This window comes from Suricata suricatta, chromosome 1, assembly GCF_006229205.1.
Source record: "Suricata suricatta isolate VVHF042 chromosome 1, meerkat_22Aug2017_6uvM2_HiC, whole genome shotgun sequence".
Classification (NCBI taxonomy): Eukaryota; Metazoa; Chordata; class Mammalia; order Carnivora; family Herpestidae; genus Suricata; species Suricata suricatta.
In genome coordinates, this window is record NC_043700.1 from 150,770,733 (window position 1) to 150,899,080 (window position 128,348).

The window sequence follows — 128,348 nt, forward strand, 5'->3', positions numbered from 1 at the left end:
TCTATTCTATTCCATTGGTCTATGTGTCTGTTTTTGTGCCAATACCATACTGTCTTGATGATGACAGCTTTGTAGTAGAGGCTAAAGTCTGGGATTGTGATGCCTCCCGTTTTGGTTTTCTTCTTCAATATAACTTTGGCTAAACGGGGTCTTTTGTGGTTCCATATGAATTTGAGGATAGTTTGTTCTAGTTTGGAGACGAATATTGGTGCAATTTTGATGGGGATGGCATTGAATGTGTAGATTGCTTTGGGTAGTAATGACATTTTCACAATGTTTATTCTTCCGATCCATGAACAGGGAATATTTTTCCATTTCTTGGTGTCTTCTTCGATCTCTTTCATAAGTTTTCTATAGTTTTCATCCACCTCAAGGATTAAAAAAACCATTTAATCCTAACATAGTCTAATGGCATTAGTAACTTTAAAAAGACCTTTATTTAAAATTTGAAGAAAGTGTTTAGGAGATAGGAGAGGATGGCAAGGGTTTTGAGAAGGAGAAACTCGATATAATGTTTGAAAATAGTACCTGCAATTGAGTTCTACTCTCCCACTGATACTCTTAGAAATCATATCAAAAGAAAGTCCTTCCTTCAAAAAATAAAAGACATGTTGTGAGATGAATTGCTCCCCCAAATTCACATGTTGAAGTCCTAACTCCAGTACCTCAGCAGGTAACCTTATTTGGAAATAAGGTCATCGCAGATGTAATTAGTTAAGATGAAGTCACACTAGAGTAGGGTGAGCCCATAATCCAATAGGCCTGGTGTTCTTATAAAAAGAGGAAATTTGAGGGTGCCTGGGTGGCTCAGTGGATTAAACATCTGACTCTTAATTTCAGCTCAGGTCATGATATCACAGTTGTGGGATTGGGCCCCATTCCAGGCTCCATGTTGAGTGTGGAGCCTTCTTGGGATTCTGGGTCTCCCTCTCTCCCTGCTCCTCCCCAACTTGCTCGCTCGCTCTCTCTCTCTCTCTCTCTCTCTCTCTCAAAATAAATAAATAAACATTTTCTTAAAGGGAAATTTGGACAGAGACACACGCATCAGAGAGAAGACCATGTGAAGATGAAGGTAGAGATGGGAGGGATTCTTCTTTGAGCTGCCGGAAGCTAAGGAAGAGGCATGGAACAGTTATTCTCTTACAGTCCTCAGGAGGAATCAACCCTACTGACACTGTTATCTGAGACTTCTAGCCTCCAGAACTTGGAGACAATAAATTTGTTATATAAGTCCCCTAGTTTATTGTATTTTGTTATGGCAGCCCCCCAGCAAACTAACATCATTACACCCAGTTGTTTGACCCTAAAGAATCAGAGGTAATGTGGAGAAGAAGAGGTTGAAGGTAGTTAACACTACGTTCTTAAGTATGTATTTTACTAATTTCAAGATTTATTGGGTTAGCATTATTTTCTCAAAATACAAACTTTTTTTTTAAAAGATTATGATTATCAGTTATTCATATCTTATAGCATATTGTGTGTTTCAAAGATGACCACAATATCCCCAATCCCACATTGCTTTTCTGGAACCTTGTCATTTCTCCATTAAGAATTCTGCACTAATTCCTCTTGAGTCTAGGTGGGCTTGTGACTCACTTGGAACCAATAGAATGTGGTAGGAGTTATGATACATGATTTCTAAGGTCATGTCATAAAAGTCAATGCTGCTGCCTTAGGAACTGAACTACTTGCACTGGAGTATGTAGCTGCCCTGAGGCTGCCATGTTGTGAGGAAGCTCAACCAATGCTTGTGGAGAAATGCATGGAGAAACCCTGAGACTACCTGAGAGAGATACCCAGCAAGATTGTAGCTTCTCCCAACTCCTCTGCTATTCAAGCTCTAGCCACTGTCTGACTGCAACCATATGAGGGATCCTAGACCAGAATCTCCCCGCTGAGCCCTCCCTGAATTCCTGACCACAGAAACTGGAAGAAATGATAAAATGATTATGGTTAATTTAAGTCACTAAGCTTTGGAGTGATTTATTATGCATCAATGGTTAACAGTCATGCCTACTGCATTACTCAGATAATCAATTGACTTTTGAATTAACTGTTTCAGAACTTAATTTTCTTTTAAATTTTTTAAATATTTATTTTTGAGAGAGAGAGGCAGAGCACAAGTGGGAGAGGGGCAGAGAGAGAAGGAGATACAGAATTTGAGGCAGGCTCCAGGCTCTGAGCTGGCAGCACAGAGCCTGATGTGGGGCTCAGACCCATGAACCATGAGACCATGATTTGAACCAAAGTCAGACACTTAACTGACAGCCACCCAGGTGCCCCCAGAATTTAATTTTCTTTAAGAAGGATTGGAAAACACAGGAGAAAAGATATCTTGGTAACCTAGAACCATCTACTTGGCAGGTTTCCCCAGAGTCTGGTGGGCACTTTTGTGAAAGCTGGCAGTATTGCTGTCCTTGGCATTCTGCCCTTCATTAATTTAGAATGTGAATATGAAGGTGGTGCCATAAGATGTGAAACCAGTGATCACACTAATTTTATGTAAATCAATAAATTCCTGATTGGAGAGTCCTTTTTTTTCCCTCTCCTCCCAAGCATGTCCTAATTATGTAAAATTGTGCCATCAACTGACTTGGACATGAACTAGTTAGTTATCACTGGTGTCATAGTCTGGCATGCTGAATTTTCCAACTTCTGCAAACTTCTATTTTCAATCAGAATCTGGCACTAATTCTAAATGAATCTGACTTCATTTGTTGTGGGGTAGGAGGGCTGGGATGGTAAAGATGTTTGTGCTTTGAATAATCTCCAGCCTTTGGCATCTTCCTAATAAGAGGCCCTTCCTGTCCTTAGTGCTGACATAGCTTTGCTCAACTATGAAGGACTATTTTCTCCAGTCATTTCCTTCTGTTCAGAAAAAGACTGGATCCCTTTGACACCTTCATGTTCCAAATACTCCCTATCAGCCTGCAGCTTGTTTTCTATGGTGTCTTTGATTAAAGCCTTCTTCTATCAGGGCATTTGAATAAATAATTCCCTTGCCTCTCTTTTGTTATCAGAGTTCTTGCTTGCTGCTTCTGGTCTCCAAGACAGCCTTCAGCCTTTACTGCCAGGGATTAAGATGCCTGTGAAATTCACTCTTGGGCTGCAAAATGCCTTGCAAGAGAGTCTTTTGAAAATATTATTGGAGAAGAACACTGCGTGTTATATGGAAACCAACTTGTTAATAAACTATTAATAAAAAAAAGAAAATATTAACTTCTTTTCCTTTTCCAGCCCTGAAACAGTGGTTATTGACAAATAGTCACTCAGAACATGGCTATTAGTTAAGAATCTTTGCACACAATAGCTGAGGGGCAACAAGGAAGCTGAAAAGAAAAGTTTTCATAATCCCTTATTTGTGACTTGTAAGTGGTAGCTGCTAAAAGTGACTTCTGCAAGTAGGCAGCTGCCTCTGCCATTTACACTTAACCAGATAATCATACAGCTAGGAGAGGTTTTAATCCAGCCTTCTGCATTAGTCAGGGCCTGCAAGGCTTTCTGGATTTTTCCAGAATCCTCAAGAGTTGTGCTTACACCTTTACTTGGGAAAGTCAAAACACTTTGACACTTGGGGAGAAGAGACATCTACTCCTTGGAACAGAGGTAGAAAGACATTACTTTTGTCACCTAATCCTCTCTTTTCCTCCCGAACAATCTTTGAATAGATATCAACCCTACTCCTCAACTATCGCATGAGGTTGTGATCATTACTTTCATTTCATGTATGAGGAAACTACAGTTCAAAGAGGTTAGATTACTGGCTACGATGTGAGAAATCTAGGATAGGTTGACCAACCATCCTGGGTTGCCCAGGACTGGGGGATTTTCTGGGACATGGGACATCCAGTGCTAAACCAGGACAGTTCTGGGCAAACCAGGAAAGTTGGTTACCATAAGTCTGAGCTAGGGCCACACTGTGTCCAGAGCTTTCCCTCTGAACCCTAGAACCACCCCAAATTCTCCTCAGCCTGAGATTTGGTCTTGGGACAAATGGGGCATCTACTGGCAGCACCATGAAAAATGCAGAGTCTATTTCCCTTTGAGTCAGTGAATACAGTCAGTGGTGTTGATGTGAAATGTTGGGGTTCAGGAGCTAACAAAGAATTTTTTGGTACAAAAAAGTGATTTTATTATAGCATAGGGATAGGACCCATGGGCAGAAAGAGCTGCAACTGGGGTTGTGAGGAGTGACTGATTTATGTAAGGTTTTCTATCCTATGAAGGGGAGGATGATGTTAGGGTCCCAGGAAATTGAGTCTATAGGTTTCTGGAGGTCTGTCTCTTGATAAGATTGCTTTTTCCCCCTTCTAAATCATTAAGAGAGTTGCAAACTGGTGAAGATTCATGTCCCACATGACTGTGACTTCTATTGGTTGACCATTTGTTTTTCCCTTTCCTTTGTTCTTGGGTGGCCAAGAGTGACTGAGGACTGTCACACAGACCCCCATGGGAGGCTAGAGGCGGCCGAGGGCAGGGGGTTGCAGGATGTTAGCTTGTGCTTTACCTTCAGCTTGCCTTTTGCTCCCTCGTCAGTATCATCTTTGGGAAATCAACTCAGGAAGCCAGGCCCTCTAGCTGGTCACTCAGAACCCACTGGACAGACTGGTCCAGGAGCTGACCCTCCAGAGAGATAAAAGTCAGATTCAAGAGTGCACATCACCATTTATGTAATTCACCACATCAGAAGCCATTTTACAAGCAGCCTTAAATCGTTGCCCACTGCTCTCCCAGGGCCTCATTACAGAAACCTCAGAGAAGGCCATGGAGGAGGGAAGAACATCACTGAAAAAAGCAGAAATCAAGACCTTTAGATATCTCCCAAATCCCGCCCCACCTGGGGCTTTCTCTTTCAAGATGACTCCCTGTATGGCACTGGAAAGCCAAACACATGCTTAAAGCATTGTAGCTGGAGTTGAGTTCTGGTTTTTCCTATGATACACACACATACACACACACACACACACACACACAGTGCCAGGTGATACCCCTCTAATTGCTGGCTCCCAGGAGGTTTGGGAGGCCCAGGTTGTTAAGGAGGAGAACGAGGGAGCCTCTGAATGGTAGTGAGTGGAGTATTTCTGGGTCCTAACAGTTGCTCAGGTTTTACCTACCCACTGATGCTTTCTCTCATTTCTCTCAGCACTAAGTAGGGGAGCCATCCTTCCCTGTGGCTGCTGGGGGTCTCTCCTCTTCAACCACTGGCCCCTGACTCTCTCCCCTGGGAGGGAAGATGACTAAAACAGAAAGGACCTCGGAGGGATCATCTAGTTTGACTCTCTCCTTACGCAGACAAGGGCTGAGGCATGGAAAGGGGATGAGAGCTTCTGGAGTCACATGCTGAGTCCACCCTGGAACCTCTGAGGTAGAGAGGAGGGTGCAGGAAGGAAAAGGTCTGTAGCTGCTAATCAAGCCTCTTCTCTTCCTTCAGCTGATCCATAATTTTAGTCTAAAGTATTTTTCAAACCCTTTCTCCACTGTGTCAAATATGAATTTTGGGTTGTTTTCTGGTTTTTCCTTAAGCTCTATATTTTTGTTAGCTCCCCTTTCTCCTTTCTTCTTCCTCTCATTTCCAGGTAAAATCAGTCACATAAGTCAAGTATCTCACATAGATTGAACTCGGCGTGGGGGTACTTGTAGGGAGGTGGGACCTGCTCTTCCCCTCCTGCTTCGGGCTCTGCCCTGAGAAGTAGCCACAAAGGTCATGCTGTATAGTGCTTGGGAGCATGGACTGTGCCTAGGTTTGACGCCCAGTCAGGCAAGTATTTACCAACTGATTTGGTTTTTCTTTACCGCAGCTTCCCACCCGCTGCTTTCTAAAAGCACAGGGCCCATCCCTGAAACTTCATGGGTGTGGGGCCTCTCTTTCCTCACTCTGTGTGTTAGGGGATGACAATAAGGCTGAGGTGGCCCCAATCTGCAACACCTTCCTGTCACTCATGAAGAGCTGCCTCTTAGGTGAGGCTCCACCCCCACCCTTCTTGAGAATGTCACCCCACAGCTCCTGCTGGCTGCAGTGAATCCTAATGCTGAGGGAAAGGAGCTGAGGTAGAGGCGGTCAGAGCTCTGGTGGGTGAGGACAGAGCCCTCTCACTCTCTTTCCACAAACAGGTGATGCTCCCCATTACCAAGGGCCTTACTCTCCTCTGACCAATAACATAAATGGAGTTTCTAGGGAAAACAGTGCTTGTGACCTCCCCATTCATTACACTCCAGATGAAACAAAATGGAATGCGAAGAAACTGATTTTCAAATCAAAGAGTAAAGGCGACATGGACCACACCAGTTGTAACAGCCTTTCCCAGGCACCTTCTGCAGTGGGTGCTAAGAGTGGGCCACAGCATCCTGGTCCGAGCCATCCACTGACTTGGGACTCCACAACAGGTGGATTAGGTAAGATGATGGAACCCACAATTGGAATGAAATACCTAAGTTCACTGAGAGAGTGACCTAATCACTACCGGTCTACAGCAAACTACACGGACTACAGAGTGTGGCTGTGCTGGAACTCCCAGTCCCTCCTGACCTGGGAATGGGTAAAATCCCCTGTCAGGAGCAGCCAAGGGAGACATTGCCTACCTAGGGTAGCTGACATCCTTTTCTGCAGCCAAGTTCTCTGTCATTGCTGATCCTCTGCGACTTCCCACATTTGCTTCCCAGCCAGGCTGGGCCCAGTGAGGGGCTGGGAGTCAGCACTTCCACATCATCTGCACATCGGATGAGATTCTCAGTCTCTGTCTCTGCAAGTTCACACCTTGGGGGCAAAATTTTCTGCAAGTATGCTCCGGTTACCCTTCTTCCTGTTTCTGTACAAGTCAGATTTTTGCCCTTGAGAGGTTTATATCCCTTATGACAAATTTTCTTAAAAGTCTTTGGTAGTTCTCTGTTCCCCAGGGAATGGCTTTTCTCTCCTTCCACCATGGTATGTTCCTCAGTCATCAAACAGCCCACTGCACTTCGGTGATCTCTGGCTTTGAGCAGGAAAAGAGTAGTTGCCTCACCGTCTAGGGATCACTGCCTTTTATGTAGCCCTTCCAAACACTCCTGTTTGCTGTAGCACCTGGAGGTTTAGGTTCACTATTTTGTGCCTACTGTGTGTGGGCCTTACAAAGATGACTAAGCAAAATTGGGCTTCTTATTGCAACCATTACCATTTGTTAAGCATATACTATGTTCTAGGCATTATGCTAAGTGCTCTACATATAATATCTCTAGTCCTTATGGCAAACCTATGAGATAAGTATCATCATTCCTATTTTATAGATGAGGAAACTGAGTCCAAGAGAAGTTTTATGACTTGCTCTGGCTCATAGAGATGGTGAGTGGCTGAGGTGGGACTTGAATCAAGCCTGCATGATTCAGAAGACCATCCTCTTTCCTTTCCACCATTCTTTCAGTCACTCGACAAACAGTTATGGATCACCTACCATCTCCCACACACTGTTCTTTTTTTGTGGAACTTAACATCTAGCTCACAGCATCCTTCTTCCTAATTCTCTTGATCTGTGATAACGGACAGAACCGTTCCTGAAACCTACCACAGAAAAACATCTAGAACAGTAAAGAGCAGGAAAGCAAAATTACCCATATACAGGTGTCAGTTTGAAGTTTGCTAATCACCAGGAAAAAAAAAAAAAACTATGTGAGAATTGCTATATCAGCCCTATGTTTCTAGTTTACAAATCTGAAAATGTAGCTGGAGCTCCCAGGCAGAGAAAGATGCAAACATGTGGGAATACGTAATTCTACTGAAATATAGTAGACAAGAAGAGGAGCAGGAAATGAGTCTTAAACCCTCATAGACAGTTTGGCAACCTTTTTATGATGAGTTGCAATATTAGACTCAATGTTTCTAAGAAATTGACAGCATCGTCAATCCCCTCTGACATAGGAGAAGAGGCTAATAGATTATATGCAATTCCTTGAATATGGAGAAAATCAGCAGTGATACAGACAGGTAATCTAACCCTGTAGACAAAAAAAAACCCCACCATGACCAGCTACTTCCTTTATTGGGGGTTGTTGAAATAGCTTCAGTTTGGCTGAGAGTCAAAGTAAGCTTTTCTCATTAGAGAAAAAAAAGCACACAGAGATAGAGAACTGATAGAATGAAGTGCAATTGGCACACCCAGGACTGGCATCCACACACTGAAGCTGTTCAGCTTATCAGACCTCTAAGGATTTCTTAGATTGGCAGTATTGTTGGTAGCACTGTTCTACTTCCATGTTAACTGAATCCTGACTTTGTTCAGATATTGGGAATTTTTCTGGAAAAGGTAGATTCTTTCCTGGGGCTCATAAAATGAACCACGGTCAGCCTGATTCATTTCCTCTTTGCAGACGATGGATTTAGCCAATGTGGTGTTTGACCCAGTTCTCCACAAGGAGACATAACTGGAGTCTGCTAATGGCTTCTGGAAAGATTTTTCTCTCTAACAAAGAGGGCTACTAAGGAGAAAGCTCATTTTCCCTTCCCTTTTTGTAATTTAAGGATGTGATACACCAAGCTGCTGTATCAACCTTGCCACCACGGTAGGAGGCAATGCTCTCGCACTGAAGACTACAAAATGAAACACAGAGAAAGCCTGGGTTCTTGGTGACCTCATTGCACCACTGAGCAACCTGAAACCACATACCTGCAGAGTTCTTAGTGATGTAAAACTGCCCTATGGTTTCTGCCACTTTTAGTTTCATCTCCATGATACACTGGATAAAGAAGAATAGCTTAAAGCCAACACATTATTCAAGAGCAAAAGAAACATGTGTGGATCAAGATGAGATGGCTGATTCCAGAACTTCAGTCTTTTGGGTTGCACAGCCTTCACAAGAATCTAGAAACTAAGCAAACAGCAGAGATCTGTTGAGCACCTACTATGTGCCAGACACTGTGCTGGGTGTTGGGGTTACCAGAGGAGGCAAGACAGGCAAGGTCATTGAGGTCATGCAAATCACATTCTGGAAGACAAATGATAAACAAATAAATAAAGGTAGTTGAAAACATTCTGAAGCAACTTTTTAAATATTGACTCAAATCAGCCCCATGTGTAAACTCAGACACCATCATCATCATCATCGTCATAATTTCTGCTAGGTTCTGTGGGTGTCAAAAGATGAACAAGACATAGACACTGCATTCAAGAAATCTGGGAGGCAAGAATTCAGATTTGGCCATACAACAGTCAAAAGTTAGGCAATGAATTAGTCAGGAAACAAAAGAATTCTTCCGGTAACCAGGGTTGGGATAGGCTAGGCCCCCTGTCTCTACCATTCTCCCACACATGTTTTATCACCATTACCCCCTTTTTCAAGAGAAAAAGAAATTTTCTTAATGATTGCTGTTCTTCTTTCACATTTGGCTGCTATTTCCAAGAGAATCAAGTGGGCTTTTTCTTTCTCCAGTGAAGTGAAGAATATAGGCTGTGTAAATCTGGAAGGCACTGAGATACAGTCTGTGCTACATACCAGAAATACACACAGACACTCCCATAAATGATCTCACCAACCCTGTCTCCCTTCCTTTATCCTCTCAAAATCATACCCACCTAATGTGTTTAGCACGCTGCAATTGACTATGAACTGCCATATCTAGCTATAGAAAACAGGTAAGCACAGACTGAGCAGGTCCCCACACCCACACACATACCCTCACCTTCAGAAACATTTCCACTGATGGTCACATGAACCACCGCACACCCTCTCCCATTTGAAGTGCATCTTCCCACAGGCTTGTTCACACACTGGCTTTTTATTTGAGCTCTCATGGGGAATCTTTCAACTCTTAGATAGGAATTTCATTAACAAAGGAAGGGGAGGGGAAGTCAGGAGGAAAGTACAGATGCAAAAGAAAAAAATCAAAATAGTTCTTGAAAGGGATCTAAAATTGTATCATCCTAGTCTGAACCTCCCCTATAACTGTTCTTTATTTGTACATTCTGTGCCTGGAAACAAAACAAAACAAAACAACTTTTCATCGATTGGGCAATTGTCCAAGCTCTTAGCCTGGCATTCAGCCCACAGAGCTGTGAAATCAACCTCACCAAGCCTATGGTTTAAAATGAGACAACATCTAACTGGAAGCCCATTCAAAATAAGGAACTTGGCGCAAGGGTTCAGGGTCTTTTGTTGCTTCCTTCCTCTCTCAGCAGCATCTCCCATCTAATCTCGGTGAAGAGTCTTACTTGGCTAAGAAAGAGATCAGGGGCAAGAAGGTGGTGCCGAGAAAGTTCCACGAAAACTCAGAAGTCACTGCCTGCATATCAAACTTGAATAACCAGGAGAGATGTAACCTCGGCATACTTGCAGCTGCCTTCCTCCCGCCCACACCGCAGGTTTTTCAGGTCCTTGCTTGAGCGTGCACTCACAGGCGTAAATAAACGTGCTATCAACAGCCTGCGTCAGCCAACCCAGCTATTTAAGTGGGCTGGCATCAGCAAACTCGGCTTCCAAATCCAGGGCTTGCCTTTGCCACTGCCACGTAAGTAACTTTCAGAGGGTTGCCTTTATTGCAGAGGAATGAGATTGTGTAGAAACTGGACTGAAATGCTATAGTTACCACAGTCGCTATTCTGCTGGGGAAGCATAGAGGTGAAAGGGTGAATAAAAGTTAAGAGTTGGTCAAGCAGGGAGCCAGAGAACATTGCTGGGTGTAGTGTATCAGACCCTCGCAAACATGCAAGGGGTTGAGGTGGACGTGGGGCGAGGGAGAGTTCATTTTGGCCTTTTGGCCAGAAGGTAAGATGTTTTTCTTGCTCTTTCCTGTTCTCTGGAAGACACTTGGAAACCACCGTTTGTGCGACTATCCCAGATGCATTCGGACTTCTCATTCAGAAGCTGATGTTGCTATTATTCATCTCAGTCTAAAATCAGACACAGTATTAATAAAAGGTTTTTTGTGTTTTATATAGGTGGATAAGAGGGGCCACCTGGATTAGGTAGAGGTGGCTCAATTGTGAATTTGCAGTGGCATTTCTTGTTAGGTCTGGTTCTTGTAATACTTATTTTCAACAATGCAAATGCTGATCTTGCTTAAGATAAAAAGGAATCCCATGCTCTGGGTTCTGAGGAGATGTAGGTTTGTGATATTTGGGCAAGGTGGTTTCCAGGTATTCAGGGAAAGTGCTAAATAAAGGGAATAAGAATCGTTGACTAATGAGGTACAATACTCCACATGACTTAGGTGAGAAGGTTTGAAGAGAAGGGCCAGGCCAAAAGTTCCTGTGGAGCAGCACTGCCTCGAGAGGCGGGTGGTATCTTTAGTGAAGGAGGGAATGTATGTACAACCAGGGCAGGCAGAGAACAAAACAAAGGTACTGAGGAGAGGGGAAGGGCGGAGAAAGGGCAGACAGTAGAGGAGTTACAAATAGACATCATATTTGTAAAATACATATAGCATCATAATAGAACTAAAGCATGACATAAATGCCATAGTTCCTCCTTTGGGTCAAGAATCTGGTGGGGCGCCTGGGTGGCACAGTCGGTTGGGTGTCTGACTCTTGATTTCAGCTCAGGTCCTGGGAGTCATGATCTCAAGGTGGTGAAATCGAGCCCTGAGTTAAGCTCCACTCTCTTTCTGCCCCTCCCCTACTCTCTCACTCTCTCTCTCTCTCTCTCTCTCTCTCTCTCGCTCTCGCTCTAAAAAAAAAAGAATCTGGTGATTGAGAATCAGTGAAAGCCAAGGACCTTTCCCAGGTGGTTGCCCTTGCCCCAACACATACCTGGACACTCAACACTCATTTTCTGAGCCCCAGAACTCCACGGACCCCAAAGGAATGCATTTAAGCTAATGCATTATTTTTAAACTGAGCTGAAGCTGCAGACTAGGAGCCTACAGAATAGCAGTGGGGGGTTGGACACCAAACTGAGGCTCACTTCTAAGGTCATAAAGGTCTGATTCCCATCAAGCAAATAATGGCTAAAGGGTTTCTTGGGGGTAAATATAAGTTGGGGGCCTGGAGGAAGAGAAAAGAAATAAAAGGTGGATTCTGTTCTCAAAGAGCTTGAAATCTGAAGTGTAAGGACATAATATGAAGCCAGATGATAAATGGTACATACTGTATGATTCCATTGGTATGAAATGATAGAAAATGCAAATTATAGTAACAGAAAGCAGATCAGTGGTTACTTGGGGAAGAGAAGGGGGGAGAAAGGGGGTGGGAGCATTACCAAGGGGCACAGGAAACCTCTGGGAGTGATGGGAATGTTCACTATTGTGATTGTGGTAACCATTTCTTATAGGTGTAAATGTATTAGATCACACATTTTAGACACATGCGGTATTATATGCCATTATACCCCAACAAACAATACTTTAACCATATATTGTTTCTATATAATTAAAGGCATTTCTAAAAAATCAGCCTATGCAACATACTGAAAATTTAAAAAAATATGCTTGGGGAAAAAAATAATTCAATAAATAAAATGGAAGACCAGACTGTCAGCACTGTGGAATTTTATAGAACCTGGAAGGTTCCAGAGATCATCTAACTCAGCAATTGGAGGCCTGGAAAACTGTGTTTTAATACTCAGGACTGGCCACACCCCAACCAATTAAGTAAGGACCCTTGGGTGCGAAGTCTGGCATGGTTTTTTAAAGTTCCCGGGTGATTCTAACTCACAGCCAGGAATGGGAAGCAGTGAAACGCAAACCCCTCTCTTGGCACACAGGGACAGGGAAGCCAGAGGCTGGGGGACGGGGGGAGGGCGGGGGGAGGTCTGCCCCTGACCACACAGCCAGAACTCAAGGGTCCCAGGACTCAGGACTCAGGTCAGCAATAGGATCTCAGAGGAAGAGGAACCCCCAGATCACACTACTGGGTCCTCAAAACCACACTTCCAGCTCCAGCTAGGATAGGGCTCCCCGTGCATTTCAAGTGAATTCTTGGCATCCAGACACGCTCAGGGCAGACAGCGGGAAGTATTACTCAGAACCTCAAAGGTGCATTATTTAAGGACTGTGCTAACACGTGAGAAGGGATGTTTCAAAACTAAAGCTTCCTTTTGTTCCCTCAAAAATACCCGGCGTAAGCCAGATAATACTTACTGAGAGAATCTCGGCAGAGGCACCGGGCACTCGGCACGGTGTGTCTTCAGGAAATGGCACAGTTCTCAGCATCGGGCCAAGTCTATCTGGCACTCCGGGGCTCTTCATTGTGATTTCCAGGTTGGCCCGGGAAAAGTGTGAGTGGATGAAGTTTGTCCTCGAGGCTATTGCTGTTCTGTCTGACCCTCACCTTGGCTCCCGTGTGGGTGCAGGGGTGCCCATGGGACCCACAGCCCTCGCCTGCTCTGCCTGGGCCAGCTAGCCAGGTTTTAGGTGGTTTCTCAGCTCTCTCCTCCTCCAAACATGTCTGATTTCCAGGGTCTTATCCCCTCGGGGCTTTGCTTATCCGTCTCTGGAAAACTAATTAAAGTTGTGATGTTAATAGACAATAATTGTTTTAATGAGTTATGTCCTCCCCCTCTCCCCCCAGGGTATTAACTAGATTCTAGTGAGATAACGTATCTGGGAATTCTTTGAAATGTTACATAAATATAATTACCATTTGGGGCAACCAGGAGAATCAAGGTTTTAGGCAAAATATATAACCTCTGCTGGTAAAAATTCCAAGCAACTTGATGGGGGGAAATGTATCAAGATTGGGGGTTTGCTGTAGAATTCTTCAAATCACATCCCTTAGGGAATTCCCTACAGACTGTAGGGCCTCACAGAATGCTTTTTCTGAATTGGTCTATTCTTTGTTAAATTCATTTATGTTCATTGGAGATGGTGGCATTTATCTTTCTGGGAAACAGAGACACTACAGTGGAGATAAAATGTCAAGAAATTCTCCTCACAGGGCTTTATAAATATTACCTAGTTCCTCTCCTGCATGGAAGGCTGGCACTGGGGAGCAGCTTGCCAAGCCTTGGGGACAAGGGCCCTCCTTCCTTGGAGACTCAGTACTGCAGCCTGAGGCAAGGGGCCCCCTCAGTTCCTGTGACTCTGGGTCCTCCACAGCCCTTTCTTCCATTCGGAAAGCTGAGATTGCTGCAGCTCTTGCTGGCAAGTGGCAGCTGCCTATGGCTCGTCCTGTCTCTAAAGAGGGGTGTGGCCAGGTGTGTGATTCGCAGGGTCTGCAGGCAGCTGGGAGCCCAGAGCAGCTGGGCAGCGTGCCTTCCGGCTTCACTGTGAGCGAAGCAGTGAGGAGAGGAGGGAGAAGGTAAGCACCATCTTGGCTCCTGGGAGACAGGGAGATGGAGCACTCAAGCTCAGAGGAAAGCATTAGGCTACTGGCATCCGGGTGGCTGCCAACACTAGTCCAATGCTGCTCTGTGGAAGCTTGATGTTTCCTCCTCTTGCCATTCAGAGTTTCACCAAAAATAATCTTTTTTTTTTTTTTAATGAGTGGCATAATTGCAAAACTGGTAAAATAGCTTTGTATAACAGTGACAGAATTTCTGGCTTCTTTGGATGGGTATTCTTCAAACATTTCACCTTTGTTTTCAACTTCTTAGTGTGGAATGGTTTAGTTCACTTGGACATTTTTTAAGGCTGTGTCATGACCTAACCCAGATTGAGTTTTAGATGCTGTCAATGGCTTCCTCAAACTTTTAAAAAGCCAAGTGAATGGGGATGTCCAGCAAAAGTAGGCAAACATGAAATTGTTGGCAGAAGGGTAGCATATGGCTCATAGTGATTTATACTCTCCTGTCTACTTAAAAATCAGCACCTGAGGATCCAGAGGCAGCCCCTGGACCACACCCATCCTGTCTGCCTCCTTGGGCAGGCTGGGGGAGACCTGGCTTGAGGCTGCAAATAGAGGGCTCCTCCTGACTCAGGGGGTGGTGCATCTGCTCTCTTCCTTGCCCTGGCTCCCTCACCCCACCTTTCAATGACTCTAATATGAATTTGGCATCCCAGGGCGGTTGTTTCTGAACATACAGAGGGTTTGGGTGTGTGGATATGTGACTAAACAGATACAGGTAAGGCCGTCTTTTCTATTTGCAGGGAAAACCCCTTCATCAATCTTCAAGTGATACGTTAAACACTCTTTCACAGAATCCCAGCGTAAACAAGTCCTGCAGAGGACAGCCTAGCTTGGGGAGCAGAGGATGGGTCTAATGTCCAGGAACCTGGGTCCTATTTTCAGCTCTAATTCAGCTGTAATGGAATTTTAAAGCCAGAGGGAGTCAGATATATCAGTTGTCCCAGTGGATTATTAATAGCACCTCCTTTTCCCTTCAAAAAACACTTGGCCTGAGCAACAAATGATATGGTCACCTATGAATGCAATACATAAAAGATCAAGAGTAAAGTGAGTTGTCCTGCATATTGGGCTTAGTTGGTGGCTGAGCTGCATCTGGAACCTAGGCCTCCCCTCACCTCATTCTGGCCTCTCTGCCAAGTCACTCACTGCCTCTGTGAGTCAGGTTCCCTGTGGGAAGCACCGTATCCATCCAGCCCAGACAGAGAGCTGGTAGATTTATATTGTCTTGCCAAGGAGAAGTTCAACATGAATGCTAGGGGTTCAAGGAATTGTTCATCACAAGGTCAGGTTACTCTATTTGTTTCAGGGTTCTAATGTTAGCTTATGGCCATGTTTGGATAATGATAGAAACTCTTTTAAAAGTAGAGAAGTTAATTTTTACCCATCCTCATATAATTTCTTACAATTTACTTCTGGTAGTCTTGATAAAATGTGACCAAACATGACAACCCGGCCAGATATTTCAGAACTGCTCCATCCTTTGATGTTAAAAACAAAACCAGAAACAATCTAAAGCAGACATTGAACTCTTCTAATCTCTTAGTATCTACTGGGTGGGAAACTAAAAGCCATCATTCAAGGCAGTAGATATAGAGGATCATGATGGAAGTTTCCTGGAATTCTTAAGGAAATGACAGATCTGCTTAGTCTAGTCTTCACTGATGTACTTCATTTCCTTCCTGTGTGGTTTCTCCCTAAGAAAATGTATATAAACAGTGTCTCTAGCTCTCATATCCCCTCACCCCCTTCCAAATTTCTATTCTATTGGCTCCCAGGAGTGAAATCTATTTTTGAAAAGAACTTGAATTCAATAACTTATGCCTGAAAGTGTTAACCCTTTATTATGTATTCTTCATGCTTTTTCTGGGAAATAGAACAACATCCTTTGGAGATGGCTGGCATTGGGGTGTATGAAGCAGGAATGAAGAAAACGGGAGATCCTCTCCTCTTTCATTAACATTATATCCGGTTCAGGTCCCACAATTTAAAAAGGTGGAGAGTCCCTGGAACTAACTCAGAAAAGCTCCTAGATGACTAAATAATAATAAAACCAAATCTATAAGGAGCAGCAAAAGGGCATGACTTGGACAAGACTAGAAAACCATTTGATGATGGTGTTGAAAAGCATGGAGGGTGGTCTAGTAGGTCAATCATCAGCTATTCTCCTGGACAGCTGAGAGTAGACAACCCAAGCCCAGAGATTGGTGTGGGCTGCAGCATGAAGGGTGTTGAGGGAGTCAGGAAGTAGTCCCTCATTATGCAAAAAAAAATTACCTTAGAAAGAATTTTATTGGTAGAGTCTGAAAGATGGGGCAGTCCACCAACTGTTTAATTTTTAGTCTTAGTTTTGTTTTGAGGCTCATGTTAACATATTCCTTAATTCATAGTACACACAAGGCCCTTCTTAGGTTCTTAGGTTTTATATCTCATTCTATTTTTTCTCTCCCATTCACCCTCTTTCTTGCTCTCAACACCATATTTTAAAATCTATCTATGTTGCTGATTATATTTCTAATATTTCTAATGCATTGTTTCTAACTGCTTTTTATTGGTTTCCTATTTATATTCACTCTTTGCTTATTGAATCCTCTGGACATTTCTGTTGCCTCCAGTTCTCACAAAAGATGCCATAATGAATATACTCATATATTCATTGAACACCCTTTAGATCTGGTTGATGGGGAACAGGGAAAGGGAAAAGGGTGGGCTAGATGACCTACGTTTTCTTTAAGCAATGTGGAATACTAAATTGTCCATGAGATATGGAGACACATGATATCACAAGTTCTAGTCTAGTATTTAAAATCTTTAGAAGCTTTTCTGAGTTCCTTACTAATTTGCTAAGACTTTAATATGAGACTGAAATAATATTCTGGAACTTAAAGAGTATGATCTTCAATGATCTCCACTTCTCAAAGTCATTTTCTTCAACTTGGGCTAGTCGATTCTACCATTTCATTTTTCCATACTGGTCATTAATTACCTGGACAAAGCAAATGAAATGTTCTAAGAAATCATATTAGTCATAATGTTGAATAAAGTTTCTAAACTGTTTTGCTATTTTTTTAAGTTTATTTATTTATTTATTTTGAGAGAAAGAAGGAGAGAGAGAGGCAGCACACGTGTATGAGCAGGGGAGGGGCAGAGAGAGACACACACACACACACACACACACACACACACACACACACACAATCCCAAGCAGGCTCCGTGCTGACAGCACAGATGTGGGGCTCAAACCCACAAACTTTGAGATCATGACCTGAGCTGAGATCAAGAGTTGAACACTCAACAAACTAAGCCATCCAGGCACCCCTAAAATGGTTTGCTATTTTAAATGTTTATTTATTTTGAGAGAGAGAGAGAGAGCTTGAGCAGGGGAAGAACAAAGAAAGAGGGAGAGAGAAAATCCCGAGTAGACTCCATGGTGTCAGTGAGGAGCCCCATGCAGGGCTCAATCTTGCTATTGTAATGATTGCAAAACCTGATAGCATTTAGTTGCCCAACAGTAGATCCTGAGTCACCAGGAAAAGGATTAGAACCTTAATAATGATAGCTTGTATTTATATAGTGTTTATAATTTATAGTGCTATTCATAAACATAATCCATCTCATTGAATCCTACAAAAACCCTGGGAGATAGGTAGGGATAGGATTATTGTAGCCAGGTAGAGGGAGCTTCAATTGTAGAGGAAGAAATGGAGGTTCAAAGCAGTCGAGTTATCCAAAGTCATTGGTGATTTAAGCGACGTTGCTGGAAGCAGAGTGAGGGTCTTCTGAGATTCCATCCAGCCTTTCTGCAGCATCATGCCTAATGCTCAGAGAAACGATCTACTTTAGGTTCAGAGTTATCCCCTGAGCTGGACTTTCTGGAGTATCTGTCCTTTTCAATTATTTTGTGATGTTAATGAGAAGGCTGTAGCTGCACACCCTCTGTTTGTCCCATTAGTTGAACACCTGTTCGTAAAAACAACTCTACTGGGTAAAAAAATATACAGCCTATATAATTGAGTTGCATGGCAACAAGCAGCATGCTTGACTGGACTTTGGAGCTCCAGAAAGTACCAAGTGCATGTCATTTTATTCATTACCTAATTACAGTCATAAAATAAGAATGGCAGTTGAACCATAAAAAAAAATAATTGATTCCAGTATATTTGCACAAGGAGATAATACCATTCTTCAGAGTCTTTTCTAGACATTTCAAAATGTACAAATAACCTGAAGAAGTTATGCCTGCTTGCATTAGACAGGTTACAATGGCCTACATGTGCAATACCATGAAATTCCCTAATTACTGTTCCTTACTGTAACTAGGGCTCAGGCAAAAATATCACAGGACCTGGTATACATTTTCAAAAACTTAATCATGGTGAAATTTCCCCAGAATTACAAATGGACAGCCCTTTTTCAGAGTCAGGCACTAGAAATAAGAACCTCTTGAGAAAAAAAGAACTCTAAAGTGACCAAATGGCTGCAGAGCAATGTGACAGTTCTACTTAGTTATCTATATATGAGTTCACTGTATGAGTTGTGTGTGTGTGTGTGTGTGTGTGTGTGTGTGTGTGTGTATAAGTAGGCTTAATGCCCAGCACAGAGCCCAACACAGAGTTTGAACTCACGACCCAAGATCATCAAGACCTGAGCTGAGCTTAAGAGTCCAGTGCTTAACCAACTAAGTCACCCAAGTGCCCCTTGCTGTGTTAGATTCTTAAAATCCAGACTGATTTTGGGATGCCTGGGTGGCTCAGTTGGTTAAGTGTCAGACTGATTTCAGCTGAGGTCATGATCTCCTGGTTTGTGAAATTCTACTTGGGATTCTCTCTCCCTGTCCCTCCCCCACCATGCGCATGCGTGCTCACTTGCTCGCTCTCTCGCTCGCTCGCGCGCTCTCTCTCTCTCTCCTCTCTCCCAAAATAAATAAACTTAAAAAAATACCAGACTGTGGCTCCTGGGTGGCTCAGTCGGTTAAGCGTCCGACTTCAGCTCAGGTCATGATCTCATGGTTCCCGGGTTTTGAGCCCTGCGTGGGGCTCTGTGCTGACAGCTAGCTCAGAGCCTGGAGCCTGCTTCGGTTCTGTGTCTCCTTCTCTTTCTGCCCCTCCCCCTCTCATGCTCTGTCTCTCTCTGTATCAAAAATAAATTTAAAAAACATTTAAAAAATTAAAAAAAATAAATAAAAAACATTAATTTTTTTTTTAATACCAGACTGATTTTTATCATCAGTGTTTAAGTTTTTGAGCATCCCTCTTCTACTTAACAAACATACATCTTCCTACCATGAAGCCTATTTATCTAATTAAATTAATTAATGCTCTAAATCAAACAGAATTAGGCAGCCAAATGGGTTACCAAAAATGAATAAAATAACTTAAAACATAAAAAGGATATTTATTATCTTCCATTTTGACTTGCTTGTGCCATTTTTCCTCTCCACAAACTGTTTAGAAAGTTAATCTCTTTATTTGCTTCTAACCTTAGTAGTGTAACTTTCTCTTTATGTTTAATAGTTTTCTTTAGAAAATATTGAGATTCCCCCAGCCCACAGCTGTAGCAGAAATCTATTTGTCTAATTTCTAGGTGCATTAGGGCATTAGACATTTTCAAAGAGATCTGATAACTCAATTTACTTCACAAGTCTCACCCCTGCGGATTATCTGGTTTGAAAAGCCCTGAGCACATGGCTGTGCCTGGTGGAAATCTCTAGCACAAGCTGTTTTTGTTCCTTTGTTATATTTGATCATAGGACCAAACTTTGTTTGAGATGTAATGACCACTTACTAAGCATTAGCACAACTGTACTAACAATACCCAAAGCAGACAGAAGCCCAGGCACAGTCACCCCATCAGACAAATTTGTGTCCTGCCCATTCAAAGTGGAATAAAAATGAAATGTCAGGAAATTTGAAACAGTAGTGTATCCTCTTATTTTTGACCACAAAGCTGCAACAATAGGTTTTCTTAAAAGCAAAAAGCAGCCTCCTATTCATTACCATGGTTAGGGATGTGTGTGTCTGTCCTCTAAGATTCTAACAGAGCTGCACCTTGCTTATCTGTAACAGCAGTAGATACCTAAATTCAACAGGAATATTTCTAATGTCCCACACCTCAGCAAAATATTGAACATTTTTCATATAAGAGGACCAGATATCCAGGTTTCCCTGCTATTTGAGGTATGCTGTTGTCCTGATGTAATTATTCACAGCACTCCTTTTACACATATGTGTTCCTGGTTAGATGGCAAATTATATGGTCACATTAATTTAACAGACAGGCTGAATATGAAAAAGCACCTCGGTTCAAAATGTTTCACGGGCTCTTTAGTTGTCCTCTGAAGGAGAAACCAGGCACAAAACATTCAGCAAACCAGGGGCATAGCCTGGAATGGACCATTGCATTCCTCTTTCTCAGGTCAGTGACATTAGTAAACTGCTGATGAGGAATAACATGAAAATTTAAACCCAGGCTATGCTGATCATTAGAATTTCAGAGAAGAAATGATCTCAGAGGTCATCTGGCCCAACGTTTTCACTTTCCTGGATGAATAAGTTATTACACTTTTGGAAATGTGAACATCATTTTACAGTCTTCTAAGTTGTTTCTTGAGAAGAATCTCACTGGTATCACAATTATAATAAACAGGCAAGGAAAAAAGTTTTTCACCACATTTTGCAGAGAAGAGAAGTTAAAAAAAGAAGAAGAAGAAGAAACTCAGCCCAAGTCATGTGACTATTAAATAGAGGAGCTTAAACTGAAATGCAGGTGTGATTCTGCCTGGTGGTGTCTTTTCCAATATCCTATACCAGTTTAATATTTTCATTCATTAATAAGAATTTAAAATATAGCCCCTACATATATCCATCAAAGAGATACAACACTCCTTCTGTAACTAAGGCTATACACTCCAAGGAGTTTTATTTCTGCTTCTCTCTTTCTCGTCCCACCTGCAAAGAGCTCTGGCCAGCAATTCAGCTGTTCTTGTCTCACAGTACCTCTTGGCCCAGGAAATGCAAGGCGCAAAACCTTTCCTATCCTCTTCCTCCTTCTCCCTTGGGTAAATGGACCATGCAAGTAATCCCTGGCTTTTTCTTCACTGATCATTAATTATGTCTTAAACAACCTACTTGTCACATCAGTGCTTCTCAACATTCCCCATTTTTCTTTCCCCCTCTTTACTTCATCTATGACATGACTATAGCTCTAATGATTATGCCTTTATAAGAGGTGGGAAAGTCATACTTCCTGAAATGAAAATTAAGTTCAATCAACATGCACCCAATTTGTATTCACTGCACATCCAACAATGGGTCTGGGACTGTTCTGGATACTTGAGATACATCCGGGTTGTGCTATGAACCTCACGCTTCCTCAAAGTTCCCTGAAAACCCCTTCAGTATCTGCACAGAGCCTCACTTCTCTCAGCCCAACTCTCAATTAAAACGGCTTTTTCTTAAGCATTTGCTTTCAAAGTGAAATAATACGAAACTCTCCCAGGATATTTCAACAGGAATATCTTCTACTTTTTTCTGGAACAAATATGTAGCATTTTAGTTACACTCCCTCTTGTAGGTTAGCCTGGAGTTCTATCTACAATTTATAATGTTCTCTCTAGAGAAAACTTCTGAATTTGTAACAATCACTGTAGAGGCTGACTTTTGGGAAAAGCATTCTTTTTACAATATGGAGACCTCCTATAAGGAGATTACAAAAATGGGGTTGCCTTCTTTCATTTGCCCATTTCTTTTTTTCTTTTTAAAGCTTATTTATTTATTTATTGAGGGGTGGGGGTGAAGAGAGCGAGAGCGAGAGAGAGAGAGATCGCAAGCAGGCTCCATCCTGTCAGCGTAGAGCCTGTCTGCGGGCTTGATCCCGTGAACCATGAGATCATGACCCAAAATCAAGAGTCAGATGCTCAGCCAACTGAGCCACCCAGGCACCCTACCCATTCATTTCAAAGGAGGTACACCAATATTCTGCTTATTTCATTATCTTTAACTATTTCCCCATGTTTCTACATACAAAGCTTTGACTTAAAGTTTGGGCTATCAATGAAAAGAACTCAGTATATCCACACAGAATTTTATGTGCAGGGTTAGTGATTAATTCACTGCTAGAAGTCATTCACAGACACTCCTTGCACCTGCCCCCACTACCGTCTCCAATATTTCTTCATAATATCTTGCTATTTTCTGTAAGTAGCTGTAGGAAGTCTAGACAACTGGGGACTTGTTTCAACAAGAGCTTCAGGAGATTCCTTAATCAATTCAACATGACTCTGTAAATCTGGCAATTAAGTATCAGCTGCCCTGGTTGCAGCCAACCTTTATATTCCATTCTGTCAGATGTGGAGACCTTTATTCATTTGTACACTATATTACCCACATAATGTCATCTTTTAACTTATGTCTGTACCAGATAAGGAAGAGCATGTGGGGAAAAGAAAGCCAGCCTGGTTGGTGGTGCTGGTGGTATTAACTGAAATCATTAATCCATTTAGCTGGATCAGAGCCACTTCAGTCACCAAGGGTTTGAAACATGCCACAGGAGGGAGACATTGTTGCCAGACTGGCTCCACCCAACAGGGGAGCAAGGGGAGACACAGGACACTGCCTTGGTTTTATCCCAGGAGGTACCACCTGGCTTCACTGTTCCTCTTTCCACAACCATCCATCAAGGCTCTTCTGTCTACATGGCTACTGAATGCAGAGAGAAAATACAGTGTAGGGCTAAGCACATGGATGCAGAAGCTAGACTCTCTGGGTTTGAATCCCTGCTCTACCACTCACTGGGTTTGTATTTGGGGAAAATTATATACATCTGCTTGGGAAAGGTATAGAAGTTTCCATTTACATCAGTTGCTACATGTATAAAATGGAGACAGTAAGAGTGCCTATCCCATAATGCTGCTTCCTCTGATGATTACATGAGTTAATGTATCTCAGATGTAAGACTATGCCAGGCACATAGTAATTGCTCAATAAATATGTTGTTATTAAGCAGGGATGAGGTTTCTGTATGCAATTCAAAAAATAGGAATCACTCCATGCTGTTTCCGGCAGTAAGGACCAAAAGATTAGGAGGCTGGAAAGTTATTTTTTCCAATGTAATGTTTTGGTTTTGAACATGGTCAGTCCTGGTTGTTGAAAACACAGAACAGTGTTTTTCCAACTTACGTCCTAAATCAAGTCATGCCAGATGCCATTGGTAAAGTTCAGTTTAGCAAATAATGGGCACCTATTAAGTGCCAAATACTCCTAATGAATGCTGGGGAGATAGAAATGTTTAAGAGATAACATATCCCCCACAGAAGAGCATATAATTTAGTGGGGAAGACAGGCCCAAGAACAAATATTTTTTTTTTTTTAGTTTATTTATTTATTTTGAGAGAACACATGTGCATGGGGAAAGGGCAGAAGAAAGAGAAAAAATCCCAAGCAGGCTCCATGATGTTAGCACAGACCCCAATGCAGGGCTCGAACTCATGAACTGTGAGATCATAGCTGAGTGGAAATCAAGAGTCAGATGCTTAACTGACTGAGCCACCCAGGCATCCTCAAGTTATTTTAAAATAATTTCAGTTGGGTCATTATTCTCATAGGCCCAGACAGCCCAGAAAAATCTATTCACCAACTCATGGAGTATTTGTTCCTGCTTATACTTAACTCCTCGCTACTCATCTTTTGATCTATTAATGCTTTCTCATTAACAGATGAAAAGATAAATTGATAAGTGATGGTGAGAAACTTGCAAAAAATACCAACAACTAAATTCAAATCAATGCACAATGTAGAAGTGCTAATGAGAAAACATGCTTAAAATATGACATCTTCCCCTCTCCTATCCCCTCCGTGTTAGTTTTGAGAAATTCCATCCAGAAATACATCTTATGATGAAGCAATATAGACAACATTTGCTTTTTCTTTTTTTAAGGTTCTATTTTCAGCCCTGTACTTTACTGTTTCAGAAAAATTTTTAAAAGACATTGGCTCAGTAGGTTAAGCATCCAACTTTGGCTCAGTTGTGAGTTCTCACAGTTCATGAGTTCAAGCCCAGCATTGGGCTGTCAGTGCAGAGCCTGCCTGTGATTCCCTCTCCCCCTCGCTCAGCCTCTCCCCCATTTGTTCATGAACATGCTCTCTCTCTCAAAATAAACTTTAAAAAAGAAAAAGAAATTGCAACTCAGATAGAGTGAAACTTATAAACTGTTCTTACCAGCCTGCCACCCAAGAGATACCCCACTGAATGCCTAGTTCACAATTATTTAAAGAACAATATCTTCCAAAGGAATTTTTATATGTTAAAGTAGACTTACAGGATCCTGGAGGTCAAGATAATGTTAAGCTAACATTGCCTTTTGCTCTGAGCAACATATTAACGTCTAGGCAGCTGAGTTCTTATAGGAAGGTCACTATGCCTGCTTCAAGGGCTTGTCAATGGGTTGTAAGTAGCAAGGAAATTTAATTTTTTCTTTTGCCTTTGTTTTCCACATCAATCAGTACTTGGGACTTCTAATTGCTTGTCCTCGGGACTATATTAACTCAAGTTTCATTCTGCTCTTAATTCTGCTGGGTTTCCTGGAACAGAGGGGCTTCTAAGGCAAGAGGAAAGTGAATTTTTAAAAATGTTTTTACTTATTCTTGAGAGAGAGAGAAAGAGCATGAGTGGGTGAGGGCAGAGCAAGTGAGGGACACAGAATCTGAAGCAGGCTTCAGGCTCCAAGCTGTCAGCACAGAGCCTGACATGGGGCTCAAACTCACAAGCCAGGAGATCATGACCTGAGCTGAAGTTGGATGCCTAACCAACTGAGCCATCCAGTCACCCCAAAAGTGAATTTAAAGAGGAATGCCTGGAAAGTTGTAAGCTGAACTAGCTACTACACAAAGCACACATAAAAGCATAATCAGATATACAGAACTTAAAAGAAAGCAGCACTTCATATTTTTAAGCCTTGGATTTTCAACTACTGAGAGAGATGTAATCCCAGAGCAGGGCTGAAACATCAAAAACCAAACCTGAGGTGACCCCTTTGCCTGACAAAATTGGGGGTGGGGGAGGCATCAGAGGTACTTGGGATGGTGTGGTCCCAGGCGACCAGCTGGAATGGCAGGAAGTCAAGTACAAGTTGGCATCTCAGTCTTCCTGCCTCATTGAGTCAAGTGCAGCATGTTCTGGGAGAACAGCGTGCTTGTCGCTGTGAGCCGCCAGGTGGTTCTGTGCGCGAAGCTGTTACCCTGAGTCAAAATTTAAGAGCTCGTATCTAACTTGAATGAATCTCCCCAATCTATCTGTACCTCAAACAATGGAGTCAGAACAAAAGTTGAGGGAGTTACGTTGGTGTTAGGTAGACATGAAGGCTTTCCCAGGAGACATGTGGAGGTCTGCACGAAGGCTGCAGGAGCAGCAAAGGGAATGAGGCTGGAGAGACCACAACAGGTCAGCAATGTCTGCCCTGCACTGGGAAAGCCTGGCTGCCGCCAGCTCCAGGTCTTCACGAAAATAACAGACACTGACTCACAAGAGAGCTCAAGGATGCAAATAGGTGATTCCGTGATATCTTAGAATCTTTGACATCAGTAGAGCATAAGGAGATTATATTTTAAAGGTATAAATCAATCTTGCTGCTCATGACCCCACAGACTGCCTTTACTGCTAGAGCCAGAATAAAAGGTAGAATTCAGAGTCTTCCTCTAAGGCTACAGACAAATTAGTTACCCTTTCTCAGCAGCAAAAAGGGACTAATTCCATTTCTGACTACTAGGAGAAGATTGTGTGAGAAACCAAAAGAACAAATTGCTTTTGAACCGGAGCTCAGCATCCCATACTCATGGTATGGCAGTCCAAACACTTGAGCCCATGATTTGGTTTCACAGGTTTATACCCTGCTTTAAACACACAACCTAATAGTCTTTTTTTTTTTTTTAACACTTCCTATCTGTCCCTTCATCCTTTCTTCTTCTTTTACTCAGTTATTTAAAATCCATATCTGTTGTTTGTTTCTTTTTTTCTTTCTTTCTTTCTCTTTCTTTCTTCTTTATAAGTGCAGAATCAAGTTCTGACTTCCAAGGAGCTGTGTAGAGGGAAAATAGGAACATTTTTAGCATAAGACAGACAAAAGATCTACCGTAATTGGTTTTCCATGCATCTTTTCTATTGTTTTTTGTGACCCATGGAAATAACAAACTAGCCTGGAGATGAAATCTAAACTCTCAAAAAATATCTCAAATCTCCTGCTGGGTTGGAACAGGAATTGCTTGTAAACAGTAAACATATGGAACCTTTTAGCCCCAAGAACTTAACGTAGATGAAAACATAAATAGCTGCGAGAGATTTAGCTATTACTCATGGATAAAAAGAATATGTAGCAATTTTGGCAAAAATTAAGTTTGACAGCACAAGTATCGATGAGGATGTGGACCAAAGGAAATGTTGGACACTGTTTGTAGGAGTACAGTTTTGTTCAACAACTTTGGAAAAAGAAGTTGATATTCTGTTGTAAAGTTAAAAGCCACATATCTTATGACCTGTTTCGCTCGTGTATACCCTAGAGAAGTATCCTGGATGCGCTTTAGAAAGCATACGAAAAAATGCTCCGAGAGGCAATGTTCATAATATGAAAAAACTGAAAACAATCCAAATACCCACCAGCAGGAAAAGACCTAAATATAGTATATTCACAATGTGGAAACACTACTGAACTACTGAATATGAATGAACTTCTCTACATGCAGAAATATGGATGAATCTTGAAAACATGTTGATAAAAAAAAGCAATTTCACAGAATAATTATGTATTATTGCCTAGGTGCCTAGGTGGCCCTAAGTTGAGCGTCTGTCTGACTCTTGATTTCGGTTCAGGTCATGGGATCGAGCCCCACATCAGCCTCTGTACTGAGCATGGAGTCTGCTTAAAATCCTCTCTCTCTCTCTCTCTCTCTCCCTCCTTCCCTCCCTCCCTCCCTCTTCTCCTCTCCCTCATTTACTCTCTCTCTAAAAACATTTTTTTAAATATATATAGTATAATACTACTTTTATATAACTCAAAAATATACAAAACTAAAACAAATATATTCTTTCAGGGATTCATACATAAGTGCTAGAAATAATTTAAAAATCAAAGGAATGATTAATACAAAAATCACAATCTTGATTTCCTCTAGGGGCAAATAAGCCAGAGGGTGGGTTGGGAAGGCAATGCAAGTAGCTTTCATAGTCTTGGCAATGATTTAATTCTTAAATTGAGTGGGGTTCACTTATGCTTCATAAGTCATATGTATATTACAAATATCCTTTTGATACCTAATGACCTTTGAGTGGAAAATCAAAGTGTTTATTTCCCTAATCTTCTGGGTAGACTTGATGGAAAACAACTTCCATGCTTTCCCTGAAAATGTAATTTGGTACCAATACAGATAAAACTCTGGGGAAGATAGATCATTATCTGATCAGGGATGTCCTTTGAAGAAAAAATAATTTTCTAATTTCAAGATACTAAATGCATATTATGGGAAATGGGGAAAACCAGAAAAATATAAAGGAAAAAAATGTATACCATCTGTAGACTCACGATTTAGATAAAATCACTTTTAACATTTTGTTATCTTTTCTTCTAGTTTTTTTAATATGTAAAACTAGAATTGCTATAGCATTTAAAATATATTTCCCTATTTCTATCTAGAATCTTATATCCCTGAAGACAGTAATGATATGTATATAGTGTATTTATAGTCTAATGTTTGGTTTTAAGTTCTAGTACACAAGTCATCCATATAAATGATAACTTAATTTTAGCATTTTTCTGACTGGAAACTTTAAGAAAATAGAGAAGGATAATCATTTGCCAAATTTGCCAAATCCACTATAATTTTTGACTTCTAAATCTATTACAGATATTTGTATGAAAAGGTGGAAGGAATTTTTCTTTTGATGATCTGCTTCCTTAAACTCTGATTTCAATGTAAAAATATAATTCCTGAAAGATTTTTAAAGGGCTTTATATTATTTCTAAAGTTTTGAAAGTAGGGGAAATTTCTTTTGATAATTCATAGTTTGAAAGGAATTTTCTCCTTCCTGACCATATGTACAAAAGATTAATAGCATGGTGTCTAAATGTTTTCTTCCCGAGGTGTATTTGTTTATTTTTAAAACTTTATTCCTTTAAAACTACCTCAACCTACATTCAAGTATCGAGATGACCCCCGGCGTCAGAGGTAGAAGATATTTTAGTGTATTTTTACAGGTATAAAGTATAAGAAGTTCTAAACATTTATCATTGATTTTAATGATGAAATTGCAAACTCTTGTAAGAGCTGAAATACACTTTATATCTCTCCCATCCTGGATTCCTAAAATGGTTCTGATTTCAGGAGGACTATGGTGACCCTGCATATTTCTATAGTTGACTCTGAGACCCGGCCAGGCATGAGCACTACTACTCTAAGCTTAAGGACATTGATCAAACAAAAAACAAAAACAAAAACTCTCTTTTGAAAGCAGCCCTCACATTAGCCTGGGGAGGCAGGTCAATATTCCACTCCTATTTGTCAACTTCTGGGAGACACTGCCAGCTTGGGTGTGGCCCTTGCACCCTGTCCAGAGCAGTTCTGTAAGCGACGAATGCAGGAAACTCTAATCCCACCCAAAGACCCTCCACTTCTCTTGTGAATAGAGCAGCACATTATTTTTCTCACTTAAGAAAATACCAAATTCTTCAAGAGCCCATTGTTTCCTGAAAGTCTTCAGTGAATATAAAGGAGATTCGGGCTAAAGAAAATTGGTACATGGACCTAAAAAATGATTCAACTGCTTTTTTCTCTTTTGGCCAGCTTACCATGGGACTCTGTTTCTGAGGAGTATCTACCACTGATAACTGTTTGGTTTGATATTAATGGCTTTACAGGGAGACCAGATGGCTGGGAGAGGGAGAAAATAGTAAATGTGACCCTTAGCAATGACAGAAGGTTACCAGTTTGCAGCACTCTCGTGCGCGAGTTCATTAGGTAAAAATAAAGTAAATAACGACACGGTTAGGGGATAAGGGCGAAACTGTCTAACCGAATGTTGGAATTCATTTAGGAAAAACCCAGCAGTTTTCATTTAACCTCTTGAAAAGATTTGTGCCTGGCCTTCCCCAACCACAAAAGAAAACGCAACCACAGGACAAATTACTCTTGAATGGTTCATAAGATAGGACTATAACCACAGCAACAATAGAACTTACGCAGGGACTAAAGTTTAAGAAGATTTAATATATTTTTAGTTCTTTTCATCTGCAAGTGTTTAGACTACCTTTAGAGAAGCTTTTCAACAGTTTCCTTACTGAAAAGAGTTTACAAGTTTTATAAGGCCAAGGTTACTAGGGTGATTTGGTTTTTATATTTCCTTTAAAAGAGAGGGAAAGAAACCAAGAACCAGCTGCAAACAATGGTCAAAGAGGCCTGAGAGAACAGAAACTGATAACAGAAACTGAGTTTTGTGGAGAAACAGCAGTAGATCTGACTATAGAGGTCAGATCTTTCACTCTCATTTCTAGAACTCAAGCTTGTTTGTTTGCTGTACCTTGGAGAAGTGCATACTTTCAAATGGACTACCCACAGGTCTCCTTAGCAGACAAGCAAGTCCAGTGGCCCTCGGCCAAGTAACCCAAGGAGTACTTCAAAGTCAACCGGAAGCTACCCTTGAAGCCTTACACAAAGTCCTATAACAGGAAGCCACAAAAATATAATAAGAGAAAATGCACCTGTTTAAATGTAAGGGCAGTTATACAATAGCAAACATGTAACCGAGAGAAAGAAATACATGGAGAACAGTCCTTGAATGTGAGTCCAATTTAGAAATCTATACACTTGCTTAATATTTCTAAAGGACTGAGGATCCTACAAAGAGGCAAAAATTTTCATGGAGAAGAGGTGGCATCAGTGTGTCAATGGAATTAGCTGGAACCTTTCTGGGGCAAGAAATAAAATCAGAGGCAGTCGTTTCCCCTCTCCTGTGTTCTTTTAGGCAAAATGAACAGTGGTGAATGGTTCCAGTGGCAGCTTTGGCTGGGATTGGTATCCTAGGAAGACAGTCAATTCCCATTCAAAAACCCCTGCCTTTAAACTGTTGCCTTTCTGATTTTTCTGCCAGACTAAAGACATAATGGGCTGCCGAGAAGGGTCTCACAGGACATAGGGCTGACACTGAAGCTAAGGCTTTCCCCTCTAGGGTGCTGGCCACTAACTGGGCAATGCTGGAATAGTGCCTCATTCCTGTGCCTGATTCTCCCGAGCTGTTCCAGGAGAGGACTAGTTAATCTCCAAGGTTCTCTCCAGTTCTCAACTCCTGGGTCAAAGGAAAGGGGAGACAGGTGCCAATGAGAAAGGAGACATTTCTGACCTGGCTTGAACCTGTGAGCACTGTGATGGGAACCATTGGTATAGATATTTCAATGGGGGGGGGGGGCGGGAGGACATATAATTCCCTAAAAACAGGGAGATTTCACCATAACAGGACAAGTGCCTTGAGCCCATGACTCCCTCACAGCAGAATGGCTTCTTGTCCTACCTGGAAGCCTCTTCAAGTGGCCCAGAGGAGAGGTGAAGACATTAGGGAACACAGGCTGCGGGTCCCAGTAGAACGGGCTGTAACAGCATCAGGTACACTATGCAGGTAGATCGGTGGAGTGTGGCTCCTCTCCAGGCACAAACCACATCAAAACCTACTCAGGATTATGTTGCATGATTTTGCAATTGTTTGTTTAAACAACAAACCAACGTAATTCTCACACTTGTGCGTGTCTTTTACTGTCAGCAAAGTCAAGTCCTGTCCTGTTTGCACCAAACCCTCAGCCAAGGTCTTCAAGACTGTAACTTCCTACACCTCCCTGCATCTTAAATTGTGGGAAGGGGGAGGAGGGGTGCACATCTGCCTCTCCCTGACCCCCAGCTCAGAGACTCTTTAAGTATGGAAAGGATACAGCAGGAAGTCATATTGCCTAGAATCTGCTAGAGCAATGTTTGGCTCTGAAGCAAGGAAATATGAGAGACCTTGAGGTTGGTAATGAAGAGGGCGCTCGACAGCGTACGCTGCGGTACAACGTCCAGACCGTGCTGGGCAGTGAACAGCGCGTTGACTGGAGGCTGTGGATTCTCGGCGTCAGCGAGAAAAATGGGGTTTGGGGGTGGGAGGGCTGGCGAAGGAGGCTGCAGACTGCAGAGTGACTCACACAAGCCCTCAGGTGGACATTTCTCCCGATGTTCTCAGTTCCCGGCCTTAGGAACTCCAGGAGGGAACGACGTGTCTGTAAAAGTGCTGCTCCAGTCCCCCCACTTTAAGAAGTAACTGCTGTCCTTCGGGTCATTTCTTTGAAGGAGGGGGGGGGTGTACAGCCCTCCTTGGCTGAACCACGTTAGAGGCAGAACGACGCTTTCCGGGGAGGTGTGTCCCCACCCCCACCCCACCCCCCCCCGATCCGTCAGGACTGTCCCTTTGAAGGCAGTTTTCAAAACCACAGCCGCGCTTCCTCCGCTGGTTCCGCGGAGCCTCCGGGCCCGAGGGCGCGCGCCGCGTCATCGCCCTCCCGCCGCCCCGGCCCCAGGCCCGGGGAAAAGTTGTCGTGAGAACCCCGGGGCAGGCCGGAGGCCCTAGGACGCGCGGCTCAGCGTTGGGACCTTTCGGCGCCTCGGCCAGGAGCCCGGGGACCCGCGCGACCGTGCGCCCGCGGGAGGGGACAGCCGGCGCGCAGAGGTGCCAGGCCGGCCGCGCCCCGGATCTCCGTCGGCCCGCAGCCTCGCTCACCGCCACCGTCCTTCCTTTCCCGCAGGCGCGCCGAGACCATGTCGGCTGAGACCGCGAGCGGCCCCACCGAGGACCAGGTGGAGATCCTGGAGTACAACTTCAACAAGGTCAACAAGCACCCGGACCCCACCACGCTGTGCCTCATCGCGGCCGAGGCCGGCCTTTCCGAGGAGGAGACCCAGGTGAGCCCGCCGGGGCCGTCTCGCGAATGCGGGGTCCCCTTCGCACCCGCCTCCCACCTCGCCGCCCTCCCCCGACCTCCGTCGCTTCGGCCCGCACCCCGGGAGTTCAGACCCCGCTGCGCTCCGCGTACGCATCCCAGCTTCCCGGCTCCTGGGGCGCCCTGTCTGCCCTCCAGCCCCAGCTCTCCCAGGAACCGTTCGGAACCCTCACGATCACCCTTCCTTCTCCGTGCGTCTCTACTCATTCCACAGCGCGGGAGAAACGCGCTCTCCTCCCTCCTGGCTGGGAGCTGCGTCCCTGGTCCACTCTCGCCGCGCTCCCCGCTCCTCGCCCCCGCTCAACTTCTCCCCTGGGCTGTGAGCGCAACCTTCGGAAGAGGTGCCCGGTGCGCTCCCTGAGCCCAGCCGCTCCAATCTGTTCTCAGCCAGAGTCTCCGAGCTGGAAGGGACCATAGCGATCAGCTATAAATTCAGTGCACGCTCTGGCAGCCGAGGAAACTGAGGCCAAGAGGGAGAGAAGTGCCCGGATGGCAAGGGTCTTTAAGCTAGCTCTTTCCACCATGTCTGCTGCAGCTTCCCCTTAGCTGCAGAGCTAAAATTGTATATAGTGAGGGAGATTTCACATTGAAAAAAAATCCAGTTTTTTAAATGGAGTTTTCCAAGAAGGTAAGCATCTGACATCACGATTGAAGGGAGTGGAAGCAGATGCCCCCTTAAGTGCATTGATTGATGTATCTATTTTTTAAAACCACCTATGCTATTCGGAAAATTGTTTAGGGGAAATAGAAAATGTAACACTGCCCATGATTATTAACCTCCAGGTGCAACGTTGGCTCCTTCAGCTGATTTTTTTAAAACCCTGTCCAGAGTTTATCTGACTTCTATTTTCCCTTTGGTCATGGAAAGACAGTTAGTTATGCATGATGATAATATTACTTGGAACCGCTCTAGCATCTCTCCCAAGGGAGCCCAAAGCATTTCCACACTTCTAGTCTCAGCTCTAAAGCAAAGACTTTCTCATTCTTCCCATTGTATAGACTAGAGCATCAGGTACTTTGACCTCTCCTCACCTTGAGCCATACTCAGGTGAGGCTTAAAGGCTTGTAAAGGGTGCTCCAGTGTATCCTCAAACCAAGACTCTGGACCCCAAGTCGAAAATGTTTTTTACTAATTCAGCCAGATGCACTTTGGAGAATTTGCCCATAGCAAATCCTCTCATTCCTAGGTCAAAGAGAAAGTCAAGCATATCTGTTTTTAGCAAAGGGAGCAGCTGTCTGAATAACCAGAACTTAACGGTAGGTGATTTACTGCAACCCAAGTCCAACAGTTCATGTTTCTTGGAACCCCCTGGGGAAGCAGCCTGCTGCAGCTTTATCATTTAAAATCCCACACTATATTTAGAAAAGAAGAGTGATCACAGAGATAATAATTCATCTTTAAAAAAAAAGGCTGCGGATTTATTGTGGGCACAGTACCAACTGGGGGTCTGAGCTCTTCTCAGCCTCTGATTCTCCCACAGTAAATCACCCTTATCTGCAAGGCAAAATAATTATGCTGCCGTTTGTGATGACTGACACGTGTCAGGTATTGTTCCAGGCACCCTCCAAGTATTAAATCATTTGTCACAACAGTGCTAGACGGTAGGTAGTATTAGCCCAGTTGTACAGAGAAGAGAACCAGGCACAGAGAGGTTAAGGAACTGGCTCAAGGCCACAACTAAGAAGTAACAGAGCTAGGATTTGACCCGTGGCAGTCTGATCACAATCCAGATTCCTGACCACCTTGTTGTCTTCGGGGGTGCAGGGGGTGGAAACAACTTGGGGAGGGAAGGAGGACTGAAAATTCAATATATATTGTATTTCTTCCCAAGGGGAAAAAATCCATGCATTATATGACAGTCATGCTATGTTCAATCATTCTTGAGATTCACCCTACATGAAAGAACGGAAATGAAACCAGGTGAGGGGCAGGAAGAAAGAGAGGACACCTGATTCTTTCTGTGTTTGAGGTCAACCAATTCAGACTTGTGACGGCAGGTTCACCTGGCCGCTTGGGCAGCCTTTCTTCATCGCCCCTCTTCTGCCCTCTGCAGATGAACAAATGGTAGATGAAACCCTGTCACAAGTGGGTGTGAGGTGAGTCACCTCAGAGCAGGGCCTCTGGCTTCCTTTTCCTGCCATGGGGCCAACACCTTCTTCCTCCCTGAGGCTGCCACAGCTCTGCTTGCCCCCCTGCCTTCCTGTGTTGACCTGCAAGGAAGCATCTGAGACCCCAGAGCTCTGGGGAAGGTAAAATTTAGCCAGTTCAGGGGAAGAGGCTTCCTCAGGTGCCTGCCTCTGTCACTCCTTCCTTGGATGGGTCTCATTTTCCACCTTCCCATCCCTTCCCAGCTCACCCCACCCCCATGTGCATTGGTTTCTAAGAATGGTTTCTTCTTTAATCTTCTCAAACAACATTTATATTTTTTAAAGTGCCTTCTGGGGCACCTGGGTGGCTCAGTCAGTTAAGTATCCACTTTGGCTCAGGTCATGATCTCATGGTTAGTGGGTTCGAGCCCTGTGTCAGGCTCTCTGCTGACACCTCAGAGCCTGGAGCCTGCTTTGGATTCTGTGTCTGCCTTTCTCTCTGCCCTCCCCTACTCATGCTCTGTTTCTCTCTGTCTCAATAATAAATAAACATAAAAAAATTTTAAGTACCTTCTGGAGATATAATGCCCAATGGTGAAGTCTCATTTCTTGAGACTTCATGTATCATGAACTATATATAAAATTATTTTTATTTCTAGTAGGCTTTGCAGGGACTCTTTAACTTCACGAAGACCAGGGTCTGCTGGCCTACATATAAGCTGTGTTTGGTATCAGCACATCCCCAATTTCTATTCTTTATCTGTGTTGCTCCATTCTACAGGGAAAGATTACCAAAGCCGAAGAAATAATATTTATTTCTTATACCCAGTCCTTCAACCCTAACACTACCCACATCCAGAATTGGAATTGTATTCTTCAATTTCCTAGAACAAGTGCTACTTTAGAAGACAAAGAAGCATGAGATGTTCCTGTGAGATCATTAACTAGAGCTGATTCCCATCACTGATACTCTGGCAGGAGCAAGAGGGACTAGAAGTTGGAAACATTCTCGGGGGTTCTGATGACCTCTGTTCAACTGTCCCACCCTAGGACAGTGTTCTCTGCTGCGGCAGGAGACCCGCAGGAATGGGGAGTGAGGCGAAGGGTGCTCTAATGTTTAACTTTTTAGGTTGCATTTGCTGGGATCCTAGAATGAGTTTTTCTCATGAGAGTAATAAGATATCTCCTACATTTAAATTAGATCAACCTTACAGAATCCCAACCCCTGTGCCTTCTATTATTTTGAAGTCAGTGTTAGAAGGGGCTGGGAAAGCTCTTCTATCAGTCCCTTGGGAGGTCAGGAAGATCTGCCATTTTCTATTATAACTGATTCAAGCCAGTGTAGCTGGCGTTGGTTCTTAGAGAGGTTTCCAGTATTTTTATCTCCTCTTAATGCCCTGGGACTATTCCCAGAACTCTGGTTTTAGTTGTTGGACATTTTATCAGTGGAATACAGACCTCTAAGGTCTCCTCGTGAAAAGAATAAAATGTTGGTTACTAGAGAAAAGGACAGGAATGATGTTATTTTGCCTCAACCCCTCCCCATCACAGTGTCTAATTATCATCTGTTCACTCAGAGTAAATAAATCTCCATCAATGGGGTGAGGTAATGAGGGCATTCATTTATAAGCCAGTGAGGGATGAATGTCTTTCCCAGGGGATGACTGAAACAAGGAAGAGAAGCGTAAAACCAGGTGGAAAATTAGTATTGATGTGAGTGAGACCCAGTAAGATTCAGCTCTTGAGAGGAGAAGAAGCAAGCAAGGTGTTTAGTGGTTTAATTAGACAGTAGCTGTCTAGCTAAATTATAATAAACATATTTGATTTAAAATATAAAATCTTTAGAAAAGCATTGAGCTTTTCTTGAACCTCATCCCATCCCCCCCAGCACTAGGGTTCACTTTGTTAGGCACTTGGATGCCAACTCTACAGTTGACAAATGTGGTCCTTACTGAAGTTATTTTTGGTAACTGTACATTAATATTCATTACTAGTATAAAGGTATGGTGGCTCTTCTGAATGAGGCCAGCTCAATCATTTCATCTTAAATGAATCCTGATAGAAAATGAAACTTTCCTCCTCCAAGTTTTAATTAGTCAGTCTTAAAAACTTGGCCATTACTCGGCCCTAGTAACTGGAAATCCTATTGAATCAGATCTTGTAGCCTCAAACCCCCCACAGAGCTACCTCATTAGTGAAACTAGAGCCATGCTACTCTCACATCAAATTCCAGAGTTAACTAAACACACACAGATTACAGAAAATGCACCTACCACCATTAGCAGTAGAACTTTGGTTAAAGCCACCAAAGTTACATGAGCCCACTTCTTCTTAAGGTTAGTGAACTCCAGGAACGGAATATGGCACCTAGAGAGGAGCCTTAAAGAGAAGGCTTCCCTGCATGTAGTCTGCTGCCCCTGGCTTTAGATTACTTTTCCCTGCTGCCACCCCACAGTACAAAACATAAGACAACTGATCTTGACAGCCTTGTAAGGCATTTCAGTGTGTAAACTCTATTGTAGCGTTAGGGCGAGTTGTAAGTATGGCTCCATGCTCTTCAGCTAGCTTAGCCTTGGTGCAGAGCCCTAAATGGTTCTGTGGCTCCACTCTCTTCTAGCTCTAAGGCCTTGACTCCTAGAAGCACTCTTCCCCTGTAGTTCTCACTCTTTCTTCTGATCTTGGGCATATGCTGAACTGCCTTTCAGGCATGACCCTAGAGCCCACCCTGTTTGTCCCGAGGTTGAGTCTGCATATGGCCATACTAAGTCTGAGCCCTCTGGATGTTTCTTACCACACCATCTCCATCAACACATCACAGGCCTGGTGTCCATCTCACAGCTGTGCTTTTTTTGCTCTTTTTCATGTGCTTATCTCTAGAACAGGTGAATTTTTAAAACTCCAGAAGAGACAGGTAAAGACCCTCTAACCTTACCTCTCTAGTTGAGCTGACTGCCACTGTTTTTAAGGGGCTTCTTCAAGTTTTCATAGCCAATTGATCACTATAGAGCTTCCTATAGGACTACAGAGCCCCCAGTGGTCACCTGCCCAAGCAACTTGCCTGTTTATACCAGCATGACATGAAAATATCATTATTCTCAATGTATGCCATGATGTGTGAAAGGCTGGGAAACAGGAGAATCAAGCCTGGTGATCTGACTTCCCACAGAGCCCTGTGACTCATCCTCTCCCATGAGGATCAGTGCATGCTGCTTTTGTTTCTTCACTGTTCCTCTTCAACATTGTTTTTTCAGAAATCCCAGTTTCCTCCTGGCCAACCTGATCCATACCCTAGCCTATTCCAAGTCTTATCTCCTCTTACCTCCTATTCTCCTCTTTGCAGAACCCCCCCATCCCTCAGGAGGATAATAAAAGGCAGTCCCACAACATATAAAAGTGTTTTAGCCCTCACACAGTACTAGAAGTGCCCCACCTGGGGCTTTTCCTAAATCCAAGGGCTCTTGTGTAAGATCAGAATATCTGGGTCACACAGAGCTAGAAGATTCTGAGTAATCTGGAAGGCCCACTCTACTCTCACTGCTTGTCAGCTCTGCAGCAGGAAAGTTTGGGCGAGCCTACTCTGTGGATCCCCAAGAAGGAGTGCCTGGAGGTTGCCCAGTACTCTATTTTCCACTCATTTATCTAACAAGTACTTACTAAGCACGTCTAATGACCAAAGCCCTTGAGGATATTACCACACATGGCTGAGACATAGCAGCTATAGAGAGCTATCTGGGGCATCAAGGAGATGCTTCAATTTCTTTCATTCAAGAAACACCAATTAATCTCTGTTAAGCCCTTGTGCTAGGACCTAAGGATGTAATCAATGATGATAAGATGAATACAGTCTCTGCTCTCATGGATCTTCTAGAAGGAAATGTAGACTGACAACAAGTGAATAAACATACTAATTCCAGCTATTAAAACTTCTATGAGGGTAACAAAGTATTAAAACGGAGAATAAGAAGATGGGTGGAGAACCTACTTGAGATCAGGTGGTTAGGGAAGGCTTCATTGAGCAGGTTCTATTTAAGCAGAGACCTGAGGATGAGAAGGAGATCATCAGATAAAGAATGAAGATAGAACATGCTAAGCATAGGAAATAGCATGTGCAAACGTCCCGAAGCAGGGAAGGCAAGTGTCACAATGAGAAAAACCATCCCCACGGACACGTTCCTGGTTCCTCCTTTCCAGCTGAACCACAGAGGCTACCTTTGAGAAATGGAAAGGATGTTTCACTTTTTTAGTATGTAACAGGTAATTTTACACATTTTTATCCTCCAGAAATGGTTTAAGCAGCGCCTGGCTCAGTGGCGGCAGTCGGAAGGCCTACCCTCAGAGTGCAGATCCGTGACAGACTGAGGCGATGTGGGGCACTGGCAGCTTTCCTCCATGAAGACCATCACTGTTTCTCTCCTCAGCTTAACCAAGAGTTTTGGTTTTTCAGTGTAGTCCTGTGTGTTCCATTGTTAGCTATCTTGCTATTTAACACAATGTTGTATTTTTTTAATGTACATAACTAGAAAAGAAAGTAACAATAGGAAGCTATATGTGGCTTCTGTGTAAAGCAGTGTCTTGGCTGGGAAGTGGTGAGGCTTGCATTTCCCTTTGGGTCTTGATGATAGATGGTGTGAAAATCATCTAAGTTTGCTTCTGACTGTCACCTCCCAGTACCAGTTTATTTTTGCCATCCATTTCAGAATAGGCAAGGCCTCTGTTGAAAAGATAACATGACCCAGGAAGGGGAGCATTTCCTTCCGATTCCACTTTCCTAAGTGGTTTTCCTTATGTTGCATCTTCCTTATGTTACATTGAGATTAAGTGAGAATACAGAGAGAGATTTGAGTCGTTTGGATTTCATAAAGCACTTCCTTGGATTATAGCTGCATTCACTTGGAAAGAACCCAGTTAGGCTGGGTGACAGAAACTCCACCGGGCAGAAGATCAAGTAACTATGGGGGAAAAAAAGCCACAAAAGTCTTGAATTTACCTTATTTAAATGCATTTGTTAAATGTATTTTACTAAACAAAATGAACTGCTTTTTGTCTCTGAAATGATATTCTAAATAAAAGTCTTTTTGTTGAAAATGCACTGAGTCCTCTGCAGATTTTTAACCAAATAATAAACTTATAAAAGAGAAACAGAATAGCTCCAACACAGGAGCAGACTGACAAAAGAGCTGTCATTTTCTGAGTCCTTGCTACTCAAAGTGTGGTCCAGGCCTGGCATCATCTGTGTTTGCTGCAAGCTTCTGAGAAATGCAGAATCTCAAACTTCAATCCAGACCTACTGACTCTGGATCAGCGTTTTTAACAAGGCACCCAAGTGGTGTATATGCACACGTAAGTGTGAGCAGCACATTCTCTCACAGCCCCTACGGGCAAGTTACATCCATTTTATTTTACAGCACATTAAATATCTAAATAGTCTTCCAGTTGGGGTGCCTGGGTGGCTCAGTCGGTTAAGCGTCCAGCTTTGGCTCAGGTCATGATCTCACGGTTCATGGGTTCAAGCCCCGAATTGGGCTGTGTGCTGACAGCTAGCTCAGAGCCTGGAGTCTGTTTCAGATTCTGTATCTCCCTCTCTCTCTGACCCTCCTCTGCTCGTGCTGTCTCTCAAAAATAATAAATAAGTAAATAAATAAATAAGATAGTCTATCAGTTAAGAGTGTATTTAATTGTATGGACCAGTAACTCAATTACAATGGATTAACCAAATAGGCTTTTTTGTTTATTTAATTGATTAACTGTTTTCATCTGGGGCAGTAGCAGGTAAGTGGCTCCCTGATGTTGTCAAGGACCTATGGTCATTCTGTCTTCCTACTTTGTTATCTTTAACATGTAGCTTTTGTGTTCATGGATACCAGGTGGGTGCTTGGCCATTGAGTCTGCATTTCAAGGAAAAAAAAGAGGAGGAGAGGCAAATGCCAGCTAAGTCTCTGCCCTTTACAAAAGGTTTCCTGGAGGCCCCCACTTAGCAACTTTCACCTACATCTCATTGGCCAGAATTTAGTCACATGGCCCTGCCTAACTGCAAGGGAGGCTGGGAAAATGAACATTTTTAACTGGGCATATTGCTGCCTTCAGCAAAATCAGGGTTCTGCTGGTTAGAAAGAAGGGGAGGATGGATATTGGAAAGGCCACTGGCAGGGTCTGCCAACCCAGCCTGGAATAACAGTAGTCTACACTTCTGAACTCTTACCCACAATGCAGGCACAATTTTTCCAGATCTTTAAAATAAAGAACCCAGAATAAGAAACACTAACAGTCATTCAGAATACTACTGTTTACAAGATCCCATTAAACGTCCTTGGCAAGCTTCCTCTCCCTTTACCTTAAAACATTTCTTCTGTAAACAACACACAGAGCGACCCAGGGTCTGCAAGAAAGAGCCTCATCTGGCATGCTCCCCTGCAACCTAATTAGTGGTGCCCTGAGCATCTCTCAGCACCATGACTGGATGCTGACATCACTCTCTGGAAAGAAAGAAGGGAGAAGGTGGAGACGAGGCAGGAATGTGTGCATATAATAAATACCTGCATAGAGAGAACATTCTTACTTTCATAAACACTGGCTAAAAGAGAAGAAAAAAATGACTCTGGGCAAAGCAGATGCAGAGCACCGTGATTTACCCAAGTCAGGCCCTGAAAGAGACACTAAACCAGATCTATGACACACGTCATCAGAGACATGATTCAAGAACAATCCACCCAGGACAAGAGGAGTTGACCAGCTGGGCAGAGAGTGTGCCTTGGTACCTACCAGGAAGCACCATTTGTGACAGAAGGGTCACTTCCTGTGTTCACCAGGCCCATGAGTCAAGAGTACTTGAATGGCACATGCTGGGAGAAAATTCCATGTCCTTTTAATTAATTAACTAGTTTGTTTAAACAAGTGCCAAGATTTTTATTTATTCATTTCTTGCATATGAAGTACTCCTTAACGCTATCCTTAGCTTGAGAGTCTTTGCCATAGTCCTGAACTACCACACACTTGCAATCAACCATTCTCTGGTTTTCCCTCTCCAACAGTTTTACGCAGGCCTACCCATTCCCTTAGTTTTGTGTTGTCATGAACCTTAACCAGGTGGATTTGGTGTTCAGCACAAATGGCCTCCACCAACTTGACACACACAGTTGGGTGCAAGCCCACAAAGATGGGCTTGATGCTTGTCTAAGGCTTTGGCGGCTTGCAAATTCCTTGCGCTAGGTCATCATAGATGAGGCCTGTCTTGGGCACTTTCGTAAAGCAGTATCAACCTCCATTACACCACCGGCTGCAATGCCATCCTTCCCCAAGGTGGTGGGGAAGAGGTGGAGGCGAATCTTGATGTACTGGAGCCTCTGCTTGGGCAGCTCAGAAGTGACAGGGAAGGTCAGTGCCCTTTTAAATATGGATTTATTAACAATTCTAATCTTCCTGACTTTTTCAACTGTAATACAAGGATGGCAATACTCTGCTTCAAAAAAAGCACTTTGTAAATAATAATCATAATTACTATTGCTACAAAGTGCTAACAAGAATGGGGTAAGGTTCATTTTGACGCCTGAGAGAAGTCTTCGTGAGAACGCAGGGCTGTATGTTTTATTATCAGGAGTCTCTTCTGGAACACTCAGGGCCACAAACCGAAGTGATAACACCCACTCCAGACTAAGAAAAACTGCAGAACCCCTATTTCTTTGCCTTGTGTTCCAGTTCTGCTACTGCACATAGTGTTGACGGCTCAGACCAGTAATTACTCCACACATCTTTCTCTTTTGTCACCTTTCTCTAGCAAGAACGTAGAAGTTGGAAAATTGAAATACTCATTTTTCCATCCTCACTTGGAGCTGTGGTGGTCATGTGACACAGTCTGGCCAATGAGGCTTAGGATGACGATTTGGGTTGGGTTGGGAAGGTGGGAGGCTTTGGGGAAGAGTTGCATTTCTTGGTAAAGAGTACAGGGGCAGCAGGCTCTGTTTTTCCTCATTTGCCTTGAACCAGTTTCATTTGTTAATTGTGGAAATAGTGATAAGCAAAAATCCAGAAATATATAATAAAACCAACAAAGCCATAAAATTTATCCATGATCCCTCTACCCTGAGGTAACCTATTATTAACTTCAATATTACGGTACATTGAGGGGAGACATATTTTTAACGTGTTTTTTAAATCTTTTTTTTTTTTTGAGAGAGAGAGAGAGAGAGAGAATCCCAAGCTGGCTTCTCACTCACAGTGCAGAGCCTGTCATGAGGGTTTTTTTTTTTTTTGTCACGAGGTTCTAACACACAACCCATAAGATCATGACCTGAGCCCAAATCAAGAGTCAGATGCTAACCGACTGAGCCATCTCAGTGCCCCATGTTTTAGATGTTTTATATCAGAAGTTCTCAGGACCTCTTCCTTGGGTATGATTAATTTGCTGGAATAATCCAAAGAACTCAGTAACACAGTTTACTCACTAGATGTCCAGTCTACTATAAAGAATATAGCTCAGGAACAGCCAGATGGAGGATACAGGGGGTCGGGTGCCGAGCTTCAGTGCCCATTCTGGCACACTACACTTCCCAGCAGCTCCACGTGGTCACCAGTTCTGAAGCTCTGTGAGTCCTGTACTTTGGGGATTTTATGGAGGCTTCATTAAGTAGGCATGATTGATTAAATCTTCAACCTCCAGGAAAGCTTTATTACACAAAACGGCCTTGCATTGGTGATCCTTCAGGGAATGAGGGACGAACTGCTTGAGCCATGTCTGTGGCACACAGTGGACTGAAGAAACATTTGTTTCTATCTGCTTTCTTTTTCTTGAACCCCCTTACATTTGGGGAACTCCTCCTATTTAATATGGTCCTGGTAGAGCAGTTACTCACAGCACCACAGAATCCCCACTCTACTCAGAATTAGACATGTGACCCAGGCGGGCCAATCACAATGCCCTGTACACACGGAGACCCACACATGGTATAGGCTCTTGACCTCATGTGGGCCAAAGTCCTTCACCAGAGTTTTCCCAGTTAGACCTGGAAGGGCAGTTCTCTATTATCCTCTTACACGGAGAGTTATGAAGATAGAGGCCTGGGCTTGCTTGCAATCAGCTGTCTACCCAACCACATGAGAAGGGCACTTGGTAGTGGAAGAGAATGAAGCCAGGCAGAGATGGGAGTTTCAAGGAGAAAAAGAGAGAGAGAGGTCAGGTCCCAGGGTCCTGGTTTCCCACTCTCCCCTTGGGCTACCCAGCTTTCCTGGCCCTGTGAACTAACGAATTTTCTTCTTGCAGTGTATCTGTCATTTGCAGCAAAAAGAATCCTAACGCCAGAGTGGAAGAGGGAAGTGCATGGAGGGAGGAATGTCTGCTACTAGAATAATTAAGAATCCAGGAGAAGGAAATCAGAGTAAAAAAACTAACCAGGAATATATAGGCCAAGAAACCTTGAAAATAAGTGGGCAGAGTATCAGATTTGTCTCAGTTGATGGGGACTTGAGAAAAAAATAGTTTTGCACATTAAAGGACAAGATGACAAGTAGATAATTTATGGACATCAGGACATACCTTTTTGAACTAAGTGTAAATGTATGTTAGATAGGAATCTGTCACCTTCATAGGGACATTTTGCTACTTTCTCTTAACTCTTGCCGTCGCCACATAGAAATTTTGCTCCACATATTTTACTGTTCACTAAAAGTTCATTTTAAAACCTGCCAACTGTTTCAAATGTGTCTCTGCCCAAATTCAATGCCAAAGTATCTAGCCATAACAATGGCAATAAGAAAAATAATTTGAAACTTCACATTCTTTTCCCATGATGGAAGTACTGAGAGGTAGTGGCGTGGACACAGGCAAGGGTCTGGGACATCAGCCACTGCTTATGCTGGCAAGGCAGCAGAATAAGATTTGGGATTTTATGAAGCCTGCTGCTGTGTTGTTGTGCTCTACATAAACAATTACAAATTTTTTAATGTTTATTTATTTTTGAGAGAGAAACTCAGAGCATGAGAGGGAGAAGGGCAGGGAGAGAGGGAGACACAGAATCTGAAGCAGGCTTCAGGCTCTGAGCTGTCAGCACAGAGCCCAATGTGGGGCTCGAACTCATGAGCTGTGAGATCATGACCCGAGCTGAAGATGGACACTGGACTGAGCCACCCAGGTGCCCTCTACATAAACAGCTATAGGCATGAAGAAGTAGAGGTTTCTAGAGACCTTTTCCCTTCTCCTTCACCATCATTTGTATGCTTACAAATATTTAAGTGCTGCCACACTGGAGATGTGCTCCTATGAATATAAATTTCAATGTGGGACACCTGAGTGGCTCAATTGGTTAAGCATCCAACTCTTAATTTCAGCACAGGTCAGGGTCTCACAGTTTGTGGGTTCGAGCGCCATGTCGGGCTCTGTGTGACAGTACAAAGCCTGTGTGGGATTCTCTCTCCCTCCCTCTCTCTCTCAAAATAAATAAACTTAAATTTTTTTTTAAATTTCATTGTGGCTTTTTATAAGAGTTTCCCACTTTAACTTAGAAAAACATAAGAAACATTAGATTTGAATCTCCATTTATGTAACTCCTTCAACTACTTACATATAATGGCAAAATGACTCATAGTTCATATGACTCATTCTTGGAGTTCCAGATTAGCAATGCAGAAGAATTTTCTTATTCTTTCTTCTAGATGGAAGCTCCTCCTCACTCCTTTCTTAAAAAGCTTTTGATACGGGAATCTGACATTGTCTGGGAGTGAAGAAGGCAAATTTCAGGGGATGGTGACCCTAAGGATAAGAATCCTCTGGAGCATAGGAACTATGATCCAGGAGCCTAGAATCTTTTTTAGGATATAGAATGTATACTCATGCATGAGAAGGCAAGTACACATGTATATTTGTGTGGCTAGAAGAGAATGAGGAGAATTCTGTGCATACCCTTTGCCCTTCCTTCTTCTTATAGTTTTATCTGAGGAGATGGCTTCTCAGCTAAAGATGAACTTTTCTCACCTCTCTTATAGTTGGGTTTTTTTGCCACCTCTAACAATCTGCCTCCTGGTATTCACTACTTTGCATAGTCCCTTCCCACATTGTACCAGTGTTGGTCTATATGATTATGTGTCACTTCCGAGATTAGGTTAAAACACACTGCAGCTTCTCTCTGTCTCAGTCTGTCTTTGAGATTATTTGCTCTGGGGGAAGCCAGCTGCCATGTGGAGCAGCTCTATAGAGAAGCCCATGTGGCAAGCAACTAAGGCCTCCTGACAACAGCCAGTGAGGACAGAGGTCTGCCAACAACTGTGTGAGTGAGCTTGGAAGTGCATCCACCAGCCCCTGTTGAGCCTTCAGATAATAGCAGCCCTTAAAGTATAACCACCCAGCTAAGCTGCCCCTGAAAAATGTTTGTTGTTCTAACCTACTAATCTTTGGAGTCATTAGCTTTACAGCAATAGATGAAGTTCTAGGTATGCCCAAGGAAGTGATGTGTGCTATTTCTTTTTACTATAAAAAGAATTATGTGTGTCCTCTTATTCTCTTCCCAGTTCCCCTGAACTAGAATGTCACTATGGTAACGAGCTGTCTCACACTGTATGGATGGCAGCATCACATTAGAGTTGGGAGGGGAGCAAAATAAAAGGAGCCTGAGTCTCTACGTTGTTCAAAAATACCTGGTCCACCTGCATTAACAACCAACCTCCAATCTAAGTGGCTTAAAAGCAATGCTTTATTCTCACTCCCACAAATCTGCTACAGCTCTGAGAAATTTTTCAGGATGGCTGTCCTTCATATTAATAATGCTGCCTTGCAAACTTCAGTGACAGGGAAAACATGGGCAACTAATGCTTCTGTGGCACACTCCACACTCAGTCACATTTCACTGACCACAGCAAGTTGCATGACACCTTCTAACCCTAAGGGGGCACAGAAGTACAATCCTACCTTATTTCCAGAGAAAGGAGACTGGACATATTTTTTCAACAGAACTAATATCTACCAAAGCACTCAACACCGTCAAATAATTACGTCAGCCCTGGACTCCAACCAGGAAGGAGCCTAGTAGAGAAATAAACTTGTGTTTGATTAAGTAGCAGTGTTTGGGGATCTCTTATTGTAGAGCCTAGGCAGTATCTTAAACAATAAGAGCATATAGCTATTAAAAAACATATCTAGGACCTGTCTACACATTAACTGGTTCTAACGTTATTGACAAGGAAAATGAAGGCACACAAATGGATAGCCCTATTTGCTCTTCCAGATCTACTGTCCATCATTTTCTACCCTATTCTGTGGCCAAGGAGGGTAACATTTACTGATTGTCTCAGCCAAGTTCCTTTCCCTCTGACTACTGGTTGAGTTTAGTCAATGATAGTCACTAGTAGGAATATCAGAGGATAAAAGTAGAGTAATGTCAGGGTATTTTTGCCCTGTCTATATCTATCCAGAGTCACAGTTTGACAATGACTATATTCTTCTAGCCAAGGCCACAGTTTCTGGCAGAAGGCTCTCTCCAAAGCTATTATCTCTCTAGTTTCCAACAATGTCTCCCTCCCCTTGACCCATTCTCAACCTAGAAGTAGTAATTGTTATTAGCCTTACTGTTTCACTTGTTGGTTTCTCTTAATATGCTCATATCTTTGTAGAGCCCTTTCATTAATCATCTGCAATTACCTCTGTTATCCATTTCCTGCTAGTACCCCAACCAATACAATAATTCTCCTCAAATTATAGCTATTAGTCAAAACAGTCAGTGATTAAGAAGTGGACAGATATGAAAGTCTCAAAAGGATGATGATCTTTTGGATCAACGACATAATAGTCAAAGCAAACAGGCATTAGCACTCAAATCTCATGGTGCATGGGAAAGGTAGCCCCTTTATTGACATCATCAACATGGTGAAAAGTCAAGTGGCATCTTAAATATTTGTGACTGTCCCAAATCATTCTAGCAAAAAGCTATGTGACATGCTTATTCTAAAATTAAAGTTTATTCCCAAATATCTCCATTATTCATTTCAAATATCACTGACTTATCAACTTAATTCCTTAGCTGGAGTTCCATTGAGTTCATCCAGGAAGTTCTAATTAGAACATGGAATTTTCCAGGTTTCTGTTTCAACAAGACACAGGGAGCCTTCAAAATCCCACAGGCCACAGAGAGTACTGCTTGCGGCCCAACTCATCCATGGTGAGAGAGGAAAAAATGAGAGAGAGAGAGAAAGGGAAGGAGGGAGAGAGGAAGAGAAAGTGGGAGGGGGGACATGAAGGAAGGAAAAAGGAAAGAGAGAGGAAGGAAGGAAGGAAAAGGGGAGAGAAAGGAAAGAGACAAAGAAAGAGGAAAAGAAGGAAGGAAGAAATCTGCCTATCAAGTTCATCATCAGCAAATAAGTAGCTTCCTCTCCCAAATTAAAAAAAAAAAAACCTCCCCCCCAAATCCCTCTCATTTGGAAGTGTTCCCCAAAGAGCACAAGGTGGGGGACCTAGAAGAAAATGTGGCTTTGCTTTCAAACACGTCTACTTCCAATGGGGCATCTTCAGTGGTCAAAGGAAGAGCCAATAAGATCATGGAAGATGATTTTTATTCAGAAAGAGATTTGGGATAGAAACTCCTCTATGACTGAATAACACAGTTGAGAAGAAAATGAAAAATATCAGATTCTTCATCCATTTATTAAATATTTTCTAGGGTGCCTGGGTGGCTCAGTGGGTTAAGTGACCAACTCTTGATTTTGGCTCAAGTCATGATTTCACAGTTCATGGGATGGAGCCCCATGTCAGGCTCTGTGCTAAAAATGCGGAGCCTGCTTGGGATTCTCTCTCTCTCCCTCTCTCTCTCTCTCTCTCTCTCTCTCTCTCTCTCTCTCTCTCTCTCTCTGTGTGTGTGTGTGTGTGTGTGTGTGTGTGTCTCCCCCTCCCCCATTTGTGTGTGCACATGCTCTCTCTCAAAATAAATAAACTTAAAAAACATTTTCCTATTCTAATCCAAAACAATGCCAAAAAAACCCCATGTATATTTGTTTAAATGCTTATGGCTATAAGTTACTGAATATCCAGCTGCAAGTGGTTTATCAGGCTTTCTATTGTTTCATATTAAAAATATAGGCGAGCTTCTCTGATCTCATCCTGAGTTATACTTCAGGTAGGGTCATGATTCCCTAAAACTAAGTCATCCACAGTAAGAGCTCAGACCCAGGATACACACACTTAACATACATTCAGTATTTAAGGCATGCTAATTTAAGCAGTGCACAGTTGCCTATTTACAGTAGTACATCCTTCCATAAACCAAATGCAGAGAATATGATCACTTAGAAATCTCATTTTCAAATTCTTTAGACTTGATCTCCAGTAGTTTTTATTATAATTTAATATAATCAAGTCTTTCTGACACATAGGTGCTATTTTAATTACAGTCTTAATAAGGATAGGAAATAAATCACATTATTGAATACTGGGCTGTTACTATTTTACTGCAGTGGGTCTTGTGGAGAACCTCGGTGTCATCTTGTTTTTCTATGATCCTCTGGCTTTGTCTTCTATTTAACGCTTATTTCATATTGATATAGTCAGTGATTTTTGTATAACTTATTTTCCAAAAAATTTTTGTTACCTGCTATGTAACCCTCTGGGTCAATAACTTTGCTTTTTTTCCCAAAAAAAAAAAAAAAAAAAAAAAGGCGATTCCAGGTTTGCTTAATTCAATAGCTGAACTAGGCCAGAGCTCTAGGTTATCCTCTCTGGGAGCTTTTCTCCATCATCACATGGTCCCAAGACACTGCCTTAGTTCCAGGCGTCACATCCCACATAATATCAGCCAAATGCAAGAAGGAAAAGCCCTGTTTTTTTCCTTAGACAACTCTCATTTTTCTTTATCAAAGAGGAAAGCCTGTTCCCAGAAGCCCCCTTTCCCCTCATTATCTAGAATTGGGCCACATGCTGCACGCACCCCATGCCCATAATTGGTGAAAACAGCACTTAGAACAGAATGACACATAGCCAGAGCTCATTAAATATCTGTTGAATGAATGAAAGGTGAATTGGATTACCATGGTTGCCTTAGACTAATTACAGTCCATCTCCTAGAGTCCATTTTCCTAGCACATTGTCACTTGATGGCTCAAGAAAATTGTCATTTTCTTATCAAGGAATAGGGAACAAATGGCTCTTAGGCAGTAAGCCAATAGTGAATGCCACATTAGGCTATTTCCTCTTAAAGCAGAGAATGAGAGCAACCCAGGAAAGGGCTAATTATTTTTTAATGGTTACTTTGAAAAAAATGTTTTTCGATTTAAACAAATCATTCATGCAAGGAAGTCTCTCATTAGCAGACAAGTTACCATATTCTAAAGGGAAATTAATCTTCTATTTTTCGCCCTACCTTAGGCATTAGTTCCTTCAAGATATTCTGTCTTGACCCACCCAAACCCAGGCTAGGTTAGGTGTGTTTCTTGTGTATGACCAAGCACTCTACCGCCTCATAGTATGGCACTTACCACACCGATTATACTTCCTGTTTGTTCTTCACCCCTGCAGTAGCAGCTGTTATGGGTACAGCAAACTCTGTTTCCTTTTCTTTCTTTTGCACCCAGTTACATTTCCCGACCCCCTTTGCAGTTGGGTGTGGACACTGACTCAGTCTGGCCCGTGCAATGTGGGTGAAGTGGTGTGAGCCACTTGCAGGCTTGGCCATAAAAACTAGCCATGTGATCTCCTAGCTCTTTCCTTCCCATCTGCTGGCTGAACAGAGAAGGTTCTGTGGGCACAGAGGAATGTGGAAAGAGCCTGGGACCAGGAATGGGTGCCTGGAGCGGAATACCTGCTGTCTTTCCAACCTGAATCAGACTGAGATGAAAAGTTGAAGAGTATGGGTTTTTACTGTGCTAAAGCCACTGAGAATTAGGTGTTCATGAGTGTGTGTGCTTTTGTTACAGCACTTACCGCACCCCCCCACCCCCGCCTCCCTGGCTAATACCAGTCCCCATTAGAATAAAAGCTTCTTGAAAACAGAAGCCTCTGCCATCTTGGTTTGTTTGTTTAGCTCAAGAGGTGGGATGAAGCGAAGCGGGAGGTGGGGGGGAGGGAGGAGGTGGGATGAAGTGGGCTGTAGTCCACGGGGAGGAGTCAGTGGCAGTGAACCAGGTGGCTGAAGAGGGTCTTGTGGCCAGAGAAGGGCTTCCAGGGGTCTTGGGGGCAGAAAGTCAACTTGAGGTGGGAAGAAGAAGAAAGCTCTGTCCAGGTTTCAGCTAGCTGGGGTAGAGGGGTGTCTACCCACTTTTTGCGTAAACTTTATACGGGTATTCCTTGGCCTAGAATAGTGCCTGTCATGTAATTGGCGCTTAGTACATTTTTAAATGAAATTAATATAATTCTTTCAACGTGTATCAAGCTATGTGCCAAAATTGCTTTAACTTTGTAATGCTATCTTGGTAATTTTTCATACCTCCTCCTAGTTCAACATTGACACTAATGTAAATCTCTTTAAAAGGGGGTGGGGTTACCTGAGGTGATTATCCTCCATGGCAACAAGAGAGAGAGAGAAAAAGCTGCCTGTCAACTTTTGACACTGCATTACTGGGAAGAAGACACTGCCTACCCCCACCCTGGGAAAAAGTGAATGGTGGAAGGTTTACCTCAATTTTTAAAAAAATATTTTATTTATTTATTTATTTATTTAAAGAGTGTGAACAGGGGAGGGGCAGAGGAAAAGAGAAAGAATCTTCAGCAAGCTCCATGCTCAGCACAAACCCCAACCCCAGGCTCCATCCCACAACCCCGGGATCATGACCTGAGCCAAAATGAAGAGTCAGACACATAACCTTCACCAACTAAGCCACCCAGACACCCCTTATATGTTAAAAAGGACACTCAAAACATTTAAAGATCAAATGGACAGTGTCGACAAGGTGCTCCAATGTAAAGTCAAGTGAGAAGGCAATATTCTTGCTGTTATTCCCAGCACACACATGTGCTGGCATTGCTGAACCTCTAAACAATATTTCTGAGTGGTTTTTGATACACCAATGATATCAACTGGAGTATCTCTTTAAAAGTGTAAATTCTGTATTTTCAACTAGCTCTCCTGTTCAGTGAAGCAGGAGAAACATAGCTACCTACCCTGCTTTTTCTTTCTTGTATTATTGTTTTTCACTATGTTAATTGGAAAAACTTTTAGCAGCTCCTATTCCATCAAATCCCTTTAACTACCTAATGTCTATGCTAGGAAAAGACCCAAAAATAGCTCCAGGGTTTCCATCCTGCTGGCACTGGTTGGAGTGGGACAGTTACAGGCACCCTCTCTGGCCTCTGTTTTTATTCTTTTTCTTTCACCCCTCAGCTGCAAACATTGCTAGTTCCCTGTCTTACAGACCCTTGCAAATTTCATGCTGCCAGGAGTTTGGCTCAGATAAGGTAGTCGCTGACTGCGTTCTCATCTCAAAAATGACCACAGGAATTCTCACTGTTGGTGAGAGTGAAAAAGGATACAAGCACTTCAGAAAAACCGTCTGGCAGTGTCTCCTAAAGTCAAACACATAAGTGACCTATCTCCCAGCAATTCTACTCCTAGATACATTCCCAAGACAAGTGAATGTTATGTCCACAAAATGCATGTATACCAATGTTCACAACAGCTTTATACATAATAGCCCCAAAACTAAAACAACTCAAATGTCCATTTACAGGACAATGGATAAGCATTATGCATATTTATATCATGAACTACAGCACAGCAAAATCAGAAGGACAAACTACAGATACACATAACAATATGCATAGCTCCCCAAACATTACCCTTTGCAAAAGAAGCCATACACAAACCAATACATGTTGTATAATCTCATTTGTATAAAGTTCAAAAACAGGCAAAACTAATATACAATGATATAAATAAGAACAGGGCTACTTCTGAGTGAGGAGGGGGGCTATTGCCCTGGAAGGGTTATGAGAGAATTTTTCTGGGAAGGGGAAAACATTCTAAATATTGATGTGGCCTGTGGTTTCACAGATTTATAAATATATGCAAATCACTCAGCTATTTTCTTAAGACTTGTGCATTCTACTTTATTTAATTCTAGAAAGATACCTGGCTTCCATGGCTCTCGAGGCAGATCCACACACCTGCACTTCCCACGTCCCTACCCTTCCTTGTCTACCCTTGCTGCACTTCACAGGTCTCTGCGGTTTTTTTGTGTTCTTACTTACCAGAAGTTTCCTGAAGTGGTCAGTCTCTGCTTAGCCTCCTTCCTAGAGTTTCCTCTCACTGCTATTGTCAGGAGTGGCACCAAGGCTGATGGTCCTGTGTGTTTACTGCCATCACCCCCTGAAGAGTGAGTTACCAGCTAGAACAGCACAGACTTGGCCTTTATAGCCTAAATTAGCTGTTGCTGATCTTTTTTTAAAATAGTTATTTTAAATCTTCTAACTTTTTATTTCTTCACCAATTTCTATCTTTTTCACAAATTACCAACAGCTTTTGGGGATGAGTGGGAAAAAAATACTAATGCTTTCGTTGGTGGATTTAATCAGGACCACTGTAATTTGGGACAAAAGCCCAGATAGGTTTGCCAAACAGAGTGAGTGTGGTGCCAGAGGAACTTGGTGATCTCTAGCAGTGGTAGATTTACAATACCAAAGGCTAGGACTCTGCAAGGCCAAGATTAAAGCTGGTTAAATAAAGCTGAGTGTTACAGTCAGAGAATAAATACAAAAGAGAGAGCATGGGCCCAGTGTAAAACGGCTCACATTTCTAGTTCCTAGCATTTGAATTTTTTGCTCAGAACTTCACAAACTATAAAATCCAGGGTTTTCGGGTAAAAAGTGCCAACCATTTGGACAGAATCCAACTTTTGTTCCAAACTGGAAAATGATTCTCTGCCCACAGTTAAATCACAGCAACCTAACCCAGAGAGAGAAAAAAATATGTTAAGCATAAAATATACCCTCTTTAAAGTACTGAACATTCCAAGTCACCCACAGAAAGGAAAATAGCAGTGAATTAGAGTAGAGGTTAGGGAACCATCTTGACTTGGAAGAAGACCTGTCCTTGAGGGCAGGCAGCTTTCTTTGCTGATTACTGTTACTGGAAAGAAGATAGAGTGGGCACATGGTCACTTTTTTTTTTTTAGCATTTGGGTTTTTTTTTTTTGAGAGAGAGAGAGTGCGAACAGGGGAGGGACAGAGAGGAGGGGGAGACACAGAATCTGAAGCAGGCTCCACACTCCAAATTGTCAGCACAGAGCCTAATGTGGGGCTCAAACCCACGAACTGTGAGATCATGACCTGAGCCGAAGTCAGATGCTTAACTGACTGAGCCACCCAGGTGATCTACAAACAGTCACTTTTTGAGTGAAGCCAACTTGCTAAGGAGTCATGATTCTTTAGGCTCCTGGTTCTTCCCCCTGGCTACACATTGGAATTATGTGTGGAGTTTTGAAAAGCCCCAAATCCTGGATCCTACCCCAGAGATTCTGACTTAATTGGTCTGGGGTGTGACCTGAGCATCTGATATTTCAAATCTCCCACCTGGATTTAATATGCCGCTGAGGTTGAAAACCAATGAACTAGGTTCTAGACCCTAGACCCAATCCAGTACTTAGCAGGCTACCAGACACTCAGTAAATGTTTCTTGCTGTCGGTCATTGTAATCTAGAAAAAGACTTTTTATTGAGATATAATTTACATATAAAATTCACCACTGTAAAAGCATACGATTCAGTGGATCTTAGTAGATTCAGAGTTGAGCAACCAACACCACTATATAATTTCAGCACATTCCCATCACCTCAAAAAGAGCCTCAGTATCTATTAGCAATCAGTGCCTATTCCTCCTTCCTTCAATGTTTCCCCTGGCAAACAGGAAACTATTTTCTGTCTTTATGGATTTACCTATACTAGTTGTTTCATCTAAATGGAATCATATAATATGTGGCCTTTTTTGTCAGCTTTTTTCACTCATCATAATGTTTTCAAAGTTCATCCGTGTTGTAGCACATACTAGGACCTCATTCCTTTTTATGGCTGAATAACTTTCCATTGTACAGGTAAAACACATTTTGTTTTTCTGTTCATCAGGTGATGGGCATTTGCATTATTTCTACTTTTTGGCTACTATGATAATTTAGCTATGAATATTCAGATATAAGTGCTTTTGCAAATGTATTGTTTCATTTTTCTTGGGAATATACCCAGGAGTAGCTTTGCTATGTCATGTGGTAAATCTATATGTAACTTTTTTGAAGAATCACCACAGTGGCTACACCGTTTTTACACTAGTAGTGTATGAGGGTTCCAATTTTTCCAAATCCTTGCCCAAACTTGTTATTTTCCATCTTTTTGTAAACATTATATGAATGGGGTGGTATTCATTGTGGTTTTGATTTGCATTTTCCTAATAATTAATGCTGTCAAGCATCTTTTCATGGACTTATTGGCCAGGTGTATACCTTCTTTACAGATGTCTACTTTTTAAAAAAATTTTTAATGTCTTTTATTTATTTTTTGAGAGATAGAAACAGTGCAAGCAGGGGAGGGTCAGAAAGAAAGGGAGACACAGAATTCGAAGCAGGCTCCAGGCTCTGAGCTAGCTGTCAGCACAGAGCCTGATGCGGGGCTCGAACCCACAAACCATGAGATCATGACCTGAGCCGAAGCTGGACACTTAACTAACTGAGCCACCCAGGTGCTCCTACAAATGTCTACTTAAAACAAGAAATGACTATTTAAATTCTTTGCATATTTTTATATGGGGTTTTTTGGTCTTTCTATTGTTGAATTTTAAGAACTCTTTATGTATTCTGGATACTACACCCTATCACATATATGGTTTGTAATTTTTTCTCCCATCCTGTGGATTGCCTTTTCACTTTCTTAATGCATAAAAGTCTTCATTTTGATAAGTCCAACTCACCCACCTTTCTTTTCGTTTCTTGTTTATTTTGATAGCAAACAAAATGGCCACTTCTTTCTCTTTAGTGATTTTAGGCAACGTCTAAGATAACTCCCATGATCCCTATCACCTAATGTTCATGCTGTGAGGAAACACTTTCCCTTGACGGTGGACAGGACTCTATCACAGAAGTGATGGGATGTCACTTTGAAGATTAGGTTACAAAAAGACTATGACTTCTGTCTCGTTCTCTTTTGCTCACTCTCTTACTCACTCTGAGGGAGGCTGCTGCTAGTTGTGAGCTGCCCTCTGGAGAGGCCTACATACCAAAGGACTGAGGAAAGCTTCTGGAGCTAAATCACCCACCTAAGTTGTACCCCAATCCCAAACTCCCAGAAACAGAGATTACAAATACTTATTTTAAGCCACAGAGTTTTGGGGTAATCACATAGCAATAGATACCTCCCTCAGACAATGACTTTTTGCAAAGACAAAATGAGGGAAATACTAAGCTAAACTAAAGACCTAGCAGCAAAGCCCTCTTGTCTGTAAAGTTAAAGTGAATGGAATTCAGCTGATTAGCCAAATAGTATTCATTGCGCCATCACTGCACAAGTGGTGTTATTTACTAGCAGGATTTCCAACCAAATAGATATAATACATATTTAATATAATGTGTGATATGCATAATAGAATAATACAATTAACTACACATGACTAATTTTAGTTCAGTAGCACCTGTATCTCTGAAACACTCATTCAGAACCTCTGAACCAGTTTCTCTCTTACCCGTCTTCCCCTTCCTCACAGCTGTTTTCACTACTTCAACCTGGTGTGATGTTACAGAATTCAAGTATTTATAATATCTATTTAAGCAAGTCCAGGTTAAAGAAATAACTTAGTTATGTAAATAGTATCCACCACACATAAAGTGACCATAGCACTCGCTTACAGGGAAGTCTTGATTTCAAATCTTTCTCATGGTCTCAATGTGTCCTGTTTGGGGTTCAGAAAACCGGGCTACCACATATATACCACAAGGTCAAAGAGTACCCATTTGGAATCTCTTATTCCAAATTATAAACCTTATATAATTCACTTCTATTTCAACTAAGTTACTCCATTTGCACCAACAATTGGGAGTTGTGAGGGTTAACTTTACCAAGAATTTGAGATGCTGCAATTAATAAATAAATCATAGACCATCTTCAAAGCCCAGAAAGTTCTAAAACAAGAGCAGCAACTTAAGGGGCCCTGTGTATGGATTTAGCTGAGTCTAAATAAGAATCATAAGGAACTTGCCTTACTCTGTCTGAGGGAAAAGGCATCGCAGGGTCACGTCTAACACAAATCCCAGACAGATGGGTTTTTTATTTTCCTTCGAGGAGCTGAGCCGCTGGCCGGAGGGAAGAGAAAACCTTTGGCATTCATGTCCTGGACAACCATCATCCCTTTCATCTTCTCTCATAAGGAATCTGCTATGTTGTCCAGTCCTGGTGCAAAATACTTATTCCAAAAAAGCACATGAGAGTCTGGTCTGGCAATGAGAAGGGGCCTTTCCTTTCACTTTCTGCTCCTTTGCACCGAGTGCTCTTTAGCACTTAGAGTTGGAGGAGGGGGCGCTGGGGTTGGGGAGGGAGTGAAGAGCAATTAGAAAGGCAGAGACAAAGAATTTGAATCTTGAGTCACTTAATAAAATTAATATATCTTTTCAGGGCCTGAGCATTATTTGGGGGATGTTAAAGAGCTTGGTAAAGTAGAACCCAATTCAATAAATGTGGACTAAATACAGTTTTGTTTCAGCATAGTAAGCATTGACTGAGTTGGATGTGAAGTAGCAGGCACAAGGCTACAAACTGTGGTGCAGGAATGAATGACCCTGGACCTGCTCTGCCTTGGTAGATTGCTCAGCATCCAGCCCAAGCATTGCAGCTGAGCTCCCAAGGGCCATGTACTCTAGCCTCATACAGTACAACTGGCCCCCACAAATCTGCATGCACCTTCAAAACTGACCTCAGCTTCAGAATCAGACAGAAGCTCAGATAGGGTTTCAATAAGGGTCTTTGCCTTCCTTGTTTTTAAGAGGTGCAAAGTGTATAAGCTTACCCCATTGGGGGATGTCCCAACAAGGTCTTCTTTGCTGCTTTGCAGCTCGTTTTGGGATCAGGGATCACCCCAGAGCTACTTAAATGGGATTTGGAGAGGGGAAGGTGATCGCTCCTAGCAGCCAGTTCTCCATTTTCAGTACACAACACAAATATCTTGCTGTGATCCAGCTGTGGCAGTGTGGACCCCTCTTTAGAGCGGGAATGCTAGAGGAATAGAAAGGTTTAGAATGGAAGAGCTAATGGTCTTGACAAGATTTAGGGCTCCAGGGGGCAATGGAGAACACCTTCAGTCCCTGCTGGTGGAAGACTGGGCAGCTGGAGCCACCTGGTTCTCCCTTCTTCATCAGCATGGCACTTTCCAGTGGTGAGCTAGCCACCTGGTGCCTGGGACTCCAGCCCAGCCAGCTGAAACCCTGGGGGAAGATCCCCCTATGGAGTTGAGTGGAGAATGAAAGAAGTTCTCATTGGACAACTCCCATAAAAGAAAGTTGATATGGGGCACCTGGGTGGCTCAGTCGGTTGAGCATCTGACTTTGGCTTAGGTCATGACCTCACGGCTCATGGGTTTGAGCCCCACATCTGGCTCTATGCTGTCAGCACAGAGCTAGCCTCAGATCCTCTGTCCCCCTCTCTCTGCCCCTCCCCTGCTTGTTCTCTCTCTCTCTTTTTCTCTCTATCAATAAATAAATAAAATTTTTTTAAAAAAGGAAGGTGGTAGACTCATACAATATCATTTCCACAGAAATATGGCCTATGTATCCTGGACAAAATTATGAACTTTTGTACTGATTTCTGAGGCCCTTTTATGCTTTATTTTTTTAGTTTATTTATTTTTAGAAAGAGAGAATGAGAGCACACAAGGAGGAGGGGCAGAAAAAGAAGGAGAGAGAGAGAATCCCAAGCAGGCTCTACACCATCAGCACAGAGCCTGATGTGGGGCTTGATCTCACAAACCGTGAGATTATGACCTGAGCCAAACCAAGAGTCAGACACTTAACCAGCTAAGCCATGCAGGCATCTCTTATACTTCATTTCTAATTCCAACCTCCTGTGGGAGATGATAGCCTTTTCGTTTTCCAATTTTCAAATTTTTTCCATCAAAACTTACCTGTCTTGTATCTCATTCCTTCAGGGTTTGTACTCTGCTGAGTAACTACCAAGGTCATCTAAGACATCACCAAGTAGCACATTTACATTTTAAGACAGATTTTGTTGCCTCTGCTTAAAAGAGTTTGGGATGTGAAAATTTTGAATAAGCACTGTGGCATTTTGGGCAATGTATTAAGGTGTCTGCCTCTTCTCCCTCTTTCCAACCCCTACCCCTGGCACAGTAATAGTAATATGATGATTTCTATTCCCACCCTATTTAATGATTTGGACCAAAACCATTTCACTTGATGAAAAAACAGTTTTAAAATTCCATCCATTTCGATGAACTATGTTCAGATATATCCAATATCTCCAAAGGTGAACCAAAGATGTAATAGTTGGCAACGACTGAAAAGTTTATGATTTAGCAGCAGGGACGTGACCATCGTGACGCTACAGGATTGCTCCAGAGCTTTCCTCAAGTTTAAGGAAGAACAACCAGAGATTGAAATATATGACCACATAACATTTTGAAAATGTGGATTTCTTCCTTTTTCTCTGTAGGGCCCCTTTCTCTTCCTTCCATCCCAGCAGGCTCCTGCCTCATTCCCTTGGGGGACGAATGTAGCAAGGGAAAAAAGAGATACAGTTGGAAAGCAATTTTGCTCCTTGTTTCAAAAGCTAAAGCCTTTAGGAAATCCTTGGGGTGTGGGATTGTGGGGGAGATTAAAGAAAGAGAATCTGCGTCATCCCCAGACTAGAAAGGTTTGTTTATAGATGGGAGTAAGGGGGCAAAAATGAGAGGTCATGGATTCAAGGAGCAGAAAAGATCTGTGCCTGTCTTTGTAAAAACAGTCACTACTAAGGAAAGAAAATCCCAGAGAAAATGGCTGTGTCTAGGCAGGTAGGATTACAGGCAGCCCTGACTGAGACTCCCATATCCCAGTCAGAGCAAAAAAGCCACAGAAAGCTGGAGGACCTACAGGGAACATATGGAAAAGAGATAACATGTCTTGGCAGTAACTGTGTGGACCAAACCCAGAGGACCTTCCCTGCCCCACCCCACCCTCAAGCCCCACCACTCAACATCTTGGCGCTGGGGAGGCTTCTGGAACCCCAGAAAGGTGTGAGGCTGTTTTTCCACCAGCTCAGTGGAACAAAGTTCAAGGTTTAAAAGTAAGCTGAGTTACAGAGAAGAAAAGTATGTTTTACATAGACAGAGAAGGTGGTGAGTGTCATAAAGGAGAAGGCTGTGAGTGGCCCCAGAGCCAGAGGAGATTGGGATCTGGTTGTGGAGAGCGAGTTTGAATTCTCCTGGATTACCAAACTTCCACTGCAGGGAGGGAGTTAAGAAGCTGGTTCTCTACCTGAGCAAAACTTGTGTGTTCTGACGAAGTTAAATGAGTGATTGCTGATCAACAAGATACTAACAATAAAGCACTTTGTTAAACACCTTCATGTACGTTTCTTGATGTGGTGAATCCTTTAATGAGAATCACTAAGATACAGCCTTTATTTACTGAATCAGTTGAGGGAGATTTGGAACTTTTCCCATAAGGCTGAGATTTACTTCTCTGAGTAGATTGATTTAACGTTCATGATTGTTAACCTAATGAGAAAGCTTATTTTGGCAATGGGCGTGAGACATTCTGTTGCTCTCATTTTGTTCTTGTATGCCCTTACAAAATAAACAATGCCCCTTTATGCAAAGTAAATGAAGAATCAAAAGCATGTTTTAGCCTGATTTGTGTTGGATGATTCAAGATTTCCCACCTGGAATGTATCTACCATGCATCAATCTCCTCTTTCACCGATTCATTTTTTTCTCTTTAATTAATAGACTTTAATTTTTTGGACAGTTTTAGATGTTCAAAAAAATTGAGTAACAAATAGAGAGTTCCCTTAGAGAGGGATACCTCCTTGTATTGAGCTTCACTTTACTGAGCTTTGCAGATACTGTGTTTTTCACCAGTTGAAGGTTTGTGGCAACCCTGTGTAGAGAAAGTTCACTGGTACAATTTTTCCAATATTTGCTCAGTTTGTGTCTCTGTATTACATTTTGGTAATCTTTATAACATTTCACACTTTTTCATTATTATTATATTTGCTCTGGGTGATCTGTGATCAGGGATCTCTGATATCACTATTATAATTGTTTGGGGCACCAGACACCATGCCCACATAAGATGATGAACTTAACCAATAAATGTTGGTGTGTTCTGACTGTTCCACGCACCATCCATTTCCTAGTTTCTCTCCCTCTCCTCAGATGTCTTTATTCCCTGACACAACAATAATGAAATTAGGTCAACGGATAGCCCACAATGGCCTCTAAGTGTTCAAGTGAAAGGAAGAGACACACATCTCTCACTTTAAATCAAAAGCTAAGAATGATTAAGCTTAGTGAGCAAGGCATGTTGAAAGTTGATAGGCTGAAAGCTAGGTCACACACCAGTCAAGATGTGAATGCAAAAAAAAAGTTCTTGAAGAAAATTAAAAGTGCTACTCCAGTGAACACACACTGATAAGCAAAATAACTTTACTGCAAATATGGAGAAAGTGTGAGTAGTCTGGACGGAAGATCAAACCAGCCACAACATTCCCTTAAATCAAAGCCTAATCCAGAGCAAGGCCGTAACTCTCTTCAATTCTATAAAGGCTAACAGAGTGAAAAAGCCACAGAATAAAAGTTTAAGCCAGGAGAGGTTGATTCATGAGGTTTAAGAAAAGAAGCTGTCTCTATAAAATAAAAGTGCAAGGTGAAGTCACAGGTACTGATGTAGAAGCTGCAGCTAGTTAGTCAAAAGATCTAGCTAAGTGAGTTAATGAAGGTAGCTAGAATAAACAATGGTTATTAATGTAGATGAACAGCCTTATATTGGAAAAAGAAGCATCTAGGACTTTGAGAACCAAAGAGCAGAAGTCAATGCCTGGCTTCAAAGTTTCAAAGGATAGGCTTTCATTGGCCTGTCAAAGTTTGGCCTTTAAGAATTATGCTAAATCTACTTAGCCTATGTTCTCTTAATGGAGCAGCAGAGCCTGGATGACAGCACACCTGTTTCCAACCTGGTTTACTGAATACTTTAAGCCCTCTCTTGAGACATAATGATCGAAAAAAGAAATTTATTTGGAACTATTACTGCTCTTTGACCGTGCACCAAAGAGTCCTAATGAAGATGCACAATGAGATTAACATTGTTTGCATGCCTGCTTACACAACATCCATTCTGCAGCCCATGGACCAAGGAGTCATTTTAAGTATAATTTCAAGTCTTATTATTTAAGAAATACATTTCTTATGGGTGTTGCTGCCACAGATAGTGATTGCTCTGATAGATCTGGGCAAAGTAAATGGAAAACCTTCTGGAAAGGATTCACCATTCTAGATGTCACTAAGAATATTTGTGATGCGTGAAAAGAGGTCCAAATATCAACATTCATAAGAGTTCAGAAGAAGTTGATTCTGACCTTCATGGATGACTGTGAGGTGTTCAAGACTTCATTGGAGGAAGTTACTGCAGATGTGGTGGAGATAACAAGAGAATTAGACTGAGAAGTGGAGCCTGAAAGTATGACAGAATTACTGCAGTCTTATGATAAAAATGAGGGTAAGAGGAGTTACTTCATATGGATGAGCAAAGACAGTGATTTCTTGAGATGAAAGCTACTCCTGGTGAAGATTGTTGAAATGACAACAGATTTAAAATATTACATAAACTTATAAAGCAGTGGCAGGATTTGAGAGGATTGACTCCAAAGTTGAGAGAAGTTCTACTGTGCATAAAATGATACCAAACAGCATCATGTGCTACAGATGGTTCATGAGAGGAAGAGTTGATCAATTTGGCAAACTTCACTGTTGTCTTATTTTAAGAAATTGCCACAGCCACCCCAACTTTCAGCGACTACCATTCTGATCAGTCAGCAGCTATTAATATGGAGTCAAGACCTTCCACCAGTAAAAAGATTACTACTTGCTGAAAGCTCAGATGATGTTTAGTATTTTTTAGTAATAAAGTATTTTTAATTAAGATATGCACAGTGTCTTTTATACATAAATGCTATTGTACAGTCAATTATTACAGTATAGTGTAAACATAACTTTTTTATGCACTGGGATATTTAAAAATGTATTTGTCTCACTTTTTTGCAATATTCACTTTATTGTAGTGGTCTGAAACCAAACCTGCAAAATGTCTGTGATGTGCTTGGACACCAACAATGTCCAAGCCCAAAACGATGTGGTTGCAAATAACTTTTCTTATTGACCTGAACGTATACCACTGGTCTCATCAATTCTCAAAGGCTCCTTCAGAAATTCTTGCCTCCTATGTCTATCAATCCCTTGCCCAGTCTTAATTGAGCTCCAAACTCATAAATACCTCAGCACTGCCCTAGATGCAGCTAACATCCTATGAAGGTAGAGATCTCCCTTATCTTAGTAAGCTATAAACTCACCTTTGAGTTCACAAGCTTCACAAGCTCTTTGGTAGTACTTTGAGAGGAAATGTTTGATAGTACCATTCTTACCTCCATTTTACAAGACAGGAAATTGAGGCCTAAAGAGGTTAGCTAATTTATCCAAAGACAGACAACCAGTAAATGGTAGTTCCAGGATTTAAATCCTGCCATTCTTCTTTCAGAAAGGACACTCTCAGCCACAAGTCTGTACTTCTTCCCCAAATATTTGAAATCATACAATACAGTCACTTATTCTTTCTCCACCAATTGTCAGCCATGTGGTAATGATCCCAGAGAAGCCAGAACTCAAAATGGCTTCCTGAGCTAGGCTATGCTTTAAGCTTGCTGAAGCCAAAAATGTGGTGTCTTCGAAGTATCTAAACCCTGAGCTACCCCCACTTGCTTAAAATTGTTACACAAAAAGAGGTCTGCTACCTGGGGTCTGTTACTACTTTCCTTTGATGTCCATCTGCTGAGCCACAGCCATTCTGGCCCTTTTTACAGAGTGGCTGCCTGACTGCCACCATTGTGTCCCTGGTATCCTGGGGTGACTTTGTTCTCCACTTTGCACTGAAAACAAACTGCTTCTTTCTACTCCCCCACGTCACACAGCCACCATCCTCTGTCCCTAGTCTTATGCCTGTCCTGTCTTGCAATCCAGCCCAGGATGCTCAACGTCCTGGAAGTTATAGCAGACCACACCTTGGCAACAGCAGCAGGCAGGCAGATGCATGCTGCTTTGGGTGGGGAAGTTCCCATCTGGCAGCCCTTCCCAGATGGAAAAGAAAAACCAACACAAATTATGAAAGAATGTGTGTCTTCAGGCTTCCCCTCTTTACCACATGTGGTATGTCTCTGCTGCCAAGGGAGGTCATGGGCCAGGACCTCCTCACATAGATCTTTAGGAAGCTAAACCTTCTAGAAGGGGGACGGAGGAGTTAGGTAAGATGAAAGATTTGGCTTTGTCTGCACACCAGTACATTCCTCTGCCTCAGTTCATGTAGGTTCTTACTGGCCAACTGATTTAAGGGTCACTTAAGCTCAGGTCTGCTGTGGGTTGTGGGTTATCACACAAGTTGATAAAGGGGCTTAAAACACCTAATTGAGGGGGAAATGTCTGCCTCCTCATTAGCAGAACAAAACCAAGGACATGCTCATGAACCTACGGAAATCAGTCAGCTAGTGTCAGAACCCAATGCCCCTCCTCAACCCTCACTGGCAAATATCTGCTGCTCCACCAGCTTATTACTTATTTCAGTTAACTATTGCTGAATAGCAAACCAACACAAAACTTACCCCAAAATAACCATTTTTACCCTGACAATTCTGTAGATTAGCTGGGAACTTCTTCAGCTGGTCTTGCTGCCACTTGAGTGGGCACACTCTGCAGAGGGTGAGCTGGAGAAGGGGCCTGGAGATGAGGTCTGAGAAGGTTGGACTTCCCCATCTGGTCTCTCCAGGAGGCTGGGCTTCTTCCCATGCAGCATTCACAAGGCTTCTTGAGGGCTGGGTTTGGAAGTCATACAATGTCACTTCTGCCATTCTCTCAGTCTAAGCAAGTTACGGGTCAGCTCAGACTCAAGAGGTGGGGAACAAGGATTCCACTTCTGGATAGGGTTGTGTTTCACTGGGACTGTAACTGACATCACCAGAGGAAGTAAAATCCATTAATGAGAAAGACATGAGAAGTTTCTTAATACCCACTAATAATGATTAAGAAAACAAAACGTACTTACTATGTACTGGATATGTATTTCATAAGAACCCAAGAAGGTAGGTGTTACAGATGAATATTTCCCAGTGCTTCTGCTCTATGTGGAGAGGAAGAATTCTCCAGGAAAGAAATTCCTGCCTTTTGCCCTCACCCACCCTTATTTCTTTCTACGCATGGGAGCAGTGACTCCTCTCCTATGCATTTAGGAGGAGTGCATTTCTTCCTTTTTGAGATCTCAGGTCCATAGGTGGAGTGCATTCTATCTGCTCTGGGTATAGGTGTGCCCTGTGGAGTAGTCCTGCCTAGGGCTCAATTCAACTCAGGAGGAAGGGTACATTAGCAAATCCATTTGGTTTAGCAAAATCACATTTCCCAAATAACTCGTTCTTTGTAAATGAGTTATTTTGAACTCCATCTGCCTGGGTTTCTCAATTGTTTCTGAACTCAGGGAAGAAAAGGAGGGGTGTAATTTATTGGAAACTTTCCAATCCCAACATTAAACAGTGTTAGCCTCTTGTCATTTCAAAGGTAATTTGTACAAGGTTGCATAGCTAATATTTGGTGACGCCTCATTCCAGGACCAGCCTCCTTGACCCCCTCTCTCCCTACTACAGAAAGCCATTTATATTTATGTCACCATTTTACTTCCTTCAACCAAATCCAGGTTAACAAGTCATTAATATCTTCTTCCCATTTATTTTTCACACCTTCTGTGTCAAGTATTTGCAACCTAGAGGTCAAACGGAGGCATGCTGACCTTTGAAGATTCAAATAGAATTATCTTGAAAACCCTCCTGTGCCATAAGCATGGTGAAAGTCCTGAGTCCCTCCAATGCCCCTGGATTTGGGGTGAGAGCACTAGTTTATCTTACATGCCTTAATTCCTAGTGGGTTGTAACTGCACAGTCCTCCTTCCACCAAATTATAAATTAATTCACCATTTTGTACATGCCATTGCTCCTCACTGTCCCTGGACATGGAGTATGGACATGTTGCCCTGATTTCTCCCCTTAAACATCCCTTATACCAAATACTTGGGAGCAAAGCAAACTTGACTGAAAGTACAGTGTTGGGGAAGGTTTGCATTGTCCAGGCTCCAAAAGGCTCTGCCAAGACCTATAACTGTCCATTCTTGCTTCCCTTCTATTTTGCACTTTATTATGTAAAGCTTCAAGCACATCTAATAGAAGTGAGAATACTATAATGAACTCTCTCTTCCAATTGCTTAGTTTCAACAATTAACTCACACTCTTATTCACTGTCTTGTTGGGATTATTTCAAAGCAAATTCTAGATATCCCTTCACATACAAATGTTTCAGCATGCCTCTCTAAAAGAACTGCTTTTGAAAGCATAACCCCCACACCAAAACCATACTAAATATAATTAATAGCAATTCCTCAATATCAGCAAATATCAAGTCAAGGTTCACACCTTCCAACCCTGGGGCTTCAATCACACCTAACAGCGATGACTTGCACATACTAATCTTCAGCAGGCAGGTCTACTCACTGCAACACAGACCCATTTAAAGACTGCCTACCAGAACAAGGCTGACTGTCCTACTCGGCACAGTAGGCTCAAGGCCTACTGCTCACAGTATTTTTAGAAGCTCACAAAAATGTTGTAGATTTAAAAGAGAAGGAAAAAATAAACTTAGTAAAGATTGTTTTCAATATGTAATGATAATATGTCCATCTTTATATGAACTCAGTCATAAAATGTAATTTTTCTTATTATTTTAAGAAGAACCCAGAAAGGCAAAAATGCCTAGGATCCATGCAGGTCATAATACAACCCTACACCTGGCACCTCCTTTGAAGCATCTCAAAAGCATCTTCTAATCTAAGTGTCCAGAACTAAACACAGTCTTCTCTACTCTCTTTTTCTGGCCCTTTTGCAGTGAAGGTATAAATTATCAAAATAAAGATTACCCATATGAGGACACACCCAGGCCATTTATTTAGAGCTTGCTATTGGGAGTCAGCCATCATTCCTTGCATTTGGCAGAGACTCAAAGGCAGAGGAGTGTTAAAGCCTTGGGGGTGGGGGAGAGGGGATGGAGTTGGGGGGTAGGGTGTGGAGGAGGATTTGAGTAAGCTCTGACTCAGGGCTGCTGGCATGCGGAAGTTGAAGATGACCTAACTAGAAACAAAGCATCATCCTGTGTGACTGGCTTAGGGAATATATTTGTCTTTCTCTGGTTGGTCTTCCATTGGAAATGGGGGCAAAAATAGGCACCAGTAAGGACCATTGACCAGATCCTGATAATTCTGGGCTGTTCACTACAAAGGTTGTGATTTGGATTCCTGACCTGGTTGCTACAAAGATTGGAGTCAAAGTTCTATTGTCATATTTGGATCGACTATTGTCGATCTGTATATTCAGACCTTTACTTCTATCTTGTTTCATAAGCAAGAAATCTAGGAATTACTGTAGATTCTTCCCATTTTCCTTCACCATATACAATCCATCACCAAATTCTCAAATATCTCTCAAGTTTGCCACTCTTTTCCATCTCCTCTATGGTATCACCAAACTATTTTCATCTTCAATCTGATCTTAAAAAATGGCCTCCTAAGCTGGTCTACTTACCTTTACTGTCTCCTCCCCAATTTATTTGCCAAAGACAGCTTTTCAAAAGGCAATCCTGATTATATTATCCCTATGTATAAATTACCTCAACAGCTCCCACTAATTTTAGGCTAAAGACTAAAGTCTTCAACATGGCCTCTGGGTCCCTGCATGGTCTGGCTCCCATCCTTCTGCCTCTTCTTGCGTCATACAACTGCTTTCTTCCCCCTCTCTGTTTGAGCCAAATTTTCTTTCTTTCAGTTCCCAACACATCTATCCACTGCCACAGGGGATTTACTAGAAGGCTATGAGTAGCTCCTGAGTAAAAAGAATAGGTGAAGGGCCAGGGTGGCTCCAGGGACACAGGTGGTTGGAGCAAAATGAAGTCTCCTCAGGGTGCTACTACTGGGAGCTATCAGCTCCAACTGTACCCTTGATCCCTTGCACCATTCTACATAAGACTCAAAGCCCCAGAGGGCAGTTCAGTGGGCCTGGCCAGTTTAGGTCACATGTTCATCCCTTAGCTAGGACACCTTGAATACAAATCCCAGTACAGCTTAACAATGAAGACAAAGTAATTCCCCAAAAGAAAATTGGAAGTTCTTACTAGAAGGAGAGAAATGAATGCAGGATGGCCTCCAAATCCACAAATGTCCACTAAACACATGCTCCACTACCTGGACTGACTTTCTATTCCCTATTTGGTTAGTTATCCCTGCTCAATTTTTAGATTCCAGCCCAGAAGCCCTCTTTTGTCTTCCCAAGGTAGACAAAGTCCTCTATTATTTCATAGCATTCTCACCTCTTCATCATTGCACTTGCCACTGCTGTAATTTTACATTTATTTGTGAATCTTTGAAAGACATGCATCTCTCTCAATTGGTTAAATAGTCCATGAGAGCAGAATCCACATCTGTTTGGGTTAGTATGATTATCTCCAATGCCTTGCAAAGCAAAGACACTCAACAAGCATTCATTCACTGTATGAATCAAGCCATAAAGATACTTATTTTCCCAGTGATATAAACTATCCCATTCCCCCCTTTAGAAGGCAAAAGGAGCTAAGTTTTTAAACAAATTTTTTCCAGTTAATACTTTATTACATAATTTTTAAATTTAATCTTTATAATAATGCAGCAGGAACCCATTTTACACAGAGAAACAGGCATAGAGAGTTAGGGAATTTGTTCAAACTTACATACCTGATAAATGATCCATGGGTGAGACTAACCCAGATCTGCCTGATTCCAAAACCCAAGTTCAAAACTACTATATGGTAGTGCCTCTGCACAACACTAGTTATCTCCTTAATACAAAATATTGCACATAGAACTCACCAATCTATAAAACTGGTTTTCCGGTAAGTTCATTTTCATGTAAATCTAGATATGTCTTAAAACTTAATTTCATTTGTAAAATACTAATCTATGGATTTAAAAATTGTTTAAACTCTGGGAACATGCAATTTGACAGAGAATTATAATGCTGACTAAATACCTTGCTTTTTCCTTCATTTATGATGGAATGACACAGCATGAGTGAAGGAACAGAGATTGGTAGAGGTGTGATTATTTAAGGTAACCTGTTCCCTAAATTTAATCTGTAGATTAGAAAAAGCATTTCAGGTGGTCCCAAAATGCTTCACCATTTCAGTGTTATTTCTTGGGTAAGGAAGGGAGACTGGAAGAGAAACACAAAGAATTATTTCAATTCTCAGGACTTAATAGAGAAGGGGCTGAGCAGAGATCAGCTGCTGGGAAACACAGATCTTTCCAGGAAAGGGAAAACAAACCCAGCAAATAGAAGGAAGAGTGTTTCTTCAGGTAAGTCAGAGCAATGAGACCGCCAAGATGCTTGTGAGGAGATAAAGGATAAAGCAAGCTCTCAATTTCTCTTTTATTGCATGCTCAAGTCCCCAAACCTGCTAAGGACATGATTACAGGTAACAGCAGGAATTGCTATCAATGGTCACAGTGGTGTTCTCTGGAAGTCTCATGTGGTTTTTGAGGGGATGGGGAAATACAAACTGACAATATGAGACTAGGGAACTAAGTCACCTAATTCTAGATACATAACTAGAGTCTGACTGACGTGACTTTCTGTGATTAACGCACAATAGGTTCTGCCAACTCTTGGATCCTTGGAGAACACAGTGCTTTCAGAGCAGCTGGCTTGACTTTAAAGACATTTGGATCATAATATATAACATGCATAGGAGACCTGTAATGGGGGGAAAAGAATGTGACTGAAAAAGTATGAACAGAAAATGGAACTAACATTTCTCAAGCATCCATTATGTGTTAGGCTCTATGATATTATCCCATTTTGATTTTCATAAGCACCCCACAAAACAGATAAGGACAAGAAAGCTCAGGGAACCTATAAAAGTGACCCGTGGTCAATTCCGGATTCATGTATCTGTCAGATTCCAAAGCCTTTGCTCTTTCCACAGAAAGTTAATTCTGGAAAGTTTTCAGTAATTGCCAATGTTAAAACAAGTCCAACAGTTTGCTGGTGAACTTGAAGAAATCAAATAGTTGAAGTTTCCACCCTTAGCACCTTACCACCAAATAATAACTTTGCCACTAGGGTAGACCCTGAGGACTTGATATTACTCTTCCCTTTTCTTTGTCAATGAACAGAGAGTAAGTTTCATTTCATTGCTATTGGGATTTATTTTTTTAAGGCAAAACACTTCATAAAAATTTAAAAATATTTTATCATATAAGAACATACATATTCCTTTCTCCCTAAGCTGAAGAATACTATGACTTTTTCAGTTTCTCCTAGGTTTTCCTGACGATGCTTAAAAAGGGGGAGGTCAGGTATAATCTCATGAAGGAAACAAAATGAACTGAGGTTCAGGCAAATTAAGAAATCTTCTAGGAAGTAAACAAGAATTAGAGGCAATTTCTTCTTTATTAAATATATTTTCTTATTTATTTCGAATAGGTCTATGATGCAAAACATGGAAAAATACAGAAGTCTATTTAGTAAAAAATAAATCTTCCTCCTATCCCAGTTCCCTTGGTCCCCGCCGTGAGTAACGATTGTTACTAGCTTCTTGCTACTCTTCTGAGAGGTTATAGGCACATGCAAGCAAATAAATGGCACATGTGTATTTTCTTACCCAAACTGTAACATTTTTGCTCTGTTTTGTAACTTGTTTCACTTAACAATATGTTAGATAAATAATCCCATATCCACACTCACAGAGATGTTTCCTAGATCTAAATTTCAATACTAGTCCATTAACCCTCTAACTGCTGCCTTAGATTTATGGTAAAACCACAGATTTGTCACAATTAATGTAACAAGAGAGATGTTCTTGGAAATTTCTCATATTTCTACAATTCTTTTCACTGGTTTTATTAGGTCAATTTCTCCCTCTCCCATCTTAGCTTTAAACTGACATACCTTGTATTTGGATTAGCTAGTTCTTGAATTCTGGGAGATATTTTGTAATGGGTAGCAGCATAAGATACTGGCCAATGGGCATCACGGACAGGTAGATAATCTTGATGAAGAGTCTTGGCCTCAGCTAGAGCTATTATTCGAGGGCTAGGTTTGGTTAGCAAGGCAGCATGGGGTATCTATAGTAGAAAGCAAAAAGATGCAAAAATAGATTTCAATTTTCACATCTCCCTCTCTTTACAGCTATCTCCCTAACTGAGTCACCATCAAACATAGGTTCTCTCCTGGATTCCAGCAGCAGACTCCTCCCTGGCTTCCCTGCTTTCATTCTTGCTCTTTATGATCTAGCCTTCTCTACCAATTACTGAGGGAGAGAATGAGCATTTTAATGAGTGCATTTCACAGGCCAGACAGAGTTCTAAGTAGGGCACCAATATTGTTCCCACTCAGTCATCATAACAACCCCATGGGTTCCTACTTTCTGAATCCCAAGTCAGATTATGTCACTCTCAGGGTTTAAAACTTTCCTGTGGTTTCCCGTTTTGCTGTGAATAACATTTAGACTCCTTATGTGGCCTTGAAGGCCCTATGTGATCTGACCGCTATCCCTATTTCTCTGACCTCATCTCCTTCCTCCCCCCACTTTGATCACAGTGACCCTTGTCACATGAGGCCCCTCTGGCCCAGCTCTTTCCACGTTGGGATTTTTGCACCTGACAGTTCATCTGCTTGAAAGCCTCTTTCCTCATCTTGTCACAGCTGCTTCTTCATCTCTGAAGTCTCTAGATTCAGACATCACATTCTCAAGGACATCTTCCCTCACCTTCCAAGATATATGAACTTTTCTAATAATTCTATAGTACATATTTAATCTTCTTTATGGCACTTATTAACATCTGACTTAGCTCTCTCATCTCTTTTTTGGTATATTTATTGTCTGTGTGTCTCCACTGGAATATAAGCTTCTTGAAAGAAGTACATATTTGCCAAAAGTGAGAATAAGTACATAACTAGTGCTGAATATGTGTTGATCGGCAGATGGGTCAACTCTTTCTGGTCTTACTTTGAAAATTGCATCTGAGGCTGCCTTTCTGTTATGTTGCTTTATTGGTAAAATTAGAAGGATGATGGATAGCTCCTCTCTCTCTTAAGTGCTCATTCAAAAGAATTAGGATGCACAACAAACACCACTCAGTTGCCCTGAAAGGACTTGCACTGGTATAGACTTATCCTGGGTTCTAAAAGTATGATTATCTATACTGGCATCACTTTTTAAAAAGATTTTTTAAATAAATTCCCAAACATTCTTAGCAACTGAAGAAAAATACCTGTAACTCCCATTTTATATACCAAAAAAACCTGAAAGCAAAGTGACTTTCCCAAGGATCACAAGGCAAGTCATGTTAGCAAACTCAAGACGCTTGTCTGAGAGGTTTTGATTTCTAGACTAGATTTCTTTCCTAATAGAATTCTATATCAAATCCTCAGGTTCTTAGAAAGTGCATAAAATTTATCCAACCTCCTTGGTAACATAATCATTAAATATTTATTGAAAACTCAACTGGGATTGGACACCAAGTTGCCACTACAATAAATGGAGGGTGAGTGTCAAGGAGGAAGAGGGAGGGGAGCCACTGAATGTGCCAGGCTCTGTTCCAAAATGTTTACTAAATTTTTTTCTAAATGTTTATTCATTTTTTGAGAGAGAGAGAGAGAGAGAGAGAGAGAGAGCGCAAACAGGGAAGGGACAAAGAGAGAGGGAAATGCAGAGTCTGAAGCAGGCTCCAGGTTCTGAGCTGTCAGCACAAAGCCCCCATTGTGGGGCTTGAACCCATGAACTGTGAGATCATGACCTGAGCCGAAGTTGTAGGCTTAACCAACTGAGCCACCCAGGCATCCCAAAACTGTTAACTTTATAATTTCTTTGCTTACCTGGTTCCACCCAACTTCAAGGTCATCTCAAATTTAAGACTTTGTCATGTATTCTTCCCTTTACTGGAATATTCCCCTCTCAGACCTTCACTTAGCTGACTCACTCAGGTTTCAGATCAAATATCGCTTCCTTAGAGAGGGTTTCCCTGACTACCATATGCAAAGTAGCTTATTCCCCACTCACCCAAAGTCAATCATTTCTTATTTTATTGTCTTCATTGCGCTTATCACTACCTCCCATTATCTTATCTGTTTATTTTTTGTCTCCCTCCATCTTGTTCACTGGGAACAATGACTGGCACTCAGTAGGCATTCAAATACTTGAATGAATAAATAAGGCTCAGGAACACTGTCACATCATCAACATCAAAGAGCTAGTGTTGAGGCTAGAATCTGAACCCAGTTCTTACTGATTCCAAAGCCCATGCTCTCCACCTTCTTTCCCTAGTCTCTCTACATATCCTGAAGCTAGATCTTCCTTCATGCCACAGACCACTCTTTCAAGATAATCTTTCCCAATGACTTTGGCCTATGTCTTGTAGTGACAAAATAACACCCTAGGAACAACCAAAAAGTGTAGTGAAGGATGCCAAGGCAATGGTGGCTTACAGGACGGATGGGCATTTCACATCTTTCTCTTTCAAAGCACAGACCCTCTATCTTGACCCTTGGATTGGCAAGGTCTGTAAGTCTTGGAGTAGCAACAGCACTCAGGGCAGAAGCTGCAATCTTGGTTTCAATCTAGGGGAGAAAAATAAAATAGTGTCTGTAAGTAGCAAATAATAAACATGGTACAAAGTATATCTGGCCTCCGAATCAGACTTCTCAGCAAATCCAGAGAAGGGACGGGGCACCTGGGTGGCTCAGTTGGTTAAGTGTCTGACTTAGGCTCAGGTCATGATCTTGCAGTTCGTGTGTTTGAGCCCCACGTTGGGCTCTGTGCTGACAGCTCAGAGCCTGGAGTCTGCTTCATATTCTGTGTGTCTCTCTCTCTCTGCCCCTCCCACCTTGCACTCTGTCTTATAGAATATAATTAATTAAGAAATATTTGTTTAATGAATTGAATTAATGAGTGATTGTTTTATTTCTTTTTTAATTGTAAGCCTTAACTGAAAGCAGTGATTGCCATTTATTTCTTTGATTTTCCCAGAACCTGATAGAAGACAAAGTTTTATTTATTGTAAATGATTAATTAGTACTTCATGGAATTGTACAGACACTAAGCCCAGATTGCTTCAATGGTAAATTCTATCAAATACTTAAGACAAAGAAATAATATAAATCATGTATAAACTGACAGAGAATACAGATGCTAGCCCAGATTGCTTAGATGATAAATTCTTTCAAATATTTAAGAGGAAGAAATCATATAAATCTTATACAAACCTACAAAAATAAGAAATACTACTAACCGATGGTGATAGAAACTTGGAAATGGCTCACTCTAGGGCAGGGAGTAGAGTGGAATTGACTAGAAACAGTCAGGAAGAAACTTTTTGGGATAATGGTTTGTATCTTGATTGAGGTGGTTATTGAATGGATATATACATTTGTTAAGATCTTATTAAACTAAACACTTAAGATCTATGTATTTTATGTAAATTATAACTCCAAAATTTCAAAATATAAACTGGGAAAAATAATTGCAATGTCTATACCTATATCTTTATTTATATATATATGTGTGTGTGTGTTTGTATGTATATATATATATAATGAATATCCTATAATATGTAAGGAAATGTTATGAATCAATAAAAAATGTGCAGAGATGGCAATCTTCGGGGTTCAGGGGTAGGCTCTGCTAACCAAATAGAGCAACAGCTGTTCGTGCATCGTTTACGGGGAACTCTTGTGACCATCAGCCTCCCAGAGCTCTGCGAGTACATCCTTGCACCTCAAGAAGAAAGAAATTGCTTGTGCCAAGTATTCTTTTCACATGCCAAGTCTTGAGGAGCTTGCTGGAGTTCTGCAGAAGGGACTCGGGGATAACTTTGCTGACGTCCAGGTGTCCGTGGTCGACTGCCCTGATTTGACTGAGGAGCCATTTGCCTTTCCTGTAAAAGGCATCTGTGGGAAAACTAGAATTGCAGAAGTAGGAAGTGTGCCTTACTTATTGCCTCTTGTAAATAAAAAAAAAAGTCTATGACATAAATAAGATTGCAAAAGAAATTAAGCTTCCTGGAGCTTTTATTCTTGGAGCAGGAGCAGGCCCATTTCAGACTCTTGGATTCAATTCTGAGTTTATGCCAGTTATTCAAACAGAAAGTGAACACAAATCCCCGGTGAATGGAAGTTACTTCACCTGTGTTAATCCTGCAGATGGAGGGTGCCTGCTCGAGAGATACAGTGAGAAATACCACGACTTTGGGTGTGCCTTACTGGCTAATCTTTTTGCCAGTGAGGGCCAACCTGGAAAGGTCATTGAGGTGAAAGCTAAAAGAAGAACTGGAGAACTTAACTTTGTGACTTGTATGAGACAGACTCTTGAAAAACATTATGGAGCTAAGCCTGTAGGGATGGGAGGTACTTTCGTAATTCAGAAAGGAAAAGTGAAGACTCATATAATGCCCGCAGAATTTTCTTCCTGCCCATTGAACTCTGATGAGGACGTGAATAAATGGTTGAACTTTTATGAGATGAAAGCTCCTTTGGTTTGTCTGTCAGTTTTTGTCTCCAGAGACCCAGGCTTTGATTTGCGATTGGAGCACACCCATTGTTTCAGTCATCACGGAGAAGGTGGACACTACCATTATGACACTACCCCAGACACAGTGGAATATCTCGGATACTTCTTGCCTGCAGAGTTTCTGTATCGCATTGATCAACCAAAAGAGACCCATTCAATTGGGCGAGATTAAGTCAAAGGAAAAAGAGTTAAGGTTAATTAATTAGCTCATTAATTGATACTAATATAAAATCCAATGGAAATGATCTCACTACTTAAATCCCATTTTTTTGGCCTTTAACTGAAAGGTATGTTAACATTTGTAATCTGTATTATCTGATATATCTAGAGATTCTTGGGAACAAGGACACGTAATGAAAATGTTCTTCATTTTAAAAAATTTTTTTAATGTTTTATTTTTGAGAGAGAGAGAGAGACAAGCACAAGTGGGGGAGGGCCAGAGAAAGGGAGACAGAATCTGAAGCAGGCTACAGGCTCTGTGTTGTCAGCACAGAGCCCGACATGGGGCTCGAACTCACAAACCGTGAGATCATGACCTGAGCTGAAGTCCGATGCTTAACTGACTGAGCCACCCAGGCGCCCCATTTTTTTATTCTTTAATCACAGCAAAATCAGCCTTGTGTTTATACCTTGAATATAGCATGATCAGGAATCATGTGATTATTCCTATTATCTACTGGTAATAACATATTTGTATAACATTGTTAAATTTTTCAAGTTAGTCTCATAACTCCTAAGTGGATGCTAGTGTATTAGAAAAGTCGGTGTTGCAAATGCTGATAGTTGTTGAATCTCAGTATTAAATATTAAAACTTGAATTCAGAAATCAAAGTATACTTTTTTTTTCTTCATGGAATAAGGTGGGCAGAGGAAGCAACTTTATCCCTTTTGGTGAGGTTTAACCACACTCGGGAGTTTGCAATTTGCCTTTCACAGACATTGGCAACTAGGTGGTGAGCCATGATGCCACCTTTGTTTGGATTGCCAACTGGAAGCAGGTTGTATCTTGTTGGCTCTTTGCCAGAAGGAAAGAGGGAAAAAACAGCATCATAATACAATACTTGAAGTGGATATACTTGAATTTATAAGTGAGGCTGTTGGTACACATGACACAGTCCTTTGTGAAATAAAAATTATATTCTTTTACTGATTGAAATTGTTGAAATTTTCCTCAGTATTCTTCTTTAATAATCATTAGCCGGAAATCAGCTGTCTAATCTTAATCTTGCTAATGCTAACCATGTGCAGATTTAGAAGCTCTTTAATACCAAACGCATACTAAATCTTCCATATTTTTTGATTGTCGTCTTTGGATATTACCTATAACCTGTCCTGCGAGTGGAAATTCCTAAATGTTATTTTTATAAGAAGCACTAGTTTGAAGCAAAAAATAAATAAAAATTTTATGTTCACGAAAAAAAAATGTGCAGACCAGTAGAAAAATAAATAGAGCCATGAATAGACAAATTTACAAAAGAAAAATACACAGGCAAATAAATGTTGAGAACTACTGAATTTGTTAATAACCAGAAAAATGAAAGTGTTTATTAATGAGATAGTATTGTAATTAAAATTAATATTTTGTAAAATAAATAATATCTAATATTAGCAAGAGTGCACTGCAAAAGTAAGCCCAAATAATGCAAGTTAATATTTAAATCACTTTTGTTGGAATACATTTTGGGATACTATATGAATCACCTCAAAAATGTTTATACCCCTCGGGGCCTCTGGGTGGCTCAGTTGGTTAAGCGTCAGACTTCAGCTCAGGTCATGATCTCAAGGTTAGAGCTGTCGGGCTCTGTGCTGACAGCTAGCTCAGAGCCTGGAGCTTGTCTTCGGATTCTGTGTCTCCCTCTTTCTCTGGCCTTCTCCTGCTCACGCTGTCTCTCTCTCTCTCTCTCTCAAAAATAAATAAAACATTAAAATTTTTCTTTTTTATATTAAAAAAGATTTTTTAAATGTTCATACCCTCGATCCATTTACTTTACTTTTCCAATTTTTGTTCTGAGAAAATAACAAGTTTAAGAATGATGGGGAAGAGACAACTTGATAGAATGACTTCATAAATTAGAACAGCAAGTCAGACAAAGTCACGTGAGGTATCCAGAGTACATGTGTTTAATACTCAAATGTACCTGCTAAATATAAAATAAGAGATTTCAAAGCCAAAATCTCTCAAGAGTCAAAGATTTTAAAAATCTAAATAGTTTGATTAGTCTAAGTAGGAACTGCAGATATCTACAAATAGAGAATGAAGGATATGCACTAAATGAGCTAGAAAACCAACTCTTCTTAAGTTTGTAGTCTCTGACAAAGTTACCATAAGAAAGAGTCTCAGTAACACATTCATAGAAGGTAAAAAAGACTTTTTACCATTCATCCATCCAAAGTCTCTGGTGGCAAGTAACCTCAGGTACTTGTGATGGTAACTTGGCTTCCTTTGTGGGCATGTGCAGTTTTTTTAGGTTTACTTATCTTGAGAGAGAGAGTGGGTGTGTGCCCATGCATGCAAACAGGGGAGGGGCAGAGAGAGAGAGAGAGGGAGAGAATGCCAAGCAGGCCCTGCACTGTTGGCATGGAGCCTGATATGGGGTTCTAACCAGGAACCATGAGATCATGAATGTGAGCCGAAGTTGGGTGCTTAACCAACTGAGCCACTCAACCATCCCAGTAGGCATGTGTATTTTTAAGCTCTGGTAAGATTCAGCATTAACCGCAAAAAAACAAAGAGAAACAAAATCATAGAATTAATACTTGGTACTAAGAATAAGTATGTACTAGAAATGATGAAATTGGACAAGGACTATGGAGTGGACACAGTATCTATCAACTAAACTTCCTCACTTTGATAACAGTAGTGAGGTTACATAAGATGATGTCCTTGTTCTTGGGAAATACTGAAGTATTTAAGAAAATGGGTATATGATATCTGTAACTCTCAAAAATGATTCAGGGAAAAAATTAATTTCACACACACACACACACACACACACACATACATATCCCACATGGAGGAGAGAGAATGATTAAGCAAATGGAATAAAATGTTAATTCTTGCAACTTTTCAGTAAATTAGAAATTATTATAGAACCAAAAAAGTAAATGTATATTATTAAAATTAAAAAGCATGTACATGGGAGTGCCTGTCAGGTTCAGTTGGTGGAGCATGTGACTCTTGATCTTGGGGTCATGAGTTCAAGCCCCACACTGGATGTAGAGCTTACAAAAAAACAAAACAAAACAAAACAAACATGTGCATGTTCAAGAGATTGTAGCCTATTAGAGTGATCACCTTACAACTGCAACCTGAAGCATATATTTGAGTATCTGACTTGGAATTATAACATTAGGTTGAAATCTTAATTTTATGTCATTCTTACAACATTGAAAGCTTAAAGTTTACCATGATTATAAGTTTAACGTAGATTTTTAAATAGCTATTTAATATTTGAAATTTTGTTTGTTAATATAGATGGTTGAAGTAAAAAGCTTACAAAAGAAATCAGATTTAATACACTAATAAATATAATTTAAATTATTTGGAGGTATTTGATTAAGTTTAGAAACTAAATCAGGGGTGCCTGGGTGGCTCAGTCAGTTAAGCCTCCGACTTCGGCTCAGGTCAGATCTCACATTCGTGGGTTCGAGCCCCGCGTCAGGCTCTGTGCTGACAGTTAGCTCAGAGCCTGGAGCCTGCTTCCAGTTCTGTGTCTCCTCACTCTGCCCCTCCCCCTCTCGTGCTCTGTCTCTCTCTGTATCAAAAATAAATAAAACATTAAAAAAAAAGAAACTAAGTCAAACATTATTGAGGACTCTTAAAAGTTATTATTAAAATACTAGAATTATAAACAGAGTAATAAAACTTACAGACTAAATTTAAAAGCCTATGAAAGAAGTAGATTTTTTAAATATTTATTTATTTTTTAGAGAGACAGAGAGATAGAGTATGAGCAAGAGAGGGGTAGAGAGAGAGGGAGACACAGAATCTGAAGCAGGCTCCAGACTCTGTGCCTGATGCAGGGCTCAAGTTCACAAACCATGAGATTATGACCTGAGCAGGAGTCAGATGCTCAACCAACTGAGCCATTCAGGTGCCCTAAAAGAAATAGATTTTTAACTTAAAGTTTTAAAAATTGACTACTACTTATTGAAATCAAGAGCATACTTCTGAACAGACTTTGCTGTATACAAAAACTATGGTCAAGGATACCAAAAATCTCACATCCCTGGATTTGCAGGTTCTTTTAAGTGTCTATCAATTCTTTGAAATTATTCTTCTCTCAGGTGGGGTTTGTGTCCCTGCCCCTTTGAATCTGGCCAGACTTGTAACTCCATCAATCAACAGAGTATGACTATCGTGACATTATGTGACTACCAAGGCCAAATCAAAAAAGATCATGCAGCTTCCACCTGGTTCGTTTGGTGTGTTCTCCCTTGAAACATTCCATTTTAGAACACTCCTTATCAGAATACAGCTTCTATGCTGAGAGAAGTTCTAAGCTATATGGAGTGGTCACAAGAAGTTACTCCTATGGATATTCCCAACTGAGTCCAGCATTTAAATCATCTCAGCCTAGGTACAACACACAGATGTTGTCATAGACAGACTGGTTATGTCCCCCTCAAATTCATATCTTGAAGTCCTAGTCCCCAGTGTGTTAATATTGGGAGGTGGGGCCTTTGGGCGGTAATTATGTTTAGATGAAGTCATGAGGTTAGAATCCCCATAATGGGATTGGTGTCCCTATAAGAAGAGAGATAAGAACCCTTTCTCTTTGCACACACAAAGAAATCATGTGAGCATACAGCAAGATGGTGACTGTTTGAAAACCGACAAGAGGACCTTCATCAAGAAGAGAATCTGCTACACTGGATCTTGGATTTCTCTGTCTCCAGAACTGAGGAAATAAATGTCTTCTAAGCCATCTAGTCTACAGCACTTTGTTATAGCAACCCAAGCTGATTAGGACAAGTATAAAGGAACTTTCGGCTCCTTATCATTTTAGACACCCAAGTCATTAGAGAGATTTGAGCTGAGAAATTTCTAATTCATAAAATCCCTGAGTGTAATAAAATGCTTGTTGTCTTACACCACTAAATTTGGGTGCTTCGGTATGAAGCAACAGATAACCAAATCCCAACTTTAAGAATTGGTTTTCTGTATTGGCTCCAGATTGTTTGTAATTTGTTTTTGCAGCTGATTGGATTTAAAGTTATTAATGATCCTGTTGCCAGAATTAAAAAAAAAAAAAATTCCTGGTAGTCCATAGCCTGTAGCAGCAAAACAGAAAGCAAGACTTTGGGTGACCAGGAGCTGCTGCCAGAAAATATTTTAGTGAAATGAAATAAAGAAGTATAGTGTGATTAGTTGGTTGTTTCTGAGTGCACTGGGAAAAGTAAGTTAAAAAATGACTGGCTCAGGGATGCCTGGGTGGCTCAGCCAGTTAAGCGTGTGGCTTAATATCAGGTCATGATCTCACGGCTTGTAGGTTCAATGCCATGTCAGGCTCTGTGCTGACAGCTCAGAGCCTGGAGCCTGCTTCAGATTCTCTGTCTCCCTCTCTCTCTGCCCCTCCCCAGCTCATGTTCTGTCTCTCAAAAATTAGTAAATGTGAAAGAAAATTAAAATAAATTTTAAAAGAAGAAATGACTGACTCAGGCCTTTAAACTCCCACCTTAAGATCTGGGTAAGAGACCAGAAAGTTTCTGAGACTTCCCTAAAAGAAATCCTTATAGGGGTGCCTGGATGGCTCAGTCGGTTAGGCATCCGGCTTTGGCTCAGGTCATGATCTCACGGTTCGTGGGTTCGAGCCCCGCGTCAGGCTCTGTGCTGACCGCTAGCTCAGAGCCTGGAGCCTGCTTCAGATTCTGTATCTCCCTCTCTCTCTGACCCAACCCTGCTCACGCTGTCTCTCTCTATCTCTCAAAAATAAATTAAAAACATTAAAATTTTAAAAAAACATTAAAAAAAATAAAAGAAATCCTTATATTCCATTGCCACAAGGCTAAAAATTCTGAAAACCAAAACCTAATTTTGTGAGTTGGGTCAATTACAGTGCAAATTGAATTACCAAATTTGTATGGTCTCCTATGTTCAAGTTGTGAATATGGAGAAGGAACAGGACCTTGAAAATTGGAATGGGGATACATAAGCAGATTCCAGTGAAGATGGGGGCTTTAAACCCCTAAATACTGCTAAGCCTTTCTTATCAATACAATCATCCCTTCCTCCTCTACCTGAGGAGGTCAGATCCTGCCTGCCTAAAGAACTTGTAGTGGGTTGCCCTGAAGTAGATACCTTCCACGTAACCGCTGGCCTACTCCTACTATCTCTCATTGCTTCCAGGTGTATAACAAGACCCAAGTCCCAACTGCCTAAGCAGCCTTCCATGGACTCCTCTATCAGCTTTCACAATTGCTTAAATTCTGCATAGTTGTTCTGCTTCTCTGATCAAATCCTGGCTGATAAATTAGGCATAGAGGAGGTAGTCAGAAAAGTTCATTTGATGAGAGAGAGAAATTAACAGGGAAAACAGAAAGAGACACCCAGAAATAAGAGAACAGCATGTTACAGTTATGAACATGTTAAATGTTACAAAATCAATCAGGAACTGTTTCTTTCACATGGACCCACTTACCTTTCTTGGAGGAACATAGTTCGGGTTTGTGGCTTTGGCTACTGAGAGTTGTAATAAACGGGGTGAAGGATCAGAGATTTGAACAGAACTTCTTGTTAAGTAATGACTATAGGGCCTATATGCAAGAGGAACATGAAATATAATCATTACAAGGAAAATAACTGCATTTTTTTCATTGCTATAATCAACCTTTGATCAATTATATATATTGTTTCTATCTTTAGAAACTTCTTTTTCCCATAATCCTAGTTGGTTTTTTTATACCAGATGAGGTAGTCCCCTTTTGTACTAGTTTATTAAGGATTTTTATTGTGTAAGTGTGTTGAATTTTGTCAAATGATTTTTCTGAGTCTATTGAAATTATCATGTGGTTTTGGTTTTCTAATTCAGTTGATTTGACGTTATATTGATTGTAGTATGTTAAATCCAACATATTCTTGCATTTCTGGATAAATTCAACTTGGTCATGAGCCTTTGTTAATTTTATTTCTTTCTTTTTTCTTTCTGTTCCTCAGATAATCTCAATTAACCTAAGTTTGCTGATTCTTTCTTCTGACTGCTCAAGTCTCCTGTTGAGCCCCTCTAGTTAATCACTAAAATATATGTCCCAAAGATCAAGCTCATGTAATCCATTTATTGGAGAGCCTGGTGTGTCTCGTGGGTTCGAGCCCCATGTCAGGCTCTGTGCTGAATGTTTGCTCAGAGCCTGGAGCCTGTTTTGGATTCTGTGTCTCCTTCTGTCTCTGCCCCTCCACCACTCGTGCGCTGTCTCACTGTCTCTCAAAAATAAATAAATGTAAAAAAATATTTTTAAAAACATTAAAATAATTTCTGCTGACAAGCAGAAATTGAGCATTCAACGCAAAAGGAACAACATTTGAAAAGTCACAGAGGCATAAGAGAAATATCAAGTTCTATAAAGTGCAAAAACTTGTAATTTTTCATTTACATATTTACTTTTAATTGGCTAACAATGGTAAATTCAGTTTCAATTTCAGTTTCACAGTTTGAGTCAAATGTAATTATTGATGATGACCTTCTGATTACCTACAATTGCTGCAAATATTTGATCTTTTTACCCTGATTCTTTGAACATAAGTGGACTTCTAGTTCATAAAACTACGTACACTAAAATAAGTAAAATATTGTGAGACTTAACCAAATTAGATTAGAATTTATGGAAATTGTCAAGGTTCTTTACCTATTTATTAGATATTCTGTCTTGAATCTGTTGGGCAGTGCCAGCTGCTGGATCCTTTTGGAGGGTTGGCTAAACAGTGCAGGAGGAGGGATCTCCCAGATTACAGACTCTCTACCACAGCTATAGTAATACTGATCCCTGAAAGTTATAGAACAGAAAAGAACAGAGTGAAATGAATATGAATTTAAATTACCATAGTAAATTACCTCCAGCTCCAGGCCTAGGAGCAAGTATGATAGTTTACCCCTTACTGCTGAGCCATTTCCCACACAGGGAGAAATCAGAAAGAGTTTCAGCCATCAAGTTTCAGCTAGCTTCTAATATTCTATTACAAAACAGATTAATTTTTGGTAATAAATAAATTGCATCTTAATAATTCTTTTTTTAATGTTTATTATTTATTTTAGAGAAAGAGAAAGACAGAGCATGAGAGGGAGAAGGGCAGAGAGAGAAGGAGGCACAGAATCTGAAGCAGGCTCCAGGTTCCTAGTTGTCAGCACAGAGCCTGATGCGGGGCTCAAACCCACAAACCATGAGATCGTGACCTGAGCCAAAGTCGGACACTTAACCGAATGAGCCACCCAGGTACCCCTATTTTATTTTTTTTTAACATTTATTCATTTTTGAGAGACAGAGAGAGCATAATGGGGGAGGGATAGAGAGAGAGGAAGACACAGAATCTGAAGCAGGTTTCGGGTTCCAAGCTCTGAGCTGTCAGTGCAGAGCCGGACATGGGGCTCGAACCCACAAACTGTGGGATCATGACCTGAGCCGAACCCAGACGCTTAACCAACTGAGCCACCCAGGCGCCCTGGAAATTTTCTACTTTTAAAACCGAATACTTTCTTAATCTCTCATAGACAATCACTAGAGATTGGACAGATAGTAAAAGGAAAATAAAAGAATAAATGAACAACTTTATGCCAACATATTTTAAAACGTAGGTGGAATGGATACATTCTTTGAAAGATACACATTACCAGTGCTTATTCAGAAAGATATAATCTGAATGGCACTTGTCAGGAGTTTAGCTGAGCTCTTCCATGGTATTGCTGCCTCAGCACCCATTTTGTCTGGCCAAGCAGCCTCCAGGGACCTTAAAATGATACTGGTCCCTCTCACAAGCACATGCCCTAAATAAAAGTCCATGGAGGCATAAGTAAATGTACATTCCTGATAGGACTTCAACAACAGTCCTTGTCACCTGATGCCCAATGCCTTCCCTTTATGCATCCTTTAGATATGACTCCCAAGGAGCTTACCAAAACCCTGCTCTTTTAGTTTGAATTGAGCAATCTGGACTTTGCCTGGGAAACTCAAAGCACTCCACCTGCAGGTTCTAATAAGACATGTGCCCCCAGGTCCTGCCTCTCTCTGCACTCTGTCCTAACCTGCCCATGTGACTCCTCAAGGCGCACTAGGTACTTCTTCTAGAATCTGTGAGTAATAAACTTCTCTATTTCAATTTCTGTTATGGTCTGTTGTTGAACTGTGGCCTCATGGTCCACTTAACAAGTGTTGATTGACAAACTCATAACAGCCCTGTATCTATTACACAAAATGAATTTATAGTTAAAAGCCTTCCTACCAAAAAACTCCAGACCCAGATGATTTCACTGTGGATTCTATGAAATACATAAACAAGAAATGCCAATTTTATGTGTTTTCCAATTGATTCTATGAAGACAGCATTACGAAAAATGAGTAAAGACATTTCAAGAAACAACATTACCACAAAGAGGCCACAACAAAAATACAGACGAGTACTCCTCATAAACATAGATGCAAAAATTCTAAAGTTTTATTGGAAGACAGACATGTTGAGTTTACATAACATCTGTGGCTGCTTCCTACTACAGTAGTGGAGTTGAGTAGTTGCAACAGAGGTGTTATGGTCAACTTTACTATGTGCCCCCTTCCAGAATAAGTTTACTGACTTTTGACTAAAGTTGTATATCAGAAAGAGAAAAATGGCCACATCAACTATCTTGGAAACCAAACTTCAGAAAAATAATGTTATCTTCAACATTTTCTTTTTACATTAATCTCCCTCACTACTTGTGTCCATTCCCTCCCCTGCTCCACAGTTTTTCCTCAAAGAGCCAACCAGCAGAAAGCCTAGTCATTCAACAAATATGCATTAAAAGCAAACTGGCAATGGCTATCAAAAGCCTTAAGAATATTATTACCTCCACATGTAGTAATTAATTCATGGTAACCAAGCCCGTGGTGGTATACAAAATACATTAAAAGTTTCATGCATAAATATTTATGCACAACAATGTTATATATGGAATACACCCTGATGTAACACTACCACTTTATTAAAACCTCAAAATCCTAGTAAGCTAAAACATTATACAATATACTACAAGTTTGCAATGGCTAAATATTAGTCTTGCTCTGGAAAAGTTTTCCTGTAGCATCAGATTAGGAAATATATAGAATCCTTAATCCTTAATAATTTGTACTATAGTTTGGACAATTTATGACTTTCAGATAAAAGAGCTAGATTCTGTGTTCATTTTCCCTATGGATTCCTGCTAATGTAGCCTGATACCACACAAACACTAACCTGTTAGGTACATAATGGCGGGAGACTTGCTTGGGATGGGCAAGGTCTTCAAGTCTTTTGGTCAGGTGAGTCTTCAAAGCGATCTGGGAAACAGGGCAAATCGGATCTTGATTCCCCCAAAACAGTTTTCTATTAAAAAGCAGAAGAATCGAATGGTAAGGAACCCACTACTAATGGATATCTTAGAAATATCTCTTGATGGCTTCTATACTGATTTTACTTTACTTCCAGAACTATCTTAATTACAGATGGTAACAGTTTCCAGGCATCAGAAACAGATCAACTATTTATGGTAGTTAAAATAAGAATAAAATATGATTGTCTTACCCCCTGACCTAAAATTTAGAAAGAGTTCTTTTTCTACCATCATATAATTAACACTGTAATTTATAATCAGGTCAACATAAAATGTACATGCCCTCTATCTACATTGAGCTCCCACTGTGGGTGAAGCCCTGTACCAGGAGGTCAGAAAATAAAATAGGATCAGGGTAATATTAATAGCCTCCATTTCTGAAATATTGTGGACCAGGCAATGAGCTCAGGGCTTACTGACATTAGATCTTTTATTCCATAAAATAGGCACAATTTCTGTGCAGAGGATGAAAAGGAGGAGAAAGAATGGCTACTTTCCTTGTCCAGATCCCATCATTCCCACTCCTTTGTCCACACCACTGCAAGAGTGATCTTTTCTAAACTCAAATTTGATCAAGTCATCCCATTTAAGGCTCTAAAGGTGTCAATTGACTTTACAATGGAGTCCCAGCTCTGTAGTGTGGCTTACAAGGTCCTCCACAGTTTTAACAAAGAGTGCCTACCTTTCCAGCCAGTATGTTCATCCAAGGGAGGGAGCATGATTTGGAGATTTCCCCCTAGGATATTTTAGAGCTATATATGACAGGTGCTCCATCATAGTTTGATGAATGAAAGAATGGTGAAAACTGGGGACTCACCTGATGTTGATACGAAACAGGGCAGAGAGGAGAGAATGACCACAGGGAGAAGAGGAGGCTACAGCAGAAGTCAGGGTCTCAGGTGATGAGGGTCACAGCGGGACTGACATTGGAGAAAACATTAACTATGCTTCCAAAAGAGAAGATTGGTGGAGAGAGGTAAGAGTACCATGGAATGGGAGAGAAAGATGTCAAGACAAGCTAAATTAAGTGTTATCATAAAGCGTTGTAACAGACATCAAGAATGGAAACTGAAAAAAAATGACAATAGAAGTTGGTCAGGAGGATATCAGTGATAATAGAAAAAGTGAAGTGCATCTTAGGGGTAAATACCAAAGCTCTGGTGAGAGAGGCTAACGGAGTCGGGGATTAAGAAGCAAAGGCTGACATATATACAGTTGACCCTTGAACAATGAGGGGTTAGGAGCACAACTCCCATGCAGTTGAAAAATTTGCATACAATTTTTGACTTCCCGAAAAACTTAACTATTAATAGCCACTGTTTGACCAGAAGCCTTGTTGATAACATAAACATTCAAAGAACACATAATTTGTATGTTACATGTATTATATGTTATATTGTTACAATTAAAGTAAGCTACAGAAAAGAAAATGTTATTAAGAAAATCATAAGGCAGGGCACCTGGGTGGCTAAGTCGGTTAAGCGTCTGACTTCCATTTGAGTCATGATTTTGTGGCTGGGGAGTTCGAGTCCCACATCAGGCTCTGGACTGACAGCTCAGAGCCTGGAGCCTGCTTTGAATTCTGTGTCTCCCTCTCTCTCTGCCCCTCCCCCCTCTTTCTCTCTCAAAAATAAATAAACATTAAAAAAATTTTAAAAGAAGGACAATCATAAGGAAGAGAAAATATTTTATAGTAAGTTTATAGTATTTATCAAAAAATCTGGGTATTGGTTCAAACCTGTGTTGTCAATGTTCAACTGTGTAGCTTGGCTTTGTATTCACTCTTTCAAATTCAAAGCAAAAGTATTTTAGACACAACAATTAAATCAAGTTCATAATATATGGTCCTCATGATGCCTTCCAGGAACTAAACCCTTAGGAAATCATCATCTGCTTCAGACTTTTGTTCATTAAAAACTAGAAAACACATAGTATAAACTAAAGGCATCAAGAATTATGTAAAAGGCAGGAGATCTGGCTCAAAGTAAGCTAGAAGAGAAGGATCAGTGGAAAGAGAAAGAGCAGGGACTGTACTGTCGAGAAAAACCTAGACACATGTTCATCAGAAAGCGGAAAAACGAACCAAATGTCACAGTAACATATTATGCAGACGATTCTTCACTCTACTCTGACAACATTTAAAAATCACTTATGTTTAGCTGTTACATAGATAATAATACCAAGGAAATAAGTATTTAATCTTCTATGGTCCATGATGAGAACTTGAGCCCAGAGCATAGAATTCTTATCCATATCATACCTGTTTGATGGATCTATGAACTAGAACAAAGGCCTGACACAACCACACCCCTAGAATTCTAGAGTAAGGAACCTAGAAGGGGTTCTTGAGAGTCCTGTGTTCAGTCATCCTTTTCTGAACAGCTAAATCTCTAGTCTTGCATATTTCCAGAGTCAGAAAACACAAAACAGCTTTCATTGGTCTATTTCCAGAGTGTAATTGTTCTGAAATTCTTATAATTTCTTCTATTATAACAAATATTTGTTTAGCTTTCATCTCTATAAACTGCTTTATGTACTTAAAGACTTAAGAATTGGTCTTTAATCTTTCTTTGTCAGTCTGGGCAACCACAAATTCTTTAAATGTGTCCTCATACATTCCACTTTTCTTTTAATAATTTTCTTCCTCAGCTTTTTTTTCTTTGATAACTTATTGTCAAGTTAGTTTCCATATAATACCCAGTGCTCATCCCCACATCTTCCTTGGCTTTTGAGGCCCTCTGTCCTGATTCATTCTTATTCTCTCTCTCTCTCTCTCTCTCTCTCTCTCTCTCTCCCAGTTTTACTGAAAAATAATTGGCATACATCACTCCATAAGATTAAGGCATATAACATGATGGTTGATTTATATATATATTGTGAAATTATTGCAATAGGTTCAGCTAATATCTGTCTTCTAATTCTCTTGCCTACTCCTTCTCAGTTTCCTTAGGTAGTATCTCTTTCACAATTTAAACAGTGGCATCTGCCCCAGGATTCCCTCTTCCTCAGTATTTCAAAAATATATATCACTTAATACTGTTGTTTCCAAAATAGTATCTCCAAGAATTCTCAAGTATTCTCCTGAGTGTTAAATCTACATTTCCAAACACTTACTGGATGCCTGAAAAGCATCCCACATGACCAAGTGTAACTTCCTCCCAAATCTAGCCACCTCTTGTATTTCCTTTTGAAGGTGTAATAGCATTTTCACCTTGTATCTAAAAATAGAAACTAGAGGGGCACCTAGGTGGCTTAGTCGGATAAGTGACCAACTCTTGGTTTCAGCTCAGGTCATGATCTCAGGGTTCCTGAGCTTGAGCCCCATGTCAGGCTCTGTGTGCTGACAATGTGGACGTAGCCCACTTGAGATTCTCTGTACCCCACCCCCGCTTCTCCTTAGCTTGTACACACACTCTCTCTTTCAAAATAAATAAAAATTAAAAATATTAAAAATAAGAACAGGGGCGCCTGGGTGGCTCAGTCGGTTGAGCGTCTGGCTTCGGCTCAAGTCAGATCTCACGTTCCTGGGTTAGAGCCCCGCGTCAGGGTTTGTGCTGACAGCTAGCTCAGAGCCTGGAGCCTGCTTCCGGTTCTGTGTCTCCTTCTCTCTCTGCCCCTCCCCCTCTCATGCTCTGTCTCTCTGTATCAAAAATAAATTTAAAAAACATTTTTAAAAAGCCCTAGAAATCATATTTGACTCCTCCTCTCCCTCAGGTTCTTCCCTCATCACTAAGTCCTGTCCAGTCTTTAGCTTGACTCTAACCTTTCTTGTAACCTTAAAAGCCACTCTCTTAAGAAAAGCCTTCATTATTTCTCTCCTACACTATAATAGCCTCAAATATATCTACCTGGTTCTAATTCTCCATGCCATTAAAGGGACCACACCTTTCTAAAACAGCCATTGTGATATAATGTAAGTAAATGGGCTTTGTGGGACATGAACATAGATTCAAATCCCAATTTTGGTACCTGCAAGCTGGGTGGCTTAACTTTTCTGAGCTCAATTGCCTAATTTTTTAATGGACAAGGAGCAGGTTGGAGAGAAGTGTTCCAAGATTACTGACAGTTCTAACAATATTCACTAACACATCTCTCATTGATGTATATGAGTATGTACTCATCCATGAAAAAGAGAATTTAAAGCATATTAAAAACAAGCCTTTCAAATATTAAAATTCTAGATTATAGCAAAGTTGCAGGATACAACATTGATACACAAATTCTACTGATTTTTATATACCAGAAATTAACAATTAGAATTTGAAATTTAAAATATAACACTACTTACATTAGCAGCAGAAAAAAATGAAATATATAGGTATAAATCCAACAATATATGTATAAGATCTATACAAAGAAAACTACAAAACTCTGGTGAAAGAAATCAAAGAAGAACTAAATAAATGGAGAGAGAGTCCATGTTCATGGATAGAAAAGAGTCAGTATTGTGATGTCAGTTCTTTCCAACTTGATCTACAGATCCAGTGCAATCCCATTAAAAATCCCAACAAGTTACTTTGTAGATATTCACAAACTGATTCTAAAATTTATATGGAGAGGCAGAAGATCCAGAATAGCCAGCACAATACTGAAAAAGAAGAACAAAATCAGAGGACTGCTACTACCTGACTTCAAGGCTTACTGTAAGTCACAGTAATCAGACAGTTATATTGGTGAAAGAATAAACAAATAGACCAATGGGAAAATAGACATCCCAGAAATAGATCCACACAAATAGAGTCAGCTAATCTTTGACAAAGGATTGAAGGTTATCCAATACAGAAAAGATGGTCTTTTCAGCAAATGGTGCTAGAAAAGTGGACATTCACATGCAAAAAAAAAAGGAATCTAGAAACAGACCTTACACCTATCATAAAACTAACTTGAAATGTATCATAGATATGAATGTAAAATGCAAAACTATAAAAATTCTAGAAGGTAATATAAGAAAATCTAGGTGATCTTAGATTTAGCAATGCATTTTATTTTTTTATTTATTATTGAGAGACAGAGAGAGACAGTGTGAACGGGGGGCAGGGGGGGGTTAGAGAGAGAGAGAGAGAGATATAGAATCTGAAGCAGGCTCCAGGCTCTGAGCTAGCTGTCAGCACAGAGCCTGACATGGGGCTCAAACCCACGAACCTGGAGATCACGACATGAGCTGAAGCCGGACGCTCAACCGACTGAGCCACCCAGGAGCCCCAAGCAATGCATTTAAAAATACAACCAAAGCATGATCCATAGGAGAAAATTTTGATAAGCTGGATTTCATTAAAATTAAAAACATTTGCTCTACAAAAGACAAACCACAGACTAGGAGAAAATATTTGCAAGGCACATATCTGCTGTCTTAATCCATTCAGGTTACTATACCAATACCAGAGATTGGGGTGGTTTATAAACAACAGAAGTCTATTCCTCACAATTCTGGGGGTTCAGAAGTCCAAGATCAAAGTATCAGCAATTTGGTGCCTGGTGAGGACATGTTCTCTGGTTTATAGTCAGGCGTCTTGTTGCTGTGTTCCTACATTGCTGAAGGGGCAAGGGAGTTCTTTGAAGTCTCTTTTATAAGGACTTTAATCCCATTCATGGGTGCACCATCCTCATGATTTAATTGCCCCAAAGGCCTCACCTCCTAATACCATCGCATTGGGGATTAGGTTTCAATATATGAATTTTGGGGGACTATAAACATTCAATCTATAGCATCTGATAAAGGATTAGTATTGAAAATATACAAGAACTGTTACATTTCAACAATAAGAAAACAAACAACCCAATTAAAAGGTGGGCAAAAGAACTGAATACACACTTCATCAAAGAAGATATGCAGATGGTAAATAAGCATATAAATATGTTCAGTGTCAGGTCATTAGAGAATTACAAACTAAAACAACAAGAAAGATATAAGGCACCTTTAAAATGGCTAAAGTACAAAATACCAAATGCCAGTGAGGATGTGGAACAACAGGAAATATTATCCATTGATGGTAGGATTGGTAGACACTTTAGAAGATATTTGACAATTTCCTATAAATCTAAACAGATTCTTACCATATGATCCTAGGTATTTACCCAAATGAGTTAAAAACTTTTATCTACAATAAAACCTGCACGTCAATGTTTATAGTGTCTTTATTCATAATTGCCAAAAATTAGAAGGAAATAACACATACTTCAATAGATGAATGGATAATCAAATTAGTCAGTGATAAAAAGAAATGAGCTAACAAGCAATGAAAAGACACAGAGGAATCTTAAATGCACATTAAGTGAAAGAAGCCAATCTGGGAAGGTTATGTACTATATCACTTTAACTATGCTATTCTGGAAAAGGCAAAACTATACATACAGTAAAAAAAAAAAAAAGCAATGGTTGTCAGGGTTTTGGACAGGGAGCACAAAAGGAAAGAGATGAATAGGTAGAAGACAGATAATTTTTAGGGCAGTGAACTACTTTACATAATACTATAATGGTGAATACATGACATTTTCAAAGCCCATAGAACTATACAACACACAAAATGAACCCTTATGTGAACTATAGGCTTTAGTGTATGTCAATATTTCTTCATCAGGTATAACAAATGTGCCACTCTAACACCAGATGTTAATACGGGAAACAAGAGGAGTGGGTAGTAATATAGGAACTCTTTGTGTACTTCTGGCCAATTTTTCTATAAACACTGCTTTAAAAATAAAGTGTATTATTTTTTAAAAGCATAGGAGGGGGCGCCTGAGTGGCTCAGTTGGTTAAGCATCCAGCTTCGGCTCAGGTCATGATCTCACAGTTAGTGGATTTGAGCCCCGCATCAGGCTCTGTGCTGACAGCTCAGAGCCTGGAGCCTGCTTCAGATTCTGTGTCTCTCTCTCTCTGACCCTCTCCTGCTTGCTCTGTCTCTCTCTCTCTCTCTCTCTCTCTCTCTCTGTCTTTCAAAAATAAATAAAAACATTAAAAATGTATTTTAAAGCAATAGGAGATGAGAAAACAGGGGAAAAAATTAAGGCTTTACTCAGGAGCCAAAGAAGAAAAGGGAGAGTCCAGTGGCCAAGGACAGGACGGGGGTCCAATTGGCTGGAAATAAATTCAGAGAACAGGTGTTCTCTAGGAAGAGGCTTAGAGACAGCATGTTAGGAGCAGCAAAGTTGAACCCAAAGGATAGACACAAGATTTTCAAAGTGATTTTCAAATCTGTATGCTTCTTAGCATCATCTGGTGAGCTTTTAACACTAATGCCTAGGCTGCACCCCAGACAAAGTAAGTTAGGATTTCTGGGGATGGGGCCCAGGCATCAGTCCCCAGGTGATTCTATGTGCAGACAAATTTGAGAACTAGTGACTTAGGGTTAGCCCTCCATATGGTGACTTAACTGAGGGAACAATACTGGTTCAGTGGATTTAGCTGAGCACAGAGGTGAATAAACCTGGGATACAAGGTTAGTGGGCAAGTAAGAATAACACTTACTTATTTAATGTAAGGAACACACTCCTCACAAATGAGACCATGTAATGTTGCCTTACCTATCTGGAGTTCCCCATTGCTTTTTAGGCCTAGAAAGGTCTTGGATTCTCTTCCTAGAAAACAAACTAACAAATACCAGCTGATTAATTCAGAGAGAATGCTTAATAAACATGGTTATATTAGATAACTCCTACTAAAACAAATCCTGTCTTAGGGGGGAAAAACCCAAAGCACTATTTGATATGATCTGAAGAATACTGAAATCTCAAAGTATTCAAAAATATTGTGGACCCAAAATTCTCTCTCCTATAATCATGGCTAATATAGTACATAGTGGAACAAAGACAATAAATATACAATAAAACCAAGAGCTCATTGTCTCCAGAAGACCCCACACACTTAATGGGAAAAACCCTCAATTCTCATATTAATTTGTAAGTGGCTTGATGGCACTAGATTCTGAAGAGATTGTACAGATAAATTTCAGAGAGGATATTTGGCTTTGGGAAAACTACGAAATAGGCAAAATATACTTTGAGTATCACTCAACCCTTTTTCTTCCCTACTCTGCTCCTTTGAACCTTCACTGATTATTCTGAATCTACCCATAGCAGAGTTTGTGCTCACCAAGTATCCAGGTGCTCCTCCACATTCCCAAGCCTCCCTTCAGTTGTTTAGAGCCATGTGAATAGTTACGTCTAACTTCAGCAGAGGTGTTCAGTATCACTTCCAGGGGAACACACTTAAGAGCTAATATGCTGCTCCATTCCCCTTTTCCCCTCTTGCAGTGACTCTGTAAGCCACATATTCTAGATGGTATAAGCAAAAGACAGAAGAGGCCAACCCATCTCACACTCACTGCGACATCTCATACTCACTGTGACATGAGGGAGAACTAAACTTTTATTGCATTAAGTCATTGAGAGGTTTGTATTTTATTTGTTATTGCAGCATTGCCTATCCTATGCAGACTAATACACCACCTATGTTACTGTAGCTCATATTGTAATTATTTATTCACTTGCTTGGAGTTTGAAGGGCCCAGTAAATAACACTTTTTGCCCACAATTAAGAACTAACTAAAAACAGACACAGGAGTCAGGTAAATAGAATAAAAATACTTTTACTATTATTGATTAAATGATATTGATAATAGTTGTATGGGTCCCTGACAATCCTGAATTGAACTTGTCCTCCAAAGCTGCAAGCCACCCCCTGTAGGGGCTGAGTTTGTTATGTGACAAAGAACAGATCACAGAGATCACAGATCCCAAAGAAATCAGATCCAGAGGGGCCAGTTCTCTCTCTCTTTCAATTCCATCAAACAGAAGTTATTTCCATCCCTCTCAGGAGTCTAATTAAGGGATAATAAGGTAAGAAGTCAGGAAAATTACTCAAAGGAAGTACTTCTATGTACAAAAAAAAAAAGCATTTTTCCTAAAATTCACCTGAACTCTTTAATAGACTTTTTTTTTCCTTTTAGTTTCAAGTTTCTGTTTCAATTCCAATTAACATACAGTGTTACAGGGGAGAGGGCTGCTATTTAAAATAGGGTGGTCAAAGAAGGCACTACTGAGCAGATTATATTTGAACAATGACTAGCTATACAGATTTTTCAAGGGAAGATCTTCCCATTCCAATGGTTAATTAGCAAGAGCAAAGGCCCTGGGGTAGAAGCATGCCCCAGAAAAATAATAGGAGGCCAGCATGGTCAGCCTCATCTATAAAGGAAAGTAACTATATCCATCTCAAAGGGTTGCATACCTAGCAACTTCTAATCATGGAGTAGGGATTCAATAAATGTTAGTTCCTTTTTCTTTCCCACCCACAACACCTAGTATGAAACCCTGTATGTAGTCAATGCTCAGCAAATGCTAATTGAGTTGAACTGAATCAGGATTTGATTGTTTAAAATACAAACTCAGTTTAAATGCCTTATAAGGGAAAATCAGTAAACTATCAGTAAGCTTTTATCTTACTGAACTTGAAGAGGTTTCTAGATAAAATACAGACTTGAAGGTAGTAAAAATGGTAACCCACATCCACATTTTTCTCCCCAATGCCTAATACTCTGGATGCTTCTAGTTTCCCCCTTTGCTATTGCAAGCAACCTATCTGCATTTTGTCCCTCAGGTCTCTGCTGCTTAATCCAAGAGTTCCCAGCCTGAAGTTCTCAAATACTTAAGGGATCTACGAAGATAATAATGGGAGTCCACAACCTTTAGAATATTTCGAAAGGACATCTTATACTATCCACAGACTGTAAGGGCTACCTCAAATACCAAGTTTGTTTCTGAATTATACCCTCTCCATGTTACCTCATACTGATAGGAGACTCTAAAACTTACATCTGTCCTTCATTTAAAAAAAATTAACAAATGTAGTTTGTTTTGTGAGCAATAACAAAAAAATCTTTCAAAACATGAGATTATGGTCATGGATAGAGATAACTAAAAGGTACTTTGGTGGTAAAATGTTTGGGATAAGATGCAACCCTCAAGCCATGCCTTTTAATATCTTAGAAACAATGAAGATACTGTCCATTGTCAGAAAAAAAAAAAGCTACATCCATATTCAACAGAAGAAGGGCTTCATCATGTAAGCACCACGTGAGCCCTGCCGAGAGAGCCTGAGCCAACTTTCCAGGGAGGGTGGCTAGGTGTAGGAAAAAGAAAGCCAGAGTTGCAGATGAAACATCTTATACACATTAATCTTTTAAAACAAGTTAGCTCTGGCTTCCATCATCACTTCCAAGCCAAGGTTTCCCTTGCTACCTTTTTCTTCACTAGCTAAATAATGTTTTTTTAATGTATCATTTTATAGACTAATGACAGTTTCCTAGTTTATTCCTATAGATACTTATTTTTTTAATGTTTTTTATTTATTTTTGAGAGACAGTGTGAGCAGGGGAGGGTCAGAGAGAGAGGGAGACACAGAATCCGAAGCAGGCTCCAGTCTCTGAGCTGTCAGCACAGAACCTGACCTGGTGCTTGAACCCACGGACTTTGAGATCATTACCTGAGCCGAAGCTGGATGCTTAACCGACTGAGCCACCCAGGCGCCCCTCCTATAGACACTTTAATTGGGTTGTTACTTCAATTGAAAATATCTCATTAACATTCGCTTCTTCTGTGTGGAGGTCTGACTAACACCTGTCCTCTTCATTCACTTCTTGTGTATTATGTCACCACAACTACATCGCCACCCTATCTCTTCATCTTAACACAGGTTTCCCCCTTCTTTCATGTCTTGCATTACCTCACAATGTCTAGTCATGGTCCTGTGCAGAAACAAAAGAATGTGGTTGAAGGATTTTCACATTTGAAGGCAGATTTTTTTTAATAGTTTATTGTCAAATTGGTTTCCATACAACACCCAGTACTCTTCCCCACAAGTGCCCTCCTCCATCACCGCCACCTCTTTTCCCCTCTCCCCCTTTCCTTTCAACCCTCAGTTCGTTTTCAGTATTCAGTAGTCTCTCAGTTTTGTGTCCCTCTCTCTCCCCAACTCTCTTTCCCTCTTCCCCTCCCTCTGGTCCTCCATTAGGTTTCTCCTGCTCTCCTGTTAGACCTATGAGTACAAACATATGGTATCTATCTGAAGGCAGATTTTTTTAAATGAGGATTACATTGCTGTCTCATGTCTTCATTGATTATTAGCCTCCTATAGTTTGCCAATAGCTCAGAAAGTTTCTGAATCCTTACCTTGGGTGCAGAACAATAAATATACCTTAATATAGCAATAATTATAGAAATGATTACAGGTCTGAAGTGACTGGGTACTACAAACAATTCTCTCAGCCAAAATGTTCTTCTACTTTTAACTATGTTGTTTATAGTCAAAAAATATTTTCTTTCATAACAATCAGGCACATCATATTTGTTTAACAATAATTTTTTTGTCAGTGGGGACAGGATTAAATAATAATGATAGCACAATTTCCTCATAGGATCAAGCTAAATTACTCAGTGAAAGAAAAGCAAAAAGTGGTATAACAAAAGGAACAAAAATATGTTTTTTAAAAAAATACTTCTTCACAGTTCTTTTTTAAGTATAAAAACTTATCAGGTATAAACTATTTCACTGTGTGCTTAGCCCCATTAGAGTCTGCTTACCCTGCGTACATTTATTTGAAGTAACGTGGTATGTTAAGTGGGCACTTGGTGGTACTCAGTAAATGTTGGTTCTACCAGCTCTTCTAACTCAGCCACCGTATGACCTTGGGAAGGTGACATAATTTCTCTGAGTTTCATTTTCTCTCAGTGAAATCTAGTTGATTATATTTGTCCTATAAACTTCTCAGGAGTCTTGTGAGAAAAGAGAATTATGTTTTAATGCAAAGAATTACATAAAGATAAGGTAGTGGTATTTACTGCCTGGAAGAGTCAAGAGGGGAAAAGAAACAAACTAGAAAACAAAGCAAATAAGAAATCCAAAAGAGTTGGGGCATCTGGATGGCTCAGTCATTTAAACGTCCAATTTTTGGTCTCAGCTCAGGTCATGATCTCATTGTTTCGTGGGTTTGAGTCCCATGTTGGGCTCTGTGCTGTCAGCACAAAGCATGCTTGGGATTCTCTCTCTCACCCTCTCTTTCTCTGCCCTTCCCCCCACTTGTGCTGTCTCTGTCTCTCTCAAAATAAATTTAAAAAAAAAAAAAAAATTTTATCCAAGAGTCTAAATAATAACAATAAATGTAAATGTTAAACAATAATTATTTTAAAAATGGATACAAATAAAATTATTATTATCATTTACTTCTCATCCATATGAGTCACTGATATGAATCATTGGTTTTTCTCTTTAATGATTCTACTCTGTTATCTCTTCTAGCTCCATCTCAGCCAAATAAAGAGGAAGCATCACTTGTTCAGGAGGCATTTATTTTGTGCACTGTAGGTACAATTTCTTTTTTCCATGCAGAAATTTCATTAGCCATTGTACTTGAAATAGAAATGAGGGTAGGTTGGGATACATTGACCTGGAGCTTCACAAAATCTGTGACATGAGATTGTCAGCACAGCATCCCAAGTCCCTGAAAGGTTCAGACCTGCCATGTACATACACCTAGTATTTAGCAAACAAGTAAAACACTGAGTTTTCTAAGGTGAGTTTTCTTACATCTCCATCTTCTTCCCCCATTGCACTTCTTAATGATTTTATGTCTCTTCTTTCCTTTTTACTTTGGAATTGTCATTAGAAAAGTGCCTTATGACCAAGAAAAAGTGCAGGAACCCCTAAGATAGGCTTTCCCTTCAGATGCCCCAGATTGAGTCTGCACCATCAGCGTTAGAGTCTGGGAAAATAGTACTACACCTACAATCTTACCATTTCCTTGCAATGCCACAGGGACCAAGATCTATAAAAAGAAAAGTAAAAGCAAACATTAGATTCAATAAGAATCAAAGACATGATAAAGACAGCATCACAAATCAATAGAAAAATAGACTGTGAAAAATATCTAGAGGAACGGCCAAATTAAATATGTCACACCATGTACCAGAATAAGCCACAAGTAAATCAAGGAGTTAAATATTTTTTTAAAAATTGAATTAGAAGGACGCCTGGGTGGCTCTGTCGTTCAAGCATCTGACTCTTGATTTTGTCTCAGGTCATGATCTCAGGTTTGTGGGACTGAGCTCTGTGCACTGTCAGTGCAGAGCCTGCTTGGGATTCTCTCTCTCCCTCTCTCTGCCCTTCCCCCTGCTCTCAAAAATAAATAAATATTTGTTAAAAAATTGAATTAGAGCAAAAATAAGAGAATATCTACTTAATCACTGGATTTTCATCTGAGTTAAAGGCAACAAAAGATGTAGAGGAAAAAGATAAATAGATTAAAATATTTAAAACTTAAAACTTCTGTGTGCCAAAATTAAAACTTAAAGAGGAAATGAAAATATTTGGCAACAATATGACAAAGGGATAATAGTCTTAATACCTGAAGATTATGAAAGTGTAGATGAATAAGAAAAACACCAAGGTATGTGTCAAAAGTTGAATGGACAAAGGATAGAAACTGAATTCATATATGGAGACATAAAACATATATGAAGACATAAAGACATATAAAGATGTATTTATAAGACATAAATAAAAAAAGTTTATGTTAGCTTATAATCAAAACAATGTAAGTAAAGGATGAGATTTTTTTTAAACTATAAAATTAGCAAAAAATTTTTGCAAAGGATAATGGAATTACTCGATTTCAGGTCACGTCATGATATTGCAGCTTTTGAGTTCAAGCCCCAGGTCAGGTTCCTTGCTCTGTGCTGACAGCATGGAGCCTGCTTGGAATTCTCTCTCTCCCCTTTTCTCTCTGCTCCTCCCCTGATTACATTTTTTTCTCTCTCTCAAAATAAATAAATTTATTTTTAAAAAGAAGAGTAAAATGAGATGAGTATTTTTGTGTACTGCTGGTAGAAATCTAAACTAGCATACTTTATGAAAAATAATTTGGCAGCATAAGTCAGCGATGTTTATTTATATTCCTTAATCTAATTCTACCTGTAGAAATGTACCCTAAAGAAATGATTCCAAGCATAGGCAAAAATGTATGCACAAAAGTGTTCATTGCTGCATCAGTGAAAAATTGGATACACCTGAAATGTCCAAAACTGAAGAAATGGTTAAGCAAATTAAAGATCATGTTTAGGTTTTTTTATAAATGTGGGGAAATGTAAGCGATCACACAGGCCAAGCTATTAAAGGCCTATTATAATAGGCCACAGAAGGACAGACTGTTCCAGACAATTTCTTCTTGGAATTTTTAATCATATCTGAGACTTCTGAAATACCATTTCCTACCCTCTGAAGTGTTTTGGGTAAAGAAAAGGGAGTGTTCTCTGGCATCAGACAAACATGACTCAACCCCCAGTTCTGTGACTCAGATCTACAACCCTGGATAAATTTACCTTCTCTGAGACTCAGTGTCCCTTCTCAGATAGGAGGGTTATACGTGTGTCTGTATAAAGGCTAGTGACATATATGTAAAGTATTCTGCAAATAGTAGATGAATGGTAGTCAGAATTACTAGTTACTACTTTTGTGTATCAAGGTGGGAGCACTGCAGGAAACACAGCAACTGATTGGGCTCCTACAATGTGTAACAGGATGCCAGTGCTGAGAGAATGAAAATGAGCAGGACATGTTTACGTCTGGAGGAGTTTATAGCAGAGTAGGAGATAGGCTACAAACTTGAAAAAAAAAAAAAGTAAATGGAATTTTTGAATTGGGATATTTTCTATTACTCTACTTTTTTTTAATGTTTACTTATCTTGGAGTGTCTGGGTGGCTCAGTTGGTTAGGCATCCGACTTCAGTTCAGGTCATGATATCATAGTTTGTGGGTTTGAGCCCCATGTTGGGCTCTGTACTGACAGCTCAGAGCCTGGAGCCTGCTTGAGATTTTGTGTCTCCCTCTCTCTCTGCCCCTTCCCTTCTCATGCTCTGTCTCTCTCAGTCTCTCAAAAATAAATGTTTAAAAATTTAAAAAAAAATTTTTTTTAATGTTTACTTATCTTGAGGGGGGTCGGAGGGGCAGAGAGAGAGGGAGAGCGAATCCCAAACAGGCTCCACACTCAGTGTAGAGCCTCACACGGGGCTCAATCCCACAAACCATGCGTGAGATCATGACCTGAAAGGAAATCAAGAGTCAGATGCTCAACCTACTAAGCCACCCAGGAGTCTCCTATTGTTCTACTTTTTAAAACTAAACTGACTCAGGCCTAAGGAAAAGGCAAGAGTAGTCCTCCAAAAACACCCCTTGTGCCCAGCCATGCTGTCACTTATGACAGATGCAACACTGTCCCGTGGACTTTTCACGTATACCAAGCTTGGTTTCCAGCCACACACAGGTCAGAAAGTCAGTATAACACTGAATAAATCCTAAAAACACCTGTGCAAATACTGATACTATGAATGAATAACACTTTTCCTATTGCTCTTTCATAGTAGTTTCTCCCACAGGTAGAGATTGCACTCTTATTTTGGAAATACTTTTGGTGTTATCTTACCAACTGGTGGGATAGAATAGCTCTCAGGTGGCTATTGTTAGCTAATGTCCCAAACAAGGCTGGGTCACAATCGTTTCCAAACTAGAATCACCCTGGAATCTTTTAAAAATTTTAGGGCCCAGGGGCACCTGAATAGCTCAGTTGGTTAAGCATCTGACTTTAGATCAGGCCATGATCTCATGGTTCATGGGTTTGAGCCCTGCATCAGACTCTTTGCTGTCAGCACAGAGCCTGCTGCAGATTTTGTCTCCCCCGCTCTCTCTGCCCCTCCCCTGCTCACTTCGTCTCTCAAAAATAAATGCATATTAAAAAAAATTGTAGTGCCCAGGCCACACCCTAGACCAATTAAATCCACAATCTTTGGAAGTGGAACACAAGCACTGGTATTTTTCAAAGCAGACAAGTTTGGGCTCTACTACAATATTGCTTAATGAGTAAAGCTACTGGCTCTGGAATCAGACAACCTGGAACCAAATCCTGGCTCTAACCAGGAGAGAGAGGGAAAGCATTTCAGACAGAAGAAATGGCACTGGGGTGGGATCAAGCAAAAGACACAGTAGGGCAGTTGGTCGGGGTGTCTGGAGGGAAGGGAGAGGACAGCAGAATCTGTGGTTGAGCCCTGCCAGAGTTTGGCTACCAGGAGGAAGCCCTCAAAGGAGTTTGAGGAAAATGACGAATAGCATCTCCCTCTAAGAGATAATCAGAACATTATGGCTGTGTTATGCCCCGTCAATGTCTGTGTTTTATTCTGTATTTTACTCTGTACCACACAAACCACATCACACATGTTGCCACCTCCAGCAAAAAATAAGATGATCGAAGCCATTTGATGGAGAAGGCTGCCATCTGCTGGGAGAAAGCATGACTAAATCTTTTCTTCCCTGACAGCAGCAACGAATTTGTAACATGGCAAGGACGAATAAAGTAGAGCTGTTCTCCACTTTGTCCTCTACCCTGCCTCCTAAGGAGCCCATGTTTGAGATGTTCAGCCTCTAGTCCTGGGTTGTACCGAATGGTATACAACCGACCTACAAAGTAAAGCCAGGAAGCACATCTCAGAATAGATCTAGGGGGCACAGGAAGAGAGGCTAAGAGAGAGGCAAGGTGGAGTTTGGGAGAAATAGGAAAGGTATTTCTGGAGATTAGCTGTCATGATGATTGGGACTTGGGAAGAGAAATGCCTCAAGAGCATTTCAGCAGGTTTTGCTCTATGTATCCCTTCCAGGTACTTCAGTAAGAGACCTACTCTATTTTTCAAGGCTTTTTGAAGTAAAATTTGTGCTTGTTTTGTGTACACTATTGTTTTGGAGATTGGTCTTGAAGCAGTCCACTTCTCTTTTGAATATGACTATGTAAACAGTGGGATGTTCTTTGACACGACGTAATAAGCTATGTGATCTATTACTACTGTTCATTCTTCTGCTCCTCTCATAGGCATGGCTCCCTAGCACTGTGCACCCCACTGCCTTAGCTCAGCATCATTGGACAACAGATAGGAGGGTGTGGGAAAGGGTTTTGCTTGAAGGGGGAAAGGCAGAGGCAGGAAAAAGGGCAAGTCCTTCCATTTGGTTAAGCCGTAACAATGATGACAACAAAAACCAGGGACTTCTGTGCAAACTAGAGCTCAAAACTAGCAATTGGGTGACATATTTTCTCAAATTTTAAATTTATTTTTCATGTTCATTTTTACCCAGTTTCATCTATGTTGAAGATAGCACTGGCAACTAGGTAGCTGCTAAGAAAGCTGGATTTATAGCCCACATGAGGGGTGCCTGGGTGGCTCTGTCACTCAAGCCTCAGACTCTTGATTCTGGCTCAATCATGATCTCAGAGTCATGAGCTTGTGGTTGGGAGATCGAGTCCCACGTTGGACTTTGTGGAGCCTGCTTAAGATTTTCTCTCTCTCCCTCTGTCCCTCTCCCTGGCTTAAGCTCTCTCTAAATAAAAATAAATAAATAAAATAAATTTTAAAAACACTTTATAACTCACACCAAACACCAGGATAAATTCCAAATGTATCAAAGATTTAAATGTTTTTAAAAAGATTATAAAAGAAGACAAATGGGCAATTCCTTCATAACCTAGAAGTGGAGGAAGGACTTTCTAATATGATTCCATACAGAAGCCATAAAAGAAATAGACTGATATCAGAAAGACTGCTAAATGTTACTATAAAACTTTTTTTCATGGCAAAATAAAACAAAATACAAATAGTCAAAGACAAAGAGACCACCAACAAATAGAAAAAATAGGTCATACATATTCCAGACAAAGGGCTAATCTTGGAAGTAAGAAAAATACCTAGCAAGTCAAAAGGAAAATAGGCAAGGAACATGAAAAAATATGTATCAAAAAAGATGCTTAATATCATTCAGATAGTAAGATAAAGGCAGATTAAAGCTTAATTGACATACTAGTTTTTCATCAGTTAGATTTTCAAAAAGCAAGTAGCTCCACCACAAACTATAGGGGTGAGGCTACAAAGATGCCCACTTCCATTGCTCATGGGCATCAACTCCCGTGGAGGGTGATTTTGTTAAACCAAAGTTCCATATGTATTTACCCTTCAGTAATCCCACTTCTGGAAATCTATTCTACAGATATACCCACCTGCATGACGTGTACTAAATGACATCATGTACAGGTTTATCTATTAAAGCATTGCTTGTAATAGAAACATCCTGGAAACAAACAAGGTGTTAAACTAGTAGTGACACAACTATGTAATAAAATATGGGTCATCTGCTTTTGTTTTAAAAAAAAAACTCTATATGTAATTATATGGGAAGATACACTGTCAAGTAAAGAGTGAAGAACAGTATGGCTTATGCTATCCTTTGGTAAGAAAGGTAGAACACACACATAAGCTTATTCAGTATTTTCTTATATGTATATAAAGATGCATAGAAATGAATAAAAGAGGTTACTTATAATGGGGGAGAGGGGCGCCTGGGTGGCTCATTCAGTTAACTGTCCAACTTCAGCTCAGGGAATGATCTCACAGTCCGTGGGTTTGAGCCCCACGTTGGGCTTTGCACTGACAGTTCAGAGCTTGGAGTCAGCTTCAAATTCTGTGTCTCCCTTTCTCTCTGCCCCTCCCTTGCTCTCACTTCTCTCTGTCTCTCTCTTTCAAAAATAAATAAACATTTTTTAAGAGGGGGGAGAGAGGGGACAGGGTAGGAAGTAAACATTTCCTTGTAGTCTTTTCTATTGTTTTGGTTTTTTAATTATGTCAATGTCTTAAAATTTTCAAAAAAGCTTTAAATTAAAAAAAAATGACTCAAAGTCAAATGAATACTTTGTTCCTATTTTTTCTGAGCTTTTCTTCTCCATTAAAAATAGAAGTAATAATGCCATTAAACTCAGAAAAATAAGGTATGCTGTAGGATACTCCAATCACTTTACTTTGTATGCTATATGGATGTGCTATGTTATCGATGTGTTCAGCCTCCCTGACCATACTGACAGTCCTTTAAGGACAGGATCCATGTCTTACTCATCTACAGCTCTATGTCTACACATTCAATATAGTAAGTGCTCAATAAATTTTAATAGTGTCACCCATGATTAGGTGATGCTATATTAGTAAGATGATGCACTCCATTCTAGAATATAAAAATTTTAAATATGCGCACAGAGGGGCAAGATGGTGGGGAAGTAGGGAGCTCTGTAAGTTTCGCCCACCTGCATCTATCAAACTAAGGACTGAAGCCACAATACTCTGATCTGCAAGAGTGGGAGGAAAACACAGAGTCCACAAAGAAGACAGCCTCATAGGTGCCAGAGTGAGTGTGAACTGGGGAAATAAAAACGGGCTGGGCCTCCAGGCTTGGAGGGGAGGGAGTCCCCCGCCCCCGCCCCCAGCGCAGAGTCGAGAAGAGACAAGGGGAAGAGAAAGAGAGGCTTAAAATGCTCATAGAGCTGTCTCTAGAGAAGAGAAAAACCTCAGTCCGGGATGTAGAGGGATCCTAGCATCCCATCTATAACCGCTGGGCACAGGGAGAGGAATCCATCCCCTTTTAGCTGGTGCACTTTCCTTGGGCACAGCGCTCTGGATTCCAGGTGGAGCCAGGAGAAAACTGCTCCCAGACTTCCCCCTACTCAATCTCAGCTAGGAAGCCAGCCACCTGCAGGAGTACATCTCATCTCAGGCGGTAGCATTAAAGTGCATGGACTAGGATTTGGAAACGAGGCAGGGCTTAGAAAATACAACTTGGCCCGCTCACAGCATAGGGAGATCAGACCCAAAAGAGTAGCTTGCAACACTTGGTTCGAGAAGGGATTGGGGCACTGCCATTCTTTTCCCCGCGGCCACCAAGGCAGGGCCTTGGGGAACAGCCAGTGGAACCTGTAGTGGAGGCGAGACTGACCTACACCAAACCACACCCATCCGTGCTGGAGAGCTGCCCTTTCTTTTTCTTTTTTCTTTTTCCTTTTCTCCCCTTCCCCCAAGCCCCCCCCCCCCCACCTGGGAAAGACCAACATTGATGGACTGCCATGATTTGATCAATTCTTGCTAATCAGATATATTTTTCCCTTATCTCATTCTATCTCTCCCCTCTGCTGGTTTTATGCTTTTAGACTGTCCTTTGCCTTTTGTTATTTTTGTCTCCCACCCTTTTCTTTTCTTTTTCCCCCCTTTTTGGGTTGCTTGTTTGATTTGTCTGTGCGTTTGCATGCTTTTGTTCCCTGGGTGTTTATCTGTCTGTTTTCCTTTTCAGGGCTACCTCAAGAAACAAGCCAAAGCACACATGGTGGAGAGTCCCAAATATCACTGAGTAGGGAAATAAAATAACCAAAGGCACAACAAGAGAAACCGAGAGACACCATTAAAAGAATACTTCCTGAATGGACAGGCCCTGGACAATCAATGAGCCTCCTTTAATATAGCAATACTAACAGGTATAGAGTGCATAATGAGTTTTTAAAACTGACAAGAGACAGAACATTAGCCAAAATGACAAAATGGAAGAACTCTCCTCTGAAGAAAGTCCAGGAAGAAGTCACAGCCACAGAACTGCTCAAAACAGAGAGAAGCAACATAATCGAGCAAGAATTTAGAAAAATTGTCATAAAATTAATCGCTGGGCTTGAAAAAAGCATGGAGATAATCAGAGAATCTATTGATACAAACACTAGGGACCTTCTAAATAGTTGTGATGAGTTTAAAAAATGCTATAAATGAGGTGCATAATAAAATGGAGGTGCCCACTGCACAAATTGAAGAGGCAGAGAGGAGAATAGGTGAATTAGAAGACACAGTTATAGAAAAAGGGGAAGCCAAGAAAAAGAAAGAGAGATTGATCTAGGAGCATAAAAGGAGAATTCAAGACCTGAGTGATACAATCAAATGGAACAATATCCGTATCATAGGAATTCCTTAAGAAGACGAAAGAGAAAAAGGTCCTAAAGGGGTGCTTGATCAAATCATAGCAGAGAATTTCACCAATCTGGGGAAGGAAATAGACATTGAAATCCAAAAGGCACAGAGCACTCCTCTCAGACGTAAATTGAGTCAACTTTCAGCGCGACATACCATAGTGAAACTGGCAAAATATAAAGATAAAGAGAGAATTCTGAAAGCAGCTAGAGATAAAAGAGTCCTAACATACAAAGGGAAACCTATCAGAGTGGTTACAGACCTATCTCCTGAAACTTGGCAGGCCGGAAAGGAATGGCAGGAAATATTCAATGTGATAAACAGAAAAATAGGCAGCCAGGAATCCTTTATCCAGCAAGCCTGCCATTCAAAATAGAAGGAGAGATAAAGATTTTCCCAAATAAACAAAAATTGAGAGAATTCATCACCACCAAACCAGTCCTACAAGAAATCCTAAGAGAGACTCTATGAGGGAAATGTTGCAAGGAATACAAGGTACCAGAGACACAACTACAAGTATGAACTCTACAGAGAACACAATGACTCTAAACCCATATTTTTCAATAATAACACTAAATGTAAATGGACTGAATGCTCCAATCAAATGACAAGGGGTAGCAGACTGAATAAAAAAACAAAATCCATCTATTTGCTGTCTACAAGAGACTCATTTTAGACCTGAAGACATGGCAATGAGAAAGAATGAAATCTGCCCATTCATAGCAACGTGGATGGACCTTGAGGGTGTCATGCTAAGTGAAATAAGTTAGGCAGAGAAGGACAGATACTATATGTTTTTACTCATAGGTCTAACAGGAGAAACTTAACAGAGGACCATAGGGAGGGAAGGGGGGGAGAAGAATCAGGGAGAAGGAGGGAGGCAAATCATGAGAGACTCTTGAACACTGAAAACAAACTGAGGACTGAGGGGGAAGGGGAAAGACGAAGGGAGTTAATGGTCATGGAGGAGGGCACTTGTGGGGATGAGCACTGGGTGCTATATGGAAACCAACTTGACAATAAACTATAAAAAATAAAATATATATAAATAATATAAAATAAAGTATGCGCCCAACCAAACTGCCATGTCTTAACCATCTTTACACCCCCAAAGGACCCAAAAAGTGCTTTAGTAGATGCTTAGCAAATGTTTGTTTGTTTTTGTTTTTAAAGTATTTATTTATTAGAGAAAGGGAGAAAGAGAGAGCAGGGAGGGACAGAGAGAAAGAGAGAGAGAGAGAATCCCAAGCATGGTTCTACACTGTCAGTGCAGGGCCCAACATAGGGCTGAAACACACAAATGGTGAGATCATGACCTGAGCCAAAACTAAGAATCAGATGCTTAACTGACTTGAGTCATGCAGGTGCCCCAAATGTTTGTTGGATGAAAAAATCTTATTGAGTGAACAGATGCATGGTGACATGTTGGCTAAATATTGCCTAATATTTACACGATTTTATGTAAATATTATACAGATAAGCTAGACACTTATTTAGCTTTACTAAGGGAATTCATGTGAAGACAGAATTTTTAACAAGGAAAATCTAGAAAACAAGTTGAGAAGAAAGGGAGTTTTAAAGCAGTATTTGTTTTCTGAAGCAGAGTCTGAGAACTTTTGAGAATCTCATTATCACACTAGTTCAGAGGGGGGCTACTTTAGGTATCATGCACAGGGAAGGCCCTCTAAGAGCAAGGCTTTCCCACTTTTTAAAATGTGGACTGGCAGGAAAGATAAATACCATATGATTTCACTCACATGTGGGATTTAAGAAACACACACACACACGCACACACACAAAACATGGAAAAAACAAGAAACAGACTCCTAACTATAGAGAACAAAACTGATGATGACCAGAGGGGAGGTGGGTGGGAGGATGGGTTAAATGGGGATTAAGGAGTGCACTTGTGAGGCACTTGTGGTGCACTTGTGATGAGCACCAGGTGAGGTAAGTATTGAATCACTAAATTCTACACCTAAACTAATATTTCACTGTGTTAACTAACTGGAATTTTTTTTAAGACTTCAAAGAAAATTTTTAAGTAATCTCTACACCCAATGTGGGGCTTGAACTCTCTCTCTCTCTCTCTCTCTCTCTCTCTGGAGATCAAGAGTTGCATGTTCTTCTGACTGAGCCAGCTAGGTGCTCTGTAACAAACTGAAATTTAAACATAAACTCAAAAGAAGAAAAAAACATTTAAAAAGAAAAATAAAAAATAAACCAAAATTAAATTAAATTAAAATGTAGACTGGGACCTGAATAGGAATTAACCATGAGGCAAAATCCTGGAAAACAGTAAGTATCTAGGGAGACGAGACCCCAAGCACAGATTCTGAAGCTGGAGCAAGTATGGGATTGGCCTTTTAGAGAACAGAAAAGAAGCTGAGATGACTCGGCAGAGTAAGTAGGAGGGAGAGTGGAAGCAGGTGATGTTAGGGGACCCATGGAACTCTAGAGACCCCTGCAAAGGTTTGGTTTCTCCTAAGAGCAAAAGAAAGCCACAGACAGAATTATACAGCAAGGGTGGCATCCTTATTTTATAAAATAGCATCCAGTTGGATCAAGCCAAAAAAAAAAAAAATGACCACTTCTCTGGCTCCTCTTCCTTCACCTTCAAATCCAATGCATCCAATGCAAGTTCTGTTACTTTTCTCTTTTTCCTGAATTCATTCATTTCCATTGCTACACCCTCATCCTGATTATGACCATTTCTCACCTGGTTTTCTACATAGAGTTTCCAAGTAGTCTCACAGCTTCTACTCTTGTTTCACCTGCAATCTCTTTGCCAGTTTCTGGAAGCACTCAGTTGCATAAATGAGGAAGTAACAAGACTGGGAGAAAAATCAAGACTTCTGTCTCAAAGTGTATTTTATTTGTGATGCCTATGATATATCCAAATGGAGATGTCCAGTAAACAGTTGAATACATGAGTGTGGGACTCAGGAAAAAGAGTAGAGCTGGAATATATAAATTTAGGAGGCAGCCATATAGAGATGTTATTTAAATCCATCAGTGGACATATGACAACCTGGAGGGGAGTAAAGTGAATAAAAAAGAAAGAAAGAAAAGGGGTCAGGATGGAGTTCTTAAGAGTTCAGGAAAACAGGGAGGGCTCAGCAAATTTGCCCCACAAGCAAGCAGTCAGGTTAGTGATAAGACTGAGGGATTGTGGTGTCACAGAGGCCAAGAGAGAGGTACATGTTTCAAGAAGAGAGTGGTTAATCATATCAAATACTGCCAAGAGATCAAATAAAATAATAATACTAACATCACTATTAAGAATGGCTAACATCTACTAAGCACTTACCACTTAACACAACATGCTTTAAAAGTTTTACGGGTATTAACTCATTTAATTGCTTAACAACCCTAAGCATAGAAAAAGAGCCACTGGATTTGCTGACACAAAGGCTAAATGAAGAAATCTTTCATTCAACAATAATTGCTAAGTCCTGACTTGCTCTATCATTGGTTGTTTTTTTTTAATGTTTGTTTACTTTTGAGAGAGAGAGAGAGAGAGAGAGAGAATGAGCAAGAGACAGGCAGAGAGAGAGAAAGACACAGAATCTCAAGCAGGCTCCAGGTTCTGAGCTGTCAACACAGAGCCTGCCTTGGGGCTGAACTCAAAAACTGTGAGATCATGACCTGAGCCAGAAGTTGGACTTTGGACGCTTAACTGACTGAGCCACCCAGATGCCCCTCCAGGCACTATTTGAGCCTTTGAGGATGAAGCAGTGGAAAAGACAAAGCTTTTGCCCTCTATGAGCTTAATATAAACAGTAAACAAATAGACACATAATGCTGTACAATCAATAAGATAAGTACTTTTAAAAAAATGAGCAGGCTTTGGCCTGTTCTTTTTGACAAAGTGATCTGGTATATCTTTATAAGGCAACAAATACTTGAGGGAAGGGTTCTTGGCAGAGGAAAAGCCAAATGAAATGAGATGGGAGCAAGGAGGTCCCCATGGCTTGAGAACAGAGACGGTGTGGAGAGTGGTGGGACATTTGGTTGTGGAGGTAAGCCGGGTCCAGATTATGTGGGGCCTTGTGGGCCTGCTAAGGACTTCAGATTACAAACTAAGTGAGATGAGAACCCGCTCTGGAGAGGTGAAAGCAGGAGAGCTGCATATAATTTATCTTCTAAAGACCTGTGATTACTATATGAACAATAAACTGGGGAAGGCGGGGTAGGATGGGACCAGAGTGGAGGCAAGAGTAAGCTGCAAGCTGCTATAGTACACCAAGCACGAGATGACAGTGGGTTACAAAGATGATAAGCTTTAGATATTAATAAATGGTCAGTTATGATATATCTCAAAATTGGGGTTTGCTAATGGTTTGAAGGCTGGGTATAAGAGAGAAAGAGGTGTCAAGAATGACTCCAAAGCTTTTTATCCTAGCACATGGATGAATGAGTGATGATACCATTTGCTGAAAAGAGGAACAATAAAGGAAGAAAGCTTGGGTGTGGAAGTATTAGTTCATTCACAGACACATTCAATTCTGCATGCCTACTAGATATTCAAGTAGGGATATTAAATAGACAATTGGTTATAAACTTTGGGGCTCAAGGGAGAAATCTGAGAAGTTACCAGCATACAATTAAAGCCATGGAACTGATGACAACCCAGGGAACCTAGACGCTGGGGAAAGATGAGGATCTAGCAAAGAAAACTGAGTCAGGAACAATTGATGAGGTAGGATGATAATGAAGACAAATAAAGAAAGACTTCCAAGAAAGAAAGGGTGAATGTGCCAAATGAATAAGATGAGGATGAAGAATTAACCATTGATTTTGGCAAGGCAGAGGTCATTATGATCTCAACAAGAGCAACTTCAGCCAAGTAGAGGAGTTGAACATTTAAGTGGGTTCTCAAGGGAATGAGAGGAGAGGATATGGAGGTGACTTATAAAATAACTACTGTTTTTAAGGAATTTTTCTCCAAAGAGGAGCAGAGAAATAGAAATGGCACCTGGAGGGGTACATGTGGTCAAGGGAGGTTTTGTTTTATTTTTTTAAGATGAAAGTGTATGTTTATAGAGTATATGTGAGCATTCATGGGACTGATTCATTAGAAATGGAGAAATTAATTCTGTAGGAGAGAGGAGTGATTATGGCAAGAACAAAGTTCTTCAGGAGACAAGAATGGAATCCAAAGCATAAGTGGAAGATTTTGCTTTTTATAGAAAAAGGCACAGTTCTTCTCTGAAATATGGAAACAAACCCATAAGTGTAAATTTGGGCAAGTCATTGATTAGTGGTAAAAAAATAAATAAATAAGAAAGCCCATGACTGATTGCTTCTATTTGTTCAATAAAGTATAAGGCAAAGTTGTCAGTTGTTTGGAGGTCAAAAGTATAACATTTGGAGGAGAGTAAAGAGGACAGTTAGCCACCTTCTCAGAGACTAGAATTAACTTACTAGGTGAACAAAGTGGGATTGCTAGAAGTATCGAGTGACCGACTAAGATCTGTGGTCATGAAATGGAAATAAAAGCAATCATATGATTGTGTGATTTTGTACAGTAAGAATCAGCTGCTCAGGTGTAGGCAGAGTGTGGGTGGTCAGGTCTAACCAGGGTTGGGGTTTTGCCAGGAGAAGTATGGTAGATAGCCAAAGGGTAAATGGAGTGGGGGACTATGTGAGCCCCTGATAGGCCATAGAAGGGAAGGTGATAAAGAGGAGTCTAGGAGAACATAAGAGTGAAGGTGGTCAGCTGAGGGACTGGAACCCCAGTTTGGACAAAGAATTGTTTCAGGTGGTTCATAAGTGAACCAGTGGGGTTTGAGCAAGGGATGTTTATACCCAAGACCATCAGCTCTGTCAGTTTGTGAATTTGGTGAGGACTTTACACATTTAGTAAATGTACATTTTTAATTCCTCTGGAGTACTTTGTTACTACAACTTTAACAATGTAATAGCTAGCATTTATTGAGCGCCACCATGTGCCAAACACTGACAGAAATATCCCCCCTTCAAGGATACCATCCTTTGATTGGGGCGAAAGATGATGATGTAATACAAAATCTTAAGTGCTATGATAGAAGTCACGTTCAAAGTGGCAACCCTGAGAAAATGCGATGACTAACTGTAGTGAAGAATTAAGGGCTTTAAAGAGAAGTTACAGTGAATAACCAAGGATAGCTAGGAGGTCATCAGGTGAAGAGAAGAGAGAGTGAAGAGATTCTGTTTCTCTCATTACCAGAGTCTCAATTACCCATCAGATGACTGCAAAGCAGTAGGTAAATGACACAAAAATTACCTCCCTTTAAAAACAAGGTGAGCTCTTGAGTGCAAGCATCCACATTAGGACCCCCAGTTCTACATAGGGCAGTGTTGCTCAGGGCTTCTGGAAGGGCCCCAGCACCTACCACTCAGGCAAGATTGCGGAATCCGTGGCAGGAATCTGGTCACCGGAGTAGGGGCGATCGCCACGGTGGCTCTGGGAAGCAACTTGGCTTTGTGGGGCTTGTGGGTCTCGTGGGGAGCAGGGGGGGCCCGGGGCTTATGGGGCAGCAGGGGCCCACTGGGCTTGCGCTGTACGTGGGACTCATAGGCTTCGTGGGGCTCCTGGGGCTCACAGGGTTTGTGGGGCTCATAGGGCCTGTGGGGCCCATAAGGCTTGTGGGGCTCATAGGGTTTGTGGGGTTCAGATGTCTCCTCGGACTCAGAAAAGTCGTTGCACAGGTGTCGCGTGCTCTGCTCATTGGCCTCTCCCGGTTCCTCCGACTCCTCGGGTTCCTCGGGTTCCTCCGGCTCCTCAGACTCCTCACACTTGTGCACGTCGAGGAGTCTGACTACAAAGGGCTTCCGGAGGGCTTCGCGAGGAACCGCTTTTTCGGTCGTGTCATGCCCATCCGAAAACGCAGATGAGCCTGAACGTTCTAAGTTCTCCATTGGCGCCCAGAAGCCCCGGCTGCGCGCGGCGCCGACCCTCTCGGTGTGATACAGGCGGGCTGTTTGTCCTCGGCGCGACCCGAGGGGTCTGGGGTGGGCGGTGCCCAAGCCCCGCCCCGTCAGCCCAGCCGCCCCGCCCAAGGGCCCTCCTCTCGCGTTCGCCGGTTGCCAAGGGGACGCGCATCGCTAGCCAGCCGCGCTCGCTAGCGGGCGGGGAGAAACCGGTGAGGTCCTGACCCACTGTTCCCCGTGTTACCCGCGAGGATTCTAGAGCGCTCTCGGTAGCTCTGTTACTTGTCGAGGCCTTGAGGCAAAACATACCAGCTTCCAGTGTAGTTACAGCAACGCTCAGACAGCGGAGCCAGGTCCCTGTTCGGTTCGGAAGTTCTCTGGTGCCGGTTCTCTTTAGACCTTTGCTCCCTATCACGCTGGGAGGAGTGATATTCTAAGGCCCTCGATTTCTAAGATTGATTTCCATCAGTTTCTAGTAAATGCACAACAATCCTAATGTGGGTGTGAGGGATGGGCAAGCCCAATATGTCATTTGGTTAGAACTTAATTATTCAGGAGAAATCTCAAATTCAGATTTAAAATTTTTTTCTGCATGCGAAGTTAGAACAAAGAGATACAGAAGTAAAAGAAAATATATTCATCTACAACTTGTGTCTCGTTATAGGACTGTCTACTGAACAGTGCACTATAAATCGTTTTTTATAAGGCCTGTATTCTCTTGTGAAGAGCACAACTTTTAGTCTGGTATGTGTGTGTTAACATTTATTTGTTAAATGTGATATCTTTTAAACACAGTATACCAAAATTTTTATAACCCTGTTTTTGGCAACTCCCCTTCTCTTTTTTATCTTTATACTAAGAGATTTTAAGAAGTAAGTGATCTCTGGATGTCTCTCAATCCTAAGGAGTGCTTGCAGCTAATTTTCATGATAGAGAAAAGAAGTGGTAGGGTTTCCCTGATGTGGGTTTTTTGTTTATGTTTTTGTTTGGAAGAAGAGACTAGAGGTGTTCAAGAATAAGTCATCTGTCCAAGTGTATGGTAAACCCAAGTGTACTTTTTGTACACTACTTGGTATTCCTTAGATATACCTTGTCTCACAGTGCAAAAAGTTAAAAGAGAAACATTTTGGATTGTGGATGTCATCTAGAATGGAACAGGAAGAGAGGGCATATCTCAATCGGGAAATCTTTCTCCCTCAGACAAGATATAGACATGTGTGGAAATTCAAGAAGTATATCAAAAACTTGGGGGAAGGAGAAATAAAGCTGTCAGCGAGTTTTAACACGTGAACAATCAGGCAAGAGTTATGTAAATTTGCCTTAAAGAGGCACCCCCAAACAGTACTACTCTACCACTATCCTATCTTAGTGGTTTTGCCTATTCAAAAACTTCAGAGGGGAGAGGGTCCAATGCCAAAGACTGCAAATAGTACATACAGCTGGTTCTTCAGGCCCTTTGGGAGATGGATCTCTGACCTGATACCACTCTGTATTAATAGATCCATGCTCACCAGGCAACTTTCTGACAGGACCCAGCTTCCCAGGGATTTTGCTCACTGGGAGAGATTAGGGTCATACAGAATGGATTCTGGTCCACATCACAGTTATATATTGGCATTCTAATTTTATAAACCAATCTCATGAAACTGACTTCTGTCTTTCCAGGGATAAATTTAGGAATTGATCTGGATTCTCTCTTTCCCTCATCCCCTGCACTACCTCCAGGGCATCAGCAACTCCAGTGCATTCTTCAAATGTGTTTTTAATTCCCCCTTTTCTTTCCATCTCCTTTGCCAGTCCATCTCACTGATGGCATCCCAGGCCACCCTCAGCCCTCAAACTGGTGTAATAACAATTACAACACTCCAAATTATTTAGAATAAATCTCAAGCGAGGATCTGGAGAAAGGGGGAATCTTTTTACACTCTTGGTGGGACCGTAAAATGGTGCAGCCACTCTGGAAAACCATATGGAGTTTCCTCAAAAACTTAAAAATAGAACTACCCTACAATCCAGCAATTACACTACTAGGTATTTATCGAAGGGATACAAAAATACTAATTCAAAGGGATACGTGCACCTCAATGTTTAGAATAAATCTGAAGTTTTGCACCATAAGATGCCCCTGACTATTTGTCCTTGTCTCTCTCTCCATTCTACTGTGGGCTCCTCCACCCTTGCTGTCTACATTCTAGCCCCCCTGTTCTTCTCTAACATGTCAAACCCTTTCCATTTCAGCGTGTTTCTACACCTGTCCCTACTGCCCGGAGCCCACTTCTCCCTCTCTTCACATACTGGCTCTCTTCCTTCCTTTAGGGCTTGGCTTAAATATCACCTACTCAGGTCTTTCTAGCCCACAGTAATTTTATTTTCTGCCATTAATTTCTATTTCAGATCCTTGCTTCAGTGCAATTTATAACTATTTTGTCTGCTTTTTAAATTTGTGTGTGTGCATCCCCAGCTAGAATGTAAGCTCCTTAATGACAGGGACATTCTCTATCCTGGTGGCTCCTTAATGACAGGGACATTCTCTATCCTGGTGGCTAGTGTATGCCCCCTGCTAAGCACAGTGAATGGCTGTGAATACCTATTATTATTTTTGTTTTCCTGCCTAGCAACCTTCCCTCTTATAAAGGTAGAACTTGTCAGTTCTGTGGGGGAACTAATTCCATATGGTTTGAGGGGGCTAGTCCTGCTTACCCCCACCAGGTCTGGGCAGTTTGGCCACAGAGATTGGTGCAGAGATCAATATGTGAGCCCAGCAGAGCCAATCCTGTCCCTCCATGAGATTTGCTGGAAAGTAGCTTGAAAAGAGAGAATTCATGGAGTGCCTGGGCATGTCAGTTGGTTAAGTGTCTGACTTTGGCTCAGATCATGAGCTCAAGGTTTGAGTTTGAACCCCAGATCGGGCTCTATATGCTGACAATTTGGAGCCTGTTTGGGATTCTCTCTCTCTTCTTCTCTTTCTACCCCTCGCCCACTCAAGCTGGCTCTCTATCAAGAAGAAGAAGGAGAAGGAAGGAAGGAAGGAAGGAAGGAAGGAAGGAAGGAAGGAAGGAAAGAAAGAAAGAAAGAAAGAGAAAGAAAGAAAGAAAGAAAGAAAGAAAGAAAGAAAGAAAGAAAGAAAGAAAGAAAGAAAGAAAAGAAAGAAAGAAAGAAAAGAAAATAGAGGATTAATTTTACTTTGCAATCATGAGCTACATAAATGTTGATATCACAGAGAATTTGAAGAGCCATTAGCTCAGTTGTGATCATGTGACATTCTGCATCATGTACTACTTGTAAGGCATTGCTCATTTATCAAGTTAATAGTTTTTGGAAATGTTTGCTTGTCTTGTGGAACACTCACAGATCAGGTTACTCACAGTCCAAGGTTTTACCGTGAGGTTAGCAGGACCAAGAGATGGAGAGACAGCCTTGTTATCTTTGAACTCCTGAATCTTCCCATGCCCAGATCTCCCAGTATGATGAGCCAAAAATAATAATAGTGCCCTTTTTTGACATACAAATTTAAGTTGAATTTCCATCACTTTTAACTGCAAGAGTTCTGGCCCATAACTAGTGCTCAATAAATATTGACTAAATGAATAAATAAAAAGACAGATTCCACTCTTAGTGTGCTAACTACACTTAATAATTTCTGGGCTTGGAAGGCTGGCAACAGATATTACTCCAAGATAATTCATGCCACCTGTGAGGCCTGTTGGGAAGCCTGCCAGCCAGGCAGCCTCTTTGACAACACACTAACCCGTCTTGGCTGGATGCCATTTAATTAGAAACCCATGTGATATGTACCTCCTTCATTAGCCTGAGACCATTTAAAGTCCCTACTTTAATCATACTCAAGCAGCTACCATCATGTTAGCATTCGATAGCTCTTCACTGAGGAGAAAACTCCAGCCACAACACTTACTGCTAAAATACAGAAACTAGGGGTGGTTGGCTGGCTCAATCAGAGGAGAGTGCAACTCTTGATCTTGAGTTCATGGGCTCAAGCCCCACTTTGGGTGTAGAGATTACATAAAAGAAAAAAATAAACTTAGAATGTGAGAAAAACAAGGCTGAACAGAGAACAGTTATCATTCAATATCCTAAAAGATGTTGGCATCACCTTTGAAATAAGTATCCAGGATCTATCTGCCCTCAACTACCTTAGAAAACATAAGGAAGAAAGGGAATCAGAGTTTAGGGCTTGAAGTAGTCTGCATTTGATTTAATCATTTTCCACAGTGAAGACCAAGTAAGACCCAATATCATTACGGAATTTGTCCAAAGGCCAGTACATGGCAATCTTTAGGGCAGAGGCTGAAATCCAGGGTTTCTGAGGATCCCAAATCATTAAGTGTTCCAACCTTCATAGGCCAGATAAAAGATCTGACTGACATAAGACACCCAAGTGACTGTTGTGATATGATACTGTTCAACAGTATTCTGTAGCTCTGAAGGTGAGGAAACCAGAGGCCTTAAAGTATCACACTCTAATGTCTCATCTCTCAGAGGGCAATTATCATTTTGTACATCTATGCCTAAGTTCAGCTGCATTCCATTTCAACCCAAAACTTGAGAGTGGAGGCTATGTGCTAACATTAAAAAAGACTAATCATCTTCACCAAATGTGGTTTTTTATTTTGCCACAGATTCCAAATTTTAAAAGGAGGGATTTGCAGAACAAATCCTTTTTTAAAATATTCTTTTTTTTAATTCAGAGTATGGGGGTGCCTGGCTGGCTCAGTCAGTTAAGTGTCTGACTTTGGCTCAGGTCATGTTCTTGTAGTATGAGTTAAAGCCCCATATCAGGCTCTGTGCTGACAGCTCAGAGCCTAGAGCGTGCTTTGGATTCTGTGTTTCCCTCTCTCTCTGCCTGTCCCCTGCTCATGCTCTGTCTCTCAAAAATAAATAAACATTAAAAACATTTTTAAAAATAAATTCAGAGTACATATTCTAAGGTTTTTTAAATATAGACTATTATTTTTGATTACTAAATGTTTTTACTGCCAATTGTATATAATTGCAACTTTAATGCAATATTTCAACACATAAATAGTTCACTTAACATACAAATATTTACAAAATAGTAGGTTGATGAAAATTAATTTTAAGTGGAAAGTTAGTCTCTTAATCACCTCTAATGGGAGGAAATCCAAATATTATGTGATGAGAAGAAACTCCCATACTTCTTGGTGTGTTCTAGTAATTCCAACATTCTTTAGATTGGGAAAATCAACAGGCAGGAGCTGACCGCTGTGTCCAGCATGTGAAGGTGTAGAAAATCAGGTGAAGGAGGGAGATCCCCAGGCTCCAATCCACTGACCACACTCACCCTCTGATGGATCAGGTGGGTGATCCCAGCCTGGCAGGTTAGAGGTCTAGTTTAGAGGAGGGACCAGCCTTGCTTTAGGACCCAGGCACACTCCTCGGAAAGGGTCCAGCAGGTCTTGGCTTTGGCCAGCCTGGAAATGTGAAAGCTCCTTCTGACATGCCGATTCTCATTTTTGGTTTTAGGCGCTTTGAGCAATTTTAGCATCTCTCCCCTCTCCCTTCTTGTTTTGACTGGTGGGAACTCTCTCCTTTCAGTTTTTGAAGCAAGGGAGTAAATTCCTCCACCAGTATCATGTTGGTCTTCTTCATCTTTCCATAAGAGTGATATATTTTTATTTATTTATTTTAAACATTTATTTATTTTTGAGAGACAGAAACAAAGCACAAGCTGGGGAGGGGCAGAAAGAGGGAGACACAGAGTCCAAAGCAGGCTCCAGGCTCTAGGCTGTCTGCACAGAGCCCGATGTGGGGCTTGAACTCACGGACTGTGAGATTATGACCTGAGCTGAAGTCAGTTGCTTAACTACTGACTGAGCCATCCAGGAGCCCCGATATAGACTATTTTTAAAGCAGTTTTAGTTTCACAGTAAAATTGAGCAGGATATAGAGAGAATCCCTGTATAACCCGCATTCACTCATAGCCTCCCTCATTATCAATACTCCCCACCAGAATGGGACATTTTGTTTCCATTGACAAACCTACATTGACCCATCATTATCACCCAAAGTCCGTAGTTTACATTAGACTTCTTCTTGCTATTATATATTCCATGAGTTTAGACAAGTGTATAATGACATGTATTCATCATTATAGTATCAGAGTTTTGCTGTCCTAAAAGTCCTCTGTGCTCCACCCATTCGTTCTTCTCCCACCTGTTTAGCCCCCAGCAACCACTGATCTTACTGTCTCCACAGTTTTGCTCTTTCCAGAATGTCATTTTGTTGTAATCATACAGTATGTAATCCTTTCAGATTAGCATCTTTCACATAGTAATATGCATTTAAGTTTCCTCAGTGTCTCTTCATAACTGAATAGCTCATTTCTTTTTAGCACTGATTAATATTCTATTGTCTGCATATATCATAGTTTATTTATCCATTAATCTACCAAAAGACATTTTAGTTGCTTCCAAGTTTTGGTAATTATGAAAAAAGCTGGTATAAATATGCATATGAAAGTATTTGTGGGAACATCAATTCTCATCTTCTTTGGGTAGATGCCAAGGAGTGCAATCATATGGTAAGAATATATTTAACACTCTGTCTTCCAAAGTGGCTGTACTGTTCTGTATTCCCACTAATAATGAGTGAGAATTCCTGTAACTCTACATTCCCATCAACATTTGGTGGTGTCAGTGGTCTGGATGTTGGCCATTCTGATAGGTGTACAGTGGTATCTGACTGTTGTTTTAACTTGCATTTCCCTTATGACATGATGTTGAGCATCTTTCATATGCTAATTTGCCATCTGTATATCTTTTTTTGTGAAGTGTCTGTTTAGGTCTTTGGCCCATTTTTCAATTGGATTGTTTGTGTTATTATTGTTCTCTCTTAAGAGTTATTTATGCATTTTGAATAATAGTTCTTTATCAGATATTTCTTTTGTAAATATTTTCTTCCAGTCTGTGGCTTGTCTTCTCATTCTCTTGACAGTGTCTCTGGCAAAGCAGAAAGCTTTAATTTTAATGAAATACAGCTTATCAATTCTTTTTTTATTTTCATGGACTGTGCCTTTGGTGTATATCTGAAAAGTCATCACTATAGCCAATATCATCTAGGTTCTCTCCTAAGTTATTTTCTAGGAATTTTATATTGTGTGTGTGTGTGTGTGTGTGTGTGTGAGAGAGAGAGAGAGAGAGAGAGAGAGAGAGAGAGAGAGAGAGAGTTTTTAAAGTAAATTATTTTTTAATTTACATCCAAGTTAGTTAGCATATAGTGCAACAATGATTTCAGGAGTAGATTCCTTAATGCCCCTTACCCATTTAGCTCACCCCCTCTCCCTCAACCCCTTCAGCACCTTCTGTTTGTTTTCTATTTTTAACAGTCCCTTATGTTTTGTTCCCCTCCCTGTTTTTATATTATTTTTGCTTCCTTTCCCTTATGTTCATTTGTTTTGTATCTCAAAGTCCTCATATGAGTGAAGTCATATGATATTTGTCTTTCTGTGACTGATTAATTTTGCTTAGCATAAAATCCTCTAGTTCCATCCATGTAGTTGCAAATGACAAGATTTCATTTTTTTTTATTTCCAAGTAATACTCCATTGTGTGTGTGTGTGTGTGTGTGTGTGTACTATATCTTCTTTATCCATTCATCCATCGATGGACATTTGGGCTCTTTCCATACTTGGCTATTGTTATTAGTGCTGCTATAAACATTGAGGTGCACGTACCCCTTCAAAACACCATATGTGTATCCCTTGGATAAATACCTAGTAGTGCAATTGCTGGGTCATAGGGTAGTTCTATTTTTAATTTTTTGAGGAATATCCATACTGTTTTCCAGAGTGGCTTCATCAGTTTGCATTCCCACAAGCAGTGCAAAAAGGATCCTCTTTCTCCGCATCCTCACCAACATCTGTTGTTGCCTCTGATGGGTGTGAGGTGGTATCTCATTGTTGTTTTGATTTGTATATCCCTGATGATGAGTGATGTCGAGCATTTTTTCTGGTGTCGGTTGGCCATCTGGATGTCTTCTTTGGAGAAGTGTCTATTCATGTATTTTGGCCATTTCTTCACTGAATTATTTGTTTTTTGGATATTGAGTTTGATAAGTTCTTTATAGATTTCGATACTAACCCTTTATCTGATATGTCATTTGCAAACATTTTCTCCTGTTCCATTGGTTGCCTTTTAGTTTTGCTGATTGTTCCTTCTTTGTGCAGAAGCTTTTTATTTTGATGACATCCCAATAGTTCATTTTTGCTTTTGTTTCCCTTACCCACGAGTTTTATAGTTTTTCATTTTACACTTAGATGACTGATTTTAGATCTTTCTTCTTTTCTAATATATATCCAGTGCAATAAAATTCCCTCTAAGCACTATGCTTGATCATGATTTTTCATTTTCATTTAGTTCAAAGCACTTTAAAATTTCTCTTGAGAATTCTTCTTTGACCCATTTATTATTTAGAAGCGTGTTGTTTAATCTCCAAGCATTTGGGGGATTTTCCAGCTATCTTTCTATTATTGATTTCTAGCTTAATTCCATTGTGGTCTGAAACTAGATATTGTAAGATTTCTATTTTTTTAAGTTTGCTAAAGTGTGCTTTATGGGCCACAATATGGTTTAGCTTGGTGAATATTCCATGTGAGCTTGAGAAGAATGTGTATGATGCTGTTGTTGGATGAAGTAGTCTATAGATAGCCATCCTATCAACTACGTTCTCGTTGATTTTCTGTCTGCTGGATCTGTCCATTTCTGATAGAGGGTTTTGAAGTCTCCAACTATAATAGTAGATTCATCTATTTTTTCCTTGAAGTTCTATCAGTTTTTGCCTCATTGATTTTGATATACTGTTAAGTGCATATATATTATTTGTTATATCTTCATGGAGAGTTGACTACGAGATCATGACCTCCCCTGAAATAGAGTTGGACGCTCAACTTACTGAGCCACCCATGCATCCCTAAAGAAGTTCTTTTAACATTTCTTACAAGGCAGGTCTACTGGCAACAGATTCCCTTGATTTTTATTCATCCGAGAAAGCTTTCTCCTTTACTTTAGAAGCATAATTTCACAGAGTACAAATTCTAGGTTGGTGTGTTTTTCCTCTCAACACTTTAAATATGCACTTCACCCTCTTATTTGCATGGTTTCTAAGAAGTTGGATGTAATTTTTATCTTTGTTCCTCTATAGGTAAAGTGGTTTTATTCCCCCTCTGGCTTTTTTCAGAATTTTTTTCTTATCTTTACTTTTCTGCAGTTTAAAAATGATACGCCTATGTGTAGAGTTGTTGTTGTTGTTGTTTTGTGTCTTTTGTGGGGTTTTTTGTTTTGTTTTTGGCTTTTTTTTTGTTTTTGCATTTATCCTGATTGGTGTTCTCTGAGCTTCTGGTATCTGTGGTTTGTTGTCTAAAGTTAATTTGGGGAAATCCTCACAGTCATTATTGTTTCAAATCTTTTTTTTTTCTTTTTTCTTCACCTGGTACTCCCATAACATACATTTTACGTCTTTTGTAGTTGTCCAATGGTCCCTGTATATTCTGTTCTGTTTTATAATTTCAGTCTTTTTTTCTTTTCAGTTTTGGAAGTTTCTACTGAAATATCCTCAAAGTCAAGAAATTCTTTGCTCAGCTGTGTCTAGTCTAATTATAAGCTCACCAAAGGCATTCTTCATTTCTGTTACAGTAGTTGTTTTTTTTAATCTCTAGGATTTTTTGTTGGTTCTTAAAATTTTCATCTCTGCTTACATTGCCGATTTGATTTTGTATGCTATCTATTAGTACTCTTAGCACATTAATCACATAATCATATTTGTTTTAAATTCCTGTTCTGATAATCTCAACATTTCTACCATATATGAGTATGGTTCTTATGCCGAATATGGCTGTGATGTCTCTTCTGTATGTCTTGTAATTTTTCCTTGATAGCCAGTCATAATGTATTAAGTAAAAGAAACTATTATAAACATCTCTTTAGTGATGTGGTGGTGAGGTGTTGGAGGAGGAGAAGTGTTCTATAGTGCTATGTTTGGTCTCAGTCTTTTAGTGAGCCTATGCCTCTGGACTGTGAACTTCACATATGTGTCTTTGTTTTCTTCTTTATTTATCTGGGACAAGATGGCAAAAATGGGCTGGAGTTGGGTATTTCTCTTCCCACGGTTAGGGTTTGATAATACTCCAGAGGTTAGGCTCTGGTTAGCTATTTCCCCTGAGGGCAGGCCTTATTAATAAAAATAGAGTGCTGTGGTACATTTTAAAGTGGTTCCTTGTTCCCTTCTCCAGAAGCACTGGGAGATTTTTCTCTGATATTTGCTGTGGGAATCTCATCAAGCTCCTGGAGATAAATCTCACAAAATTGTAGGGACTCCACTATGACTGGATCCCCTGGATTTTTTAACTCTCAGCATTGTCCAACTGAGCCTCCAGCAATTTGTCAATTATAGCTCTGTTTTTCCCACCCTGGTACTGGTTCCCACAGGTAGTTTCCACTCATGAGTCTCTGCTCCAATAAATTATTATTGTCTGTATTCTCATACTGGTTTCTCCAATCTCAAGGTCAGCAGTTTGCCCTGTATTCTCATTTCTCTAATGGATCCTAGAAGAATTGTTGACTTATCAGTGTGTTTAGTTTTTCACTCATTGTTATAATGGAGTAGCGGCTTCTGAGATTCTTACATGCTGACTGGAAACTGAAGTCTTTTTGTTTGTTAAATTAAGACAAGACACTATGGTCAAAAGTTGGATTTTTATCATGTTTGTAGAAAAATAGAGTTATTGCAAAATTTATCTGGTGAAGAAACCTTACCTATATATAAAAGCAAAATATCAAATATTTAAAAATCAAATTCTGGGGCACCCAGGTGGCTCAGTTGGTTAAGTGTCAAACTCTTGGTTTCAGCTCAGGTCATGATCTCACAGTTTGTGAGATGGAGCCCAGTATCAGGCTCTGTGCTGACAGCACGCAGAGCCTGCTTGGGATTCTCTCTCTCCCTCAAAATGAATAAATAAACTTAAAAAATATTAAAATAAAATAAAAAATAAAGTCTTCACAGTATACCATCATCTAGTATATCAGGCTCCTACAAGATAAGCATTTCCTAAATTTTTCTGAATGCTATTAATTTATATTTCTATGTACATTTGATAGTGCCTACTTTGCTCATTGTCCTATTCTGATACTTCTTTCCTTACCTAAGGAAGGACACCTAGATTTTTACTTGAAAAGAAGATGTTTACTAAATTTTTTTCATATAAATCTTATGTCATTGAAAACCACAAATGGTTTGAATGCTCACTAATGTTCACTTTAATATTGTTGATGAAAATCCATATCCCCCCAAATATATTATTTTACCAATATTTTTAAAGTTCAAAATCTAAACACAGAGAGACTCTAAGTCAATTTAACATTATCTTTGTATATATGTCATGCAACTGAGAAAATAGGAAATGGCTTATTTTTTATTCGACAGTGGAAACCTTTGGCTTCAAGCCTGTCACTCAGCACTCCTTGGTGACATTTAGATTGAGAACGCAGTGGGCCCAGGCTTGGTCACTGCATATCTGCAGCCAGGTGTGCAATCAAGTCTTTGGCATCTTGCATGACAGAGGGTATTTCTGAGCCATTTTCAGTTACTTGGGTTCCAAACAAAAACATCTTCCTGTCATTTCCCACCTCAGACAAAGCCAAAGCTTCATGGATGTCTGTAATATGATAGGCTGCTTCAAGATCCTTCACCCAGAATAGAAAAAAAGATAGGAAAAAACTAGTTATTTTGCAATCCTTTTTGATAGAAAAATTTATTACTCTCATTACTCTAATGATCCCACTTCCATTTTAATGTGGAGGATATTGTGACCCCATTATTATGACCCCAGTGGTTATTTGAATATAAAGATTTTAATCAGCATTATACCAGCAATGGGGTGCCTGGCTGGCTAAGTTGGTAGAGCATGCAACTCTTGATCTTGGGGTCATGAGTTCAAGCCCCACACTGGGGGGTGGGGCACCTGACTCAATAAGTTAAGCATCTGACTTTGGCTCACATCATGATCTCATGGTTTGTGAGTTCGAGCCCTGCATTGGGTTCTGTGCTGACAGCTTGGAGCCTGGAGCCTTGGAGCTTGCTTCATATTCTGTGTCCCCCTCTCTCTGCCCCTTCCCTGTTCACGCTCTGTCTCTCTCTCAAAAAAAATTTTTTTTAAATTAATAAAAAGAAAAGTAGCAGAACTGTACCAACATTTATGAGCGATCATCAAAAAAATTTTTGAAATGAAGTTAAGCCTTTCTAACATCTTAATCAGTTTTCTAAGCACTGCAGTCAGTCTGCTTTTTTTTTTCCATTTATTTTTTACTTGCCCAAAGTCATATTCAATAGGATAAATTATTTAATTTTTTATTGAAGTATAGTTGACCCACAATGTTACATTAGTTTTAGGTGTACAACATAGTAATTTGAAAACTCAGTGTGTTATTCTATGCTTACCACAAGTGTAGCTACCATGTGCTACCATACAATGCAATTACAATACTGTTGATTATATTCCCTGCACTGTATCTTCCATCACTGACTTGTTTCTTACATAACTGAAAGCCTGTATCTCCCATTCCCCTTCATTCCTTTTTGCCCATCTCCTTACCCCTCTCCCCTCTGGCAACCATCAGTTTGTTCTCTGTACTTATGGGTTTATTTCTGCTTTTTGTGTTTGTTCTTTTGTTGCCATATTCTGCATATAAGTGAAATCATATGGTATTTATCTTTCTCTGTCTGACTCATTTCACTTAGCTTAATACTCTCTAAGTCATCCCTGTTGTCACAAATGGCAAGATCGCATTCTTTTTCATGGTGAGTAATATTCCAAAATATGTATATGCACTACATCTTCTTTACCTGTTTACCTACAGATGGACACTTAGGTTGCTTCCATATCTTGATTATTGTAAATAATGCTGCATGTATCTTTTCCAATTGGTGTTTTAGTTTTCTTTCCTATTATTTATTTTTCAAACTTTTATGTACATTCTAGTTAGTTAACATACAGTGTAATATTCGTTTCAGGAGTACAATTTAGTGATTTATCACATATATAACACCCAGTGCTCATCATAACAACTGCCTTCCTTAACCATCACCCATTTATGTGTTTAAATTTTCTTTAGGTAAACACTCAGTATTAGAATCACTGGATCATATGGTATTTGTTTTTAATTTTTTAATGACCTGGACCTGCCCTACTGTTTTCCACAGTGCTTATACCAATTTATTTTCCCACCAATAGTGCACAAGCGTTCTTTTTTCTTCACACCCTCACCAACACTTATTATTTCTTATGATCTTGATTCTAGCCATTCTGCCAGATGTGAGATGACATCTCACTGTGATTTTGATTTGCATTTCCATGATGATGAGTGACGTTAAGAATATTTTCATGTGTCTGTTGTCTGTATGTCTTTTTTGGAGAAATGTCTGTTCATGTCTTTGGCCTATGTTTTCATTGGATTATTTATTTTTTGTGTGTGTTGAATTGTGTAACTTCTTTAAATATTTTGGATATTAAGTCCTTATCAAATATATCATTTGCAAATATCTTTTCCCAATCAGTATTTGCCTTTTCGTTGTGTTGATGGATTCCTTCACTGTGCAAAATCTTTTTATTTTGGTGTAGTCCCAATAGTTTATTTTGGCTTTTGTTTCCTTTGCCTCAGGAGACATATCTAGAAAAATGTTTCTGGTAGTATCTGGCTGGAGTTGATTACATTTCTAAATGTTGGTCACCCTAATATAGTGCCTGTCTGAAATCAGAATTCATTTAGTCTTAGATCCCGTGGCGGCTTTTTAAATAGTAATCCAGTAACATGTGGACAGTGTATTAAGTTAATCAATTGGAGAGGAAGAATATATATGAGGAAAGTGTTGGATAAAAAGAGGAGCTCCTTGTCATGATAAAAGCACATCAGGGATAGGGCTCAGTCCATAAAGCATGCAGCTCTTAATCTTGGGGTCATGAGTTTGAGCCCCCACGTTGGGCATAGAGTTTACTTAAAAAAATAACAAATAAAATAAAAGTCAACATGTGTTTAAAATAAAAAGCACATCAGGGATAAATCCCAAGTTTATTCCATACTTGCATAATTGTGCATTAATAGAATAGAGGTCATCACTCAAAAAGTAAAAATAGTAAGATGACTTTTTAAAAATCTTTTTTTACATGTTTTTTATTTATTTTTGAGAGGCAGAGACAGCACAATCAGGAGAGGGTCAGAGAGAGAGAGAGATACAGAATCTGAAGACAAGATCCAGGCTCTGAGCTAACTATCAGCACAGAGCCCAGTGGGGGGCTTGAACCCACAAACCACGAGATCATGACCTGAGCCGAAGCCGGACACTCAACTGACTTAGCCATCCAGGTGCCCCCTTTAAAAATCTTTATATAATAACTTGAACCAATTAGTCATCTAAAAGCATAGATTACTTTGGCAAAGGAATATCAACAAAGATGCCTTAAAGGCCAAAGATGCCTTAATATCCAAAACTTAACTAGAGTATCCAAATCTTTCATTATTAAGCCCCAGTAAAAGTTATAAATCTGACTATTTAAAAATGGCTGTTTAACTGTCAAAAATAGCCAAAACATGGAAAGAGCCTAAATGTCCATCACCTGATGAGTCGATCAAGAAGATGTGGTATATATATACAATGAAGTATTACATGGCAATGAGAAAGAATGACACATGGCCATTTGTTGGAAAGTGGATGGACCTGGAGGGTGTCATGTTAAGCGAAATAAGTCAGGCAGAGAAGGACAGATACCATATGTTTGCACTCATAGGTCTAATCAGGAGAACAGGAGAAACCTAATGGAGGACCAGGGGGAGGGGAAGAGGGAAAGAGAGTTGGGGAGAGA

General features: G+C 40.7%; 4 protein-coding genes and 1 long non-coding RNA gene across 7 annotated transcripts in view; 2 read left to right on the top strand and 3 right to left on the bottom strand.

Moving 5' to 3' along the window:
• The first annotated feature begins 10,159 nt into the window (after positions 1-10,159).
• Positions 10,160-39,419, top strand: HOPX (HOP homeobox). Of its 3 annotated transcripts, none has more exons than XM_029945525.1 (3): positions 10,160-10,474; positions 32,050-32,206; positions 38,614-39,419. In XM_029945525.1, exons 2-3 carry the CDS (start codon positions 32,063-32,065, stop codon positions 38,689-38,691), a joined length of 222 nt encoding a protein of 73 aa, XP_029801385.1. In that variant the 5' UTR covers positions 10,160-10,474; positions 32,050-32,062; the 3' UTR covers positions 38,692-39,419. The 3 variants fall into 3 exon arrangements, with proteins under 3 accessions (XP_029801385.1, XP_029801381.1, XP_029801389.1); XM_029945521.1 differs by lacking the exon at positions 10,160-10,474 and adding an exon at positions 31,463-31,564; XM_029945529.1 differs by lacking the exon at positions 10,160-10,474 and adding an exon at positions 31,643-31,664.
• Positions 26,143-31,443, bottom strand: LOC115297061. Its single transcript, XR_003911238.1, has 2 exons — positions 30,792-31,443; positions 26,143-26,316 (listed from the first exon to the last, which is right to left on the bottom strand). It is a non-coding gene; the product is annotated as an uncharacterized LOC115297061 (long non-coding RNA).
• A 29,571-nt stretch (positions 39,420-68,990) lies between the features above and the next one.
• Positions 68,991-113,567, bottom strand: THEGL (theg spermatid protein like). Its single transcript, XM_029931850.1, has 9 exons — positions 112,924-113,567; positions 98,484-98,514; positions 93,218-93,283; positions 85,561-85,689; positions 82,986-83,123; positions 81,785-81,899; positions 73,064-73,195; positions 70,526-70,701; positions 68,991-69,328 (listed from the first exon to the last, which is right to left on the bottom strand). Exons 1-9 carry the CDS (start codon positions 113,447-113,449, stop codon positions 69,214-69,216), a joined length of 1,428 nt encoding a protein of 475 aa, XP_029787710.1. The 5' UTR covers positions 113,450-113,567; the 3' UTR covers positions 68,991-69,213.
• LOC115286708 (ester hydrolase C11orf54 homolog) lies at positions 73,243-75,388 on the top strand. Its single transcript, XM_029933112.1, is given in 3 exon segments — positions 73,243-73,252; positions 74,320-74,585; positions 74,587-75,388. Coding segments are annotated over 3 exon segments (1,005 nt in total). The 3' UTR covers positions 75,316-75,388.
• An 11,316-nt stretch (positions 113,568-124,883) lies between the features above and the next one.
• ARL9 (ADP ribosylation factor like GTPase 9) overlaps positions 124,884-128,348 on the bottom strand; it is an 18,877-nt gene continuing 15,412 nt past the window's right edge. Inside the window, exon 4 of the mRNA XM_029945561.1 lies at positions 124,884-125,175. Within this exon, the coding sequence (XP_029801421.1) occupies positions 124,996-125,175 (180 nt within the window). The 3' untranslated portion in view covers positions 124,884-124,995. The remainder of the gene's footprint in view (positions 125,176-128,348) is intronic.

Bases quoted from the DNA above. Each gene is read 5' to 3' on its own strand.
- HOPX (XM_029945525.1), top strand. From the start codon at position 32,063: ATGTCGGCTGAGACCGCGAGCGGCCCCACCGAGGACCAGGTGGAGATC. The intron at 32,207-38,613 runs GTGAGCCCGCCG...TTTATCCTCCAG, and splicing joins TTTCCGAGGAGGAGACCCAG to AAATGGTTTAAGCAGCGCCT.
- THEGL (XM_029931850.1), bottom strand. From the start codon at position 113,449: ATGGAGAACTTAGAACGTTCAGGCTCATCTGCGTTTTCGGATGGGCAT. The intron at 73,196-81,784 runs GTAAGTGGGTCC...TTTCTCCCCTAG, and splicing joins ACTATGTTCCTCCAAGAAAG to ATTGAAACCAAGATTGCAGC. The intron at 69,329-70,525 runs GTATGTCAGTTT...CCCCCATTACAG, and splicing joins CTAGCTAATCCAAATACAAG to GTCTCCTATGCATGTTATAT.